At 36.2% G+C, this 140,705-nt stretch overlaps 3 protein-coding genes across 15 annotated transcripts; 1 reads left to right on the top strand and 2 right to left on the bottom strand.

The window, feature by feature from the left end:
• Positions 1-24,014: 24,014 nt before the first annotated feature.
• On the bottom strand, positions 24,015-106,883 carry LOC124308360 (zinc finger protein OZF-like). 12 transcript variants are annotated; one of them, XR_006908971.1, is made up of 13 exons: positions 106,132-106,883; positions 103,977-104,131; positions 96,503-96,601; positions 83,795-83,882; positions 71,265-71,486; positions 57,305-57,926; positions 51,146-51,238; positions 42,918-43,004; positions 35,938-36,096; positions 33,536-33,839; positions 30,792-31,051; positions 29,051-30,674; positions 24,015-28,379 (listed from the first exon to the last, which is right to left on the bottom strand). XR_006908971.1 is itself a non-coding variant. In XM_046771001.1 (12 exons), coding segments are annotated over exons 3-12 (1,935 nt in total). In that variant the 5' UTR covers positions 96,505-96,601; positions 103,977-104,168; positions 106,132-106,883; the 3' UTR covers positions 24,015-30,576. The 12 variants fall into 12 exon arrangements, 11 of the variants coding, with proteins under 11 accessions (XP_046626957.1, XP_046626955.1, XP_046626958.1 ...); XM_046771001.1 differs by having other exon boundaries at positions 24,015-30,674; positions 103,977-104,168; XM_046770999.1 differs by having other exon boundaries at positions 24,015-30,674.
• A 1,479-nt stretch (positions 106,884-108,362) lies between these two features.
• Positions 108,363-122,929, top strand: LOC124308352 (protein IWS1 homolog). Of its 2 annotated transcripts, XM_046770967.1 has the most exons (8): positions 108,363-109,191; positions 111,186-111,390; positions 113,657-115,387; positions 117,513-117,527; positions 118,751-119,111; positions 121,176-121,465; positions 121,771-121,882; positions 121,978-122,929. In XM_046770967.1, the coding sequence occupies exons 1-8, from the start codon at positions 109,179-109,181 to the stop codon at positions 122,098-122,100; spliced, it is 2,850 nt and encodes a 949-aa protein (XP_046626923.1). In that variant the 5' UTR covers positions 108,363-109,178; the 3' UTR covers positions 122,101-122,929. The 2 variants fall into 2 exon arrangements, with proteins under 2 accessions (XP_046626923.1, XP_046626924.1); XM_046770968.1 differs by lacking the exon at positions 117,513-117,527 and having other exon boundaries at positions 108,364-109,191.
• Positions 122,930-123,168: 239 nt separating this feature from the next.
• LOC124308362 (lariat debranching enzyme) lies at positions 123,169-129,051 on the bottom strand. Its single transcript, XM_046771016.1, has 5 exons — positions 128,705-129,051; positions 127,735-128,026; positions 127,543-127,643; positions 124,658-125,487; positions 123,169-124,320 (listed from the first exon to the last, which is right to left on the bottom strand). The coding sequence occupies exons 1-5, from the start codon at positions 129,049-129,051 to the stop codon at positions 124,235-124,237; spliced, it is 1,656 nt and encodes a 551-aa protein (XP_046626972.1). The 3' UTR covers positions 123,169-124,234.
• Between the last annotated feature and the right edge of the window lie 11,654 nt (positions 129,052-140,705).

Below are 140,705 nucleotides of genomic sequence, written 5' to 3'. Positions count from 1 at the left end.
TGCTGCTTTTTACTGCTCATGAAAGAACACCCTAAATGTGAACGTGGACCACAGAACTATAACCAGGACATAATTGGAACGTGCACTTGCTATTCTATGGCATAAAGCGGCAGCGAGCCAAGAGAGATAGCGCCGTGATATAGTTTTGTCTCTGTCTCACGGCGTAGCACATGCGCTGGTCACGGAACGTAAATTATCTACAAAAAGTTGAGCCATTGTCACATCCGATCGGAAAATCCGTATGTTTTATCGACTATTATTATTGAATGTCACTTTTATCAATTAACCAAACTCTAAGTACGAGAATCTTGTAACCATAGGGTATTAAGGGTATGTTCCGATATGCACTGCGAGCACTGCACAGTGCTCTCACTGTAGAAAAATTCGTTCCGATATGGACTGCAGTATACGGCCGCAGTACCCTAGGGAAATATATGACGTCATGAATAACCACCATATTTCTACTGCGAACACTGGAGGTTTCGAGGTAAGGTGCTGTCAGTGCTTTGATCACGTTATCAACAGCGTTCAGAAATTTAATAGCTTCCACTATTGATAATTATTATTATTGAATATTGTCATTTAAAAATACCGGCCGTTAAAAACAAAAATGGAAAATTTGGAGAAATTTTATCTATTGCAGTGTGAGACAAATATTATGTATGAAATGAAAGTAACGCCGAAAAATGTCGATCACAGTATACTGTACTGCGTTCCGTTTTAAACAGTAACCAGTATAGCTAACTATAAAGGAACGGCTTCGCAGTATACTAAATTGACGTTACACCTTACAGTGCTCGCAGTGTATATCGGAACATACCCTAAAACAACTGTATAAGTTTTTGGAATATCCCTAGACAGAAATAACTATGAAATTCACTAACCAAGACTTAAAAACCATGTTATGAGATGTTCGCACTACAAAGAGCTATAATATTATTATACGTTATTATATACCATTGTCATATTAACACCATAATTAACTAACACCATTATATACAATTATTATATAACACTCGACAATGCCATTTGCGCATTCGGAGCTGAGAGCTACACTATAAGCAACTTACGCCAACTTACGCTATACCATATAGCCTGGAGTATAGAAGACTGTAAAACCATAGATACGTGTATATCCGATATAATGTAAAGATGGATGCACTGCTGCAATAATCCATAAAACCAGAGACTGCAAGACCTTCAAAACCGTGAATAGCAATTATCCAGCATGTATTATACTTTCCTCCATAACGCCGTATTGTAGGCAACACGTGCAGCGTTTTGAAGGTAATGCAGATCTCCAATGTGGAGCCATACAGAGCCCCATCTGGAGAACACATTAGGAAACCTAACGACGAAACGATTCAAGGCAAATCAACTCACGGAATGATATTGTAAGGCGAAACAACTAAACAGAATTACAATAAATATATCAATACACTAACAATCAACCCTTTCAAGTGAACAAAGCTGATACCAGTTTTGAGGTAAAACATAAGAAAATACGTCCCTAGCTCCTGACGGGTATTGTACGACACCAAGGAATAAACTCAAAGATGTATACGTGGCAACGCCCAATAACAGGCAATCAACAAACATATAAGAACAACGCTCCAATACCTTCCAAGCCGATCTATATCAATATAAGAATTAACAATTAGAGAAGAGAATTATACAGAGGCACAAATGTAAACCTGCTCCAAAACTACGAATTATCAAATTGTTAAATACCCCAAATCTGTTAAGATTGTTATAACACCAACATCTAAGAATACTCGCAGCAGCGCAATCCTAATAATATTAAGCAAATTGCAACTATGTCTCATAAACAATCGCTATTGTACTCCAGGTGAATCACGATAGTAATCATTCATAATACAAATGCAATTCTACATATTTACACGCTATAAAACTAACAAAACGACAAGTAACCGATATGGTAATCTTAATATATGGACTTTGTAACGAACAGGATAGTAAGAATATTTAAGTAGTAAACTACGACTAGAATCTAGCGCATCGTGACCCCGAAAATACACATGGCACTAACGTCCACCACGAAACATGGGTCACCTCTAGCGCACGTGCACTGTGATCACCATATTAGGAAATAGCTGCTAAAATCGGCCCAGGTCCTAACGCCCACGAAAAGGGGGGAAGAAGCACGGTAGCCAGGGGGCTTGCTGCCCCAACACCAAAGCCCACGCAGAGTGGAAAATTACAGTGCAACGAACCTACGCCTACACCACCGCACCAACACAGCGTTATACTATATGTAAAAAGCTTGCAATATAGTAATACCTAAAGAGCTAAGAGCACGGGCGAACATGCGGCGAAAATGTCGTGCCCTAATTTTAATTCCTAGAAAAAAGGGGAAAGTGCACAGAAATTGACAAAAGCTAAAGAAGGCGATCGTTCTGCGCAACGATCAATACCCATAAAAACGGCGACCGATCATCGGATCGTCCTCTTGATTTCTACCACTAGATTTGTTATCTTGTCCCGGTACAGTCTCGCGGTAAAATCCTTTTGCCTTTCACCGTTTGCATTTAAACTTCTCCTACGACCTTACTCTGTCGAAGAATCCAGCGAGCTTTCAGCTCCATTTTGTCATATCAATTTAATATCTAACAACTAAGTAACCCCGTTGTTTGTGACTTGAAATATTGAACTTACAAAATAAATCCAAGTTAATCAAAGTATCCAAATATATTAAAATCGGTCATTCCGTTAAATCCTCTCACCAATCTACGCTGCAAGTCATCATATCCGGATTAATCTCAAAAGGTAAGCCAATTAATTAAATCTTTCATCCAACAATTACACCTTTCTCGGTTCGTTCGATTAGAGCGATAGAATGACCGTTGTCCGGTGTATTTCAATACTTTCTTGGTGATTGGTGACCTAAACTACTGATGTGAGTCTAACTGTAGCTGTGTGAACGATTCCAGTGTCTAACATCTGGAAATTTCCACTAGGTACCGTACCGACGTCACGCCATCAATGCCTGGTCACACATACACTTTAAGTGGGGGTCCTAAAGTCAGTACGTTCAAGTTTATCCCTGTTTGGGATAAAGTGTGTACTCAGCTACACACAGTAGGTTTGTTCGTGCTAGCTACATTCTACACTCGCGAGTATAAAAAGTACTAGGGTAGTGTACTAGGGATTGCTGGGGAGTGTACGTCAGCTTCTCAAGGCCGTGTTCGAAAATTGACTGACAGTACTGTCAGCAATCTTTTATCTCTTTTGCCCTTGCAAGTTCATGGATAGCTCTGACTCTGTCTTAGGGAATTTTCAGTACTGTCAGTCAATTTACGAACACGGCCCAAGTGTAGCTAAGATAGCGCGAACGCAATAGTGTAGAAGTGCAGTAAGGTGGGGACAAGAAAATGACGCACGTTACGCACAGTCGTTTTTTTCCTCGAAACACTTATTAATACAACAAATTAGTATATAAGATAAAGCATTTTTGGAATTTGTTAACGAAATCTTTCATACCTTATGTTTTAAGTACACCGTTATCAAATTGAACGTTGTTTTTCAAGTAAAATACTGTACTGCTTTATTCTGATTTGTAGTGAGGTTATGGGTTTATTGTCACTCGTGAGTTCTAAGGTATATATCGCATCACAGTTCACTAACGTGGTGGAAAAACCTGTAGCATCCATGCAAATTGAACCATTTACACTCTTTCGTTACAAAGTTTAACGAAAGTCTAGTGACATTTGTAAAACGAACAGCGCCATCGACGTCACGTCCGCTAAAACGAACGCGCAAGTGTACACTCCCCACGAAAGTGTAGAAAGTGTAGCTATCAGAGAGAAACCTTCTCTGTAACTAGCACGAACAAACCTAGTACTTTAATGACAAAAATTTATTTCGAGTGGTAAGCCTGCAACTGTGTTGGGTATAAAATAAGAACTGTATGGCACTTGAAGGGTAGAAAGCCTTGTAGCCATCAAACGGAGTAACGAGAAGAACTTAAACTTAAGAACTCAATTTTCAGCGAGAAGTTCATATATTGTATTACTGAGGTTATACACACTAACTGACAGTTCTTAAGTTCTTCTCGTTAGTCCGTTTGATGGCTACAAGGCTTTCTAACCTTCAAGTGTCACATAGTTCTAATGTTATACCCAACACAGTTGCAGGCTTACCAACTCGAAATAAATTTTTGTCATTAAAGTACTGTGTGTAGCTGAGTACACACTTTATCCCAACAGACTTGAACATACTGACTTTAAGACCCCCATTTAAAGTGTATGTATAGACCAGGCACATGGCTCCGACGCAGCTCTCGCTTTCTATGTGACTATCGCATATTTCGCTCACTCTTGTAGTCTATTCTTGAATGTTTATAGCTATATTATAGTTTAGGGCGTGTTCGGAAATTGACTGAAAGTACTGTCAGTACTAAAAATGGTATATTCCAAGTCACGTATACTGTAGATTTTCAGTACTGACAGTACGGTCAGTCGATTTCCGAACACGCCCTTAGTGACGTTGACTGATGATTGCTAAAGACAGTCAGACATCGGTATTATTTTGAAGAAAGGTAATGTGGAGTTAATAGCAGTACCCCGCACTTACCGACTCGCTTGTGGTGCTTACCACAGCTCCATAAAATGATCATCTCATTTTAATGAGGTTTACAGAAATCATTTGATGCTCATTTGTAGATGATTCATAACCGATTCTCGACGTTTGGGAGTAAATTGCCTATTATTAATAATTCAATCAAATTTCCGTGGAATGTTTTTGCTAATTCAGCTCCTCGGTACCTCAATTTTCATTTCAATTTCGCTTGCAGCCAATCATTTGAAGATTAATCATAGGCTGATAAGCACGTTTCATACGTTGAAAAATTAACGGCGTTATCGTGAACTTACCCAGAATTTTAGCCCGAGTCATGGGTAATTCTGGGAAATATCCCTAAATATGGTAGGAGGATCAATTGGGATATTCAGAAAACTGAAAGCATATCGTTTTGGCCAGGAAATAATATTAGAAAGGAAATCAAACTTCTACTCCCAACTTACGCAAAGAGTGGGCTCAATTTCTTTTATGGAGTACAGTAGAACCATAGAGTAGCGCTCAAGGGCTTGGATTCTTGCAATTCTTGCAATGAGACTATGAAGATGTTGGGTGTATTCCGCCAGGGAACTGTGGCAGTCCAGTAATAGTATATTTTGAATTTTCTAACTAGCGGTTAGTACTATTTACTGGTCATTTACTGCCAAAGTGTTCCTGTTGTGCAGTAAATAATAATGTTTCAATAAAATTGTAACGTTTTTTTGTTTAAAATTTTTGTTTCTTATCTGTATGAAAAAGCACATTCCTATTGTGCACTAAATAATAAAAATTTGCACTTTTTGTTGTTGTTTTTCAATTCGGTTAGATTTGACGCGTATTGTATAAAAATAATGTTTATTAATAAATATTTCTAGGGTGTAGGTCAACTTGACTCTGAATTATGCCCAAAAACATTATCTAGTTAACAATTGCATCGCTACGAATATGAATATTCTCTTTTCTCTCTTTTCTCATTCCGTCTCTGTCATCCACTCTTAGGTACGGCAGCGCCAGCGGGTATTTCAGTAAAAATTTTCACTGCTTTCATAGCCCACGTCCGCAGTACAGCGTTCGGGCTCCTTTACTCTAGGTTCCATGAGTCGAGTGCTCGTCGCTGGCGTCGTGCCGGCCGCCGGCGTCGTCTAAATTCCATAGACTTGTAATATAGACTGAGCGCTCTTATGAGCCGCTTGAAGCAAACATTTAAAGGACAGAAATATGCCGGGAGTACTCCTTTCTCTCTCTGACGATATTTGTGGCTAAATTCTCGCCGCCATATTGTTTGTGAATACTTTATATCTAGTTTCCAAGGTTCCCCCCGTGGTTCCACCCTCATGGCTTTATGAATTTTGCCTCGTCGCGGTCCACTCCCATCTCACACCTGTGTTACGTGCCAGCCGGTATCCACGGCGGCACCCTCTCTGCGTCCTACTTTACCAGCGTGCAGTTACCATAAGAGAGCCATACGTGCTCTTACCAATAGTCATACATGAATACCAACACACATAGTTACCATCGTAACGTCCAAATTCTTATATCGATAGTTCTCATAAGCTAGATTAACAGGATTCCTTGTTCCTCATTTCACGTTTCATAGACCTTCCTCGATAGAACAAGAAGCCTTATTGGCCTCCTTCCCAGGCAGGTCTCGAGCTTCCTTGAGGAAACCTTCGGCACTGCGATTGGCTGTTTCGTTTTGTGTAGCCAACGCTTGCGCTTGCGCTTGGTGTCTATGCACCTATGACCCGTATGACGCAGAGATCACAGCCAGTTCATTCCAGTCGACAGGTTAACCTCTTTGAGGTTATACACTCTCATCAACCGATGCAACTTGACAATGAGAGCCAAGCGGTTTAAGTTAGATTTAAATATAGCCAAGTGGCGCTTCGATCAGCAGTTTAACCACCATAAGCAATCACATATTCCTAAATATGTCTTCCTTCTGGAGTGGAGAGACAAGTTGTGACTATGAAACGAGGCCGCCTCTAAGATTCAAGGAAGCTTTCATCAAGGTGTTCCTTCATCCTTGAGACAAGGAGCGACTATGAATACGGGTATATAAGACCGTGATATGGGCCCATCCTTCTATCCTTGTCTAATCGCGCGCATGCGCGCTCAGCATTCTCTCGCAATGCAGTATACTAGCTAGCATACACGACTCGCGTGTCCCGCGCATGCGCGATTAGACAAGGATAGAGGGGGGCCTATGTGCAGCTTTGTCTTTCTACCGCGGTATCGCCTTCTCAGCCCGCTTACGCGGTCTATTCTTATATGTCTATGCTCTAGCCTCCATGGATTTGGTATATACATTTGAGCATTTCTCTCGACCACGGTCTTACATACAAGTCTTGCGACTCAATAGAATTCCAATGGTAGAGAGTGGCTCCTCTGTTGAAGAAAAATCCAGATGGAGCTGCGATCGAGGGATGCATCAACATAACCTACAATGTTTGAATAAGCCACGGTCTTAGGATTCCACGCCCATGTGACGCGCGAGCGCGACTATCGTCATCCTTGTCGCACCGGGCATCCCTCGATCGCAGCGACGCTAGCGGCTTGACACGTTAAGAGGCCCACGTCGAAACTCAGAGTCGCAAGACCTGTATGTAAGACCGTGCTCTCGACTGAACCCTCACCACCGCAGCAAGCCTTCCAGTTATATTAGAGTTCAGTGGCGTAAACGTAGTAAATGTGTAGCAAGCTCAGAATAAAATTAATAAAAATATTGCTTCTTGATTCACTGATAAATCATAAATCGTTACAAAGAGTCAATTTCCAAAACTAACAACAAAAAAACGTACGGAATTTAAAAATACTTTTTATAAATCATTCTTGTATTGAAGTGAAATCCAAGTTGAAAAGTACGTGTTCGGTTATGTTGACATCTTTTTTTGATACGGAATTTTTATAAATTGAATGCACATATGTAACATCTAGTTCGGTATTTGGAATTATATAACGCAAAACGCAATGAGGTAAAAATTATTATATTTTTATTACATACCATAATATGTGTATAGGTGTAGTTACTATATTATTAAAAAGAAATAATGAACCAAAAATTCTTGGGGAACAGTTACCAGGCTAGACGGGATGACCGATATTCGAAAAAATATCGATATGTATCGACGTATAAAATACCGATACGTTAAAATATCAGAGTCTTAACATCGATATTTCGATACATGAATATCCCACAAATTTGTATTCGGTATCATAAAATGAAAAATAAAAAACATTCTTTTCTCTTTAGTTTACTGAATAGGGTTTAGGATTTTTGTGTGACAAAATATCAAACGAAAAAGTACCATTTATTGTTTACACATCTATAAGATATGCCAATGCTCTCGAATTCAAAAATAGCAACATTTGTAAATGTTCACTGGTTAATATTTTACGTAGGTCAGTCATGACGAGTCTAGCGATAATATCTCAATTTATTGGGTATACCATCACAAGCATGCACTTCAGCTCTTTCAACGTTATTCACATGAACCAAATTGTCATGAAAAGACCACAAACTGTTTGCAGCAGTTGGAATATCTTCAACTTTGCTACTATTTTTAAGTAACAATTGTTCAGAAGAATCAGTATTGGGTCTTTTCTTTATTTTAGCGACAGCATTAGAGCAATGTAAAATATTTGCGAAATGAATTTTCCGAAATTGTGTATCCAAAATAGTTGCCACGGGTAATAAAGTGATCTGTTCAATGCTTTCAAATCTCTTTGTAAATTCTTCAAGAAGAAGATTCTGCAAACGAAGCCCTGATGCTATGTTTGTTACAGATATTTTGACTATTAAGCTGATGATATCTTTTTGAATAATTTTAGAAGCTATTAAACTGAAGAGATTTGCAAAGCATGGCAATTGTTTCTCTACACCAAAATAATCTACCACTGCTTTTTTAATATTTACAGCACTATCACAACGTCTACAATATTGCTCATATCAATTTCCCAATTGTTCACCGTTCCTCTAATTTGGTGACGCCAATTGTAACATTTTTCTGAATATTTTCTATTCAAAAATGCGAATGCAAAGTTACACTCAGGTAAATTTTGGTGTTTGGAGGGTCTATCCAAATATCTGTCATCAAGAATACATCTGACAAGGGGACGTCGACATTTGGGAAACACAGTTGGGGATGGAGCGACGCGTGGTTGCAGTACTCCTTCATAGTGTTGGTATGGCCCCACCATAGGGCGAGATGGCCAACCATTCAAAAGTTACATGCTCCGAAAATTGCTTTCATAATTTAAATAAAATTAAATAATATCGACTGGAACTCCTTCAAATATTCATTTGTATTGTTGTACAAGCGCTACGATGGGATTTGTCCTAAAAACAATCGAAACAAAAGGTATTTGAACAATTCGCAATCGAATAAATCAGGATCTTTTACAAGAGCAAGAAGTTTTCAGCATATCTATCGGAAAGTAAACCTCGTTGTCATTTTTAAAGATTTTCTGTCTCCGGTTAATTTCCACACGAACCATGCGTATCGGATCATATTGTGAAATGCTAGAGATGATTGTGTTGATGATGAACGATCTATTGAATTTTAATACAATATTCTCAGGAATTCACCTCTTGTTCCGTTTCAATTACAGTAGCGCTATTTTGCAAGCGTTTAATGAGATTTTCAACTTGTCTGCAAAAATATACATCATAAGATTGCACTATAAATGTACACTGTGGTGGAATTACTTTAATAACAATCACTATAAAAAGTAATTCCACCAAAGTGTACACCTCTAATGCGATCTTGTGATGTATATTTTTACAGAAGGGTTAAAAATCTCAAAACCCCCTCAAAATAGCGTTACTTTAATTGAAAAGGAACAAGAGATTAATTCCCGACAAGATTGTATTAAAATTCAATGGATCGTTCACCATCAATAATCATCTCTGGCATTTCACAATATGATCACCTACGCGTGGTTCGCGTGAAAACCGGAGATGGAAAATCTTTAAAAATGTCGACGAGGTTTGCTTTTCGATAAATATCCTCAAAACTCCCTGCTTCTGTAATAAATTCTTATTTATTCGATGCGCGAATCGTTTAGATATCTTTTGATTCAAATGTTTTTACGAGAAATACCATTGTGACTCTTGTATAACAATACAGATGAATATTTGAAGAAAATCCAGACAACATTATTTAAGTTTATTTAAATTGTAAAAGAAATTTTCGGAGCGTATAGCTCTAATTGGTCATCTGGCCCTATGGTGGGGCCATAGCAGCACTATGAGGTAGTACTACAACCACGGGTCATCCCGTCCCCAACTGCGTTTCCCAAATCTGGCCATCCCCTTGTGAAACTTTGTAGAGTTTGCTTTCCATCACATTCGATAAGATCTTGTACTTTTCTTCCATGAGACAAAACGAACTGAAACTTATCAGATATTAAAATTCCATGAAGAAGAATTATCTTGACCTTGGAGATTTGTTGATTAAAGTTATTCTTGGATATGAAGGTCACAACTCAAAAACACTTTTTATCGTGTTGACGTTTCGGCCCTGGTGGGGGCCCTCTTCAGAACAATTTTATTTAAATATCTGTCACGAACAAATAAAAATGATATACAAATAGGTTTGACAAAGTAAGACATATTGATGTAACTGATATGCAAAGGTGTTGAAGAAGTATAAAAGAGAAATTACCTCATATGTGATAACACTTCCGATTAATTAATGCGTGTTGATAATTAAGAATAAATAGAACAAATAGTCAAAAACGACAGAAAACGAAAACACTGCGTTAGCAACACGTAACTCCCACGAATTCATATTTATAGTTGGTATGTTAAAAGAATTAAAATGCACAGCCGTTATGGTTGAGTCAGAGCACATAAGCACAGTGGAACGTCTAATGTGTAGTGGGAAGAGGTCGATCTCAATAGTTATCAGAGCAACGCAGAGTCAACGGGTTAGACAGAAAAACAAAAAAATTTTTTTGTGTTAAGAAGGTAAAATCAAGAGCAAGCTCAGTCGGTAATGGACAAATTACGAAGGTCGTATCACAGAGGTGTAAATATTGCTTAGGTGTTCTATGTCTTGTTTACGGTTGACAGAATTAGGATGTGCTACGATATTGCACATTTCCAACAGAAGCCGATTATAATACAAAGGTTCGACATCAATAATACTAGCTTGAGAATAGTTAAAAGAGTGGTCGAAATCGATGGCATGTCTCGTCAATGCAGTATAATTATCCTCGTGTTCGTGGATGTTGCGTCTATGTTCGGTTATCCTGGTGTGTAGTTGTCTACTAGTTTGACCTATGTAAGCCTTGTTGCAATGATTGCAAGGTATTTTGTAAACTACACACGAGCGATTGACCAGGGGTAAGGGGTCTTTGCCCGAATCGAACATCGAGGATAAATCATGTGCGCATTTGCCCACAAATTGAATTTTGTATTTAGAGAATGTTCTATTAAGAGACTCAAACAGACCCGCTACATAAGGGATGGAAATATAGTTTTTTTGAATGGTCTGTGTAGTAGTTGCATCGAGATTGTTGTTGGGGCTGGTAGATGCCAAGATGGAATCATATTTGAACTTTATATGTTTGTTAAGCAGGCGAGAAGGATAGTCATTCTTGCATAGTACCTGCTGAATTAAGGACAAATTTTTATCGTGAAATTCCATGCTTGAGAGTCGGATCGCTCTGTCAACTAAACAATTGATCGTTCCAATTTTGTATGATTTGGGATGGTGAGAATGGTAATTTAAATACCTTTGTGACCAAGTAGCCTTGTGGAACCAATCAGTTTTAATGAGCTGATTGTCATTGATAATCAGTACATCTAAAAAGCTGATTTGGCGATTAGACTCTAATTCGGATGTAAATTGTAGTCTCGGATGGAAACTATTAAAAACTGAAAGCATATCGGCGACTTTATGCGAAGGGACAGCTGTAATTATGTCGTCTACGTATCTGAAAAAGAATGCAGGCTTGAAGTCAAGTTTATTGAGACAGTGTTGTTCAAGGTCATCCAAAACCAAATCAGACAAAATTGGAGAGAGCGGTGAGCCCATAGGTAAGCCAAACGTTTGGGCATATATGTGATGGTTAAATTTAAATATGGCAGCCTTAAAACATATTTGTAATGCCTTTAAGAGTTCATTACGTGGGACCGGAATTTTGTCCACCAGCTGATGCCACCGCTGTTTGATGGCGTTGATTGCCAGATCTTGTGGTACATTAGTGAATAAGGATATAACATCCAGTGAAACTAAAATATAATCAGCTGGAAGACGAAGATCCCTAATAGCATTCACCAACGCAAAACTATCTCTTATCCGTGACAAAGGTGGTATGATGTTATTACCTATCCATTTACTAAGAAAACGAGCCAAATTGATCGTCGGACTATCCGTGAAGGACACAATGATTCGTACCGGTGTATCAGGTTTATGGATTTTCGGTAGTCCATAAGCTCTAGGTGGTAAGCAGTCCGTTTTAGCAATTTGACGTCTTAGTTGATTAGAGATAAATTTGCTATTGACCCAATCGGTTGTTAGTTTTTTTACTTCTTGTTGCAGAGTAGAAGTGAGATCATATCTAACGACTTTGTAAGAATTATTGTTAGATAGTTGTTGCAACATTTTGGCCTCGTACATTAGTTTGTTCATAACCACAGTCTTGTTTCCCTTATCCGCTTTCAAGAATAGTAAGTCCTTATTATTGTTTTGGAAGATCTTGGTTTCTTTGATTTTTTTGTGAAGGGCATTCTTATCGGCGTCAAGGGGAGCAGGAGTGTTAATGAACTTTTTTACTGTATTGGTGAAATCTTGCCGAGCCGTATTGCGAGAATTAGAAAGAATGCAAGAGATCTTAGATTCGAAATCCGATATGAGTTTGTTGGTTGGAATGCGATTATTCTTAAAAGGAATGCCATATTTAGGTCCCATTTTTAGTACGTCAATAACATTGGCCGGAATCTCGGTGCTACTGAGGTTTACTAACCAATTTTCAGAGGTCGTGTCAATTGGATTAGAATTGAGTCGTTTTTTGTTGTTGATCAAACTAGCTAGCTTGTTGATATTGGCCGTCTTATAAGCGTTGAAAGCCGGTTCTAATTTCAAGTGTTGCGTGTCAAAGAATTTTTTTGACACTTCACCCGGTAATTCGATTAAGATGTCATTCTCCAGAGACAACAAAATATTTTGGTACTTAACAATGGTCGCGTGAGCGTCACTAATCTCAAGATTGAGTACCGACCTTTGAAATTTGTATACATTGTGTGTGTAAACAGAACGCGACTTAGACATTTTAAAATTAATACCGTTCGAAATAAGCTTAGGGAATTTTAAGTGAGATGGTAGAATCGATCTTTTCTTGCAGTTGAGAAGAAAGATGCGGTGGTTTTTTAGCTTCAACAAGGACTCAGATATGGTGGCCCAACGTCTCAGCTTCCCCGCCAAAGTCTTTCCGTATACAAGAGAGATGTCATGAAAAAACCCCATGGTTCCCACGTTTTATTCCGTTAATATGATGAAGAAGAATTATCTTGACCTTGGAGATTTGTTGATTAAAGTTATTCTTGGATATGAAGGTCACAACTCAAAAACACTTTTTATCGTGTTGACGTTTCGGCCCTGGTGGGGGCCCTCTTCAGAACAATTTTATTTAAATATCTGTCACGAACAAATAAAAATGATATACAAATAGGTTTGACAAAGTAAGACATATTGATGTAACTGATATGCAAAGGTGTTGAAGAAGTATAAAAGAGAAATTACCTCATATGTGATAACACTTCCGATTAATTAATGCGTGTTGATAATTAAGAATAAATAGAACAAATAGTCAAAAACGACAGAAAACGAAAACACTGCGTTAGCAACACGTAACTCCCACGAATTCATATTTATAGTTGGTATGTTAAAAGAATTAAAATGCACAGCCGTTATGGTTGAGTCAGAGCACATAAGCACAGTGGAACGTCTAATGTGTAGTGGGAAGAGGTCGATCTCAATAGTTATCAGAGCAACGCAGAGTCAACGGGTTAGACAGAAAAACAAAAAAATTTTTTTGTGTTAAGAAGGTAAAATCAAGAGCAAGCTCAGTCGGTAATGGACAAATTACGAAGGTCGTATCACAGAGGTGTAAATATTGCTTAGGTGTTCTATGTCTTGTTTACGGTTGACAGAATTAGGATGTGCTACGATATTGCACATTTCCAACAGAAGCCGATTATAATACAAAGGTTCGACATCAATAATACTAGCTTGAGAATAGTTAAAAGAGTGGTCGAAATCGATGGCATGTCTCGTCAATGCAGTATAATTATCCTCGTGTTCGTGGATGTTGCGTCTATGTTCGGTTATCCTGGTGTGTAGTTGTCTACTAGTTTGACCTATGTAAGCCTTGTTGCAATGATTGCAAGGTATTTTGTAAACTACACACGAGCGATTGACCAGGGGTAAGGGGTCTTTGCCCGAATCGAACATCGAGGATAAATCATGTGCGCATTTGCCCACAAATTGAATTTTGTATTTAGAGAATGTTCTATTAAGAGACTCAAACAGACCCGCTACATAAGGGATGGAAATATAGTTTTTTTGAATGGTCTGTGTAGTAGTTGCATCGAGATTGTTGTTGGGGCTGGTAGATGCCAAGATGGAATCATATTTGAACTTTATATGTTTGTTAAGCAGGCGAGAAGGATAGTCATTCTTGCATAGTACCTGCTGAATTAAGGACAAATTTTTATCGTGAAATTCCATGCTTGAGAGTCGGATCGCTCTGTCAACTAAACAATTGATCGTTCCAATTTTGTATGATTTGGGATGGTGAGAATGGTAATTTAAATACCTTTGTGACCAAGTAGCCTTGTGGAACCAATCAGTTTTAATGAGCTGATTGTCATTGATAATCAGTACATATAAAAAGCTGATTTGGCGATTAGACTCTAATTCGGATGTAAATTGTAGTCTCGGATGGAAACTATTAAAAACTGAAAGCATATCGGCGACTTTATGCGAAGGGACAGCTGTAATTATGTCGTCTACGTATCTGAAAAAGAATGCAGGCTTGAAGTCAAGTTTATTGAGACAGTGTTGTTCAAGGTCATCCAAAACCAAATCAGACAAAATTGGAGAGAGCGGTGAGCCCATAGGTAAGCCAAACGTTTGGGCATATATGTGATGGTTAAATTTAAATATGGCAGCCTTAAAACATATTTGTAATGCCTTTAAGAGTTCATTACGTGGGACCGGAATTTTGTCCACCAGCTGATGCCACCGCTGTTTGATGGCGTTGATTGCCAGATCTTGTGGTACATTAGTGAATAAGGATATAACATCCAGTGAAACTAAAATATAATCAGCTGGAAGACGAAGATCCCTAATAGCATTCACCAACGCAAAACTATCTCTTATCCGTGACAAAGGTGGTATGATGTTATTACCTATCCATTTACTAAGAAAACGAGCCAAATTGATCGTCGGACTATCCGTGAAGGACACAATGATTCGTACCGGTGTATCAGGTTTATGGATTTTCGGTAGTCCATAAGCTCTAGGTGGTAAGCAGTCCGTTTTAGCAATTTGACGTCTTAGTTGATTAGAGATAAATTTGCTATTGACCCAATCGGTTGTTAGTTTTTTTACTTCTTGTTGCAGAGTAGAAGTGAGATCATATCTAACGACTTTGTAAGAATTATTGTTAGATAGTTGTTGCAACATTTTGGCCTCGTACATTAGTTTGTTCATAACCACAGTCTTGTTTCCCTTATCCGCTTTCAAGAATAGTAAGTCCTTATTATTGTTTTGGAAGATCTTGGTTTCTTTGATTTTTTTGTGAAGGGCATTCTTATCGGCGTCAAGGGGAGCAGGAGTGTTAATGAACTTTTTTACTGTATTGGTGAAATCTTGCCGAGCCGTATTGCGAGAATTAGAAAGAATGCAAGAGATCTTAGATTCGAAATCCGATCGGATTATATCGGATTTCGAATCTAAGATCTCTTGCATTCTTTCTAATTCTCGCAATACGGCTCGGCAAGATTTCACCAATACAGTAAAAAAGTTCATTAACACTCCTGCTCCCCTTGACGCCGATAAGAATGCCCTTCACAAAAAAATCAAAGAAACCAAGATCTTCCAAAACAATAATAAGGACTTACTATTCTTGAAAGCGGATAAGGGAAACAAGACTGTGGTTATGAACAAACTAATGTACGAGGCCAAAATGTTGCAACAACTATCTAACAATAATTCTTACAAAGTCGTTAGATATGATCTCACTTCTACTATATAATCCGATCGGATTTCGAATCTAAGATCTCTTGCATTCTTTCTAATTCTCGCAATACGGCTCGGCAAGATTTCACCAATACAGTAAAAAAGTTCATTAACACTCCTGCTCCCCTTGACGCCGATAAGAATGCCCTTCACAAAAAAATCAAAGAAACCAAGATCTTCCAAAACAATAATAAGGACTTACTATTCTTGAAAGCGGATAAGGGAAACAAGACTGTGGTTATGAACAAACTAATGTACGAGGCCAAAATGTTGCAACAACTATCTAACAATAATTCTTACAAAGTCGTTAGATATGATCTCACTTCTACTCTGCAACAAGAAGTAAAAAAACTAACAACCGATTGGGTCAATAGCAAATTTATCTCTAATCAACTAAGACGTCAAATTGCTAAAACGGACTGCTTACCACCTAGAGCTTATGGACTACCGAAAATCCATAAACCTGATACACCGGTACGAATCATTGTGTCCTTCACGGATAGTCCGACGATCAATTTGGCTCGTTTTCTTAGTAAATGGATAGGTAATAACATCATACCACCTTTGTCACGGATAAGAGATAGTTTTGCGTTGGTGAATGCTATTAGGGATCTTCGTCTTCCAGCTGATTATATTTTAGTTTCACTGGATGTTATATCCTTATTCACTAATGTACCACAAGATCTGGCAATCAACGCCATCAAACAGCGGTGGCATCAGCTGGTGGACAAAATTCCGGTCCCACGTAATGAACTCTTAAAGGCATTACAAATATGTTTTAAGGCTGCCATATTTAAATTTAACCATCACATATATGCCCAAACGTTTGGCTTACCTATGGGCTCACCGCTCTCTCCAATTTTGTCTGATTTGGTTTTGGATGACCTTGAACAACACTGTCTTAATAAACTTGACTTCAAGCCTGCATTCTTTTTCAGATACGTAGACGACATAATTACAGCTGTCCCTTCGCATAAAGTCGCCGATATGCTTTCAGTTTTTAATAGTTTCCATCCGAGACTACAATTTACATCCGAATTAGAGTCTAATCGCCAAATCAGCTTTTTAGATGTACTGATTATCAATGACAATCAGCTCATTAAAACTGATTGGTTCCACAAGGCTACTTGGTCACAAAGGTATTTAAATTACCATTCTCACCATCCCAAATCATACAAAATTGGAACGATCAATTGTTTAGTTGACAGAGCGATCCGACTCTCAAGCATGGAATTTCACGATAAAAATTTGTCCTTAATTCAGCAGGTACTATGCAAGAATGACTATCCTTCTCGCCTGCTTAACAAACATATAAAGTTCAAATATGATTCCATCTTGGCATCTACCAGCCCCAACAACAATCTCGATGCAACTACTACACAGACCATTCAAAAAAACTATATTTCCATCCCTTATGTAGCGGGTCTGTTTGAGTCTCTTAATAGAACATTCTCTAAATACAAAATTCAATTTGTGGGCAAATGCGCACATGATTTATCCTCGATGTTCGATTCGGGCAAAGACCCCTTACCCCTGGTCAATCGCTCGTGTGTAGTTTACAAAATACCTTGCAATCATTGCAACAAGGCTTACATAGGTCAAACTAGTAGACAACTACACACCAGGATAACCGAACATAGACGCAACATCCACGAACACGAGGATAATTATACTGCATTGACGAGACATGCCATCGATTTCGACCACTCTTTTAACTATTCTCAAGCTAGTATTATTGATGTCGAACCTTTGTATTATAATCGGCTTCTGTTGGAAATGTGCAATATCGTAGCACATCCTAATTCTGTCAACCGTAAACAAGACATAGAACACCTAAGCAATATTTACACCTCTGTGATACGACCTTCGTAATTTGTCCATTACCGACTGAGCTTGCTCTTGATTTTACCTTCTTAACACAAAAAAATTTTTTTGTTTTTCTGTCTAACCCGTTGACTCTGCGTTGCTCTGATAACTATTGAGATCGACCTCTTCCCACTACACATTAGACGTTCCACTGTGCTTATGTGCTCTGACTCAACCATAACGGCTGTGCATTTTAATTCTTTTAACATACCAACTATAAATATGAATTCGTGGGAGTTACGTGTTGCTAACGCAGTGTTTTCGTTTTCTGTCGTTTTTGACTATTTGTTCTATTTATTCTTAATTATCAACACGCATTAATTAATCGGAAGTGTTATCACATATGAGGTAATTTCTCTTTTATACTTCTTCAACACCTTTGCATATCAGTTACATCAATATGTCTTACTTTGTCAAACCTATTTGTATATCATTTTTATTTGTTCGTGACAGATATTTAAATAAAATTGTTCTGAAGAGGGCCCCCACCAGGGCCGAAACGTCAACACGATAAAAAGTGTTTTTGAGTTGTGACCTTCATATCCAAGAATAACTTTAATCATTAAAATTCCATATTGGCTGCTGCAGTATTGATATATCGGCAAGGTAAATATCGAAATAAATATTGATATTGTTCTCTCAATAATATCCATATTCCAGTATACCGTAATATATTGCCCATCCTTGGACCATGAAATTATCCATATACGTACACTACAGAAAAATTGACAATCCTGTGCACTCACTTATTATGAGATGGAAACATTTGCAAACCTACTTAAAATCTGTGATAAAATTAGAAATCGTACGAGAAATTTGACATCAAGAAAATTGTTTCAATCAGTTAAAATATATCAACCAGCTAATTCACGTATTGGTTAGCCGGTCTAGCCGAATGGGACAAGCTCTAGTAAATACCAATGGTTTATTGTATCTACAGAGTTGCTATTAAATCTTTCACTTGAATGCAGTGCTGTGCTTAGCCCTTGGAGCGCCTGGAGCAGGATGAAGGAAACTACCTTCTTCAAAAGACATATATGTCTATGTATGGGGAATTTCTTACAAACCTAATTAACGACTGACCCTCGCCGTTTTTGATTTTGCTCAAAATTTTTTCTGCAACTATCCCAACTTTGAAACAGTACCCTTAATTTTTTCAGTTTTTTTACTTAACTGGTTAATTACTTATAAATATTCAGAATGGTTTTGAAAAGGATCTTTTCTAGAATGCTCTAAAACTGTATTTTCTGTGCCAAATATTTCAAGACCAGGCTCACGGTGCACTGACTTTTTTCTATTTTTTTCAGCACTTTTGATCTTTACGTTAAACTAGAACATTCATGAAACGGTCTGAAGATTCCCGAAAAATGCTCAAAACTTCTATTTCTCAATTAGAATCTTTCTAGACCAGTTCCATTATGAAGCGATTTTTGTCTACTTTTTTGATACATTCTACTTTTTTTTATCAGCTTCATAATGAAGCCGGTCTCGAAATGTCCTGAATGAAAAATAGAAGTTTCGAGAATTTTCGGGAATTTTCATCAGAAACATTACGTGTTTAAACTTTTTGTTTAAACCGGCCTATCGGAGGCCCGGTCTTGGCATGTTTCGAAAAGAAAATGAAAAAAAAAAGTTTAAAAACAAAATACAATTTTTCAGAATTTTAATAAAGGTCCTTTTCAAAATGACTCTCAGTGTTTATAAATAATTAACCAGTTGAATGAAAAATCTGAAAAAATTCGAGGTACTGTTTCAGAATTGAATCTAACCTGTGTGGACATCTGGGGTGTAAACCACCCCACGCCACGTAAGTGGCTCATATTGCATTATTTCTGAGGAAAAATGAAAATTTTCACGTATTTTGATTTCATTGAATGTCATTTCTAAGATTTCACAATTTCATCAAAATTGATCACTTCCAACTTCAAAATGTATTATATAATTTTTTGTTCGGTTAGCTCTATGGAAACAATTTTATCTTGAAGTGTGTTGTTGAGAGCTTGCCGTTAAATTTTCAGCAAACAATATCGAAAATTGAACGTTTCATAAACATTACGGAGTGGCACCTACTCCGTGTGTCTTTTATCGTTTTATTTTCGGGTATGTTCACAACACGTTAAATGAAAATTAAAAAATAATACATAGTGGACCCGGTGATTCGTCACGCGTCCGTTGTCGAGCGCGCGGGCTCCATGCCGAATGCGTAAGGTGAGACTGAAGTAGTATGTTGCGCATGTGTATCGGCGCTCATATTGGTGCCATACATTTACCATTTTCATTTCCACACCAATTATTGTTACGCTCGTGACAGCGAAACCATGACAAATACGCAAGGAGAACCATTCTCAAGATTATTGTAGATACCAAATTTTTTGATTTTATGAAAAAAAAACATATATCTGAATACCGCTTTCACGGCACAGCGCCTGGGGCGGCTACTCCTTTGACCCATCCCTAGGTACGGCGCTGCTTGAATGGCAACGTAATGCACATAATTATTTTTTTTCATTCTAATGATTGACTTCTCTTTTACGTGTAGAGAGATGGAGTCTAGTTCATGACATTTATAAGAGTGTAAATACCATGCCATCGTAGAGCCTTATTACAACATGGCTGTTCAGAGTGCTCGTATTGAATAAGGTGTCGAAGCACGATTATCCGTCACTTTCGCATAACTGGATGAGGGACGGAAGCGTGCATCCAATAACCAGACTGTGTTATACTATGTACGAAAACATCTTCAAGGGCATGCTGTAGTCAGACTTGACCGATCGAGAAATCCCTTTTTTGAAAACTACAAGTTGCTCTAAAATGGCGACATCAAATGTCAAGTTGATTCAATAATTTATGAAGAACAAATTCTACCTAGCTAGCACACCAAATTCACTGCTATCGAAAAGAAGTGTATTGTTAATGAATTGCAAAGTGTAAGTGTATCACTTATATTGCCTATTATCAAAGTCTACACATTACTTACCTGATAAAGCTGTAGTCAGTAGAATTCTGTAGGCAATGTCAACCAGTATAGCCGAAAACATTTTTGCTTCGCCCATGCAACAATAACGCTAAAAAATTTATTCCTGTAATTAGTCGCGATTGTGATTGTCAACGGTCCGTTTTTGATAACAGTAAAAATGCGTGACGCACAGATACTCAAGACGCACGAAAAATAAATTCTTCATGTTAGTGAATTTTGCGTGCAAGGTCGAATGGGTTCATAAAATTTTAGTTTTTATTACTATTTTAATACCAATAGAATTTTAATTGAACATTCTTTTCACAAATTTTCAGACAATAGTGGTTCTATGTGTGTTCTTTTATGTATCTTCCAAATAAATATGAGCCTTCCGTGATAAAAGAGTATGCACAAAGAATGTCTTAAAGCAGTTTTTCAAAACAGTTCAAAGATTTTTATCGTACGAAAATATATGTGTAAAATTTTTTCCGAAAAAGGGTGTCGTAGTGAAACCATAATTATTTAAAGAAGTAAGTGCCCGGGCGCAAGTGGATCTCATTGATATGCAATCTTGCAAAGATCAAGACTACAAGTTTATTTTAAATTATCAAGAGCATTTGACGAAATTTGTACTCCTCAGGCCTTTAAAAACGAAGACCGCTGCAGAAGTGGCATACGTTTTGATTGACTTGTTTTGTGTATTCGGTGCTCCTGCAGTGCTTCAGTCAGATAATGGACGTGAATTCGTGAATTCGATCATAAATGAACTCTCGCTCTTGTGGCCTGGATTAAAAATTGTCCATGGGAAACCTCGCCACTCCCAGAGCCAGGGAAGCGTAGAGAGATCAAGTCGAGATGTGGAAGATATGCTGCGGGCGTGGATGACATAATAATACGACAAAATGGAGTGAGGGCTTGCGTTTCGTTCAATTTCAGAAAAACAATAGCTTCCATACGGGAATCAAGCAGTCACCTTACCGGGCGATCTTTGGTCGAGAAGCGAAATTAGGGTTGAAGGACTCGGCATTGTCACAAGAAATGTTAGCATTGTTCAATACGGAAGAAGAAATTAAAGAACTTTTAAATAATTCCACCTCCAGTTTATCTTCAATTCCTAAAGAAAAAACTATAACCGAGACTCACGAGAGTATTAAGCGAAGTCATGAGGTTGCATTTCAAGGCCTAGAAAAGCAAGCAAAAAGAATGAAACTCGCTAGTGATGCTAAATTCAAGCCGTTGGAGAGGGGAATGTTTGTATTATTACCGGTCCCCGATGTTGACAAGAGCAAGGCCGATTCAAAGAATTTAATAGGTAACTTGCTGATTCTATTTATTTTTTTCTTACTAGGGGCTGCGCCCCTGCGCGCTTCGCGCGCCAACCCCACCTCGGCGCTACGCGCCTCACTATTTCCTTGTACAGTGTCTGTTAGACAGGTGAATTTATTTATGCTGATTTGATGACAGGTCTGCAACTGTTGATCGGTTGTTTCCGATCAACCCGAAATTGCTAGTGGCTCCCTATGCAGGTCTGCTCAGATTGTTTTCGTAAACGAATTCACTCACATGTACAAAATCCCCGATGCCATGCATCCCCAATTGTATTTGGCGACTTATTTTGCTATAGTTATTATTTTCCCCATAGTAGAAGAAATTGATAGCTTTGCTATAAGTAGAATTTCTGTGGCTTCAGACAAATTAAAAACTCGTTATGATATTCGAGTCAGGGATATAAAATTTAATCCCGGAAATTCTGTCTGGCTCTTTCAACTTCGAAGACAGAAAGGACAATGTCCGAAACTACAAAGAAATTGGGAAGGCCCTTACTTAGCGGTTAACCAGATCAAGGATTTACAGGATCCGAAAAAACCTATTTCTTCTCTGATATAACTCTCCTCGAGTTCTGTTTCATTACTTTTACTGACATGTTTGCCAGTATGATATATTTGAAACGATATTCAGTCTCACCTCTGCGTGTCGATCTTGAGTGCCGTATACAAATACGCCAGCGCGCGAAAAAGATAATTCCCGTCGGGAATCATCTTGATAATTCTCGTTTGCATGTTTATTTTTTGCGTGTCAGAAACAGATATCTATAAAGATATTTGTCAAAGACTGTCATAAACAGCCGATGACAGCTGTCAAAGGAAGTTTTGTTTGCTAGATGCTTTTTGTTTTGTTTTCGGCATCTCACTCCACCGCCAACTTCATGCGTATACTATTGTTATTATAATCTTTTTTATACTATTGTCATTATAATCTTTTTCACCTGTTGCTACTTCTTTTTCGTTTGTTCAGAACTTTTTTATTAGATAGAGAGACTATGATTATCATTATTAAAGCTAGTATTATGATACAGGGGTCATCATGGAAGTAACTGAAGATGGATTTGATAAGATCGAAACCCAGAGAGGAATTATATCTGGATTATTTAGTAGGAATCAAATAGCCCCAGCTACAGCCGAATTTCTCCAGGAGAAGGATGTCCCTCAACGAACTCTCGTACAATGCGCGCAGGTTACGGCACGAAACGTACATTGCGCGCACTGTACAGAATAACTTGTACAAACTCCGCATAAAGCAGGATTGTACAAACAGATCCCTACAATGCGCGCATTGTACGATTGTGGGGTTTGTACATAACATATATATCTATAAAACCTCGCACTCGATTTATACATTGGGTTATACTGTCATCTAAACTTAAATAATAATTCCTGGAATGAAATCCTAGAATCAGAAGTTAATTCACTTTCAGGGTAAGCCTGCATTCAGAATAATTCGGGAATTAAAAATACAGGAGGTTTACCTTCAAAATACAGTCAATTAAATAGCTGTGGCCTGCATTATTATATACATAGTTGAATTTTTTATTGCAAGTGTATGAAAATTCACACAAGTTCATTTTCTGGCCGATATACATATGAGAAATATATTGGTACAAGTCGCAATACCGTATTTTACTCTGGGCCTGAATACAAGGGCCATTGAAACACAAGAATCCATCAACTCGCTGTACTTTGTGCAAAAGAGCCACTTACGCGCACTGTTAATAAACACGAATATTCTCGTGTTTGTCGATACAGTACCTGGGTGTATTTTCAAGATGATCCAGTGAACACAAATATTGGTATTTTCTAGAATTTTTGTTCCAGAATTTTGGACGCATTTTATTTCAACGTGTTGCAGTACTAACAAGATTTCATAATCTACCGAGACTTAAAGAATTAACTGCAACTTGAAGTATACTCTCATGAATTTTCTCATATAGAGCAGATAAAGTGTACGTTCATATTTTTATTTCAACCTGGTCGGATCAAGTAATTTTTAAATGAAATGGATATTTTCACACGTTTTTTTCCATCATAACATCAAAATTTGAGTAAGCCGACAATGGAAATTTCGTTTCATAAAAACTTGACAAATTTCGTGAGAGTATGTATATAACAAAAATAGTGCAGTTAAGAAAATTCATAGCTTCAGAAAAAGTCTGAAGTCTTAACATACGCAACCACTGTTCAGAACTGTAGAGATAGAGATATCACAATTGCAACCTCAGATTATTTTGGTTAAAATTGGTGATAATTCCCTTGTTTGATGCATAAACCTCCGATATTTTCTAGCTTTTAATGAATTTAGATAAAATATTACTGATTCTTAATACACGTTTCGGAGCCAAAAATATAAGATACTCATACATTATACTCATATAAAGAATTGTATTAATGCTTGAATAGGTTGGATTGGCTCTTACGAAAGAACAAGCTGGTTCAATGGAATAGTTGGAAAATGAATTTTCAAGCTTTGTGTTATAAGCGGATTTCACGGTGGTCTAAGCAAGGGTGATAAAATTTATTTTTATATTTTTCAACCACATGCTGAAACTTGTGCAATACGGAGCCTTATTGTTCAGCAAATAGATATTCTTAATGTTCTTCCGGGATTCACAGATCAGTAAACAAGTTTTGACTTTATTGTTAGTCACGACAGTTATAGCATGAGCTATATACCTATATGATTACATGACCACATCAAACGTTTACTGAAGATGCATACAGACTGCTAACCTTATAGACTTTGCTTCACGGTTAAATACATGATTTGGGGAGATGAACAGCCGGGAGAAAATTTAAGGAGACTTCTCGATTTAACATTGGGATCCCACAAGACGGGTCGGTACATGCAGAGCAACATTTACCCCTCAACCCACCCAACCAGAAGCAATATTAGCCCAGGGCAGAACTTTTTTACATATCTTCAGTCAACGCATTAGGTTTTGTTAATCAGCGGACTTAAACTTGACTTCCTTAAGAATCGAAGGACCAGGTCTGGAAGTTACCCAATAGAACTGATACGTTATTTTTATAGGTGTCATAAGTGGCATGATTTTTATATGTTATTAAAAATTACATAATCCCAAGTTATTAAAATTCACGAAATTCCGTGAAACTATAATAAAAACTAGAGGAGCTATGGATAGATTAAATTTGTGCCCATCAAACCGAAAGATGTAGTCCTTTTAGTTGTAAGCATACATCTCAACCTGGAATGTAAAGATTCTGTCTTCAATAAACCTTGAACTAATAATGAAGGTTGTTGAAAAATTTGTTGTCCGGTATGCCAATGTAAGCGTAACAGCATTAAGAAAAACCAAAGTTTAGGTAACCACTATTCTAACCCAAAATACTGCAACAGGCATTATGACCACCTAAATTGACTATAATATTTAATTTACAAATCATTGTCAGATATAACAGTTGCCTCTGCACGTAAACATATAACGAGATTGAAACCAGCAGCCAGAATGAGCAGCCAAACGTTCTAATGTTCATTCGAATAACGTGATTAAGACAGAAAATCAAAATCTTATGAAATATCTTGAATCCCCAATACTTTAATAGAATTATGAGGATAAAACGGAACTGCATATTTCTATTTCCAAATAGTTTAATACGTTTGGCTGCTATCTTCAGCTTCATAATTATATGTATATGGGGTATGTAAAATACTTGACAGAGAATGTAAAATCTTGCTGATAGAATAAGATCAGCTTATTGTACCTCATTAAATTAAAGTTAAAACACATGCAAAATGCAGATACGAAATAGAAAAGAATTGTATGTAGGGCGAATGTGCTAGTAGTCACCTTTAGATTAGAAATGGTTGCCCACTTATTTAGTTGAATGTGGTTCAATACTACAGAAATCAGTTCTACAGATCAAATGTTCTACAGACTTGTTTCGACAAAAATATTTTTCCACAGAAAGGAATTTGATTCACATCAGAAATAATTCTGCATGAGTTATTCTACTGGGAAATTGTTCTACAAAAGTATTTTTCTACAGAAAATTTTTCTACACAACATTTTTCTACAAATTGTGATTAACACAGTACACATTCAAAGTAATCATCGAATTGTCAAAATCATACATTCAATCATCGATTTTATACATTTTGATTCAATTTGATTTAAATTATTTGTGTTGAATTTATGTGTGTGTGTTGTGTCAAACAGATATTGTGTTGGATGTGTGAAGCTATAAAACTGTTCTATAGAAAAAATTTTGTACAATAATTGTCATGTAGAATAATTCATGTAGGATTATTTCTGATGTGGATCTCGAATTCCATTCTGTAGGAAAATATTCTGTAGAAAAATTTCTGTAGAAACGAGTCTGTATAACATTTACCCTGTAGAACTGATTTCTGCGAAATCGATCATCATCCATTTAGTTCACCTTCTGTTATAATGGGGGAACACAGTTGTCAAGCTGATTGCAGGTGACGCACAATCATTGGTCTACTTTGCCGCGAAATTCCGGTGTTCCAAAATGAAAAAGTATTTTGTGTGGACGATCGAAGAATTTAAACAGGTTAATTTGCCATGGTGCTTTTCTCCAATTGGAGAAAAAAGATCTTCTATAAAGGAAAATAAATTTTAACGTAATGTTGTATGCTTGAATTTGAATTTTGAACCAACGATGGTGCTGCCATCAAGCTTCAAGAGTTGGCAGTGTGGTTTCCCATTAGGTGTACACTTCTTATCCGTAACCATAAAAATGTATCCACTTCATCCATACCACGGACGTATATTAGTAGAGAACTGACAACTCCCGGCAATATCGCGCCTACTTATGGTCTGTTAGTACGGGCTTTTACTGTTATAGCGCTGACAGTATTTAGCCCTTCTTTATTAATTTTTTAACTAATAAGGTGTCGACAATCGATTTTCTTGAAATGAAAACTAAAATAAACACGCTGTTAATCGTATTTGAAAGATCCAATGTACTTCGAAGTCTGTTTGTTCGTTTGTTTGCACGTTTATGTTTATCGTCCATGCGAATTGACTGTCAGCGCACCATAGTCAAAACGACAATACAACGCGGAACTAGCCGACAATAAGGGGGACCAATTATGACAAGGCTGATATAGGGAGTTGCCAGTCCTGTAATATACGTCTGTGATCCATACTTATCATCTTTTATGAGTAGTTTTGTAAATATACATTTTTTACGTAATCATGTACATTGTTTTGTTAGTTTAGATTTGTATTTTTATAACGTAATTCCTTTGCAATGAGTTGACACGTAATAAATTTCCGTAATCAAATAGCTGTGGCCAACCATTCGTTTAATAGTGCCCATCCACAGGGTCTACTTTTTGAAGTAGCTGACCATCAGCACATTCACCCTATGTTCTTAAGCCAAAAAACATTGTGACTAACTACAGAAAAAAATTAGAGACCGATGTTAAGCGAGTAACCACGGTTTTCATCAACATTTCGAACATGCAGATAAAAAAAAACCGCATTCATATTTCAAACACTGAGACCTTCACTTCAGAATTGATAGTTTCGACCTGTTTTTTTTATTTATTTTTTTATATTTTAGTGTGAATGAACACAATGCAAAATTAGCCGTCCTTTCTATTAAATTTTATCATCAACATTTGTGTTGAGTTATACATGATGAAGAGAAATACAGATGTTGTTGATCTGATTTGAATAAAAAAATCAAGTCGGAATTTGAAAACTTTGGCTGACATTTTTAGAGGCGACCAGTTAAAATCTAAAAAAAATATCATCATAGGTATTGGATACATACTCCGACGTTTTATAAATTCGTCATAGATGTAGTTATACTTGTACAAACTAAGAAATTATCTTACTTTTTCGATGTTTTGACTGTACATTTAACTATATATTCATTCGGATAGTGATATTAAAGCTACTTGACATCATCGCATGTGGTGATTGATCATCTTTAATTCTAAAATTCTGACAATCGTATAGTGAATGTTTGTGAGTCAAGTCATAGTACACTGCCATAACTATAACAATTGTGAATATAAAAATCAATATAAGGCTAACTTATCAAACTATTATTACAAACTATATTCTATTGTAATCCATATGTCAGAGCCCAATTATTCTAGATTTTTTTAAACAGCAACGAAAGTCTGTTATTAATAAACTAATATTGATATTGCAATTTTCATGAATTTACATGTGTGTGTATGTATGTGTATATATATATACACCCATATCTTTTTTAGGATAATGTGTCGTCATTGCATATTACGTAGATATTAATTGCCATTTGCTAGAATATTTTCATTAGATGGTTATTTAACAAAGGAGCCCCACTGAGTCACATCGTTACCCTATTTTCAAAGTCAGTGACGATTTCTGGTGGTAAAATGTCAGTCGATCTTGGTACAAGTAGTTGGAATATCTGTGGAGTATAGAAATTTCCATATCATATGTGTCTATATAATTACTATCATCAAAGACCAGCATGTTTCTGACATGAATCATGAATTGACATTTGGTATTATTGTTTACTGCAATAAGTTAATATTTAGAATTTTCCAATTAAAATGGTATACAAAGGCAAAGCTATACTTGTGAATATCGATCATTTTCTTACATATTGCTGGTGATACTATAACAACGGTTTAGGAACACGAGATACCTTTTTCACAAAGATGTGTAACTATGCAATTTCTACTACAAATTGAGTAACCAAACCTACGAAATCCAAATTCCAGCATGTTCAAATAAGTCGTACTATTGGGAAGGAAACTGAACTCTTAGACACGCCACAAATAAAAATGCGACATAATTTGATTCTCATACATCAGTAATAAAAGCAGTAATCGCTGTACTAATATCATATGGAGGGTCTAGGAGGTCTGGTAGGTATCAATCGTTTTTATTTATTTTTTTTATCTGTTTTTTTTTTAAATACAGAAGGAAATTGAAAGTAAAAAATTTTCTATATCTTCTATAGATTAGGTTGAATAGAAAAGAAAAATAACCGCTTTGAAATGTCCATGACTGGTGACAGTCTTTCTAAAGTCTTTTTAAATTTTTCAATTATATTATTCACAAGTAAATTTCAACCTTGTTTGTAATTTTCAAGAGCACAAATCCAATCTTCTGTAAGTAGTATCCGCAGCTTCATGATTCACATGTGATGATATGCGGGAAACTGAGATCAATTTAGCCTGTTCTTAGTGTCTGTAAAATTTTTAATTGTGGGAAGATGGTGAGCAAATTTTTAATATCCTTCCGTAGAGAACTCAAATTCAGTTTGTAACTTCCATGAAATAATATATGTAGAATTAATATTTTATTTCATTCTGAAAAAAGATAAAATGTACATGATTTGATTATAGAACAACTTCTGACTGTCATATTGTATGTACGTGGATCTTCAATTGGGTCTTTTTGCTATTGTATTTGTTTTACATTACTCGAATTAAATTGTTATGTAACTGCAAATTAACAAATATCAAAAGTAAGAGCATTGAAGGTTTAAAAATGTTTGCTGCGCTGCCGCAGGCAACAACTTGACTACGTTGTAGTTTTTTACAGGAGGTAGCATAGAAAATAGGATTTGTGACATGTGCGCATACAGGGACTTCTTGACCCGTATGAGTTCGTATTCACCTTCGGCTTGTGTGGCACTTTACACTTGTCAAGAAATCTTTATTTTATGCACATGTGTCACAAAAATAATATGGCATGAAAAATGACAGTACAAATCGTTCACGTTTATAGCTCCAGTACCTTTCAATTGTTACAAAAAAGAATATAATTTACAATTGGAGACACGAAATACAAATGCAAGAAAAAAATTTAATAAATAAAACGAAGTTTATGACAGACACAATTCTGTAAAATTAATGAAAAACTTGCTTCAATTGTATATCACGTGGGTGAATTTTATTTGGAAGAAACTGTGTAATGACGTAACGTAGATTTATTACTTCTGTTATGAATTTTTAATATTCCTTCAACGTGCAGTCTTTTTTCATATTAATTAACGTTGTAAGGTGCAATTGTGTACAAACATATGTTTAGAGAAATTACAGGAATTATGTTATCTTTACGTTGTTTGAACAGCAGGGAAATGGTTGAAAAATAATTGATCCGAACTTATTTTAGGTGTAAATCTTACAAATACTGTTCTTATAAATATTATCTATAACAGTTAAAATTAGTTTTTCATCAAATACATCAGTGGAAGCCCCGTGGATGACATTTGACCTACTCAATATGATTACATGACAATCTATGCCAATGACAAAGTTTGTTAGAACTATCAGTTTTGCGAATTATTTTATATAAAAATGATAATTAAGAAAAAGCGCTAACTGCGTCAAGAACGTTCGAAGAAAGAAAGAAAGTGTTTACATTGTCAAAAAAGTTATTTCCCTACTCCGAGACACTAAAAAGGCGTTAATTTTATATACATTGAAAAATATTCGACTTACCATGACAAGACCAATTTATCATTCATTGCTTTGAATAATGGATAGAAGATCGAAATGTTCATGATTTGATAGTTGAAAGTAAATCGATCTTCTATACGTATTCTCTGACTTTTACATTTTCACTGCTAATAATTAATCAGTAATTATTCATTATTCAAGACCATCAAAGTCTTCTGTTTTCAAAATTGTGTCACACAATTCAGCCGTCTGTAGACCAATATCTACCATCTCGTCTTCTGTATTCATCACTGGAAGAGAATAATTGAGAATACTTCACTTTAGAATTCAAACTTATTATTCATATCATTTTGGCTCTGGGAAGGTCATCTAACATTTGTAAACCTCATCGAGCATAACAGCCTGACCTTGGCTTTGACTTTGACCTTGCCCTTGACCTTGACTAACAGTCACCGGCGTTGCTGAATTAACAACTACAACTTGTTGGGATTGTTGACCTTGTTGCTGAGCTTGTTGCTGTTGTTGCTGATTGCTTGTGTTGGCTTGCTGCGCACTGTTTGCACTGTTACTGTTCTGATTCCTTGCTGTTTGACCGTATTTTTCATGAATCGCACGATGACGTTTCAGAGCAAAACGATCTGAGAAACCAATCTCACAAATGTCACACCTGTTGATTGGAAAGAAAATATATGTATTCAACTTTTATTTGCTACATGGAGCTCTATTAATGCAGAAGACGAGGTTAAACCTAATAACGAAGGATTAACAGTGCATCAGTTTTGTATGCACCAGATTTCATAGGATTTAACAGAATTTCATAAGATTTCTAAGATGGTTATCCCCACAATTAGTAATGTTGACCTTTGTTGTGCACACCTTAGAAAAATTATGTATTATGCACACACGGTGTCAGACACTCCAGCAACTTGAAATGTCTCTCACTGGTACACGATTGAATATTTTAATTCAAAAAAATTACTGGGTACTGTTTGAAGTTTTTTGAACAAGGCTCGCTTAGTTTCATAAGCCTTTTTGAAAATTAACATATTTGAAAAAATTGTCTCAATTCACAACATTACCTTTGTTGTGCACCTGGGATGTTGAACACGCTAGCGTATTTTCGAATTTTCGAATACTTGTATTCGTTATATGATGTATTCGAAAATCTCGTTTGAAAATATGCATGGGGTGTCTAACACCCCGAGTGCACAACAGAGGTTATTGTTTGCTCTATTGCAGTATACTGTGTTGCAAACAATCCTAAAATTGTGAATTGAAAAGTTCTTCTGAAAATAAATAATTACATTATATGAGCATGAACTTCAACTTTACTTCAAGGCAGACGATGTTCAGTAGAGTGCGCCTGAATACGGTCGTTATCGAATTGATTTTACTATGGGGTAAGATATCTCGAAATAAAGTTTAAAAATGTAACCAAACTCAAGTTTAAACAACACACGCTGAGATAGCCAATTCATTTCAGAGCAGTTTCATAATAGGAACGTTAAATGTGATTCAATTCTGGTGTTTTGATGAGATTTTAATGTTTGTGGGCTAATTCTGCAGGAGATATATAATTGTTAATGAACATCGATTGTACTGTACTTATGATTACATAAATCTACTTCTCTCCGTTATAGGAAAAACTACCTACCTATCTATTTGTAAAAATTTTTTCAGGAGATATCTGGAGATTTCTACAGTATACAAAATAAGCCAAACAACATTAGCATAATTGCAAATATTATTATTTCCTGAAGTTTGAAACGTTTTTATTCCTTTGGAGAGGAAAAGTGTAAAATATGATTTACTCGCTCGATCGGCATTTCGCTATCCCCTCAAGACATAGAAAATTGCATGCAATCACTACTGAAAATCTAAGAGCTGTAACGTTTTTTCTGCTTTATTATTTGTGTAATTTGAAAAAGCCAATCAGTTATATTCTGACATTTCGTAATAATCGTGATACACTATTTCTATGGAAGGTCCACCACTCTCCAACTCCTAAAAAGTAGTAAATGTGATTTACCATCGCTATGAAATTTCAGACCAAAAGTGATTAGTTTTATCACATTGCATGAATATCAAAACCTAAACGAACCAGGTCCAAAACCAGTTAGTTGGTACACAGCTTTAGCCAGTTCAAACTTCAATCATTAGTGATCAGGTCACTCTTTGTGGTTGGTGCCCTTTTAATAAGGGATTGGTCAGTCATAGGGAATGTTTAGGAGAATTTGCTGTTAATGGGAGTGGAAGTAGACTGCTCATCTTTTTCTAGTGCGAAGGCTGTGCTTATCTGACTAATTGAGGTCTTAGGAATATCCCAGGAGTATCCCACATATGGCGAATAACCAACCATTCTACATCCAGCAGGGGTATTATTTGTCCATTATTTGAGGGTCCCTATTTTCAATCCCAATACCGCGTGGCTCCGATGAAGCGGGCCCCTGTTACTCAAGGCGGAGTGTAGCAGACTTTTCATTCTTTTGGGCTATCTCAAACATTGCGATAACCCTATGAATTTCTCTACTCTACATTGACATGCCGAAAACGGTCACACATATACACCAAGAGAAATTGCTAGTGTGGTTATGGTATAGGCTGTAACTATTTTCAATTTATATCTTAACGGAAAGCTGTAGATCTGGGTACGCAATAAAAAAAAATTTTGCAGCTGTAAACAGAAAATGTAGTATGCGTTGACAGTTCTTTTATATTATCGTCACGCATACTATGTTTTCTTGTAACTATTGCGATAATTTGATCTTGGTGCGACAAGAAAGTGACGTTAACGACTTATTTACCTGAAAAACTGTAGTGAATTCAACAAATGAATCCAACATTGCAACAACCAGAAAATGTCCTATTAAAAACTGAAATTACACCAAGTGGTTATCTGTATCTCCTTTTTTTGTAACTCCAACAACATTTAAACTGTTGTTACAATACCCATTTACTAGAAATTACTAGTAACTATAACAAATGAAATGGTTGTTAATGTAATTGAACGTGGCAATAAAACTGTGTGTTGAGTTACTTGCTGGGAATTGGTCTCCAATGTAAGTGTTCAAGGATTGCTTCACCAGATCTTCATGCAGCATGTATACACAATTTATTCTAAAGTAATTTGAATCCTTTATTGTAGTCTTACCTATGTGGTTTTTCACCAGTATGAACTTTAGCGTGGTTTTTGAGGTGAGTAGCCTGGTTGAATGCCGAACCACAAATATTGCATCGATACGGTTTTTCACCAGTATGAATCCTCCTGTGATTCCAAAGCGTTGAATGTCTAGCGAATGTTTTTTCACAAACTTCACACTGATAAGGGCGTTCACCGGAATGAATTCGTTCGTGATTTTTTAAATGTGGACTTTGTGAAAATTGCATTCCACAAACACTACACTTGAATGGTTTTTCTCCGGTATGAACACGACCATGATTTTTCAGGTACGCCGCTGAAGCAAACGAAATACATACTTGACATAAATGTGATTTTTTTTTAGGTTTTAGGGGGTTTCAGGTACAGGGTTATTTATTGAATAATATGGGCAGTATTTAATAAATTAATAACATTGAAATTTACCAAAGTAATGGTTTTCTTGTACAATGGGATTATAAGATGATTTTAGAAAAACAATTTTTCACTCTCCCCAGATATTTTTTCAAGAACAGAACTATTGGGAACTGACATAAGGGCGCGGCTGCAAAAAACATGGCTGACTATTGTATGCAAGGAAAAGTTCATCAGTTTCTTTACAATCAGTGCTCATATGTTCAGCTTGCATAGTAGTAAAAAAAAATTATTTGGCTTTTTACTGTATTTAAATGAATCTCACACTTTAATCACTCTTTAAGTGCACACTAAAACTGGTTTCTTTTTAAGCCACCAGATGTCACCAGCAAAGTCAGTTCCCAATTCAGAAAGCTTGATAGTTTCACACTTAACCTCTACGAAGTGAACGATGTATGTGCATGCAGGTACAGATAAAATATATGATCAATATCCTAATAATAGGCACTCAATATTGCAGCCCTTATTTCCCAAAAATTGCACTTTTTGATATAGTTAGGATGTGATAGGTGATCATTGGTTCATTTACAAATTTTCTGTACTGTGTAATCTAGGTTTGATATTAGATTTAATTCAAAAGTTGAATCACTGAATTTGGAATTCAAGTATTTTCTTAGGTACTTACGTACTGAGACAGACTCACTTGAAAACATGTGCAAGGTTATATAGAAAATTCTGAGCCAAGATGAAATAAATCAATATAAACAAGGTAAATTCAATTCACAATCAAGTCCAACGTGAAACTGAGTTATGTTTTTGCTAGGGATTGTATTTCAATCATGTAACGCATTTAGGATCACGTTTTTACTCCTACCCCCCTCGTGTAACAATCCGTAACAAAATATTAAACTCCCTCAACCCCCTACACTGTACGTAATTTTTCAATTACTGTAAATTTTTGGTCATATTTAAGCCAACTTCTATATACTGCTACTCTCAAGATGTTAACTGGTTTGCTACAGGCAAACTCTGGAGCGCCACTTTATTGGTATTTTGATAAATTAAGTACAAAAATTAAAAATACCCTCTCCCGTACTGTAACAAATAGTAACAAACTGGTTCGAGTTGCCCCGGCCCTAAATTCATCACGTAATTTAATTACGAACTTAGAGCTACTACAATCAACAATTTTGACAAAACTTCATAGGACATGAGGACTGTCGAATTACTGTCGATATTTTAACATTTATCCATTGCTTACTTCATTCTCAACATGGGGCAGTTTTTTTCATACAGTGTTTCAACATATACATACGCCAGTAATCTATTCAGAATATAAATTATTAATAATTGATATCAATTTTATTTCAAAGTAACTGAACAAGTAGTTAAACAAAATGGTTCAATCGTAATTAAACATGTACTGATTGATTTTCACTGTCAGTATTTATTGTGGAAAGTAATAGTAGTCACGACTTATAGATAAGGATAAGAAAATGGGAACAGTAAATGGTTAATTTATGAAAGATGTAAGTAAAATAATGAATAAACTGGCAGGGAATAGGCAACAAGCAACAATCTGGAGTGATTGCTCGCTACCGCACGAATTTTTCACACAGCTTTTATGAAATATATTATATGTGTCACTAAATTTTGATTTCCGACAAACATCAAATATCAAGGTGTATTTTGACATAACCTCTGTAACTCATACAGAAGAAATCTGTTGCTAACAATATATGATACATGCAATTTATAGGCAAATTACCTTTGTCAATTCTTCACGAAATTGTTATAAGCATATTCGATATAATATTGATGAAATTTAATGAACATCCGATGCTGGGTTGCCATAGAAAAATTTCCCAAAACACTTAAAGTTACCACCTTCACAGAGGAAAATCAATAATTGGGATTCCAGACATAACTAATGAAAAATTTTTAGAGTAATTTTGATATTGAGCAAAGGAACAATTAAAGCACGTGTATCAGAAAAGTCTAATTTTTGGAAACAATATTGTATTTATTGCGAATTTCCTTACCTTTTGCAAATGCTAAACCACAGACTTCACATTTAAATGGTTTATCGCCAGAATGAAGTCGCTTATGGGACCACAGAGACGAATATCGGGAAAACGTTCCGTCGCAAACGTTACAATGGAAAGGTTTTTCAGGCTGGTTCTGACTGTTTTGCTTTCCACCTGAAATATAAAGGCAAGAATTGCATCAGCATTCCGCAAGGGCCAGTTCTACAAATGGTGCGCTTGAAGCTGACTTGTGACATGTCGAAAACGACATTTGTGATTTATCATGACGATAAAACTACTTCACCAAATGAATTCTTTTCTCAACCTACTTTGAAAACTTACAAGTCTCTTTTCTTTTTTTTTTTTTTTTAGAAACTTAGGAATCTATATATTTACTCAAAAATTTAAGAGGTTTCGTAATACGATGTTATGAAATAGAGTAAAAAAATTAATACATAAAAACAAAGCTGACACATCGTCCTGCTGTTAGTATATTCCGATGAGCAGTGAATTTAACCAGTCTGGTCGAGCGATCAACTAGTCGTTTATTCCAAATTGTTTGTTATATTTCCCTTCAATCAACTAAAATTTCAATGAGTTTGACGCTAATTTCTATTATGCGTGTTTTTCGATTTTCTTCTTGCTGCGCAATGTTTGGCACAGTCCACCAGAGAATATGCTAAGAAATGAGTATTCATAGAATATTCACGAGAACATCAATTGGAAACCTCTTAATGGTAAATTGTAATAAATATTGCATTAAAAGTATGAAAATCATCCGGAAGTTTACGAGAAACCATTGGTGAAATTTATATTTACTTTTGCTGATTGAATAACATTGAAAATGATCAGGCTGCACGCATCAAACAAGTTTATAAAACTGTCCCTTAGGGGAGATTTTGTTCTCTTTTAACATCCTTAATTTTAGATGCTGGCAGTTCTACTAATAAAAAGTAAATTAATAAAAAGAAAAAGTAAAAAAATATGAATGTGAGAGATAGCGACAATATTGACAACAATCTGAGTTGTTGACATACATTGAAAAGGGAAATATCAATTACTACTAACAGAGCATGCAAAATTTATAGGTTGAATACACTGCGGCAGGATACTATGATAATGAATCATAAAAAAACCATACATATATGGAATTTCAGTCCGATCCACAAATTCTTTGTCAAACTGAAGTAATACAAATGTCTGCTGTTGCATTTGCTGTTCTAATCACTAATGTAATCCCGACTCATTTGACAATAGAGGTTCAGTCAATCATTTACAAAGAGATTACATAAAAATAAAATATAGAATCTCCATTTCGAGGTACAGAAAGAAATTGTTATACGTTTGTTGCGCACTTCTCACCTGCGAGGCAAACGCCATCTCAGGCTCCGCGAAATTCGCTATAACTTGGATCAGAATTGTAATTGAAAATTATTCGCGTTTCCACTTGAAACTAATGTTTGGGATCTAAATTATTGTATTGTCAAAATATAATTATCGTAGATTTTGTGGTGATAATTAAAATTTTTAATTTATTTATATGAAATATTGTTCTCGACAATCCAAGTTCTGCCGAATTTCACCCAAAACATCAGAGCTACGCAACTAGTGTATTAGTCAGATTTTTATCAATATCAAGGAGTAGTGCGTGTTATTCCAAGCAGAAAGTCAGTCAATCGTCACCAGATTGAAAAAAAATAAATAATAATAATTGGAAAGGGGCACATTTACATAATTCAAAGCTACATAAGATTACATAACATCTAGACAAAGGTCAGCCACCATACAAAATTTAACATTCGTTCATCTAGTACATATTAATTTGTCAACCCGTTAATTTGATCGTTAACTGAATATATTTCAATATTTAAAAAATTCGGTATAGTCGGAATATTCAATCACACGAGATGGAAACTGAAGAAGGCAAATAGACTAACCAAACAAATTTTATTGAAGTGCATTGAAATTTTATTTTTGTCTTCTTTACGATAGTGTCAGTATTCGATAAGAAATCATATCAACAATAATCGTATAATTCTGTTTAGACGTAGCCCAGCAGACGACTGTTAAATTCAAGTTAGCGCTGTAATTTGTGAGAATCAAAGGGGGTTCTATTTTAACTTTGCCTTATTTAGAAAAATATATTTATTCCAACACAGTCTTTGGCTGATACTGCATTCACATTAGTAGCAGTATTCGCCTCTGTGGCTCACGTTGTAAACTTCAAACTCATCGAAATCACCTACTTTCCACACTACTAATACAGCATAAAGAAAAAACTTCAGATAACTTGATACAAAGCTCAGAAAAAGACGTCAATATTGACCACTTAACAGCCAAGGCGTGATGAAGTAATTCAATGTTTTGGGTGTCTCAGATGAATATTTACTTTTGAAATGATGCGTTTTAAATATTTTTGAGGTCAAGAAATCCGATTATGCCAATAAAAAGTTATATCTTCCACGCATTCATACAGTTTTCAGTCCTCGAAGTTGACGAATATTGGATAATTTTTTCAAATGGCGTCATAGAAGAAACTGTCATCTTCTTTCGTCGGCAAAAATTTTTTTACTGAAAAACATTGAATAATAAAATCTTTTAGCCCAAATACCTAATTTCACGAATTACCGAGTCATTTTTCTATATGTATAGTATAAGCTATAGTTACATTGTATAATTAACCCATAGAGGGCAGCCTGGCTCTTTTAGGAGTGGGCAGATAACTCGGAAACTTCACCGGACGTGTTGACTATTCATATACATAAATAATACGTCTAAAAAATATCTAATTTCAAGGGAAAATGCCTGCCCTTTAAAGGTTACTCACGTTGACTTGGTAATTCTTGAAATTGCGTATTTGGACGCAAAAATAGCATTATTCAGTGTTTTTCGAAAGAAAAATACTAGATAAAAAATAGTAGAAAATAGTAATAATAGAGTAGAAAATGGTAGTTTGTTCTATGCCGCAATTTGAGAAAGTGATAAAAAATTCGTCAACTTTGACGGCTCAAAACTGTATGAATGCGCGTAAAATATAACTTTTTACGAGCATAATCGGATTTCTTGACCTCAAGAATATTTAAAACACATGTTTTCAAAAGTAAATATTTATCTCAGACACCCAAAAACATTGAATTACTTTATAACGTCATTTCGTGATTTTTGGCAGTTACGCACGGGGCACGCTTGATGCCGCTATGACGCCTTGACGGTCAAGTGGTTAAAATGATATTTCAACGAGCGTACCATCATTCATAGAAAATGTTTAATTTAGTCCATATTATATTCTTGAACTCTTGACTTGTTTTGGTTTATTTCATGACATAAGTGTTTAAAAAATTGTGCATAAAATTTACTTAGAATATTGTAAATGCTCATTTTTGCATGCTTTAATTTACATGTAGCTACAACTGAAAATTGATGGAATGCTTATAAAATACTGTAATAATAAGCATAGTAAGGATATAGGGGAAAAGCGGCAAATTGTTTTTAGGTGTGAAATTCGAATTATTCTTGTTTGCGCGGTTTATACAACATGGGCGATTGCACAAAAAATTTTTATGCTAAATATTATCAAACTCGTATTGATCTAATCGGAGAAACTTATTTTTAGCCCATACTTGCGTCGAATTAATGTCAAGAAAATACGTCAATAACCTTTTATTGATCACACATTGAATGTTGCCCAATCAAAAGAATCTCTGACCGTTGTCTTTCAAAAAATACGGTAGACACTTTGTTAATTTTAATCCTTAAAATAAATCCATTACAACGAAATACTTAAATAATGTGCGTATGATCAATGTGGTGTCCACCACCAAACCAATTACACTTGATAATTACTGCTCATAATCGTGTCTTTTTTTAAATGTGCAGTTAAAGAAGAAAACAATAATCATTGACTTTTTGGAAATATTACTAAAATTTTCAAATATCTCAACACGATAATATCAAAATTACAAAGCTGTAAAATAAATCTGCTTTTCGAGGTGATCTTGCCAGTTTAAAACAGCTTCGATTAAGAGATCTTACCGATCTAGTAAAATGTTACTTACCTTAACTATCATTGCAGCCTACGTTTCACTGACGTAAAAAATACCGCATTCAGCGCAATTATATATGCAATTCTGAACAAAAATATCGCGAAACTTGTTTGCTTCATTCAAAAATGAAACCAGAAAATGTATTCCTGCAATAAGTGGTGATTCAAGTGGAGAAATGGATTTCTTACCATTACGATTGCGTAGAACAAAACTTTTTTTGATCATCTGTATTCGGCATTGCATTTAGAATTGCGCTGACTCCGGTTTTTTCACATCAGTAATGCGTAGGCTTGATTCAATAAAATTTACAGAAAGGAGCACGAGCCGGGTTAAGGTCACGGTGTAAAAATAAGAGGTGGTCCGACTTCCCTATAATCCCTGTGTTGAGCTCTATGATCATTATGTCTTAGTACGGCGGAAATCCGCTAGGGACTTCATGCGTCGGTGAGGATGAAGTAAACAATAATGGCGGCGATCTAGCAGACAGTATTCACGAAAGTTTGACGTTTAGATGTGGAAAATCAAATCTGCTGCTGAAGATTACATGGGTACATTGATATTTGACAAAAGAAAATAATTTTATGATGAATGTATGTGACTATAGCGACAATATATTAGTGAAAATGAAATGCACGACGAATCGAAAGACCAAAGATTAAATAAAATTCCATCGGTACGCTTTCTTGATAAAAAGTAAACGGTAATCACACTGAATCAATCATGCAGAGGATGCACAATAATAAATGTGTGGGGGTATTAATAAAGTAATTACCTATTATATATAATATTATTATTATTATATTCAAATATTTCAAAAATTTAACGTGACTTTTTTTTACATAGAGTATAGTTTGGCTTGTTTTTTTTTTACCCTACTAGTCTTTACGATTTCCCGACTTTTTGTTTTAGTTGATTGATGTATTCTCATAACTGTATAGTAATGTAGACAGTATGCAATGACTTCTTCCTTATGCAAATCACATGGAAATGAGTACTTACAATTTAATAGAACATCATCAACTGTCACCTGATATAAATTAGGTACACCATAGTTGAAGTGCTTTACGCAAATAAAATGATTGAGTTCAAGATCGACGCCAAATTGTTTCACAGTACTGGACCACTTTTGAAATATAGGAGACTGTTTCGTCAGCTCCTAGACATCCGCTTCGACAATCAGGCAAACAACAATTCACCATTTTTTTGCCTTTTGAGTAAACGACGAAACCCGAACGTCGATCCCGGATTGTCTGTCAACTTTCGTTGTTATTTCCCCCACACATTTATTACTGTGCATCCGTTTTCTTTTTATCAAGAAAGCGTACCGATGGAATTTTATTTAATCTTTGGTCTTTCGATTCATCAGGCATTTCATTTTCACTAATATATTGTCGCTATAGTCACATACATTCATCATACAATTATTTTCTTTTGTGAAATATTAATGTACCCATGTAATCTTCAGCAACAGATTTGATTTTCCACATGGAAACGTCAAACTTTCTTGAATACTGTCTGCTAGATCGCCGCCATTATTGTTTGCCTCGTCCGCACCAATGCATGAGGCACCTGGCGGATTTCCGCCGTACTAAGACAAAATAATCACAGCGACCGAGGGCAAGTCGGAGCACCTCTTATTTTTACACCATGGTGAAGGTGAAGCCGTTGCACGTCATACATTGTTGGAATATGGCGGTCATATGTCGGTATTTTACACATGCTAGAATCTACCTGCGCCTGATTCGTAGTTTCGGTTTTCTGAGCTTGTTTAAAAAAAGTTCACCTTTTCCAACATCAGATTACAGACAGTTAAGACAAAAAAAATGCCTGAACGTCACCCCGATCAAGAATGAATTCCAATAATTGAACCCTGTCCGATGAAACAATCGGTGAACGAATAAAGGCCCGATAGGATTTTGAAATTCCAGAGTTCCACCACTTTTTTAATACTAGACAGGGGGGCTTTCGTGAAAGGGCCCATTCGGAGCCACGCGGTTGCCGCCAGCGCTAACACATGCACTAGTTTTCGTTCGCAGCAGCATTTGTCCGCTACACTTGGCTCAGGTAAAAGTTGTGCATCTGCTGGCACTGTTATCGCGTGGTTCAAAACGGGCCCTTTCACGAGATCTTCTCTGAAAGTATGCTGTGTTGATACACGTCTTGACATAGTGAACTACCATCTCTGAACAATGTGTGACGACTACATCCCCATTACTAAATTTGCGGCTTGGGATCCTTCTTATATTTTTTATTCACTCGTAGGTGTTGATAGTCAAAGTAAGCAACAAATAATGCAATCGGTAGACTGACTATAGCATCCTGTCAAAATTGGTCAACTTCAATTTTACTCAAATCTAATAAAGATCGTATTATTTGAATTAAGCAGTGTTTCCAAATCCGATTATTCATCATGAATGAATTGTTATTCGATGAATTCATCTTTGAAGTGTAAAAAACTGTGCCTCCCAGGTTATTTACATATGATTCATGACTGCGCCACATAACCTGACATACTGCTTGTAATGTGGCGTGAATACACTTTGTGAGAGTGTCATTAATTTCTGATAGTTTAAAATAAATTACAATAAAACTTATAATTCTCAAGAGTAGGATCATCTATGATTTGGTTCTTCATTGAAAATTCCATCAATTTTGCATCTGCTATTCACCAATATCGCTTAGATGTGTCTCATTCACAGCTTCTCCCCTAAAATCTTTATTCAACAGTATTGAATGCTTCATTAGTAGCGTGACACTTTTTATACAGAAGAGAAATAAATGGAAGATAAAAGTAAAAAATAGCGAAAAATAATAGTGTCAGAGTGTTTGTACAATATATTAATATAACACCATCAAAGTTTGATAAAACATTTAGAACTGTCACCACCTAAAAGTAACGAGATATACTTCAAAATGTGATTGAAATAAATTTCCCATTTCAATCCCACTTACTTCCAATGGTGACTCGACCTGTCGCCTTGCAGCCACCACACTTGGCGAGTGAACTGATCCCAGAATTTAGTTTATCCTCGTCTTTGCCTAACATACATCACCACAATGCGCAACCATGATGATAACAATAGTGACAACAGCAATAAGAATAACAATAACAATTATGATTATGAAAACGACGATAATGAAATACAAAAGAAAAGTCAACTTGCCGGCAATTCTCACAAAATGTTATCACCGATACATATATTTGGGGAAAATGACAAACTGTTAAAAAAGAAACTATTTTAATATATCAGGTTGAATACTACTATTATTTTGTTGGATTCTCATAGTTTCAACACATATTAAAAATCTTTTGAGAACGTAAGATCCCACACCAGTTTATTAAATTATTCGAAGCGATGCTATCAGCTTCGGTGTAACATTTACAGACATAGTAGCTAAACATGTATTGCTCTAAACCTGCATTTCATAAGCGCCATATGCTGTTCTCATCACGTAGAACCTTGCGTTTCAATTTCTCTTACATTTACACAAGGCGTGCTGTGGATCTGTGTAATTGTTACACGAAGCACGATGCTGAAGTTAGCCACAGGTTTCAACCGCTGAGCAGTAGAGGCCAGGGGTGAATAGTGTTATGGGACCCCCTGCGTCATATTTTCATTCCCACTGTCTAAAGAGTATACCGGGATACTAATGTTCAAACAGACACCGTACAATGCGGTTTTGTACCAAGCTTCACTACTATTTTCAAGAAAAAATCAGGTATCACATAGTTTCAGCACTTTTCCTTGAAATCAGATATCCATCTTCGATATTGAAGTTACAGGCTTCATCAAATTTTTACACTACACTTTCTAGAAAGAGGAATACTGCTCACCCACTTTCTTCCAAGATCAGTGTGTATTTTCAAACGTTCAGCTTAAACACCAGAATAATGAAAGTTTAAATTACTCAGATTCCTCATTATATTATCACATTTAAGAGTTGACAATTTTTGTAAAATTTAACACTGTTGTTTAGAAGATGTTGAATAAAATTCTATGATATTTGTTGAAAATTCGTTAGACTTTCAAGCAGTTGAGCCGCAGCGCTAAGAAGGGAAAAATATGCATTTTCTCGATGATCGGCGTCTGTTTAAGCATTCGTGTCCTGGTATACTCGTCAGACAGCGGAGACGGAAATATGCTGCGGGGTGGCTGATGACCCTATTCACACCTGGCCTGTGCTGTTGGTAGCTCAAGACTGCAGCCAAATTCAGCGCCGTACATGAGGCAAATATTTATTTTAGAATAACTGAAATTACTTTTGTTGTGGGCTTTCGAATCATTCGTTAACAGATCCCTCAAATCAATTATTTCACTTACGATGGGCAGGTTGAGAATATTTAACAGAATTACGGACCCTCAAGGTATTTAGTAAAGTCGAGAATGAAAATTACCGTGGTTAAAATACCTAAATAGCTTTGTGTGCAAATCTGAAAATTTGTACGGTGTAGTTCTAACATTTCCTTCACCAAAGTTCGTATAGGACAAACAAAAAAGAAAAAAAAACAGACAGCCGAGTGTTCACTATTTTTAAAATCGACAGTGGACTTATAGTTATTAATTTTATTTTACATCTAACTAAGAATTTCGAAAAACTATAAATTGTCAATATTTGACCGGTAAAAGTAACGTTGATGATTCTGATTCATCTTGAGTCAAATGCTTCATAACAAAACAATAAATGCATAAACGAAAGACCTTTCAACACTCCTGTTTTAGATTTACTCAAAAATGACGAGTCTCAGTTAGCAACAATGCAGGTTTACTCTATGAGTATAGCATTGTCATTGTAGGATCCTCGGTATGAATGGTACACTGATTATTACTTTGTAGTTTTATAAGAGTAGTACTGGCCAGATCATTTTTATGAAGTAAGAAAATGAGCTTTTCAATATAAAAATCATCGAGTGTGTAACAAGAGTTATTGAGTATTTCTTTGTTATCAAGCGATATTTTTGCAATTTGGTTGTTCTTAGAGTTCAAACCAAGTTTAATTCATAAAATGGTGTAATCACAGGTATCTCGGATATAACAGTTACGTTGGCGGTTACAAATTTTAGTGATTTGCCGTTGTGGCTACAGCCTAGTTAGCTGTCATTAGGTTGCCAAATTTATTTTCACAATACACTAGGACCTTGATAATTGCAACCGCGTGGGACTGGAGACGCATCACACTTGCAGAAATCGAAGGTGCGCAAGCCCCGCCCGTGCTTACAATGCGCACATAGTCGATAACAGTGCCGTACTAAGTTCGGGTGTCACGATTAGCGCCTTCTTGCATATATATATACGAATATATATATATATTCCTATATAAATCGGAAAATATTAGCGAAAATTGGTGCGATGAAATTGCACCTTTGCAAATTGCATCTTTGCCCCTCGAAAAAACCGAGAATAACAACGAGTTCTACATACATATAACCTCTGAGGAGCCCCGGAATGCGCCCTTATTTTAAAAATCGTGCTACGAGACTACTGGCTTGAGGCCGGCACTCTCCCACCACGCCGATCGATATGGGTTGTATAGTGGGGATTGTTGCAGTTATCGCAGTTGCAATTATCGAAGTCCTAGTGTAGCAGGTACGAGACAGACTCAGCAAAAGTTGTACCGAAAAGATCAAATGATAATTCGTACATCTTAAAAAAAAAATGTGTGAACATTAATACAGTGTAAAACGTGGTGGCACTAAACAATTCGATCTGTTGCACCACATTTTAACCTGTGAACACCAATTTCATTTTAAAAATCTTGGTCTTACTGCTAGGTAAGGTGAAATATACATAACGCTAAAAAAAACAAGTCGGAAAGAATTTTTTCGCGATAGTTTTCATTACCATGAAAAGAAAACAGTCTTTCGACAACCCAAGTGGAAAAACTGAAACTGATAGAATTGGCAACCAAATAAAAAAGTTTTGAAAGAGGAATCAGAACAAAAGAAATTTCTGAAAAACTAAAAATTCATAATTTTTTTTTTTTAATAAATATGTAAACTGAGAAAAAATATAATTGTTTATTCCGAACAAGTAAACATTGAGAATCGATTTATTTCCCGTAGAATCGAAAGTTCAAATTAAGCGGGACATAACAATTTTTCATGCCCATCATTTAATTGTAAAATCCTGTGGTTTCAAATTTTTTTATTGAGCCGTTTTCGAGATCATCGCGGGAGTTTGTCGGACAGATCGACATTTTCCTGAAAAACCTGTTTCTTGAATTCTAAGGATTCGAAAACGTAAAGATTCGTTGGAATTAGAAAAATTGATTTTCGATCGAAACCTATACTTTTCTCACATGACCAAAAGTGATTAGTGTGCAATTTCACTTCTAAGAGAGGTGGATTGTTTAAAATCCGAAAATCGGAGTTATTACGTACTCCTGAGTATCAAGATCCAGCAGAACAGACCTCGGACAATAAATTGTAATTTCTGAATAGCATAAGATCATGGAATTGACATAAAATTAATAAATTTAAATACTATTCGTAGGAGGTAAATGTATAGCCAGGTGTACACATTTTAGTTGGATTTTTGTAATTTTGTTTTCACAATTTTTAGTAGTGTTTAAGTAAATTAAAGGTTTGGTAATGGCTGCCGATGCTGAAGCCAAAAAGAAATACAAATAAAAATTTCAACAGCCAACATGACTGTTACACTCCACGATGATTCCAAAATGGTTGTGGAAAAAACTATTCTCAAACATGGCGTGGCTTTTCATTTCAGTTAAAAATGGGGTGTACAGAAAATCGGTAAGCATTTTGTGTGTGAAAAATTTCTATGTAATAATTTGATCTAACAGTAAGTACTTTGATTACTGTAAGATAATTTATAATTCTCACAAATATCCCCTTATAACACACATTAAACAAGATATTACTCGATAAGAAAATAAAACAGAAACCACATGAACAGACTAACCATACGTGATGTAACACACACTCTTGACACACGTTTCTCATTTTCCCCGCATAAGCATTACAAGTTACAAAAAGCAGTGGGTGATATTCGCTAGTAAGTTCGTACACCTGCAAAATGCTGGATTTTATCAAACTTCGTACTAGTTCATTTCATTTTATTGAACTTGTTCAAAATCTCAATTGTAAGTCCGATTGCATTATGTCAAATGGAGCATATGAGAGGGTAGCTAGAGAAAAAAAATAAACGAATTTGTCATGCGAGTCCATCGAATCTTGGTCTAATCACCATCGCATTTTCCCTAGCATACAGTTGTCCTTATGGGTTAAAAATAATGAAAATTGTACGCACCTAATGCAGTAAAAGGCAAACGCCACTATACACCTACCAAGGTTGATTCTGGAACGGAAGTGGTGCCTTGGGTATCGATTTAGGTTGGTATCACAGTAAAAACCAATAGCGTTTTTACCTGATGGCTGCTACTGGTTTGTATTGTAATTTCAACGTAAGTCAGCACCATAGACACCATTTCCGTTTCAGAATCAACCTACACGGGTGTACGTATATATCATAGGCTGTATATAAAATATGAGACGTTTGAAATTGCTAGATGCAAGTAGTTCATACCGCTTTATTTCACCAGTAGAAAATTAAACAAGAGTTATTCACAGATTGGGACACAAAGCGCGTGTGAACTTTGGACGTTTACAACATATTTGGCTATGCACATATGCTGCGCGAGACACATTTCTCGCTATAGTCGAAAATTACTATACAACTATGCTCTCGTCAATTTTTTTAAAGTAAATCTGACCAGGTAGTTTCAATTAGAGGAAAAGTTCACTTTATTATTTTTTTCTCATAACGCCACAGTGGTATTCACATATTATAATATCAATACACCATGTGTATGGAATATTCCATGCCAAATCAACCTGCCATGTCAATTTGACTTTGACCATTAGGAATTGTCCACATTTTACATAACGCAATATTATATAAATACAAATTGAGGAATCAATTCCCAAATTATTTCATGTGTCTTGTAGTCAAAGCCTTTGAAAAATTCAAGCGCAATCAGAAGTCTGCATCTATAATATCTTCAAAAATTTAAAGTATTTTGTATTGCACGACACTACCCGCTCCAGATCTGGCTTTGTCGTGAAATGAGTGCAACTAGAAGAGACAAAAAAAAAAAAAAAAAAAACGCCAGATCTGTTTCAAGAAAGTTGGGACTATCACTACAAGACTAGTAACTTGTTGGAGACCTCAGGGTGGAGTAGAAAGTACCAGTGAAGTATGGTATAATGTGAGACAGAAATTTTTATTTTTCTTACTGTAAAAGTTCCGTAAAAATTTCAAACGTGTGTTTCTTGGAATGTCGTTTTAAAAGTTCGCAGGAGTCATAATTAAGGGGAATTAACTTCGATCGACTTGAAATTCACGAGAAAACTTTACAGTATATAAACCCTCACAAACCCCAAAGTAGAACCCTAAACTCGCGATTCTCGAGAGAAAACATTTTTTAACCCGCTATATGTCAATATTCTTTAGCTCTTACGATTTCTCGACCATCATGAAAGGAAAAAACAAACCAAAATCGGACGATTTGACTTGAAGTTATAATAAAACATAGGACCGCGTTCCACAGAGTCCCGGTGTGGCAAGTATATCCCGAAAAAATAGCTGTGCCAAGTGACGGTTAATAATGATAGTCAAGAGACATGTGGAGAGTCAAGTGAATAATAACGAGTGACCATATCCTACAAAATAGAGCGTAGCTGTATGATATTTCGTGTCAGATCGCGAGCGGAGTGTTCTGTCGGTATCGTTAGAAGTTGCAGCTCAAACAAATTTTCGTCCGTAACTCCAGGTTCTCTGTTGTTGTTGCTAGTGTTGTTGTTGTTATCGTTATTGTTATATTATTTTTTCAAAGCATAAGGTACAAGACTACTGAGTTCTATTTCATTTGTGGTAGGATGGTAAACATGGGGCCGTGCACGGCGTCTGCGACAAGCCCGTCTGACTTAAATAAGATGGGAACTTACGTTACAAGGTTGTAGTAAGTGGTTTCGGGAATTTTTTCGACAGAGAAGAATTGAATGGATATTTTTTTTCATTCTGAGAATCTTTTATTACGAGTTTGAACTACATTTGGTAAGTTTTCTAAGTCATTCGAACCATAATTAATCAAGCCCCACAGCAGGTCTTTATTTGCGTTGACAATTTGCATACATTCGAGAGGTTGCGATTTTGACGTGAAACCAGCAATACTGAATTTTTTTAATTGATAGGTTATTTCTTAGAACATGTGTCTAAATATACCCATTAGAGTCGAATATTTAATGTTGTACACGTGTTTTAAAAAGAGGGTGTCATTTTTGACTACTTTTTCACAGTTTTTTGCAAGCAAAAATGATACTTCAGAATATTGCAATTATCTCAACGGTAGGTTGAGGTTCTTCGAATTAATGTAAATAATGAAACAGTTTCAGTTTCATTAGTTTCAGATCAAAATTGGGACCTCCAGAATGTACGCAAATTGCCAACGCGAATGAACAGCTGATGTGGAACGTGATTAATAACCCCATCAATTACGGTTCAAGTATCCTGAAAAAGTTACCAGATGTAGTTCAAACTAATAATAAAAGATCCCCAGAGGTTAAAAAATATCCATTCAATTCTGCGGTGTCGAAAAAATTCTCAAAAACCACGTACTTTTCCGCCGCCTAAGGTAGGTTCCGCGTTTAATTAAGCAGTTGTCGCAGCTGACACTGACTTTGCTAGCAGAGGTTACCTTGCGCTGTCAAAAATTGAGTTTCGTTAGGTGTGCTCTAAAATTGCACGATTTCAAAGATGACTTGAAAATTGTGATATCATTGTAGCACAAAATCTAATAAATTTGAACATGATTATTTTATGGTAAGTTTATTCGCACAAGTGGCTCCACTATAAAAAGTTGGTGGTGTTAAAGTAAACCAAAAGGAGCTGGTGAGGACTACTGTAGAACAATTTTTGTGATCAATGCAAAACTTGAACGTCAGATAATGGTAGATTGACGATAGGTAGTATTAGATTGACATAGAAGAGTGTAAGAGGGATACCAAAAAATATTCTGTAGAAGTCTGCACCGCGTTTTTTTACAGTGTTCTTTACAATGGTAAAGTAGTTAGAGAACTCGATTCTTTATGGATCCTGCATTATTTTTGCAGGCAAACAGCGTCACGACCTGAATTACGTCAAAAACTGTCACTAGAGACTAACCGCTCGATTTCGCAAGGTTATGGAGACGCCGCACTCGACCGCTGACCTACGTCGAAATGCATCTAGCTTTGTTGGAATTGTTGAATGCTCTACTTTTACTCAAGTACTATATCGTGGCATTTCTCGAACTAGTCGGGTAGCTGTCCGAGAAGATGTTTCGGGAGCAGCCTTGGTACCACAGTGGTCAGTGCAGTCACCTGGGAAGCGAATGGTCTCGGGTTTGAATCCCAATCCAGTCCAAGCTGTGAAACATGTTTTCCGGACCCGGCGAAATGCATGTCACAGTACTTGTAAGTCGATCGCAAGTCTGACATATTAAATGTGGGTTAATGGCACGTATTAATTTTATTTTAATGAAGTCGATTGTGATCACATCTACCCAAACTCAATTTTTGACAGCGGTAGTTACCTTTTGATAGCAAAATCCGTGTCAGCTACAACAACTGCGTTATTAAGTCAGACTGGCTTGTGACAGATACCGTGCACAGACCCATGTTTACCATCGTAACAAAAATGAGATCTAACTTCGGTTACCTATCTGCCGGTGCGTCGTCGTTCGCATCGTTTCCCTTCTTAGAATCCTTTCGGTATGCAAAAACTAGTAGTCACTTTTTTTCCAAAACAAATACTCTTCTGTTCGCTAGTGATGAAAAATAAAAACATTGCCGAGTATTTCGGTTTCCTGGAATAGTTGTTGTCGTTGTTTTTCGTTAATTTTTTTATTTATGTATGTGCAAGTGCCTGTAAAAATCGTAATGTTATTGTAGTCTTACAGGTCAAAGGTCGATTTGACACAGAATATCCCATGCAGCATTTTTATCTATACACTAAATGGATTGTGATGTGACAATAACTGCCCTAGGTCTTTACAAGAAAAAAAAACAGAAGTAAATCGATTACAAAAATTAAAACGTTTTGTTTCGATGACCATATCATAGCATATATAGTAATAATGTGTTTCAATTTACTCCAGCACATAGAAAGAACTTTTCAACTTACCGATGAATATGATCCCAGTTCCATTGCACTTGTGGCATTTTGTTACACTGGTAACCCCGCGCCGTTTCACAGGATGATGGCCTGGTTTAATTGCTATAAACAGCAAAACAAATTTCATTATCACCTAGTAATTAACTGACATTGACCAAATTTCAAATATCTTTGTTCAACCCTAGAACGATACATTGTTTGTCTCACACCTGAACCTTTCGATCACTTACTTAAAATAACCTGACTCAATTTATTTTACATCAAACATATATACGGAGCTTTCCCCGCCAACTTTGTGAAGGGTTGATGATGACAATTTTTAATTTCATCAAGGATTTTTATCATGTTAGTGCGACCCTTGAAAACTAGTAGAAAAGAACGTCCTGTCATTCCGAATCTCACGCAAAAATCGTACATTTAGAAAACAGGATGTTTTTCTCTTGTTTCATAAACTTAGATTTGGGTGTTTTTGAAATGGGTTCACAATTTCGTAGGGTGACTAGTGATTGGAAAAAATTGAAACTTTTTAGGAAGGTTTTCAGGGGTCATACTACCATAGGAAAAACCCTTTATGAAATTAAAAAATGTCATAGTAGACAGTTTACTAAGTTGGTGTGGAAAGTGTCATATATTACATGGAATATAAGTATATATTGAGGACTTACTTTCGACGAAAATTACTTCAATATATATATTTTGGATAGGCAAGTAGAGAATTTTTGTTGTAATGTAAACCTAACACATGCCATGTTAAGAGTTTATACACTACAGGAAAATGGAGGGTCTTGTTTGATATTTTCTTTTTACAACACTAATTTCAATTTTACTATTGGTTCTAATACTTTGTGCAATAACAATAGGTTTTGCCACAAAATTACGTTTTTTCAGTAAATCTCCACCTAACTAGGTGCAGTAGATAAGGCGCTAACCATGAAGAGAAGGACTGTGATCAAGAACTCATATGCGTAAACTGTAACAACACTCATAGAGCTTCGTATATAAATTATATAATTTATCGATTTAATCCGGAGGTTGTAAAACTAAGGGACATGCTAGGGACCAATTATAAGGACGCAGAGGCTTGGGCAAAAGAGACCTTTACAGATATGCATGAAATAATTACAGGAACAGGAACAGCAATAATCACCAGCAATGGTTGGAAGGATACCTAACCATCAACTGGAGCAGACATCGAGGCTGACAATAAGCTCGGCACAGGAAGAAACGATCCTTCTCTCCCAAAGGGTGGGAACAACCAACCAGAAAGAAACACAACTTATGCCTATTTGTAACTCACATAACTAGCCGGAAGAGGCAGGGAGGAGAGGGGATAATCAATGAACAAAATTTCCTGAGAGAGTATGACAAACTGAAAGAGACTATGAGAGATTGGCTGGAAAGAGCAGCAACGCTCATGCTAAACAATGAAAGCACCAGGTCCAGCCTTGGGATCCCAGCGGCAGTTAGATGGTCGGACGGGGACTGTAAATCATCAGTAGAAGCTAGGAAGAGAATACTAAAAAACTATCTGAACACCACTCAGACGAGAACTGGAACGAATACCAGGAAGCCACGAAAAAGATGGAAAACTTTCTAAAGAAATGAAAACTACCAGCTTTCAAAACATTTGCACAACTCTAAACCCCACAAAGGACAGTGGAGAGATCTGGAGAAACATAAAAGGTTTTAGAAATAAATGAACCCAACCCGCTCCGGGGTCAAGGGATAGCAACAGAATAGATGACTACTCCAAATTAAAGAAGGCCTTCAGAAAATTAGCGCATAATCAGATTAGAAACAACCAACTAGATATATTAATAGTACTTGCTTGCAATTAGACAAAAATGTGACATAGCAGGAGATAGAACTGGCCATTAAGAATGCAAAAGCAAAAACATCTCCGAGGTTGGAACACATCAGCTATGTGATTCTGAAGCAACTTCCCAAAGAAGCAACTAAGAGACTAAACAAAATATACAACCACATTCTTAAAACTGGCGTGATCCACAAGGATTGAGGGAACTATAAAACTATCTTCACCCAAAACAGGGGATACAGGATTTCGGCCAATATCGATGTCCTGCCTAGTCAAAATATCTATAAGAATAATTAACGAAAGACTTACATGGTGGATGGAAACAAAGAAGAACAGGAAGAAGCTGATACCCCGTAATTTTGATGGTTTCAGGAGAGGAAAGTCGTGCTATAATGAACTAGCGGATCTAAGACCGGTGTAGTGTATATCGATATAACAGAAGTATGATATTGTCAACTTAGACCAACCCACAGAGAAACTTATCCCCCCCCCCCATCAATCAGCTACACATTGCGCATTTGTCCTCTAATTTCACGTCACTTCTTACCACATATACTGTCAAGGTCCATATGCTTTTGGGAATCTGAAATTCCCTCACTTGCTCAGGTATTCGAGCCTGAAAATAGATCAGACTGAAGTGTGTAACGTTAATTGAATGATATATCTTTGGAAAATATCGTTATCTTGTAACTTTAAAATTGCTTGAATTTTAGTAATTTGTTAATATGGCATCAACAAACTCAAATTTTATGAATTCAACTTTTTCAGGTGTTCTAAGGGTGCAATAGTAATTTTTGTTTCAACGTTTATATACATTAACGTTACTAACTTCAGCCTTCTGAAAGTAGGATATTTCCTATAACCTTTTAACAAATATAAGGCTGAAAAATCATGGTATCACGAATTTTTTTGTCAGTGACTGAATTATTGTTAGTGTTTCTGGAGTACTTTGGGAAAAAAAGAACTCGGTTAGTGAAATCGGATCTAACTTGATTTCTTGACTCAGTAGTTTTTCCCAAAGTACTCCAGAAACAATAACAATAATTCAGTCACTGACAAAAAAATTCGTGATACCATGATTTTAAAAAAAAACAACCCTAATATTATGTTTTTAAAAGCGGATAAAGGCAATACGTCTGTAGCTATGCATAGAGATACTTACAATAACAAAATGAGGCAACAGCTTTCGGACACTAACACCTACAGAATTGCTAAATACGACCTGTGCAACTCCCTACAAACTAGGGTGAACAAACTCATGTTCAATTGGTTTAACTCCAAATTAATACACAAAAACTTACACAGAAGCATTTCTACCTACAATAGTGTCCCCCCACGTGCATATGGGCTACCTAAAATTCACAAAGATGAAGTCCCATTAAGAATTATTGTCTCATTTGTCAATAGCCCGACTTATGCCTTATCCAAGATAATTAATTCATGGCTCACCACTAACATCACACCTCCCACCTCTAGAGTTAAAGATAGCTTTTTCTTAGTTGACACAATAAAAACATTGATTATTCCAGACAACTATACTTTAATATCGCTAGATGTAATATCTCTTTTTACCAACGTTCCGACAGATCTTGCACTGCGCGCAGTAAACAACCGTTGGGCTTCTCTTGAAAATAAGATCCCAATTCCTCTTACTGAACTTGATAAAGCTTTAAAAATATGTTTTGATTCTGCAATATTCAAATTTAACAATGATACGTATGCACAACAATTCGGGTTGCCCATGGGATCTCCTCTCTCTCCAATCTTGTCAGACCTTGTCATGCAAGACTTGGAAAGGTCTTGCATTACCAATCTTGATTTTGATTTACCGTTCTACTTTCGATATGTTGATGATATTCTTACTGCTGTTCCTAAAGAAAAAATAGATTACACTCTTAATATTTTTAACCGATATCATCCACGATTACAATTTACTATTGAAATAGAAGAAAATAACGCCATCAATTTCTTAGATGTATTGTTGATACACAACAACAATAATATCAAAACAGATTGGTTCCACAAAAAAACCTGGTCTCAAAGATATTTGAATTTCAATTCTCACCACCCAATGTCCTACAAAATAGGCACCATCATTAACCTAGTTGACCGAGCCAGCAAACTTTTAAGTACAGAATTCCACGTAAAAAATCTGTCACTCATATACAATATACTAAGATGGAATGATTATCCTCATTGCCTATTACACAAACATATAAATAAGAGACGCTCCTACATCAACAACTTACCTGACGATAATATTGACTCTGCTCCCGCAGACGATAACAATAGACCTGCTACTACATATATTCCCATATGTATCTGGTCTCTTTGAGTCATTGAACCGTCTGTTTACCAAACATAATGTCAAGTTTGTTGGAAAAAATTCAAAAGATTTACAATTAGTCTTTGACACGGGAAAAGATAGGATCCCCACAGACAAACGATCCAATGTTGTGTATAAAATACCTTGCAATGATTGCAACCAAGTTTATATCGGACAAACTGGCCGCCACCTTAACACCAGAATCAAAGAACATCAACGCAATGTACATGAGATTGAAGAACGTCACACTGCTCTAACAAAACATATGACCAATAAAGAACATACTTTTAACTACGACAATACATACATCCTTTGTGAAGAACCCAATTATTATAAAAGACTATTACTAGAAATGTGCAACATTGTAGGACACACCAATTCGGTTAATCTTAGACAAGATGTTGAACATTTAAGTAATATTTACAAACCTCTAATCTCTGCCCACACAACAAATATTGTTTAACGTTAACTAGATACATAAATTTTTGTCCCCATAGCACAGTTTTTCTACGTAATTTTTTTCACAAAACATTTTTCTGTTTTTCTATATAATTGTTTATATTAAGTTCACCTTCACTAAGGATCATATTTGTTTCTCCCATCAATCACTAGTCACCTGTTGACCCAATCGGTTTAACCAATAATAATTTTTGTTAGACATGGGGAACATAGTCATAAAGAGCCTAGCTCCACTTCTTGGACACTTTGCAAACTAATTTTACTAAAAATACGTTCCTTAAAACCTTTTAATACAATGACATATAGACTGTGAAGAAACATAGTTCTTTAATCTTTTTAATTAATGACTTCCAACTTGTAACTCCTACATGTAAAATAACTAGAAGAGTGACAATGACTACCGTCACTCAAAGAACATTGTCTCCACAAATTGTAAATTGTGAATTGACTGCATCTTAGTCCGCTTACTTTTAAAAAAAGGTAAATAACACTCTAAGCCTTTCTTTTTTCAATTAATCAAATTGTTCTCACTAACCAATAATATATAATAGCCCTAAGAGTATTACTTCTACAATATTTAATGTCTGATTGTATTTCTAGTATTATTAAAAAAGATTTTTTTGTTGTTCTTGACAGTTAAGTAAATAAATCGTTCTGAGGAGGGCCCATATCCGGGTCGAAACGTTAACTAAAAATACGTTTACTTAATTGACCGATCACCAAGATTCTATAATAGGATATACATAGAATGTATGAAGTGATGTGACGAAACAAAATTTTAAGTGCAATTTTTTTTTTCTAAGATCGATAGTAGTTTGTATGAGCGAGTCTACTTCTTCGACAGACTCAAAACTGCAGTCTTATTTTCAAAATACTCTGAGTTTTACCTGACTTTTCCTCGCTGTAAAAAATCCCCTGAGTTTTGCCAGTTTTCTAGGTTTTTCCTGTTCGTAGGAACCCTGAGTATTTACCGTAAAAGTGCATAGCCTATCATTAACCCGAATTATCAAGCTGTCTACAGAAAAATACTTCATTTGAATTATTTCAGTAGATCTCGAGTGATTACCGAACATACAGACAGATAACAGCCGTTAGAATTTATGTAATAGTATGAGTTACAATATTAGTAAATTTTTCTATCAGCAAATATTTTTCTACAATTATATTGTTTTTTTGTTTATACGCTTCAATTTATTAAAACTATAGTGTTTAAGAAAAGTTCTATTGAATTAATAATTATTAAAATGGAAGAATTCTTTCAAAAACCGTTCTTTCATTTTGAAAAATATTTTCAAAGCCACTTTAATTTAGGTCTCAAACCTCTGTATCTGGATATAGTACACTTGGAATGTCAAATTTTGATCACTTCTGAGGTCCAGAAATGCTCAGTCGGGACATTCTAAGCTCAATAGACTAAGTATCATAAATGGCTTGTGAGAAATTATAAGCCAAAAGATATCAGTTTCGCACATTTTTCAGTACATTTGAATATAATAAATTGATTGATGTCATGTAAATAAACAGTTTAAAATCCAATTGCTACGATTAATTGTGAAAAAAAACTTACTTTTCTTTACTTTTGTAGGATGGTGTTCACAAGGCTCATCACTACCGCAATCTTCACAAATTTGCACCTTAGGTTTTTGATGCATATTTGTTTTGTGGCTCTTTAATTCTCCAGGAAGGGCAAAACAGGCTCCACATACGTCACACGTGTAAGGCCGATCCTGTGTACTAGCCACAGTAACTGTTGTTGGTGTCTGAACAACTTGCTGTGGTTGTTGTTGGAGGTTGCTCGGAGTTGTGTTGTGGATTCTTTTGTGATGATTCAGTAAACTCATATGTCCAAAAACTAGACCACAAATGTCACATTTGAACGTAGCGTTCGTTGCTGCCGCTATACTCATTTGATTCAATAATGTATTATAACCAACAGGCTGAACGTCAAACCGATAACACCCTTTGTCATCAGTTGTGATCGCACCGATAGTGCTAACTGCATTTGTTTGAACTTTCTGCAGCATATTCACGTTATAGTAAAATGGGAACTCTGATGTAGCTGATGGCTTATCTTCTTTTTTCTCTGCCCCTGTCACGTACATTTGCTGTGATTGTTGCTGCTGCTGAGACTGCTGACCTTGTGGAGCTTGCTGTTGTTGAATTTGTTGAGGGTCAAACATCGTGGCTTGCTGCACAAAAAAATTCTCATTTTGTTTTACTTAAATATTTTTACATTTTTGGATTTTGTTAATGCAAACCTAGTTATACGTATAGAGGAATATTTTCAGGATGCATGGGCAAAGCCGCATCGACATATTGAATTCGAATGTAGTCTTTGACGCAAAGATTCTCTTACTGTTTCACATTGTTTTTGATCAAATATTTTTTTATGCAACGTAAGGAAAAATGAAACATGGAACTAAATCGGAAAAGAAGTTCGGAATTGAGCCATCTGCCGATCTGACGTGGCATGTGTTTGCATCCTTATTTTTTCAGAAGCATTGTTATAAGATTTGATCACTTGTTTCCTAGCGAGAGAGTTCAATGTTTTAGGTTATGTACTATCTTCGTGCATGCTACACCTTTTCATCCAAGTCCAGGCATAGTTTTATAGATAGATTGCACGCTCTTACATGGCTCCTGAAGCTGAGACCGAAGGACTGAACTAGTACTGCAGTGGTCCTCTCTCTGTCGCTAGATCGAGAGAGTAGGGAGCAGCTGCTGGACGGGTATACTTTTATATAGCGAGGCGACTACTTTTCTATTTGAGAACTTATGACACTCTATTACCACAGCAACAAAAATAAATGTTGCAAAAGTAATTGACTAGTAAGCGCAGTAACACTGATTATAATAATAACAAACAATGGCAATTTGTTTATTTTTCCATCTCGAGAATGCGCTGTGAATAATTTGCGCGACCAAGAAATGTGGGGGAAACTCAAAAGTTCCACTAATCTTTGGTTACTTTATCACACTGCTCTATTCAGGTGGTAATGTTTTGCAATCGGTTGTCGAATAAGGGGCCGGATTCTGAACATCAAGTGAGTTCGCGTTCGTCTTTGTGGAAACGGAAATTTGGAGTGTGATGTCAATCTTTTCTTTCCTGAATAGTGTATGGCTCATTTCAGAAACTTGCGGTCTGTGCCATCTAGCGGCTAATAAATCGTTCTATATCTGCTCGTGGTAATTGCCCACCCACTAGCACCCCGTGTTTTTTCTATTATTTTTTTTGCCTGTGGTGCCGGTTTCTAAGGTAACCTCGCCTTGAGCACGCAATATATAATAGACTAATTATCCGAAAAATAACTCTCAAATAAGAAGTCTACAGTATACTCAACACCCAACCTTTTGAGAAGGAATAAGGGGTTATGTATGGTTAATACAAACAAACGTCAGAACTAACACCTATTTTTCTCTCCTTTCTTAGCTATCGCCCTCTATCAACAGCATGTGCCGCTTCGTAATAATATTTGACATCGATAGGCTCTGTACCAGCCCCCTGACACACGCTGCTAAAAGTAGTTCGCAAACTGTCCGTCGATTCTGCCGCCAATTTTCACCACGAGTGGCACTAGTAGTTGTCTGACAAGCTTGCGCGCGGTCAGCGAGCGTGTCAGAAGTCTACTAGCGCCACGTAGAGAAACTAAAAAACGGGGACAAAACGCGTACAATTTTTTAAAATGCGAGCAGTGGCGAGTGTCAGGCGGCTGCTCTGTACCGACCAGCCCCCTGACACACGCTGCTAAAAGTGGTTCGCAAAATGTCCCTCAATTCTGCCGCCAATCTTCACCACTAGTGGCGCTAGTAGTTGTCTGAAAAGCTTGCGCGCATTCAGCGAGCGTGTCAAAAGTCTACTAGCGCCACGTAGAGGAACTAAAAACGGGGACAATACGCGTACAATTTTTTAGTATACGAGCAGTGGTGAGTGTCAGGGGGCTGGTACCGACCGTGATGTTCATTAACCATCGACTATAATAATAGTATGGAGAGCGGAAAACCGTAGAACTCACTAACACGATCTCACGTGATGTTCAGAATCCGGCCCAAGGATCCTATCACGGTCTTTCATACAGGTCTTGCAACTCTGGTGGTGGGGGTGACTCACTTTTTGAGTCCGCTTTCAATAATTCTTAGATTGGCCGCAAGAGTCGCTGTAATCTAGTAGGGTCACCCGTGTCACCTGTGAACGACAGAGATAGATAAAATTTCTCTGTTGGCGCAAGCGCGATACAGCCTAACCCGTAAAAATAACGAAATTTGAGGTTCTGTAACTCAGCCCTACTAGATAGTAGCGACGCAGTGCCGAAACCGCAAACTACAAATTGATTCAATATCTGAGTCACTCCTAGCCTACCCCCACCACCAGAGTTGCAAGACCTATATGTAAGACCGTGGATCCTATCCTGAAGCATTACCTGTTACTCTGCTGTTTGTATAAAGGCCGTGCGGGAAACTAACGACAGCGCCGAATGGGCCGAAATTGTCCCAATCGACGGGTATTTTCCCCTGTCTACGCCAATGACTCAGCCAATCATAAGCTTCCGTGGCTACGTCATAGCACAAATAGGCTATTGATTATGTCTTAAAAAACAGGGCAATAAGGAACTAAGACGTTCACGCGTTTTTATTGCGGGAATCGTTCAATGGGTTATAAAAGAAGAAAAAACCGCGGGGTGCTATTAAATTAGAGGGTGGAAATTGAAGATAGGGGTGAAAAGGTACTCCTTTTGGTTTTTGCAATATATCTCGTAAACAAAGCAAAATTTCGATACATTGTATATAAAACTTTTTGCAGAGAATTAAATTTCCTATCGGATTAGTATTTTTCAAATATTAAAAAAAAAAAAATTTCCATGTGAAAACAGTCGAAACAAACTTGAAAAAAAAGTCGAAATTTCGATTTTTTGAGTTTTTTTGCTTTTCCGCCTGTATCTTTGTTTTGGGCTGAGATAGGTATAGGCATTGCTAAAGATAAAAAAAGTAGATTAAATTTCCTTCAAAATGCTCGGTTGAAATATTTTTTTGGATAAAAATTGACCGAGATGTGGCCATTTGAACCTGGCTTTTTTTCGCATTTCATCCCTCTTGTACGAATATTGTTTTCGTTCGCGTTTTATTGAAAAAATTATTGTTTTACTCAACTAATAAGGGTTTTTTATGTTTATTATGTAGGAATACATGACAATTACAACAAATGTTTAGAACAATGATCAATATTCAAACAATACTTTAAACAATTTGTAATACATCTACACAAACTCTTATTTGAAATGAATTTCCTTTCCGTTAGAGATCAGTAAAGGCCATGATTTCAGTACACAACCGTTACTTTCCTACACACTTATATTGTATACCCGTATACCCGTTTTGTGATCCTTTCAAAACATCTGCTCCAAAATAAAAGGGGAAGAGTATACATACAGGAGCGACAAAGATACCATGAGTCATCCTAAGCACTTTCGCATTTCGAGCGTTTGCTTGCCAGTATATTTCTCGTGTTCGTTGAGCTCAGTCGTAGAAATTATATTATGCAATGGAAAAGTGTTTTTTCTGTGATAAAAATATATTAAGTGAAGCAAATAGAGTGCTGAAAGCGCAGAGTATTGCAACTGTCACTGCTGCTAGTATAAAAAGAAACGATGAAAAACGATGATTTTGCTTAAAACAGTTGCTTGTGGTTGCACTACAGGTTGCCATGGTAACTGTGGTTGTAGAAAATTGCAAATTACCTGTTCTATTTTTTGTAAAGAATGCATGGGGAGTAATTGTGACAATGTACAAGAAGCTGATATTGCAGAAGACGACATTATTGAAGATATAGATGATGATATCGATATCCAGTTCGATAATATTATTGTTGAAATGTAGTAGCATCACTGTTCCAAACATTTGTTGTAATTGTCATGTATTTCTACATAATAAACGTAAAAAAAACCTGTTTTAGTTGAGTAAAACACTATTTTTTTCAATAAAACGCGAACGAAAACAATATTCGTACAAGAGGGATGAAATGCGAAAAAAAGCTAGGTTCAAATAGCCACATCTCGGTCAATTTATATTCAAAAAAATATTTCAGCCGAGCATTTTGAAGGAAATTTAATCTACTTTTTTTTTATCTTCAGCAATGCCTATACCTATCTCAGCCCAAAAAAAAGATACAGGCGGAAAAGCAATAATACTCAAAAAAATCGAAATTTCGGCATTTTTGAAGTTTGTTTCGACTGTTTTGGCATGGAAATTTTTTTTTTAATATTTGAAAAATACTAATCCGATAGGAAATTTAATTCTCTGCAAAAAGTTTTGTATACAATGTATCGAAATTTTGCTTTGTTTACGAGATATATTGAAAAAACCAAAAGAGGTGCCTTTTCACCTCTATCTTCAATTTCCACCCTCTAATTTAATAGCACTCCGCGGTTTTTTCTTCTTTTATAACCCATTGAACGATTCCTGTAATAAAAACCCGTGAACGTCTTAGTTCCTTTCTATATGACATAATCAATAGCTTAAAAATTAACGAATCGTTTTGAATGACCCTGTCGCTAGAGACAGTAAATAACGGTTTATTCGATATTTCTCTAACTGTTACAACAACTAATAGTGCAAAAATTAGCCTTGTCTTTTCTTTCCCTAGAAGGAGGCATTTTCTGGGTCCGAATATTTGTTTTTTTCGGAAAAATTATGACAAATGACCACCAGAACACTCGTCAACGTTAGTGCAAGTCCTGCCGATAGGGATAAATTTAGCCACTCATACTCGAGCTCGGTCTCTATAAGCTATGTGTTTCCTCCGCCAAGTCACTGATTTAGAGTGAGAGGGAATGCTTGTGGCTGTTGGTCTCTTTGTATGTATGACTTCAGCTCGGTGCACAGAGTGTACAGTCTATCCCTATGAGTCTATGGGGCCGCGTTGGACGCACGTCACTCTTTGGCTGTCAAGCGAGACTATGGCGATACAGGATCGAGATTCGACCATGATCAATTCGATTGAACATAGCCAAAGCATAGCTATTACCTAGGGTGTATTCAGAGATATACTTGCAGTACTGCAAGTACTGGCAACCGCGTTCCGAAATCGTGCGACAGCTTACTGCTGCCAGTCAGTGACGTCATAAAATTTGTGACGTTATTGACTATGACTACTGCGGTTTGGGACATGAGGCAGTTGCAGTACTTGAGAGATGGCCGAGTCCTCGGTGAAGTTGTATAGTAGCGTTCCGATTTTACTGCAACTGGCAACCCGAAATAAAAACGGTATGCAGTTCGCAGTTGACTGCGTGACGTCACGGTCGGCAATACTAGAAGTATATTTCGGAATACTCCCCTAGTTGCGACACAAGATCGCGAGTCGTAATCGTGAGCCACAAAGTAAGAGAGAAGTAGACGCAACTCCAGAATACAAAGTTTGGCCAGATTTCAGCACAGTGTTAGTAGTAACGATTTTTACCACGCATTGCGTCCGTGTTTGTTGGTTGTTCAAATATTATGATCATCGAGTGTTGAGCAGTTGCTGACATCTGTCTGGTTCAGTCCCCTGACACTGGTAGATAAAAGTGGCACGCGAAATGTGCTTGCCACACTGTGGCGCTAGCTGTTCTATAAGAACTTCTCGTATATATATGTTGCATCGACGTCACAACAATAACAGCACGATGAGCACAATAATCGGAGCCGTCGGAGTGTTTAAGGCATGGAGACTAGAGTAATGGAGTGGACACAGCATAGGAGAATAAGTAGTAACGGCGTCCTCAAAAACCCGTCCTCCAATTAGTTCTCCGCTCTGCCACTAGCATCGCATGGGTTGAAAAGTTCGTAAATATAGTAATAAAATTAGTGACCGATCCGCGCTTGCGCAGTAGAATGAAAAGTGACGCACCTAAATGATAGTATATTGGAGGTTAAGGAGACTATTTTGGTTTTATCAGTGCTTATGTAAAGTATTTTGTGCCGTGCTTTTCGTGTAAGAACAGTTGTGTTTTGTGTCACAATCTCTATCAACAATTCAATTTCGAGTTTTCATCGTACGATTCGACGTTTTCTTATCTGAGTAAGGTAATTTCATTCACTAATGTTTCAGCTTATTTTTATTCATCGAAATCTGATACACCCATTTTAATAAACATAATAAATTAATTAACACTGCACATTATAATAACAAAAAGTTTTACACATGTAAACATAAACACTGCACGAATTTTGCCACATTGAGGTTAGGAAATAAGTAGTAACAGTGTGTCTGATCTAAATATATATACAGGGTGTCCCAATTTAAAGTATGCATTACGTTTTCAGCCGAACTAACGTTTTAATTGGAAAATGTGTCCTACAAAAGTTGTTCGGTTCAGAGGGGGACACAGAAAGATTTTTTTTTTTTGGTCCAGCATCATAATTGGTGATGCTGTGGAGGATGCACTAGTTTTTTTTAAATGGAATCATGCATTTTTCTTTCAACTAAAATATTCTTTATTCAAAAATCTACAATCTTCTCAGAACATGTTTTTTTTCTAAATGAATAGTTCGTGAGATAGAACAAAAAAACAAATATTTCATTACTCCAAACTTTCTCTGTGATATGTGTGATATGTCGGAGCATCAGTGGGGTGACTACAGATGTTCAAAAATACCACCATCAAGAGCAATAAATGCTCTGATTCGCTTTTCGAAGCTCTGCACCGTTTTCAAAAGGATTGCCTTTGGAATGGCTCTGCACGCATTAGTAATTCTATTCATCATGTCAGCCCTAGTCGTTGGAGGCTCCCGGTAAACAACATCTTTAAGGAATCCCCATAGGAAAAAATCAGGTGATGTGAGATCCGGCGATCTTGGTGGCCACTCAACTGGACCTCCTCGACCGATCCAATTACCACCGTAGGTAGCCTGCAGATAATTCCTCACAATTCGGTGATAATGAGGAGGTGCTCCATCTTGTTGGAACCACATTCGTGCTCTCGTATCCAACTCAACTTTTTCCAAAAGCTCTGGACAGATCGATCACCAACATCGGTGGAAATTAAATGTTTGGTGTGGGATCGTCAACGGATATCTTGTAGGGCGATATTACTTCGAGGGACCGGTGACCGGGCAAAGATATCTCAACTTTTTGCAGAACGCATTACCAGAGCTTTTGGAAGAAGTTGACTTGGATACAAGAGCACGAATGTGGTTCCAACAAGATGGAGCACCTCCTCATTATCACCGAATTGTGAGAAATTATCTGCAGGCTACCTACGGTGGTAATTGGATCGGTCGAGGAGGTCCAGTTGAGTGGCCACCAAGATCGCCGGATCTCACATCACCTGATTTTTTCCTATGGGGATTCCTTAAAGATGTTGTTTACCGGGAGCCTCCAACGACTAGGGCTGACATGATGAATAGAATTACTAATGCGTGCAGAGCCATTCCAAAGGCAATCCTTTTGAAAACGGTGCAGAGCTTCGAAAAGCGAATCAGAGCATGTATTGCTCTTGATGGTGGTATTTTTGAACATCTGTAGTCACCCCACTGATGCTCCGACATATCACACATATCACAGAGAAAGTTTGGAGTAATGAAATATTTGTTTTTTTGTTCTATCTCACGAACTATTCATTTAGAAAAAAAACATGTTCTGAGAAGATTGTAGATTTTTGAATAAAGAATATTTTAGTTGAAAGAAAAATGCATGATTCCATTTAAAAAAAACTAGTGCATCCTCCACAGCATCACCAATTATGATGCTGGACCAAAACAAAAAAAAAATCTTTCTGTGTCCCCCTCTGAACCGAACAACTTTTGTAGGACACATTTTCCAATTGAAACGTTAGTTCGGCTGAAAACGTAATGCATACTTTAAATTGGGACACCCTGTATATGACTACGATCTTTTTGATCGCAGCGCCGCCGTTTTAGGCCGGGATTTCGTGTACATTTCTGAAGCACGCTGTGTCCACTCCTTTACTCTAGTCTCCATGGTTTAAGGGGTGGCCGAGGTCATGTTGACCTGCCTCGCTCCTCGCTTTATATCGAAGATTCACACAGAACAGCCAGCGCTGCTGGTGGCGATTTCAAGAACTTCAGATTCCGAGACAAAATGCGTTTGCATTTATCGTATAGGAAAAGCAGGCCAGTGCCAAGGGGCTGGCCTGGTTTAAATATTTTGAATAACCGAAGAACACGAATGCGATGAGTGAAGGAAATCGGTACTACTAACTCTGCGCCAAAAATGGTCCCAATTTTTACTGACACACAGGCTTAAGTTTTGTTTCCTACTCTCTTACTTCCTGTCATGAGCATTGGTATGTCAGACTGGCTGTCGAAATCGCAGGCTGAAGGGGCCGAGTTAATTTAGCCTAACCTTAAAGTGGCATTGACAATGTAATCTGGATAAGTTATATTCTAAAAGCACATCAACATTTTGACAATAAACTGAATGATCAGTTCTTCGCGATTGTAAACGTGACAAAAAGTCAATAAAACCATTTTGTGAACCGAATATCTCAAAAATTTTTGGCTAATGCCAAATTAGTTTTTATGACTTTTGCAAATAGTGTTCCCTCCGAATAGGGCCGCTCGATGGCGGTGAAGGGAATACGATTCTTGGAAATTACTTCCCACTACCAATACGCTTACTGCGTAATCTAAACTATCGTAATTCGTCGACCGTTGCGCCGTCTCTCGGGCGAATGGCGACAACGTTTAGATGCGCAGCTGACTGGGATTTTCGGTTATGTAATAGGCTCTGGTATGATTATTCAATCAAATTACGAATGGTATTACGAAAGTGAGCTTGACTTACGTAGAATGTAGCTTTCAAAGTATCGATCTTGATTTTTTTCGTTGAAAATCCATATGGAAAGGTAAGTAGATCGACTGAATAATGAAATTAATGAGGCTATCATTCTGGATCTGTATGCCAGATTATGTGTCTGGCATAATGTCTTCACGAAATTTTTCAAGTAAATATAGGCAAAAAACTATTTGAGAGTTACCACGTCACAAACGTATAAGAAATCATAAATTCAGATGGTCAACGAGTCGTTACCGGAAAAGTGATACCGCAAACTAGGGTAAATAATTCCACGTACGACGTAAAAATAAAGGTATTTATAATGGAACCAAAATTGTATTATATTAAGATTTGATGTAAACAAAACTAAATAATGAATTTTTACAGTTAATCGGGATGGATAAGAATGTACAGCAAAAATACGGATTCTAAAGGAATACGTATTTTAAACGTAGGTTCTAGATGTATCACAATTCGACTTGCCTGTTGCACTAATGAATGAATGTTTATTCTTTGGATTACAAAGAAGCATGATGTATGCTATTAATACTATAGCAATAGCATAATGTTATTCTTCATTAAGAAGATAAGTTTTTTTTGGTGATTTTGTTTGTGGTTTCAAAGTAATAAAGTACTTTATATTTTTTTGATGTACAGTGCGTTGCTTTTTGAGGTATGGTAGGAAAAATAATCAATTTTTTTTAGCTTAACGGAGATCGCACGATATTAACAACTACCTGTGACTGCAAGGCCGGTTTATCGGTTTCTTGCAGGCATGATTTTCGAATTTTTTAGCGATTTTAATAAATAACACTGAGGATTCGGGATTCACGAGCTAACGAACCTCGAGACCTCGAGCATCTGCTAAGTTTGCAATTTAGTCACAAGGGCCGCGCCACACGATTTGCGCAATGAGCGTATAGGTCAGGCACGAAAAGACCAGACCGCCAGCTGCACCTCTGAATAGGACCGCGGGTCATTCGCATCAATTACGTTTTGTTTTTGAGGTAGCCGTTTTTTCTTTTTCTTGATTGTTGGTAAGTGTAAAATATGGAACAAAACGAGAACCCTCTATTATTCGAACTTCAGGTTTATTTATTTATATTTTGTTTTAATGTTGCAAGCTAAGCGTTTGGTCAAACGTGATCAAGCTTGATTTGCCTGTCAGCGGATTAGTGGCCTCGCATACTCATTCATACCAGTAGTTTATTTTGACTCCAGGAAAACTCAGTTAAATATATAGTTGATATATAGTATAACATATTTTTTCGGATATTTTTTAATGCTGAAAATCGTGTCACCTAACATTACTGTTCTATTATACGAACTAGGCCAGGTCCCGATTGGTGGGGATAATCGAGGTCTACTGTATCATCAAAGTTCGATCTCTTTCGTATTGAACTCACGAAAAGTATTAATTCGTTTCAATGTTACTTGTATTTTCATTTATTCATACAACAAAAATGATTTGGACTGAGAAAAAATATGTAAAATTACTTGCATTCCCTGATGTGCAAGTTCCAACGTCAGGGTTATCACAATTATTTGTCAGTAAAATAACTTAAGGTATTTAATGTGATTCTGATTCTATCGCTATATCAATGTATAAAATCCTTTGTCTGTGTGTCAGCTTGTTATTGATAAACTCCAGAACCAGTGGACTGATTTACATGAAACTTGCATCAAATTGTTCCTCAGGTCTGCTCGAGTTACATAGCTTGAATAGATTATACAGAGGTAATCGTCCAGACTCGAAAAGAGATGCACTCGAGCAAGGATTAGGAGAAACTGCCCTATTCGGAGAGAATACTGTATTAATTTTCGTCATCTTTGGTGATATAAGACAAGTGTTGGTCAAAAATCACTTTTTCTAATTTTAACGAATCTTTAAGTGTTCGAACCACTAGAATCCGTAGTGCAGATTTTCAAAGAAATATCAGTCTGAAGGTTGGTCTGGCGGTCTGCCTGATGAACTTGCACGATGATCTCAAAAACGGCTCAATGAAAAAATCGGAATCTCACAGGATTTTAGAAGCAAATGATGGGCATCAAAAATTGCCACGTCTCGTTTAACCCTTTGCACTCGAGAGGCGGTTCTCGATCACCACCAGTCTTGACGGGGTGATTCATATATGTGGAAAATCGTCTGGTGCTGCTGGTTCGCCCGAGCGAAAAGGGCCTTGGGTGCAAAGGGTTAATTTGAACTTCCGGTTCTACAGGAAATGAATCTATTTTCAATCTTTTAGCGACAAACCTATACTTTTGCCTCTATATTACTTTTTCTAACTGAATAATTATGTTTTTCCGAGTTTGTTTATGTATTTAAAAAAATATACACTTTTTGTTGTTCAAAAAAAATATTTTTTTTTTACAATACTTTTTCATTTGGTTGCCAAATCCTGTCAATTTCAGATTTTTCATCTAGCCGTTTTCGAGATCATCGCAGAAGTTTGTCAGACTGACTGACTCTTCCCTTTTCATGATAATGAAATTTTTTTTACGTAGAAACAAATCTTGACAAATTACAATTATCGTTGATGAGCTACAAGTTCTGCAAAAGAAATATTTCAAAGTAAGTTCGGATTGTGTTGTACCATTGCCGAAGTTTTCATGAACAATCGTATACATTATAATATGCTTGAAAAAATTCAATTATAGTGTAAATAATATTATAAAGAACATCTTTTTAAAGTCCTGTTGAAGTGGACCAGCGACTGACTCAAACATTACCATTGTATTGTCTCAGATCGAGTAGTGAGGTAGATACAAGTCCGGACGCACATTATACATACTCTTCGGTAGGCTGTAGCTCTACCGAAACGTCGTTTGAATAAATTAATTCTGAAATGACCTAACGCGACGAATTATCCCGATTACTTAAATCAGCAAAGGTCACGAATTTCTACATATATTATACATTCTAACATACGGACATTGGATCGGAGCTGTGTATCGACTGAGAACTATGAGCTTAATTTGTTTCAATGGTTTCTGTGGAACACATCAGAATTGACCACAAATATTTTTGAGGAAGGCAACTCCATGAGGCTGCCGCAGGTATACTATGGGAGTACTGAAAAACATTATCATTATTCGTCGAATAACAAAATGTTTTTGCAAACATGATCGAACTTTTTTAGATGACCGCTATAAAATTTTCCATAGCTACAACTTGAAATTTTTCACCCTGTGAATGTTCTAGAATGTCAGAATTCAGTAATGACCTTATCCTACAAACGATTTCTCATCAGTCCGTAGAATAAACTGATGAGTTGGTTCAACACATATGTCTTTATTTGCTTGGTTCGTTTTCAGATTATAGAGGTTATGTCATGTAAAAATCGGAGTCAAAATATTACTCAACCCGAGAACATTGAGCTCTGTCACCATTTTACTGTAACACTGGTCATAAAATTTCAGAATAAGGCTCGAAAATCCGCTGTTAATTGCAATGATGTACGATCTGACGGTCGAGAAAATACTGTTTATCTTTCGACTTCATAGTACTAAAAATGTGTACAAAATTCCATTGCTTTGCTGATCAACTTACGACGTGTAATTCGCCACATGACGTTGTTTCGCCTGTTTTATACCAGAGGACAAAATATATGACAGATCATAATATACTGCGTTCACGGAGAGAACAATACTCCCCGAACGTCCCAATTTCTGGCTAGCACCTGGCTACAGACAGCAGGAGAGCTGCGTAGACGAATTCTAACGCGATATTTCGAAGGTTTGAACAGTAGTCATCGAGGAAAAAAGGTCATTGCATAGTGGTAAAGAAATATATCTGTAAAATAAGTACCACGCAATGTTCAAATTATTTTATCGATTTCAATGTACACAATTTAAAATGTATACTGAGTTCCTTACATACGATAATTTAGCGTACGGCGCAGAGTACCGCGCTTCTCTTCTCCCACTCGACCTCCACTCCACCGACCTGCGCGATGGTGTGTCGTTCTCTCCGTGAATACGGTATACATAGGTAAAATACAACTAAACATCGATCATCCGAATCAATTGGCATCGGGCCTAATTCTAATTAGCAAAATATCGGATAATGGAACAGTAATGTTGCATGAATCAGTACTGCATGATATGGAACATTGAAAGCATATCACGCATGTATAATTTTGTGTATTTTTTACTCACAACGTGTTGCTTTAAACCACAGTACGTCATTCTAACTATCTTTAGACGTAAAATGAATTACAATATCGTTGGCTTCGATATAAGATTGTAAATTTATCTTCTCGGGTATTTTTTTTCTATAAGGGTGTCTATTCTACGTGGAGAGGGTATGCTGCAGTAAGAGCGCCACAAACCATGGATATAGAAAATACCAGAACAGAGTCTAAATTCTTATGATTCGTGAGGAGTGGTATAAAGCCATTCCGGCAAGGGTGACGAAACGTACCTACTTTTAACTGGCCCGCTTATTGATCATGCGCAGTACTGTATAAACGAGTCCACAGACAACTTGTATATTCTATTTATCCTCGCTTGGAACTGTAACTTTCATAGGTTAGGCGACTTATTTTTATAACACTGCGATTGCGCACGTAAACGGCCAATCAAAAATGGGCACACTTTACCCCCCTCGTATTTGCCATGTCCGTGTATATTGTCGGCTCGAAGACTTGTGTTGTAAATATTGCTTACAAGATTCCTCATTTCTGACACTGATGACTAATGTGATCAGCATGAAACAATTGTAAAACAAACAATGTCATAGTCAGCGAAAGTATATTACCTGTCGCTGATCGTTGTAGCTGGAACCGCTCTGCTCTGTTTGTGTGAAGCTATTAGTTTGTTCGGTCTGCGTAAACATAGAACACTTGACTGGTTGTCCTATTTGTTGAGTTTGATGATTTGGAATTTTAATCAGACTTCGTTGATACCTGTGTTCCTGTTGCTGCAGATGACGTTGCTCTTCGGCTGATTCGACCAGGAGCGGGTCCTTTTTTATTAGATGCTGCACAATCCCATTTAAAATATTCAATTTATGTGTAAACGTAAAGTATGAAATCAATGAGCATGAGATTATTGAAAAATAAATAATAGGTTACACTGAGAGTTTTCCGTGAAGGGTCCTGACGTAAACGATTTTGCACCGGCAGATAGGCAACTGAAGTATCTTACACGTTATAAGTATGCGAGTATATCAGATCTAACTTCGGTAACCTATCTACCGGCGAGAGATTATTTGCATCGGGACCCTTCGCCGATAACTCCCGGTATAAGAGGAAATTGGTAGTAATTGCCCAGTGGCATTGCTATACACCCACAATGCTTAGGAGATTAAGATTCGTAACGTTATTTAATTTGTTTGTAAAGGCTGCTGTCGTAAACTTGAAGATTTTTCAACTTGAAAAAGTTTCAAGTCTGGAAAGTTAGTTTGTTGAAAATTATTGTCAAGAACTTCAACTTTGCCATTGCTTGAGCCTGACCAGCTGAACGTCAGGTAAACATTTATACGTGACATTAGCGACGGACACTCAACATTTTTAGTTCACAGCGCCGTGACTGTCACTGCTTAGATTTGCACTCCGAGTTTAAACGGGGCTAGAGTTGAAGCAAGGGTCACAAATCTTGCAGCCTAAATATTAAGTCGAATCTAAATTCACAATCGACTGGTCTCGATAAGCGATTTAAGAATAAAACCGAACGTTTATGTACAGAAGAGTGTTGTAAGTTTATTTGAGAAAGCCCAAAATTAATCAGTTTAACGGTTTCGAGATTGTACACAGTTTGAAGCAAACTGGCTGTTTCGGCAAAGTAACAAAGTTGTGAGTTCAAGTTTAAGTATTGTCTCGTACTCATTACATTCTCGTTTCGTTCGCCATTTAAGAACGTACTCATCTACGTACACATACATGTCAACACGGATTCTGAAACAGCTAATTCTTTCCCTGGTCGATTACTTTGTCAATGGAGTCCGCTCGCAGCGCCACCAACGGCCGACCGCAAACCCATTTGAATTTTGTATTGTTAGGTTATGTTATGTTTATGAAGATCGTGCCTGTTTTACGACCGGTCAGCGATAGCGCTGCGGGCTGACTTCATTACCAACGTAATCGGCTCGGCCGAAAAACTAGCAGTGCGTGAGTCACTGTTCCTGTGTATACTGCACTGAAATTGGTCAAACTTTATGGTTTTGGAGTATTAAAAATTTTTTTATTGAATAAAATTACTGTGAAACGACTGATAACATGAATTGGTTAGTAAAAATTTATAAGTTTGAAAATCGTTTCGTAACCCAAATTTATCTTCGCTTTACGATTGGTCACAGTGCCCAAACCTGCAGCTTAAATTTTTTTTGTTTCTTCGAAAAACTTGGGTATTATGACGGTACAAGAAAAAATTTAAATAACTTCAATAAAAGTGGTACACGTGAGTATAAACGCTTCGAATCTAGTTTCATCTTGTCATTTAAAATACGTCGTAGACTGACAAAAACGGTATTTTCAAATATTGAAAAGCCGGGTAATTTTTTTTTAGATTGAGGTACAATCAGAAATCAAAGTTGTACAAACAAGTACAAGTAATTCCGAATACACTGTCGTTTCCCGATGTGCAATATCGTTAAAATTGAGGAAGTTTAAATTTCGAAATTTAGAAAAACCTTGTAATTATTTTGGACTAAGGTACAATAACAAATCAAAGTGGTACAACCGACAATATGAATATAGGAGCGAAGTTTTGATGATTCAACATTGGCGGCATATGACTACTCAAATGCCCCCAACCATAACACGAAGTATTTAGATACTGATGTTCACGATTTCCGAAAATAACAACTGAAAGGTGTTTCATCTGAAACAAAAGTTATGTCACAAGTTCTTTAAGAAACTAGTGAGCATTTTGAGCAAGTGATGTTTGATAACAAATTCGATACCTTTCAGTATTATTTATTTGTATCATTACTATCAAAGGAGTGTATCGACAAATTCGCGAACATTAGCCCTATTCGCCGTTTGATTTGCTGGGGCGGCGGGGGTGGAGGTAGGATGTGGAAAGATTAGAAAACAAAAAAGTCACAACATCAAAATCTCGAAGATACAACCGCAATAATCTATTTCGTAGAATTTTGAAAATGCAGAAAGACTAAATGTAAAACAGTAAAAATGTTGGAAGGTCAAAGTATAGAAAGAATAAATATAGCCTCGTCAGAATTAATAAGAATATAGTAGAATTCTGGCAATTCTAAATGTTTTGGTTTTCTGTACTTTACCTTAGTGCATCTTCGCGTTTTTTTCATTTCGACATTCGACATTTACAAAATTAAAGAAAATATATTTCCGGTTTTTTTTAAGGTTTAATATAGTAACCCATCTAGGTTTTAATCTTTTTACATTTTTGACGGTAACCATTGATCAACTAAGATCCTCGTATTTTCAGAGTTTATACTAACTCACCCTGCATAGACAATATATCGTATCTCCGAAATTACATGACAGTTTATTTTATGAAATATACATGAACAAGAGTCCCGGTCAGTGCGACACTGCCTCTGAAATTGAAACGAAATCAAATGTACCATTTCTGGGTAGCTACTAAGTGTTGAAGATGATGATATGGAATTTTGATTGTGCAACCAATTGCAAAATAGAAATTTCAAAATTTCGATACTTGGGGGGCTGCTTTAAAATGTTTATTCGAAAATATCATCATTCGAGTGCTTGTGCAATCCAAAATTTTGGTTGTGCAAACAAATGCAAACGATGTGCACACGATAGCAAAAGAAAAATTCGAAACTTGGAGGGCTATCGTAAAGTTAGCCCCCCAAAACTTTATTTGAAAATTTTGAGAAATACGTACTGGTGCAAACGAAAATTTTGTCTATGCATACATGTGCAAATGATGTGCAATCGATAGCAAAACAACAAATATAATATTTCGAAATTTGGAAGACAACTTCACACTGGTCGTTTATTTACAGAAAACTTCCTGTCACACAGACAGCATGTTAGACGTTTATTTGGGATCCATCTTGAAAGAGCTAGGTTCTATTGAAGCCGAAAACTCGAAATCTCGAAGCATTATTGACATTTTATTCGCGCGCCAATTGGACGGGCAGGTTGGTTACTATTTTTTCTTCGACTTGGCTGTCAATGCAGTGACACTTTGTATATGCGTAACAGTTTGTACAAGGGAAGGAAGAAATTAGTATCGTCCATAATTAAGATGCTAAGTGCTGCGCGATCCAAATGCAACCATGGCAGGTAGAGGATAGTGAATGTTACGAAATCTTCAGAAGATTATTGCGTGGGATGTCTTGCATTAGAGAAATACGAAAAAAATTTACGCTAGTGAAAAATTTTATTTGGACATGAGATTTTCATAACTTAGTAGAGGGAAGTAATGCACGACTATTCAATAATCAACACATTGTTTATGTGATGGATTCGTGACCAGGGGAGTAGATAGGGAGATAATTCGTCGATGCTGGTCAAAGTGTGACACTGTTCATTGATTTACGATGTTTCGGCTAAGCCCCGCCGACCATCTTCAGGCTACAAATTTTTTTTATAAATGTTTAGAAGGACATTCTTATTTGTTTTGACTAGTTTGTTTAGAAATTATGTTACTGGACAACAGTTCCTTATATGCGTTGGCATAAAGCCATTTAAATTAATATAAAATATATACAAAAACAACGTGTCAAAGTGACAATTTTAAGGTTTTGTGCATTAGAAATCCAGTGGAATTAAATAAAAATGCATAATACAAGACAGAATTACATATTAGGAAGTTCGAAACATAGATTACAGATGAAAAGGTTAAATTAAAATAAGATCGAATAGTTTTCAACGGATTACTCACAAAATATGACAACCAGTTCCAGCCTAGGTGCTGTAGCATTGACATTTTGGACGGAAGTGATTCTAGCGGATAGATGGATAGGTTATATAGTCGATATTGATTTCATCGTTGATATTGATTTACATACTAATGACCCGCCAAGTTTTGAAAATGTTTACATGATATTTGAGTAAAGATGGCTAAGGTACTGAATGTCACTGCGGTTATTAACAGTATTATCTTTGTTCTTAAAAATATACATCATTTCCTTAATGTCACGTTTATACCAATGAGGTTCAGTAGTTAAGGTTGTGGTGTTTATGAAATCATATTGATGTCCATGTTCCAAAATGTATAAAGCTGGAGCACATCTATCTATACCGTGGTATTTGATGTTAGATAGATGGCCAGATATCCTATATTTTAAATGTTGGGACGATTGTCCAATATAACTGTTGTTACACTCTATTTCGTCAATTTTATTAATTTTATCAAGGTTTGGAGTTACGGATTTTAAGTGAGAGAACAGAATATTCGTAGTATTGTTTGTTTTAAAACTGACGTTGATACCCTCGGATTCAAAAGCTTTTTTATTTTGCTAGATAGGCCTTTAACGTAAGGAATTGAAGTGATAATTTTATCTTTGTCTTTTTTTGAACTAGTTATGTCATTATTCAAGTCAATAGTGTTATACATTTTATCTAGTCTATATTTTTTAATCTCATTAATGAAATTTAAAGGATAACCATTGATTGTTAAAGTTCTATCGACAAGTTTTAAATTTTTTTGTCGGAATTGAGGATATGATATTTCAAGACAGCGATCATACAAAGCCACTGATTTTTTATATTTAATCGGATGTTCAGAAAGATAGTTAATGTACCTCCCAGACCAAGTTGGTTTATGGTGTCAGTATAGAATTACTTTATTTAGGCGAGTATGAAAATTGTTGAATTTCTTTACCATGGTGTTCAAATTATCTTTATGTATACATGTTATAATGTCATCTACGTAGCGATGGTAAAAAGGAAGACCGAAGGGAAGCTGTGCAATAATTTTTTGTTCAACGTGTTCTAATACTAAAGGACCCCGCACGTTTCTTATGGGAAGTGGCCCTTGGTGAAATTTTCTGAAATTGATATATGTTATTCTATTCGAGCTCCTGATCAAAAGTCTCCATGGGCACAAAGTGTAATAATGGACAGATTTCGAGATATCAGGGGTAGAAAGTGAAGTTCGGCATAACCTCCAATGTAGAAATCGTTGGCCATAGAATGGCTTTATGTTTGTGACGGACAGGGAGTTTTCGACGACTGGGCTAATGGGCGAACCCATTGCAACACCATATGTGTATCTGTTGGTAAAAATTATCTTGATAAACAAAATAACATGAGTCTAGGCACAGTTTAGTGGCTTCCAGGAACTCTTTTTTGTTGATATCAGTGTGTGATTTCAAATTTGGCCAATTTTTACTAATTATAGCTATTGCTAGTTTCGTTGGAATGTTAGTAAATAGTGATTTTACATGTAGGAATATCAGTATATGGTCTTTAGGTATAGATGTATTTTTAATTTTTTCTATGACGGACCATGTGTCTTTAATATAATACTTTGATTTCCCAATAATGTTGGACAGAACACTAGAACAAAATTTTGACATTTTGTAAGTAGGTGAGTTGGCATTAGAAACAATTGGTCTGCGAGGTACATTGATTTTGTGAATTTTAGGTTGAAAATACATTTTTCGAGGAAGAGCATTGTAAATTTTGAGATTTTTAGCAATATTAGAATCTGTGAATTATTTTTTTTTTTTTTGTTGCCATAGGTTTATCTGATCGTTGACTTGTTTTCGTACCTTGTTGGTGGGATCACAAGAGATAAGTTTATACGTTGTTGTATCATTGAGGATACCTTGACATTTTTCGTTGTAGTCATCTTTGTTCGTGAGAACTATTATATTGTCTTTATCTGCGTTTGTAATCACTAGATTATCATGGTTTTTAAAGAACTCTTTAGTTTGTTTTACTTTGGGAATTTTTTGATTCTCTAATTCACGACTTTTTTCATTAATCCTGTTACCAATGAGTCTCGTGATGTTAGATCTAACTTTATCTTTCGTGATTCCATCTTTAGTAATGAGAGCTAATTCGACGCTACTTATAATATCATCTACAGGTAAGTCTTCATTTTTATATATAAGTCCAGGTTTTGGACCCAGAGATAACGTTTCCTTAATATCGTCAGGTAAATTAATGTTTGATAGATTGACTAGCCATTTCTCAGGAAAACACACTTTTGGAGCTTGTCTTATTTTTAATTTGTTTAGTTTTTTGATATTGTCAGATTTAATTGCCTTGAAAAGTTTTTCAGCTTTCTCAATGTCGAGGTTAAATCTTTTCTATTCTACATCGGTAAAATTAGTTGACAGAAAGGTTGAGATGTTGTTATTTAGTTCATTAGTCAAAAATTTTTCTTGGCGATAATAGTTCCTAATTTCAAGAGATAGCGATTTGTGTTGGAGATTGCGTAAGGCTCTAGCGAATATTTTTTCCTTCGGCAAATGGTCCAAATATTTATTTTAAATTGTAAAAATTTTGATATAATTCCCAATTGACGGCATTTAAGAAACAAAACTTTACGGTTTTTTGTATGAGCTAGTTTCCTTCTGCAATTCCAGATCTTCTTTGTCCTTGAGTAGTCTATTAAAATTGATGATCTCGTGTTTTGAAATGTAGTACGAAGCCTAGTCATGGTGGTTCGAGACGTCCACGTAGCGGTTCGATTTTTTTCAAATCAAATTTTGTGAGTAATCCGTTAAAATGTATGTTTCAAACTTCCTCATTTGTAATTCTATCTTATATTATGCATTTTTAATTAATTCCACTGGATTTTTAGTGCACAAAACCTTAAAATTGTCACTTTGACACGTTGTTTTTGTATATATTTTATATTAATTTAAATGTCTTTATGCCAACGCATATAAGGAACTATTGTCCAGTGATATAGTTTCTAAACAAACTGGTCAAAACAAATAAGAATATCCTTCTAAGCATTTATAAAAAAAATTTTGTAGTCTGAAGATGGTCGGTGGGGCCTAGCCGAAACATCGTAAATCAATAAACAATATCACACTTTGACCAGCATCAACGAATTATCTCCCTAAAGGATTATTTATTTACGAATGATGAATTTTTTGTGGTAGCAAAAAATGTGAACAAAGAACACCGGCGACAGCGCGGGATGATATGGTACTAATAATCTCTAAATCACTTGGTAACGGTTACATTTGAATTTGATAGCATTACTTACTTTATAGAGTGAAGGGTTTATGATAAACGTCGTTGTATGTACATATTGTACGTACAGTAAAATGCATGAATGCCGTAATTTTCCGGCTGATTTATTTTCGGTCCGAAACAAAATGCGAGTTCGATTCTATATGAATTATATTAACAATGCATTCCATTTCCTCACGTCGTCAGCTGCATCGCTAGTTATTGTCACATAACTCATATAGAATCGAACTCGCATTTTGTTTCTGACCGTATACAAGGTAGCCACAAGTGTACGTCATTAATGAATATTACTGTACGTCTTGCACTATTCAGAATATTTTTTATTTTCAGTAATAGAGTCATTACAAGTAAAACCTGACTATGATTTAATGTCCATCGAATATCTGTAATTATTTTTGTGACACACTCCAATTTTCCTCAAGTTCCCACACGATCACACAATTCACTAATATTTCGTCAATTCTCAAGATCAAAGTCTTTGCACTCTCACACGACTTTCATAATAGCCAAGAGTTGTTGAGGAAGCAAAGATTCATCCAAGAGCACAAAGATTAACGTCGTAGTTGTAGGGCTGCGAAACAGTCTCGGCCTCATTGATGCCTTTAGACTTGCTCCGCAGCCATTTGAAACCCAGGATTGTCATTTCTCACAAACACTCCGAAACACATTGTCCTATCGGACCGAGGATAATCTACTGCGAACTTCAATTTAAAGTTTTGCACTCTCTGACGTAGTCACGATCGACTTTAGCGTCGTAGGAATGTAAAACTGCGACCCGTTCAATCTTAAAATCGTCAACAGGAAGCCTTGTTAACTCATTATCGCAATGAATAACTGAATTTGATGACAGTTCTACTCTCAATTACTTAATTATTGTCTCAGTTGGTTGTACAAAATTCAATTTTACATTATTTTCGACATTTCCTAATATTTAGGTTATTTTGTCAAGTAATCTTTGAGGTTAAGGATGGCCGTGACGGGTTACGGTGCACGACTTGTACACGAATTGTAACTCCGGTTACCTGCTTTCGGAACACGGATTGTTCCGCTTTTGGAAAAACTCACAGTGTATGAGGCACATGTATTCTATCTGGGCAGGAAAATATTTTGGTTATTCATACAAAACATGTATATTTGAAAAATCTTTGTTTTCAAAATCTGCTCGAGTAATTCCATTTTCGAATTCTGTGAAACACCCCATCTCTGAACAGTGTAGTAAAACAATATAGACGCATGCGCACAGTTGAAATGCTATATTTAACACACTAGATCTTCTTAGCAGCATGCGCATTTTTCAAAAATTTAATTTCACGCAGACTCATGGCGCGTACGTTAATTAACCATCATTTTATGCATTGCCAGTGGCACCTGAGTTGCTCCTCAATTAAACTTTTGTTTACAGATATTGGAAAAAAGCGTGTCACACTTGCAGAGGGGTGATATTTGACTGGTTCGATTACAGCACTCGTCTTGGTTCATGGTGTGTTCAAACTAATATTCATACGATTGCAGTACTCGTATTCGTGTAAATGCAGCACTCGCCTTTTCATGCTGCAAACCTCATAATCGTCGGTAATCGCCTACTTTCCGCACTCGTAAAACAATATGCTATTGTTTTACGTGTTCCAGCAAATTTTAATATTCCAATGTAAAAATCATTTAAAAATGTATTTAAACATTACAGAAGCATAGCTTTTTCGTAGAATAATGTTTTGAAATATTCAAAAAGTTGCTGTATGGGGAGTTAATCAACGCTTAAATTGAGAGTGAGCTATGCACAAACGCATAAAGCTGAAGTTAGCATCGGGGCCCCGAACTCCCTATTCCTTCCTGGGCCAGTCTCTGCGGTTGCCTGCTGACTTCAGCTTCATCACAAATACGGGTATTGCTCACCGCGCATTGTGATGCATGCTATTTGTTCCAACACCTCTGAAAAAAAAGATTCATTTGAGGCGCAACAAAGGTGCCACTGACAGCGGATAAGATTGGAATTAGGTAACTTATGCTCAATAACACAGTGCGTACAATTGAGTTGATCGAAGGGACACATACTACAAAGAAAGTCGTTTTACTACACTATAGGAAAATAGAGTACTTTACGCATCCTCTGCAGGCTTTTCGAATATAAGACTTGCCAAGCGGGGCAGTGGCACTTAGAGAGTGCCACTTGGTTTCATGGTAGTTTTTCCTTATTTTTTCTGGAAATAAAGTAATAACCCCCTATGCCAAGTTTAATCGAAATCCGTTCGGTAGATTTAATGTGCCCTTGAAAGATTTAAAGTGTAGTAGCCACAAAGCATAGGCCAATAGCGTAACGAATATGCGTATTACTCGTGTATGCATGTATATGTATCCCCCCCCCCATCTCCGTATTTGGTTGTACCGGACAAAAACAAGGCTGAGGTAATGTTGGCATCTAATATAGGCTCATTGAACAACACACTGCGTCGGTTCAGTACACCGGTGCTGGAACTAACCTTACATCTGACCCGCTAAAACAAGAGGGGTCAGCACCAAGGTGCCTCCGGATAATCGCCATGGCGCTTTAGTCAGATGCAGCGCATGTTATTCAATAGATGGCAGTGCTGCCAATCTTATTTTTGATTCGCTAAATTTAATCGAGAGGGGAGTAGCAGAATCGACTTTATACGGAAATGCCAACACCATGTGTTAGGGTTTTCAACGTAACTGGATAGTTTGTTACGTGTAGACGCACAGAAATACAACCAAGATTATTTGCTTGTTAAAGGTAAGCTATGGCCCATAAGCTGAGCAAATGATTCGTGTGTCACACGAATTTCGTTGGAGAGAAAATTATGGTCTATAAAAATACATTTCTGTAGCATATGGATCAAAAGGCTAGTTGCTAGATTGTAATGCACTAGAAAGAGGGTAACAGTCCTCGTTCGACTAGCGTCGATCAAAACTATTCGTGAAATTATACTCTTTAAATTTATCTCTGACACTTGTCGCATTCGAGCGTTATGAAGACGTCTTATAAATTTGACACTATTCAGTTAAACCACGGAACGTGGAAAATCTTTCGCAGTTAGCATAAGGTTAGCAAAACGCAAAATCGATCGGACTTTGAATTGGTGTAATGATCGTTGTCCATAACTTAACGATAGTTTTATTTGAAGTGTTTGAATTATCCACGACCCACTTTCTTTATTCGGTATGATTAAACTTTTCAAATCTATGTGAAATTTTGTCTCTCAACCTTAGTAGCAATGTAGTATGGTAAATCTTTGTGAGCGGTCATTGAATGTATTACGTATATTTCCGTTAACGTTTCGGCCCAGGTAGGGGCCCTCCTCAGAACGATCAATTTTTTATTTAACTGTCAAAAACATAAATTCCATCAGTAAGACATTAACATCCATGGATATAATACTATTAAGAGTTAGTATCTATTGTACATTGGAGAGAACATTCAGTATATCTATTACGATTAAAAAAGTATATAGACCTTAAGAGGTAATTTACCTTGTATAAGAAAGAGGATTAAAACACTGGTCAAAATCATAAAATTCAAAATGAAAAGCGATAGTTCTTCAAATAAGATGACAATAGACATTGGCATCTTCTCCAATTGTTAAACAGTGTAGGTGTATAAGGTTTGAATATTAATAAGTAAATTAACAATAAGAAAATCACAATGCACAAGTCCAAAGATTAAAAAGGTTAAGGAAAGGGTTTAAGAAAGTTAAAATGGTTAAAACGATGCCGACACAATAATAATGGTGTCATTATCTCCCAGTTCTCCATATCTGAACAAATTTACTCAACCGTTTGAACCAACTGGTAAACAACAACTACTGGGCGGATCACATGTGACCCAGAGTGAAGGCGAACAGGTATAACAAAAATTTTGCTATATCTGTTCGCCTTCATTCTGGGTCACATGTGATCCGCCCAGTAGTTGTGGTGAACAGGTATAGCAAAAATTTTGCTATATATTTTGCTATACCTGTTCGCCTTCATTCTGGCTCACATGTGATCCGCCCAGTAGTTGTTGTTTACCAGTTGGTTCAAACGGTTGAGTAAATTTGTTCAGATATGGAGAACTGGGAGATAATGACACCATTATTATTTTGTCGGCATAGTTTTAACTATTTTAACTTTCTTAAACCCCTTCTTTAACCTTTTTAATCTTTTGACTTGTGCATTGTGAACATCTTATTGTTAATTTATTTATTAATATTCAAACCTTATACACCTACACTGTTTAACAATTGGAGAAGATGCCAATGTCTATTGTCATCTTATTTGAAGAACGATCGCTCTCCATTTTGAATTTTATGATTTTGACCAGTGTTTTAACCCTGTTTCTTATACAAGGTAAATTACCCCTTAAGGTGTATATACTTTTTTAATCGTAATAGATATACTGAATGTTCTCTCCAATGTACAATAGATAATAAGTCTTAATAGTATTATATCCATGGATGTTAATGTCTTACTGATGGAATTTATGTTCTTGACAGTTAAATAAAAAATTGATCGTTCTGAGGAGGGCCCCTACCCGGGCCAAAACGTTAACGAAAATATACGTAATACATTCAACGACCGCTCACAAAGATTTACCACTACATTATCTACGAGGTCGAGAATTTTAATCCTTCACTTAATAGCAATGTTGTCTGTCATTTCTCCTAACCACACGTAGCATTCAACTTACTGATCGTGAAATATCGTTTGGTTTGCTTGCTCACAGCATCCCCATAAGTATTCCCCATAATCTCCCATAAGTACAATGAGCCATCATGATCAGGTTTCTAGTAGCAAATGATTTATTAAATGAAACTATTTAATCCAGCTAAGTTAACAAAAAAAAAAAAAAAAAAAAACTATGTAAGCTAGTACTATTACTGAAACTAAACTTTGGTACTCATAAGAGTATTGAGGGTGACCATATCACTAAAGTCGGTATTAGCATGCTGCTTCACGATTCTTCACGTGTATTTGTTATACAGCATGGAGTATCAACTTTACTAAGCTAGACAGACACGGCTTTCTTGTTTTAGAATCCTTCACATTTACCTTGTCGCGAAAACATAATGTTAAATGAAGAATTTAAAAGTTTTAAATAATGCGATATGTTTATATCATGTTTTGACGTCATATAAAAATGTCCGAATCTTTCACCTACGAAGATAACCTGTATTGACCAGTCACATACCTGCTGTATCTGATCAGGCGCTGATGAGCTTAACCACACGACGTTGCTACCATTCGTTTCCAGGGCCATTGAGGTGCCGTTTTTGATCCTATAGATTTTTCAAGAATAACTCAGTGAACTCACTGACTTGTATTTCACGCTATTGTTATAAGCTAGAAATTGTAGTCAGTTATAGTGGCAGTGGTTTCAATATTAAGTTAAGTCAAGTTGATGAGAGTGCGTTGCATGAGTAATTTAAAAAAAATCATGCACGCGGAATAAGATCGTGCAATTAGGGTGGTGGAATCAATTAATGAATCCGAATATCAAATGAATGATTGAATGCCATTATAGTATGGCGAGCTATGTCAATTCATTATCAAGATTTTTCGTGCAGTTTCTTTACTCTAGTTACTATTAGAAACTCAACCTACAATGTGAATAAATTGTTCGAATGAGTGGAACATGTAATGAATATTACGTGAGACGAGTTTACACAGGGCACAGGCAAGCCATTAAATTTTGTAACACGATGGTAATAGAAAGATAGACCTGCTTTAGTAAATAAATAAAACATCACATGCCGTTGAAATATTTTCGTTACATTCAATTCTGGCACAAAACAATAGCAAATAATAAACGCAGCTAAATGTAGTTCTCCAGAAAATGCAAAAGATTCGATGAAAACTTCCTACATTTCCCGGATAATTTAAAATTCCTTTAAATTTTCTTTCCTAGACTTCTGCTCAGCTCTAGAAACCCTTTATATCTCGAAGCCTGTTAGGAATACTTAGTGCAGAATGATCGGAAATAAAAAATACATAAATTCCTATGAAATATAAAACTATGTAAAAAGTGAAACGAGTTTTTTTTTTATTGATCCCGTGAACAAAAGCCAAATATTTTTTATAAAGTAAGTACTTAATATCTTCAAAACGTATATACAAGTCAAGTTGATCGGTTCAGGCTATCAAGGGAAGACAAATATTTTTGGATTTAGGAAAATATTTTTTTACTCAAAACCTAGGCGTTGATAATGGTTGAAATTTGCAAAGCAATCATGCTTTATCAGTCGGTTTATAGTCTCAACATATGAAGCAAATATGCGCGAGGGCAGCTAACTCATACTTATCCGGCTACGGCCTTTGAATCATTTTTGGGATAAAACTTTGTGCGTTACGTTATGCGCAAACAAAAGACCCTACCCATACAGCTTGAAGACATGGAGAGGACATGCTGACGTTTTGATCATTATGAGGGCGAGGGTGTGCGGGAAAAAATCGATGTTTTTTTTCGGTTGCATCCGGCATTAGAAGTTAATTTGGGGTAAAAAAAAAAAGATTTCTAGAAGGAGAGCTCAAAAAAAAATTATTTCGAACGGCGCATTGCATTTTAAGATTTCCCATAAGAATAACACAGGAAAATATTGAGACTTCTAAATGTGGTAGTGCAACTTTCCAGAAAAAAATTGCACAGAAACGCCTATAAGATATTCATATAGAGAATCGAATTCCGTACAAAAAACGTTATACGAAAAATTAGCTCAGAACAACCGTTCAAATGGTATCGCTATCTGAAGTTGGATTGATAGAAAAAAAAAATTCAAAAAGCTCTAAAAATCGAATTTTTCGCTTTACAAAAAAACTTTTTGGGGGTTTTTTGTAGTGAATTTTCTTCTCCAACATACAATTTGCATGAAATCGTTCTCGAAATGTTTCGCTAATACAAAAAAAATCAAGCACAACGAGAAATATAAAAGAAACGACGTTCATCATTGATCGGGTTTCGAAAAGCTTTATTTAATGAATTTGGTTTAATATTGATCAAATAGTTTTGTTTTTACATTATAATGCTCTTATAAATCATCGTTCTTTTTTTTAAGACTCTGTTTGTTGCAGTTAGGGTATTTCTGTCGATGATTTTGCACTATGCCCAATAAATATTGTAGCTGCTCTTCGTTTTTTGTTAACGAACCGTTACAAGCTTCTATCAAAGCGACACCACGTTCGGCTACGTCATTAACGACTTTTAGATTTTTTAAAAAATCTGAGCAACTCAAATAACTAGCGTTTTCAGGCCATAATTCAATATTTACTCTAAAAAAATCATGAGGTAAATTGAATTGCTCAAAAAGAAATAAGGATTTTTGCGTAACGAAACCGCTTATATCTTTTTTCAACAACATTTCCCAATCGTTTCTTTATACGAATATCTTATAGGCGTTTCTGTGCGATTTTTTTCCGGAAAGTTGCACTACCACATTTAGAAGTCTCAATATTTTCCTATGTTATTCTTATGGGAAATCTTAAAATGCAATGCGCCGTCCGAAATAATTTTTTTTTGAGCGCTCCTTCTAGAAATCTTTTTTTATTACCCCAAATTAACTTCTAATGCCGGATGCAACCGAAAAAAAACATCGATTTTTTCCCGCACACCCTAATGAGGGCCTTATGAAATTATGAGATTGGAGATGAATGAAGACTGCTAACTTGTATCGGACCAGTAAGGCGAGTTTTCATATGGCAAGAAATGGTAAAGGACATAGGGAAAGTTAGTGTTCTACAGTTATCAACTGATTTTACAATGAAATTCTATTCAATTGTCAATAAGCGTAGAAAGATAAAATTACCTGAATCCACTTAGATCCACCAAAACCGCCGAGTAAATTCGCCTAGAGTCAGCAGTCTTTTTATACGATCACTCAACCTCTAAGTAGAAAGTTCTTGAAAATGCAAAGATAATAATTGCTTTTGCAAAGCGGAGTCGCTTGGACGTCCGAAAATAGCAAATTTTCAGATTTGGTCACTTCCAAAGTTCCATTCTTGTTGACTTTTGGAAAACTTAAGTAGTATGCATGACGGTATTCAAGCAGCATCAGTTTGTTACTATTAAAATAATATTCTTGTGAGGATAAGACGTTTGTGTCGACTGCACAACAAATTTGATCGGAATAACTTGTTGAACATCTATCATATTTTATTTCATAGTGAAACAGATTAATTTTCCAGGATTGAGAATTAAATATCTGCTAAAAAAACAAAACTGGGAAAATTGAACAAACATATTTTACATGTATTTGGACATGTCATTTTTTGTTCACAACATGCATCAAGTTTCATCAAAGTGCCCAATAAAATTTCAATCGGAAATTAGTTGACTTTTCCAGATTTCACAGAATTAAAGCATCATTTTTGCAGAATAGACTTTCAGGGCATTATGATGAAAAAAGTAAACTCAAACAAATTTGTATTGGAAGACTAACTTTTTATTTGGTTCAATCAATGTCATGAAATAAATAAAAGTTTGAACCTTAAAGACCAAATTTCGCAAATTTTTGATTTCTCATGGATTAACATAATTCTCACAAAACTATTAAATATATAAAGTTATGCTTTTACTATGGTAATTGTATGCTCCGTTCCATTTACGAAATAATTATACATATTACGATGTTTTTTTAAACGGTTCTATTGTGCGGCTTAGAAAGAACTGCAGTTATTTCCTCTTCAAATCTTAATGTTTTGTCTCAAACGGTTTTTTTTCTTGTAAATAGAGTTTATTCTGTGCTTTAATTCTTCAAGTTTCATTGTCGTTCACTTTATTTGTATTTTTTCATATTCGTAAACCTCTTTAGCAGTACTGGGTATTGGTTTTCGCAATGGTTAGATGAAACGGATATGTCTGTTTCACGTGAATTCAATCATTTTCTTTCGCATTATTACATTCTCTAAGTGACCTCTATAAATTACAATATCATTACTGATCTACAGTAAGAAAAGAGATTTCCTTCTGAAATCTTCCTCCAAGGTTTTACTGTCATATCATATAATGATATACAACTCGTTTTAAGAAAAGAATATCATCTCTGGTGAAGTGGAATATGAATGTAACCACAAATGATCCGAACTGTCATTTCTTATTTCATATCTTTAAATTGCTCGTCATCATTACAACACAATTTACATGTATAATACAACATTCTGTAAGTCGTACCCGAAGTTTCAAGAGATGACTATTATTCTTACTGTGCAATCTACAGATCAATGTGATTAAATGGTGTATTAAGCGATTGTACCCCTGCTTTCGTAATTTTCGCGCCAAGTGGATCAGTAATATCTTCGCTGTGCCATGCTTTATTCCTCGCATATAAATCAATAAAACTTGCCTCCTATTGGTACTCAAACTGAAATAGTTGGTGTATAAACCACAGCATGTGTAATGTGAATCGTGTATTATTCGTTCAAATCATAAAGACAATACCTCAAGTTTGAAATATTCTCATTTCGATTCAATTCGATTTTAAATGGTGCCATAGTGAATTGTGCGTGTGAATTAGAACAATTTCAACATTAACCCTTTGAAAGCAAACGCGATAGTATATTAGCCAGGTGACGGAATATTTGCCAATATTCACATCTCGTTTTGCATTTAATTTTCCTGTCATCTAAAATTAGCATATCGAATTTGCACCTGTAATTTCTTTTAGACACTGACGATTTCATTCAACTATTTACATGTTGAAAAACATGAATTTAAATGATGTTTATGAAAAAAACTATTTCTAGGTAATAAACTGCTCAGAGTTGCCCTCAGAGGGTTGAAAAGATTAAGTGTCAACAACAACATTGCATTACCAACGAAATCAACTGTTCTCAAGAAAAAGTATTAAAGAGTCTTTGAAACTGTGTAAAAAAAAAAAATTGTATTTGTAAATTTACAAACCTGAATTCGTACTAGGAGTTTGTTAAATTTGCACACAAACTGCATAGTTGAAAGACAGCACGACAATTCCAATGAAACTTAGCAAAAGCACGAGTTGAAATGTAACCTGAGTTTCCCCGTTGACATAATCGAGTCGCTCGTCAGGCAGGTAAGTTACCGGCGGAATAGGGATTCTACCGATCACACCGCGAAATAATGTTTGACAATTATTGGTAAACGCATTTAACAATGCAGGAAAAAATCTCTGAACACAACTAAAAGGTGTGACTTTTTCTATACCTAGAAAAATTCGCCAACATTTACAAGTTTTTCAGATACTAAGGCAAATTTGCACCTTGTGTATGCAGAGTAGTGACTTTTAAAGAGATCATTTTGAACAAAAAGTATATAAAATCTTGTAGCGAATTGTAGAACATCATGTAGGTAAGGATTGCAGTTCATATAACCTCATAAAAATAAAAAAAAGCTTGAATATACACAGATTAACAATCATTTCGTATGCTGCTTGTATTTTTTTTTCACTTTGTAATGACTGACCGACGTGATCAGGATCACATTATTATTATTTGAAATGCATAGCCCTAGAGGGAGGAACAAATAATCATGATCAAATTAATCAGTGACTGCAAAGGAAAAAAAATTCACATCTCGTGTGCAGGTCCTTATTACATTCTATTATTGCATTCTTGATATAATCAAGCAAATGAGTATTGACAAAATAGCCACAGCATTGGAAAATAGAAGTGTGTCATTTTGTGTGAGGCAAAGCGAATCAGTCTAGTAAATGATTTTTTCATTATCCCGTATTATTTTTAGGAGGTTTCTTTATCATTCAAATAGTACAAAGAAATTTCCGATTTTATTGAAACCATTTGCAATAAAATGTTTGCGCACCTTTCAACATTAAATTCATATCTTTGTTGTTGTTAATAATATTCAGACGACTTTGATTTGTGGCAGGTCAAATCTGTTTTGGAAAAAAAAATTTTTGCTAATATTCTTCGGTAACACACTAGCTTAGTGAGAAAAAAAATGATTTATTGTAACGCATTGAGAAATATTTTTCATCACATGTGCATGAAAAGTGGGATTTTGCGTTTCAGCTTAGCGGTACGAAAGTAGCCAATTTCATCTCAGTGTTGTAAAAATAGGTTTGCGCATGCGCAGACCAGAATTCCTTCACTTTCGTCCCTAGGGAGAATATATTAACCACTTGCGTCCCGCAAACTACCACGTAACGCCCCACTATTTTTCATCCACTCGATATAAAAAATATCATACAATATACCATTGCAACATGTTACATTTCTGTGACAGCTGGAGAAGCTCAAGAAAAATCCGCAGCAGCAAATTCTTCTATTTTCGTCAACGAAATTGTGAAAGTATGAGCTGTGGGCCACGCAACTTTGGACGCCTCACTAATCGCTTCATTCTTTTGCCACGAATACAATATTCTTTCTCTTCATGAAGTAGAAGTTTATAGCGTTAATGTAACAATGCAATTTAGAGAAATATCGTTAGTTCACAATTTTAGAATTGTCTGAAATTTAGTATGTCTAAATATATTCACATTTAGAAAATCAACTCCATCGTCACTCCAAGGTTGTAAATGTATTTGTTTTTTATTGGAATTGTTGATGTTATCCCCGCAATTTCATATTTGGGCTATTCCGCGTCAACCGGATCAGTCATCTCTCAGATATTTTTTTAATTTGGCATGTGGATTGTGTAGGGGGAGTTAGATTTTTGTGCCAAAGCGCGGATCTCATAATGCAAAATTCAATTTTTTATTGACAATAACAAATTAGACTCCCATTTTTTTCAAAAATTCATAACTTTGGCAAAAAATTAGATACAATATATTTTTTTTTTTCAAATTACGCAGAAAGCTCCATAGAATTTAAAAAAAATCACGCAATGTTAAAAAAAAGTTGTTATCAATTGTTTATTTAACAATGAATTTTTCAAAGATTTTTAAAACAGTGACTGACACGGTCAAAAAATTTTTTTTAAATTCTGACATGTTCCTTGAACTGTACTACAACCTGTGAATTAATTCCAGAGGGGTGTTTTTCTTCGTTTTCGAGTTAAAAATCATTAAAGGTGTCGATGCGCATGAAATTGCGGCGCGCCGAGTCTCTACGTAATGGCGGGCGGCCGGTTGCCGTCCACCGCTACCCGCGGTGGCGTCGCAGCGTTATTTTAGAGTCATTTTCACGATGTAGGACATGATTGGAGAATCTGAAAAAATACTGTACCTTCAAAAGGCCTGCTCAAAGCGATAAGTGAAGTTTCAAGAATGTGTTTTTATTTTGAAATAAGTAGCAAGTTATGTAATTATTATCATTTATGTGCACTCTCATGGTGTGTAACCGTTATTTTGAATCTCTGTAATAAAAAAACGGTGAAAAACACATTCTTGAAACTTCACTTATCGCTTTGAGCAGGCCTTTTGAAGGTACAGTATTTTTTTCAGATTCTCCAATCATGTCCTACATCGTGAAAATGACTCTAAAATAACGCTGCGACGCCACCGCGGGTAGCGGTGGACGGCAACCGGCCGCCCGCCATTACGTAGAGACTCGGCGCGCCGCAATTTCAAGCGCATCGACACCTTTAATGATTTTTTACTCAAAAACGAAGAAAAACACCCCTCTGGAATTAATTCACAGGTTGTAGTACAGTTCAAGGAACATGTCAGAATTTTAAAAAAATTTTTTGATCGTGTCAGTCACTGTTTTAAAAATCTTTGAAAAATTAATTGTTAAATAAACAATTGATAACAACTTTTTTTTAACATTTCGTATTTTTTTTTAAATTCTATGGAGCTTTTCGCGTAATTTGAAAAAAAAAATATATTGTATCTAATTTTTTGCCAAAGTTATGAATTTTTGAAAAAAATGGGAGTCTAATTTGTTATTGTTAATAAAAAATTGAATTTTGCATTATGAGATTCGCGCTTTGGCACAAAAATCTAACTCCCCCTACACAATCCACATGCCAAATTAAAAAAATATCTGAGAGATGACTGATCCGGTTGACGCGGAATAGCCCATTTCTATACTGAGACATCAGTACTGATTCATGATTATCACCCTTACCAAAGCTACGCCCTTGTAGTAACGCAAGCTTGCAGTCAATTCCTATGCTTTCTGTTGTAATTGGTAACTGTCCATTAAATTCCTGAATAGATATACAGAGTGAAGTCCTAACTTCAGCACGTTCTGTTGTCTGCTCAAATTCAATGCGCATGCGCTACAATCCGAGAGAGGCTGTTTGCCAGGGTTACCAACCGTCATAGACGACACGTTGCAGCGATGTATGTGACCTCAAAAATTTTATACAGTTGCAAGTTGATGACAATTGCTACCGACAATTGTTAAAATTTTTAAGGTTACATACATGGCGGCAAATCGAAGCCGGAACATGCAGTCATGATTATTAGGATATTGTATGGTAACAAAACGATATATGGCCCAGTCCATATAGATTCAACGATGATTCTATGGCGACTACCTTCGATCACTTTGTAACTTTGGCATATCAATCTTCATGCCATTTCATGAGACACGTATTTTTGCGTTTTGGCGATAAACAAATTTTCATAACTGTTTCGTCGGTTTGAAATTTTCATGAAAATTGTATTTTTCTGAAAAAGAAAATAAAATCTCTCTTCTTCCAATTACCTCCATTTCGACCCTAATCATCCAATTGCAACGACTTTTCTTTCAAAACGTGCGGGATTTCAGAAGCCCTTAGTTCATTTCTAGTAAACTGTGATTCAGTGGAAATTCTGAAATAGAAGAGGAAAATTAAAAAAAGTCAATTTCAGATGGAATGAATTTTCTCAAAAACACCATCTCCGATCATTGCTAAAATTTTATGTTCTTCAGCACCGAAAAAGCCATTTTTTTGCTATGTGGTAACATACCATCTTCCTGAAAATATTTTATTTCGAAAGAAGAATGTTTTTACCTGTCAAAAAAAAAAAGTTGTTTTTGAGATGGGTTCCAAAATCCATACGGTGACAAGTTGTTCAAAAAATGTGAAAATTTTTGCGAAAGGTTTTCAGGGGTCGTACTAAGAGGGAAACTCTTTGATGAAATCGAAAAATATCATGGTCAAAGCATTTACTGATTGTAAATCCACGTGGCGTCATATACCGGGACAATCTCTTGAAACTATACATACAATGCGCATGCGCCAAATAATTCAATCTCATTGGTCGGTGAAATCGCCCCGCGGCGATGTTTTCGAATAAAGCCAATTTTCAAAGAGCATTAGCATCAACTTTCCGAGTCACTATCTCGACTGTTTGAGATTCTAACCTTAAAAATTCGTATGAACTACATCGACGCCAGAAACAGGGTTTGACAGCTGAAACTCGGAGTGGCCAGCCTGCCCGTGCAGCCGATAAAACTCGCGCATGCGCATTATATGTATAGTTTCAAGAGATTGTCCCGGTATGTAGTGGAGTAAGGCTCCGGCAAAGCATCTCTAGACACCAGGTTCGATTCCTGACCCTGTCGTTAATTTTTCAAATTACCAAAAATTTTCGAATTTACATTTTCTAGCATTTTTCTTCTCGCTAAAATAGATATGACGTATTTTCATATCATTTCATAGACAGCCGTGGCGGTCTTACGTGGCTTTTAACAAGTATTGTAATACTCTTGTAAACATGTCACATGTATACAAAAATCTATAATTGTGCTTCTTGAGACGAATTTCATAATATATACATATATGGGGCATTCCATACGAAACCGACCAATCCTTGACCCAACCATTTTTGATTTTGTTGTAAAGTTTCTATTTGTTTGTACTTATTGAAAGCAGTCTTTCGGATTGTGTTTAGATTTTTGTCTTAACTTTTGTCCAAACACAATAAATTTTTCAAAATTGGCTCATAGCATTGTTACGTCGGGCGAATCGCCACACGTCTGCCTCATCTCGTCGCTCTCCCACGATCCTTACAGTGCCGTATCATCTCATTCCTGTTCTCCTAGTTCCATTCTGGCTCACCCCACTCGCTTTTTGCCGACTCAGCTAATTCTATTTCCCATTATTTTGCGCACCTTACGTCTACTCCTATTTATCTCAGTTTTATTCCTATTCCAAAGTTCGACACGATCGATTCTATTTCAACACTCAAAAGCCTCACGTACAACTTTTCTTGCCGATATTGTGAATTACACACTCCGTTTAAACTATTCCACAAACTCTTCAAACAAATATATGGTTGACATCTCCAACATCCCAACTTCTGGTTGTGCCCGCACGTAAAAGCTAAGTCGAACCAGTTTATTCCTCACCGCTCGGGAATAAATGACTTTCACGGACGTAACAGCTTTTTCGAAAACAGATATTCAAATAAAATACCAGGTATTTTTTTTCGTGTTGAATTGTAGTTCGTTAAAGAAAATAGGAAAAAAAAATCGAAATTCATTTTCTTGTGTTTTTTTCAGTTTTAAACTGAAAATATTTTATTTTCAAATCTTCGACCACTTTGATTTTTTTGAAAAAATTCACCACTTTTGAAGCAAATGCCAGCATGGTAGGCAGAGTGAACGATGTATACTGTACCCATAGACTTATTGAGATAGACTGCGCGCTCTATGCACTAAACTGAAGCCGTGACAAGAAAGAGAGAATAATGGCTACAGACGGTCTCTCTCACTCTATTCGATGACTTGGTGGGAGAAACACATAAGCCTTATACCACGGTGGAATTAATAAGGTGTAGCGGTCTCGTGACGCGTGTTTTAGTTCACTGCACAGTACTATTGCGCCGGCCATTTTACTTGTATATATAGATGTATACGAAACATGAGCTATTGGTAGAAACAACGTGAATACGTGTAAAAGTGTCAATAATACAACGGATTTGTAAAACTACACATCTAAAATATTAAAATTTTTCAAAAATACAATATAAATAGGGTAATAAGTGCATAGTTTAAAACTTCGTGTGTCGAGTGATTCTAATCTCCAAAGTGAGTACATATACCTTATAAAACTTGATATTCATAAAGGGAATTTATACGCTTTGTCTCTGACTCTGACACGATCCTCACATGATATTTATATTTCTGTAACAGAATCAAGGTACATAATTTATTTTCCTGTTAATCAAATACAGTTTACGTCATTGACGACAGTTAACGATCTTGAATTCCCGCTTGTAATGGCTGGCGTAATGGTACAACTTTCCTATTGGTTATTCACAAGGTCTGCGCTGTACTACACCCATAGACTTATAAAGATAGACTGAGCGCTCCTATAAGAGGCACTGACAATTACATATGAAGGACAGAGATATACCGGGAGTACTGCTCTCTCTTTTCAATCGGCGTCATGGTGGAAGACAACGGAGCAGTGGAAGTGGAACAGCTATAGATATAGGCGCATAATTTCGCCTCATTCTCCTCTACCGCCTCGATCTCCGCCACAAATATCGTCAAAGAGAGAAAGGAGTACTCCCGGCATATTTCTGTCCTTAAAATGTTTGCTTCAAGCCGCTCATAAGAGCGCTCAGTCTATCTTTATAAGTCTATGCTTATACCCTTATACAAGTATACACCTCCCCGCTTGCCTTATCGCAGTCGCCGCTTGGCAGCTGTTTCCCACTCTTTTGATCATGCCACATAGAGAGGAGCACTATGGGACCAGCTGTCCTTCATTCTCGGCTTTAGCAGCTTCGTAAGACCGTGCAGACCACGGTCTTACATACATGTCGGGAAACTTCTAAGCTGGGAGCCACGATTATTCGCGTCGCTTAGCGAGGGCAAATTTCTATTCTAGCGGCAGCACCAGTTGTCGCTGTGGTTTAGTTACCAGCAGCCCCCTGACTCTCACCACTGCTCGTATACTAAAAAATTGTACGCGTTTGTCCCCGTTTTTTAGTTCCTCTACGTGGCGCTAGTAGACTTCTGACACGCTCGCTGCCCTCGCTGACCGCGCGCAAGCTTGTCAGACAACTACTAGCGCCACTAGTGGTGAAGATTGGTGGCACAATCGAGGGACATTTTGCGAACCACTTTTAGCAGCGTGTGTCAGGGGACTGGTTACCAGGATAACAATAACCTCAATAAATACGATGAGTGAGCGTGAATGAGCGAATACCCATATATGTATATGCGAATACCACGGTCTTGTCTGGACCCCCCCCCCCCCGGCCCCGCCGCCGCTGTTGATAAGATCGCAACGAACCTAGTGGCGACTAGTGAACACAAAAATGGCTTCAATAAGCGACCTACCCCCTCCAATGAAGTTTCCAGACCTGTATGTAAGACCGTGCAGACTATCTCTATAGGAGATAACCAAAGTAGAAGTATCTCTATAAAAATCTATGAATGGGCCCGGCTATTTATAATAGGTGTGAGGTATAGTATTACGATCACTTGTCAACCAGTTGATTTTAGAGAATTTGTTCTTGTCAGTGAAGGTTTACTTCAAAATTAAGTGGGTGTCCTGGTAAATTTCGACGGTGACATATATATCTCCAAATATCGAAATCCACGTATTTCAAATGCAAAAAAGGGCTTAACAGCCTCATTCTATATGCAAATCTGAGCAAAAAGCTCCAATACATTTTCCTTAGATGCAGAAATACAGAACGAATGTACTATTGCGATTTCGTAGAATCCAAGTCATTTCTTTATTTCTGCGTGAAATAAAAATGCATTGGAGTGTTTTCCTTCAGAATTGCGTATAGAATGAGGTCTGTAAGCCCTTTTTTGCGTCAGAAGTGCGTAGACTTCAATATTTGGAGAAATATACATCAATGTCGAATTCGATCAAGGTACTCCTTTAAGCAAGTAGAATCGCGCGTGCTAAGAGCTGGTCCTTTAAAGAACTCTCAGTAAAAGATACATAAATATGGCTCACATTTATAGCAAACACCAAGACTTGTCTTTGGTGTGGGAATACGGTAACATACTCAAACAATGTTCAGTCAGCGATAATTTCGATCTCAGTAACAGTGAATAGAACATCTATACGTACATACCGGTGTCGTGTGTATAGATTTAGCCACTCCACTACTAAAAGTCGGCTGTTATTGGTTCCACAGTTGAGCTGCTGGTGTCCTTAAACTTTCTTGCACTGGAATTAAAACCATCAGTAAGATTTAATTTTGTTTGGCAGATACATGTGCAGTGTTAGAATGAGACAATGTGTGGTGCAGTTATCGACAAACCAATGACGAATTGACATGTGTTTTCTTAAAGTGTCTTTGACACAACTATCTTGGCTACATTATTTCATTGACTGAGAGTACTGTCAACAGTTTTTTGACTTGTACGGTAATCTTTGCCTACGTTTTCAGTTCTCTCATATAATAATGAATTGGGGCCATATTCATATGTCGAACATTCGAAACCTGGATCTGAAATTACTATTGTAGAATAAGTAAACACAGATGTTTATTCTCAACTTAATTATTATGTGAGATGCGCACATTTCAGATTTTTTGAATAAACACCTATATTAATATAGTTGCATCTGGAATGTTAACATAATAAGAACCTCTTTTAATACAATATTAGAAAAAGTCTTTTCACAGGATATTCACGTTAGCCATAATATAAAATTTCTTGAGCTAATTGACGCTCTGCGTTCTATTCATAGAAACCTACCCCAAGTTTCTAACTTTCATTTAAACGAAAATATAAATAAATTCAACTATGAAAGTTTGATCTACAGACAAATTGATTTGCTAATTTATGAATTTGCATTAATTTTATAGAATACTGTTACATAAAGGCGTTCTGAAAATCAAGTAACATAGTATAGGCCCGCTTCTTTTTTTATGAACATTTTGAACTTAAGGCACATTTACAGAACACCGTTTTGGAGATACCCAATTAGTGACAATTTAATAAATCTTTTTCTTAACACGTTGAGCGCCGCGTCAGCCATCGGTGGCTGACACTGGACTTTCCATTTAGGCCGCGTCAACCACCGCTGGCTGACACTGAAATTACATTTAGTGGTGCACGGCCTGATGGGGACTGCCTTCAAAATCGGCGTGGCGCTCAACGTGTTAAATTTCAAATACAAAACAACACTAGACATTTTCTCATTTTTTCAATTGAGTCGTTTCTATAATACCAGTTTATGATCATCGGGTTAGGGCGACTAACCCAACCAAAGAATTGTTCGGTATGGAGAAAGTATAGGTGTGTGCAGACTTATGAACAAGACCATGGCGTAAATCATTCAATTCGCAAATGTTTGAGATTATAGTAGATTAGGAGTTCTAATTAGCCCTATTATGGGTTCTAGTGCCTCAAGCAAGAGAGAGACTGTGTTTCTTTCCCGACTACCAACAACATTGAATGCATTTCTAAATAGCTAATAAACTGATTTCAAATTCCAAATTTTAATTGTGATTTATGATTACACAAAACACAGTGAAAAAATATCATTTGAATTCGTATTTGTCTTTCTAAATTACCAATTAAAATTATAATTGGTATTTACATTTTTTATCACTAGTTACATGTAATTATATGCATATATATGTGTAAATGCACATGTGTTTAGTACCGATTTTCTCTCTATTAACGACATACAATTTTAATCAGGGATGAAATCGTTTCCAATTACAAATGGCAATTGAGTTTGGTATGAATATTTTTTTCAATTATAAAATACAGTTGTAATTAAGTATGAAATGTTTTATAATTACAACTCACAGTTGTATATTATGATACCGAAAGCATCTTGTGAAATAACCATTCTCAGTTAACTCCTCGACTTAAGTTTAATGGGTTCACTCCACGAGATCCTCTCAGCAGGGTAACTAGAGCGTCACAAATATTTGCACAGGAGTGACTATAGTCACTCATCTTTAATTGCGATCGGTTGTTGATTGGTTTTTTCCATTCAATGAGGAAATTAGATTTTGAAAATGAGTAAACTAACCTTTAAACATACACATAAATCTTAGTCTGTAAAAATTATTTACGTTAAATGGCTTTTGGAAACAAACATTCCATGCCTGAGTTTCCATGAATATCAACAAGCCTACTTGGGTTCCCTGAATATAACTATCCTGAAGAATTTGCTTACTTATGAGTGGACTGAATTGCAGAATAGTTCAAGGGTAGAAAATTACAGTATAGAATCACAGTGATCTGTGAAAAATGTTGCAAGGTAATGATAATCATAAAGAAATACTGATAAACTATTTCAGTTGAAATAAAAATTCAATTAAGCAAACTCGTGATTTATGGTAAGTTCAGGGGAAGTTTTAATAAATAACAGCAGGTTTGACTAAGTGAGTTGAGGGGTACAATACGCTTAATAACATTCACGAGTGATAAATAAACAACGTCACATACGAAATTGATAGATACGAAGTGTTTCACAAACGAAGAAAATGTGACTCGATTTGCAAAATTTAGAAATTGTAGTGACTGCTTGGATTGAAATAACAATTCATGATGTGCAGAACAGGTCTCTAGACCAGAACCACGGGCAGAATTGAATAAGACAATTATTAAAATGATCATAAGACTCATTTCTCGTTGACAACTACTTTGGTGGAATATAAAAAAAAAAAAATACAAAGCTGCTTTATCGGAACCCTTGTAAATATGCTACAGTCCGTACCAGTTTTAATGTTATTTTTTGGTTATAAAATTCTTTGACTTCCAGCAAGACTTAAATGATCCTGATACACATTATTACCATTCTGTTACTGTAAGTGATGCATTGTACCGTGAGGATTTCTAACGGCGGAACAATCCGTGCATCTGAAGCAGGTAACGTCATGTTCAGACTAAGCATCATATCCCACTGCTTCATTATCACGATGAATCCCTGAATCTAATGACGGTCCTACTCTTAATTGCCTCATTATTGCCTTAGTCGATCGTCCGAATGCAATTTTTCATCAATTCCCACATTTCTTAATATTCAGGTTATTTTGACAACATTCAGGTTCAATGTTTGGGATGACTGTGGTGAGATGCAGTGCACAACCTGAACATGAGCTGTAACTCCGGTTACCCTGCCTCAGATGCACGGTCGTTTCACTGTTAGAAAAACTCACGGTATATATAATAGGGGCAAATGGTGCTCAATTTAGTTCTGTCAAGTGCAGTGAATTGTATTTTACAATTTTTTTTTTGTTCCTAAGTAATGAAATATCTTCACATCTTAGTAAATGATAGAGCTTATGATTGTGCCTGTACATTGGTTAAGAAAAGTTCAGAAATATTACAAAAATATTCACCTCTTTGCAGCGAGTTTTAACTTGATTTGAGGTTATGGTACGGTACTGCAACTGAATAGATAATTTTTATATTTTATTGCATAAGCACAATCTTAAGTCACATCATTTGCCAAGTTTCACAGAGATTTCATTACTCAGAAAAAGTAAGGATTGTAAAATACGATTTGCTCTATTTGACAGAGACCTGACATCTTTGCAAAGTCTGTACTGTTGGATAACAAATCGTAGGCTTAAGGTTGTACTGTTTGGAAATGTTAATTGCAAGGTTAAATATAATGAGTTGATCCAGGTAATTTCATTGAATTCAATTCAGTAGTAATTATTACAAGGATAAAACACAAAGCTAATAAGTGAACAAAAAATATGTGGCAATCACGTACATATAGATGTGAAACTTCTGAAGTTTATATGAGTAATTAACTGTGATTTCAACTACTCAAAAAATGGCTCTTGGAATAGCTTGTATTCAAACTATGAGACTGGGAATAATAATAATAATAATTATTTATTGATCACAATTATATTTGCAATGCAGGGCAGAAAGAGTAGAGTACAGCAGGGGGTTGGCAGTAGCAGTAGAAACACCTGCATTCGCACGATGGACAAGGGAAACTGCCGAAAACCTTGTCTAGGTGAAGCCAGACCAGTGTCCAAAGCACAGACCAGCAACCCGGTGCCTGAACGGCGTGACCCGTCTTACATTTTGGCAAGTTGCCATTGAGAACCTAATCGACAGACCGGCGATTTGATTCGAAGTCCTTCTGCTCCGCAACCTCAAACCCACTACGATCGGTGAGTGAATGAGAATGAGAAAGTGAAGGAGACTAAGACAAAGAAGAACAGGGAGAATTAGCAATTTCCGGTTTTTATTTGAAATATTAAAAATGTAATTTATAATAAGATTTTGTGTTCGGACACAAAGAATTGGAGCCCAAAGATCCGTACGACGGAAAAACCATTGATAGGTGTTGTTTGGGGACTTTACGACATTGCAGTTCATAAAAGAGCGTTTCACAACATTCTATAGGTACGTATACATGATTTATTGATATACTTGCATTCATAATCGTTTGTCAAAGTCGCATGCACATATGCATGTAACACGAATGTCGTTTTCAAGATGTTAATTTTTATACTGGTCATAATATATATGTATAAATTGGAGGTGAAATGTTTCGTTAAACAAAATTAGCGGACAACCACGGGAATCGAACCTGGGACCAGTGAAAGTCTATCCGTGGACATATATCCATTGGATTATCAAACATCCCTGCCATCATCACGTTAATTTTTCTGATCAACTCCGTTCAACTCTGTTAGTGTGCAGGTGGTATTTTGTACACACCTTCCGCAGGTCTCGATTTTGATTTCCATTAATTTTTCTCATCTAACAATTTCTTCTTCAATTTTCACATTTATTCTGTAGTTACCCCTGCTAGAAAAAAATTTACTTCAAACGTGTAATAGATTTTTTCGTTTTATCAATCACAGATCACAAGTTTGCGAATAAACACGTTCTGATCATATTAAGTATTAGACAATGAAAAATACATGTTATTACTTGAGTGGTGCAATATAATTTCAAACAATGTGCGCCAAGTCTATTCTTTAACAAAAAAAAATTTTAGCTCCACACGAGAATTCTTAAGGGCTCACATACCTCTGCACATGCTGAAAACCAAGTAAATTTGAAAACTTATTATAAAAGTTATATGGTGGGAAAAAAAAATTAAATTATTGATTTTACATTTTTTATTAACTTTTCAACTATACATGATAAAAATTAAATTTTTTGTTTAATATTAACATTATTTTTTACAGGTATAAATAGACTACTGACGAAAACCATGGCGCCTTCATTTTTTTTTTCAAATAAATAAATTACAGTATTAGAAACTTTAGTATGTAATTAATAAAAAAAAAAATAATAATTAGTGTTTAATAATTTAAAAATAATTGTTCTACCTAAAAATTAAAAAAATGTCTCATCAGACTATAAACTAATTATCAAGAATAAAAAAAAAAAGTTAAAAAATATTTAAAATTGACTGAGTTATCGTGCTGACAATGTCTAAAAACATAGTTTCAAGAAAATCGCGTTTAAAATTTCTGGTAGGTAAAACGTGAACTTACGGCTAGTCTCCCATTCCAGCTTCGTACTGTACACCTTCTTTCGGTTGTATCTTCGTGTTTATTATGGTTTTCTACAATCTCTCGTCAACTTTAGCTTCTTTAGTGGATTGAATTGATTGTATGCTGGTGTATGTCGATGGTTAGCACCTTTGTTTTCACAAAACTTATGCGCTTCAACCACAATGCTGATTCCAAGTAATTGTAGGATTTGTAAATAACTGAGAGCTCCATCATTAAATGTAGATACTGCAACACCGTTTGCAATGTCTACAATTTTACGACTTCCTGTCATACACTTACGAGCAAGTTTCCAAATTTGAGCATTGAGACTCTCGTTATTGCTTTGAGTAAATCCACCCAAGCACTTTTCTAATAAATCATCGCTACGCAATGCCTCATAGATGGGTTTAAATGCCGTTTGTACGATCTCAAGTAATGCGGGCTTATGGGCAAAAGTTGACCCCTCTGCCTATATTTTCTGCCAATCAGACCAGCTCTCTTCTTCTTTTAACGAACACCACGGTGATCTCTTGGTCCTTTACAATCGGTGGAACGACGTTTGAACATTTTTTAAATTTTCAAAGAAACACACGAACTGTACTCTTCGAAAGACGACTTTCAAGTAATATTAGAATTTTAAACTTCGCAGATGTTCTTACAAACGACCTTGTTTTCTAAGAAATCCAAATTTCGCGAACAAAAGAAATACGAACCGCATCTGTCGAGAGGGGCACGGTAGTTAACCAGGTAGCCGTCCCAACCCGATGTCTGGTCACATTTATTGCTATAACTTTGTAACGGAGTGGAATTATCTTGCAAATTTATTTTTGAAAATTTCTTAAAAGTATTAAGGTAATTCTGGAGATACACGTACTAGATAAAATTTTCTGCCGCAGCGTACATTAAAACCCAATTCTTGTATGATGCTGCCCGTTAGAAAAGTTTGACAGAGCTTGTACGCTCTGCATATCTTACACAATCTCAACTCATCCACGGATAAGTCCCCTACATGTACAGAGCGCTACGCTGTAATCGTGGCAACAGCCTAATTCTCCTGTTTTTGTACTATTCGCAGCTTCAAACGTCAACGTCAGTGTTTTGCGTGAATGTCAACTCGAGTGAGGTTTAACAGTCGGTTTACGAAAAAAAAAGTGCGTGATAAAGAGCATACATTTCATTTATTGGTGGTATTTATTTTATAAGTATAAGAGAGATGGAAAATTATCCACGATAATATTCACGATATATATAAATAATATATATATATATATATTTATATTATGAATATTATCGTGAATGAATTAACTAATTTTAATTTGTTAAGAGAATAAATTTATTAAAACTCCTTTCCGCAATTATTAAAACTGAAGAAAAAAACACGATTCAAATTCCCCGAATTTACCGCGCGCCCATCACTTTGCCGCAGCGTACACTGTTGTCATTTCGTCAGAGCTAACTGCAGCTGACTGTGTCTCCGCACTTTTCGTTCCTTGTCGAGTAAAATTGATATCTTTCGCAAGTTGATATCTACAAAAATAAGTAGTCGAACATTACCACTTTTTAAAATAATAATCCCACAATACTACTGCATACAATAGTGGTTTTATTTAAAAATCCTAAGATCCGTTTAGCGTCTATAATGAAAACCGTGAACAAAGTGCTATCCGTCCATGTGCTAGGTATAGGCTTTGCGTACAAATAGACCAATTTTTAATTGCAATTATCTCACAAACTAATTAGTGGATGGAATTAAAAATATAGGAATGGGTTCATGGAGGTAGTATCGATACCATACTAAAATTTCAGGCGATTCCTAAGATTAAAAAAAAAACTCCAGAACTACCTTAAGAAAAAAATCTATAAAAATATTCAATTGTTTGAAAATTTCAGGGGTATGTAAGCGCTTAAATTCACCTTGAACAACAAAGTTCTTCAACTTTTCACTATTTTCCAAATCTTACAGTAAACCTGCTTGAGTATTCTTCAAGTATTAACAAACCTGCTCAAGTTTTGTTTAATCATCGACAAAATTCGTCAATCTAATCATAAATTCATCATTCAGACTATAAAATATAAAAATTTTCCATCAACAAGTGTACTCACTTCTCTAGAAAATGATCGTGGATCACAAATGGAAGTCCATCAATTGTCTTCTTTTTGTTGTTGAGTTACCCTGGTGTGGGGACTCTAATGCAGGCAACGGAATTTTCTTGATTCGAGACGTTCCTCATATGGCTCACAAGTCTCCGACACAGGATCTAAAGTGAACAGCTTCGTGTGGTGTGGTAATCTCTACTAAATTATGTATTACAAGGAAACATGAGTAGGGTATTACTATTGATATATATCAATGCCATAGAATAGTGTATAATGGATTTATATATATATATATATATATATATATAATATAATTCTTATTGCATAGCTTTCAGACACACTGAGTTCTGAAATGATTGAAATAGACATTTTCAAAAGTTTTTCAGAGATGTCAAAAGTTGAATAGTTTTAGAAAAATATTAAGTTTTGCAGCCAAACAAATATTCAAGTCATGCCAAGTACTTTCATGAAAATTTTAAGGAATATCTGAGGAGCTGCATTATTTCCGGTTGTGAAAATAATTTTTATACATTTATAATACAATTTATGATTATGATATATATATATGACAAATTTCCGAAAATGTCTATTTCAATCACTACGGAACTTAGTCTGCCTTAAAGCTATGCAATAAGAATTCAAATATCAAAGTAATTCTTCTTTCACATTTAGTCATTCTGCATGAGTAAATTATGAGAACTTTGGGTAAAATCAAACATAAGTATAATACTAACAGTGAGCCTTTAACAACATAACTCCTCAAATGTAGGACTCGTTGAGCAGTGTTTGTTTTACTAATGAAAGGCCATGGCTTACAATTAAATGGGATTCAGACTCTGCTGCAAAATGCGCTTGCAACTATATTATAAGAATCACTATGTTTTGGTTCAATAAATTCCAGTGATCTCCATAATCAGATTAAAGGATGGCAGTAAAATGAATTCAATTTGAGACTGGTCTCTCGAAACGAGACAAAATTTCATTTTATGTATAGAATAATTGAATTATTTGTAAATGAATTTGTACAAAAATTTCATGTTATGATATTCAAAGTTTAATACCTGTTATTGAATGATAAATATCAATACTTAATGTAGAATGATAATGGATACATTATTAAAACAAGTTTTACGAATAGATCATTTCTGGCTTCTTTGCAGTCTGAAAATAAGAAGGTCCAAAAAGGATTTGTTATGGAACATGATCCGATTTCTGAATGCCGAAGTTGTATACCATGAGTTTTCGTGGATGCGTACCAGGGGACCCCTAATTACAAGCCATTCAAGATACGAGTCCACTCTGTGCAGCTCCGAGTTTCACATCAGCCACGCGCTAACGAATGGACTGCCGAGTTGCTCAGAGTAGACCTCATGGTGCACGTCCAGGAAAATGCCAGGTATATACAATGTGAGTAATTGACAGTGGAATAATCCAACACGCATGTGCTAAAATTTTAGAGCAAAAGCAGTTTTGTCAAGTTGACCAACCGTCGTAAGTTCAGATGACAGGTCGCCACGGTATATGTGTTGATAACAATGTTTATACTTTCAACTAGACATAGGAACAAAAAAAAAATTTGCGATGCGCGTATGTATTCCATAGATAACGATGCTGAATTGAACTGTAAAAGTTATGGTCTTGTGAAGTAGATGAGTTTGAAAAAATTTTTTTTTTCTAATTCCGTGATATGTTGGAAGTATGAGCATTGTTCTCAAGCATCAAATTGATCTTATTAGTCCATTTTAGTCAATGAATAAAATAATAATAATTTCAAAACATCGAAAATTTCAATGTATTTTACATTTCAAATTTCAATCGCTCATGTGTTAATATTACCCCTATTAAAAATTTTTATATTTATACAAGATTTTTGTCGGTAATATGAACAATTTTTTGGGGTAATCGAAAAAATTCTAAAATGACCAAAATAATGGACACTCTAATCTACAAATATATATATAACTGAGTGTGTGTGTGTGTATATATATATATTACATATATATACATATATGGTAGTGTAGTCATCGTAGTTGAATAAGAAAAATCGGATGGGATATTTGATGAGAAAACTCACTCAAATACCGAAGGAATTGAAAAGTAAAAGAATTTTTCAACCCGAACAGAAATAATGTAAAATGCAAAATTTCTAATAAATACTCACTTGTATAGTTTATGCATCTACTCCGTTATTCTCGATGATTTTTTGAGTCTATATCCATAATCTGCATTCCGGTAGACTCGTTATCACATTAAAAATAAAAAATTAGCAAATATACACCTGCTGGGCCGTTAACAAAAGGCTACACAGGCCAACGGCCAACGAGCATCAAGGTGGGCAGCATCCCAAATTCCCAGGCATGGGTTGACCATGAAGTCGACTAAAAAATCTCCTCAAACACTTATCTTTGCCAGTGGATTATTTTCCGGCCGACAGTTCGGAACGTTACATGCGAAAAATACCGTACCGGTGATCGTTTGTAACCCCTCGGCTAGGGCGCTGGAGCCAGGCACTTGTCAGAGAATGTTTGAGTCCGGTAGACGTCTCTGATACCAAGCGAGCATTGGCCTTGCGTTTCACAGCATTATGACTGCATATTATTTGGAATTGAACTATCTCGCACGCAGACTTTCAACTACAAACCCTAACCCTTATTATCTCTTCAAAAATTGCAGGTTTTATTGATTTATCGCGCGGATTCGTTTACGCGTACTAAACGGAACCACGGAAGAGCGTCAACAAACTCTCTGGCGGCCATTACGTTCGACAAGGATAACAATGGGCGGCCGGGCACGCGATTCTCGACCCCTTCACTCAGCCGCAGTGCCGCCATGTGTTACTTTAAAATGTCCCTAGTTATGCATTGAGATCTCCCTACAAGGTCTCTACACTCATGATTATGAACACGATGTGAGAAGAACAGTGAAAAAGCAGCCTGTACTTGCCACTGAAATATAGTAATACTGGAACGCACACCGTGTACAAAAGCACGTCATCAGTCTATCCCCACTGTCACGTACATCTCCACGCAAAGGTTGAACAGAGATAAAAATATGCTCCCCATTAGTGAAAGAGAGTTAGAGTTCCCCCTACTCCATCTCTTTCGGTGCCAATCAAAAACGAGTATCCGAGAAAGGCAGAATCCTACCAATTTTCTAACTTTCTTGACGACGCTCTCTCGGGCAACGCTGCCTTACGGCGAACGTTTCAGTATTAACATATTTCAGTAATGCTTTGACCATACAACGCGTTGTGATTTTTAGTTGAAGTCACGATCGCAATGCACATAGCTCTCGTAACTCTACTCAATTTTTGTAAGTAGGAAGGGCCCGTTAAGTTGGATTTTCACGCGCAGCAAACAGCTGAATGTAGCGTGCTCTGGTTGGTCAATTCACCAAAATCACCATTTTGCGACGTCCGATACTTGGCGATCTTGGTGAATTGACCAATTGGAGCACGCTGCATCTAACTATTTGCTGCACATGAAAATCCCGTGTAAGGGTCCTATACTAAGGGTGCGTATGTATGTACACTACACTGCGAAGATAATGACTTGTTGGATTGACACGTCAATTCTAAGGTTAGATTCGACAGGGATAACGATTTGTTGACGTGTCAATCCAACACGGTATTCTAGGGTTAGATTCGACTGTCATGGATTATGTTGTGTTTATTGAGATTGAGTTTGTTTCGCGCTTGGCCGACTATGGCGTTATAGGTTTCTCTGTGTTGCAAACATAACTGACTAGTGTCCAAAATTAGCCTTCTCAGATTCATTGTCCCCAAGTGTACGACCGTGGTTCCGACCATAGACTTATAAAGATAGACTGAGCGCTCCTATAAGAGGCACTGACAATTACATATAAAGGACAGAGATATACCGGGAGTACTGCTCTCTCTTTTCCATCGGCGTCATGGTGGGAGACAACGGAGCAGTGGGAGTGGAACAGCTTTAGATACAGGTGCATAATTTCGCCTCATTCTCCTCTACCGCCTCGATCCTCGCCGCAAATATTGTCAGAGAGAGAATGGAGTACTGCCGGCATATTTCTGTCCTTTAAATGTTTGCTTCAAGCGGCTCATAAGAGCGCTCAGTCTATCTTTATGAGTCCATGAGTTCCGACATCAGCTCTCAGTGCTGGAAACAATAATCTACTCTCTTCCGCTGCCGGGTTAGAGAGTAGCTCGGCCTCTGTCCTAGGGAGTTTTCAGCGCTGCCAGCTAATTTCGAAACGCACCCTAAAGTATCCGTGTCACCCACGGTCTTACACCACTGAGAGAACCACGCCACTCTGTAGAAAATTGGCTTCGTTGCCAGACCTGTGTGTAGACCGTGGTGTCACCACACTGATCCAGAGGCGATCCTCTTACCTCTACTCAGTGTAGTCATGACAGTGGTGCGGACATGTCATCAAGCGTCCACCGGTAACGCCAAAGTGAATCGTCTTCGGGTAACGCCAAAACGAGTGACGCCACGCCATTCTACGGCACGGGAGTGACGAGTCTCCTATGGTTAGGCAGTGTTAGTAAATAAAAAACTTCGACATCGCATTACCGATTGTTTCAACACCTTACCATCGAACTATCAATGTTCTTCCTGAAATATCGAAATATTAATTGTTAACATCGGTTGTGAAAACAAGCGCGAAAATTTGTGAAATGCTAACTACAATTATTAAAAAAAAGATAAACTTGAAACTTTCAAATGTTAAATTATAGTCATCGTTAAAAATAAGTATAAAGTATAATAATTTAATAACAAGTAATTGAATTAAATATCTAATCAATAGCGAGAAATTTAGCAGAACATACAGATTTATAATCAAACTTATTTACATGTACATCCTACACCCGGAAATGGTATAGACAAGTTACCGACAGATGTTGACACAGAAATTTAATTTACTACTGACAGTACCGACTTGACGATGTCGATAGTTCAATATTTCCCATCGACTATCAATGTATCGACTTTATGAAACATCGATGTTTCCTTAAACAGACATCGATAGTCGAAGTATCGATGTATATCGCCCATCCCAATCAACATAATCACAATAGGTTCAGTTAACCGACGTTTGTGTGTATTTGGCATTTTCCAATCTGCGAAAGTACGAAAAATAGACATGAGATATGATTGATAATTGAGGATTTTTCACTCATCGTACATCAATTTTCCATACTTGACCTACGAGGAAGCTTAGTTGAAAATGGAATTCGAGGGTAAGTTTATATAGCGCACCTTATTTAAACCTAACCTATGATTCCACACATCATTCACAGACACCGAATTTAGTCACTCCGCCTTTAGTTCCGTGCTAGATTCGAATTTTCACGTTTATTTAGGGTTAATGTCACCACCGAATTACATTGTTGCACAAAGTAAGATCAATGAATATTCCGAGTGCGGGTCGGTGGACGTGTCGACAAATGTGAGGCTGAAGTTCCCAACATTAATGTCATTATGCATTTTTGAGAAAAATTGTTATTCCGCAACTCTAGATTGCTTTAAATTCAGCGTGTTGTTATAAACCAACGCATATATTTGAGAAACTTAATTCTTAGAGAGTCATTCTAAAGTTGTAAACTACTGATTTTTTTCAATGTTTTCTTACACTAAAGCGGTGCATCACTCGGACCAGGACATAGAAAAAAAGTGTTTCACATACGAAATATACATCTGAGCGTACGTTGCACAGAGAAGATCATGTCTCGTGTTCACAAAATGAATTCCGATTCAAAAATAATGAAAATAGATCTAGAAATAAGGTATTTGAAACAAACTCAGGCAATGCACTCGGCAACGAAGTGCAGCTAATAAAAAATAATGGTTACCAAGGTCTCTGGTAACTAGGAAATTCAAGAAAACTGGAATATTCAAGAATGATTTGCTTAAAAAATTTTAGAAGTAAAAGAAAATTTTTGACAGTAATTGTATATTTGTTCTGCACTTGGCATTTTTTATATTGACTCACTGAAAAACAGTTCATTGCTTTGATCCATCAAAGAATTTTTTCCTTAAAATTCATTAATTTTAATACCAAGTGTAATGTGTTAAGCAGCATGAAAGAATATAGAGGTATCTATCTCGAAGAATGTTGTTAGTTTTGTCCGTTTTGTAAAAAATTTTGTGGTAATCCGACCATAGTAGCGCCATGGCAGCATGCAAGACTATGAAATGGGATTGACTCAAGTTCAAGTCCCCAGTCACGTGTTGTGATTCCTTTAAGCAGTCTGTTGAGTATAAAATCTACAGATATTACACAGGGTGAACTATTGGAGGCATTGAAAATGTAGTTACTAGGGAATAGAATAAACATTATATTAGATTACATTGCATTTACTAGTAATCAGGATGCAGGCCTATTTATATTTTATACAGGTCACAGAATCGATAAAATATAAATCAAACATTTAAGATAAACACAACATGAAATATTTCTATCTTTTATCAATAAACAAGAAATATGCATGTAGATGTATGCCGATAAAACACAGTGAAATCAACGATTTAAAAAAATAGAGTGCTTATTGATCCCATGCAGACATGTCAATAATTTCACCTTAATGACAACACGGATTGATTTATGAATTGGACAAACTTGATGTTTTCGTTTCCTATTACCAGCAGATTGCGAAATATCGTTATCAGAATTTATAATTGTTGCAAAATCTGACCTTATTTCCCTGCATTCGGCAGGAAGACTAACAGCAGAATAAACTGACACTCGCATTTATCTCATATAAAGTAGTTCTAGTGTTTACAAGCCAGCATATGCCAGTGCACCGATCAGAATCATTGGCTGACTGATAAGGCGTTTGACCATTCAGAGTGCGGTCGTTTCTGTATGACATCTCTGTCAGAACCCCGTTATACCGGCCTAGGCTTCAGCCTAGCCAGTACCCTTATTGTAAAAGCATTTTCAATCCTAAAATGGGGCATGCTCAGGTGTTGTATTGACGAGTTGAGGTTTGACCTTGGTCCTGCTACATGGGTGGAGGTTTTCTGCGGTTTTCTTCATTCTTGCAACGAATGTTGTTATTCTTAGAGAAGATCATACGTTAGATGCCTCCGCGATACTCTGGGAAATGGCCTCTGCAATTACCATAAGCAATTTGTTTTGGTTTATTTTATCCTAAGGCCATTCAAATAAATATTGATGAAATCAACTAATTTGAACAAATATGGAGATACTCATAGAATTTTTTATTTTCAGAAAGTAAAAGCAGTTCCAATGACGACTTGAATGGATCTCGATCGCGTTCACAAGCATCCAGGTCTCCGTCACGGTCTCGCTCCCCTTCAGTGACTAAATCTAGATCCACTTCGCCACAGTCTGAAGTGTCTCATGGATCTGTTAACCCAGTTACAAGAAGTAGATCTCGCTCGAACTCTGGTAGTCAAAAAAGTTCACCAGAAAGGTATGCCAGCTTTACCACTAAATTAATTTCTCTGTCCATTTTCTAATTATTAGTCAGGATCGATGAAGTTCGTTAATTGACGGTATAGGAAATCAAGAATAAGACGAATGGAGCAAGAGCATGTGGTTAGTAGATTATGATAGAAAATGCCATTGAAACAGTAGTCGTTAATAATTGATATTTCAGACCATCATAATGGGCCTCGTAAGAAAACTGAAAAGTTTTCATCCGTCGTAAATGATGTATGATATGCAAAAAGATGAGGAAATCCTAAATTGAAAACAATATAACCTAAAGCATGCTGAGCAAGTTACAAGAGTTTGTGGTTGTTCTCTTAATTTTGTCAAAATTTCAATCAATCGGTCCAGGAAAACCGCTGAACCGATCGATCTACCGATTTAGAGGGACCTTTGGGGTACATTAGGCTGTAAAATTTTCTTCTAACCTAAGCTCTTCCCCCAATATTGACGAAGATACAGTCGATTATCCAAAAAAAGGCAAAATGGCATTTTTTTGCTCTTTTTTCACGTTAACGCTACAGGTGGAAAAAAATTTTTCTTGACATCAACCATGACAGATTTTTGTAGGAAATTTTCTGCAGAAAAAGAAACTGCCCTTTGGCTCGCTGTGCGACCAGTAGTTCCAGAGATATCGGCAGTTGAGTGAAAAAGGATCCTTTGGCATTCAAAATTCGATATCTCGAAGACAAATGGTCGTATCGAGGTTTAAAAAAAAGCATCTTGAAGCTGAATAAACAGGCTATGCGACCTATGCATTGGTTTAGCTCGGAAAAATTTTTCCATGCCCGTAGAGCGAAAAAAAAAATGTAAAAAATTTTGAAAATTTTTTCTTCGTGCTTTATCCAAGGATTGCATGGCTAATAGTGCTTAAAAAAATTTTTAACCAAAAAATTCAAAAACTAGAGTCTTCAAGCTTCAAAAGCTTTGTTTTTTTATTTCTTGCACGACCATTTTTCACTGAAATACAGCCTGTTAAAAATCACCAAAAAATTGCGAAAATTTTGTTGTTCCCTTAATTTTTGCGAGAAGTATATTTTTTTTTTGTAGAGCTTAGATTGTAGACCATCATAGAAAAATCCGCGTAAAAACATAAATAAGGGCGTTCATTTGTCACATGTAATTCAGGTGGGAAACAGTCATACGCTGTAATTTGCCTCTTACATTTGAGCTAAGAAATCGATACTTTGGTTGAATTTTTCATGGTGTAAAAATTAGTGTTTGGTCTAAACGCTGGTACAGTGAAGAAATAGCCGATTGTGTATCAAGGTGGCAATGTAGGTATTTTTACCTCGAGCGTGAGTATGCAATACGAGACATAGGCAAGTGCACATGTATGAGACGAAGACACAAGTTTCAAATATGTGAGACGTAAAAGTACCTTGCCCCCATGGTGCACATGATACTTTATGTGATAAAAGTATAGTTTAAATTATTTTGTTTTTTTTTTCTAATTTGAAAACTTCTAATTACTGGGTTGTTTCAGTGCTTTCTTTTGTATTGTCGCATAACTGGTTATTAGTATAGAACACAAGCATGGAAAAATGGGTCAGACATGCTTACATTACATAAAAAACATTACGTTATTTTAAATTGAGAACCACATTTGGGACTTTAAAGTTCAAATCACATTTTTTTCCAATTCTGAGGTTACCCTGCTTAAAAAATCTGACACAGACTGTCGGATTACAAATTGTAGCGGATCTGTGTCGTATCCGACAGAGATCCGACAGTCTGTGTCGGATTTTTTAAGCAGGGTAGTCATAGTTGATTTTTCATAATGCAGAAATTCTACCTGTTTATGTGTTTGTTAAGTCTTTTTTGTCCATTAGCTTGTGCAAAATATACAACTATTACAATTATCATAAGATATTTACCATAACCCAGGTTTGACAATGTATCCAATAAAGTGTTATCTGGAAAATAGAACCAATCGCTAAGATTATTGAGGTTTTTCATTAAATATTCAATTTTCGATATTTCTATTGTTAGGCCAATCCATTGTAATCATTTATCAACAAATTAAAAACAGGATGCAGGAATCTAAATGCAAAAATTAGTAACAATTTAACCATTCTATGATATGAATGTTGGAATCGTAATCTTGAATTTAGATTCTCTTGCTATTTATTTTTGTAATTATTACTGTTTAGAGTTCTAAAAAATGATCCAGCTTCATAATCCAACTTCATTTAAATATTTTCGTTCATAATATACTTCATGCTTAATACACACGTTTATTGTTTTAGGTCAAACCGAGGTTCGCCGGTACATTCTCCATCAGCATCGCCTATTCCAGTTGCAAATTCAGGAGAGCTTCGTACCCGCTCTAAATCGCCCACACCATCACCTCGAAATGGCTCATTATCGCCAGGTTCACGAAAAGCAGATGCTCAGAATGAAGTTCGATCCAGATCATCGTCTGCATCCAAAAAAAGTGCATCTCGTTCAAGGTCCAGAAGCATGTCATTAGAAACATCAGTAACTGATAAAAAAGATTCACAACCTATGTCAAAGGAAAATTTGCAATCTCCAACTGCTTCGGGGAAAAGCTCCAGATCGTCTTCTAGCTCGAGAAAAAGTTCAAAATCACCAATGGTGGCAAGAAAATCACGGTCCAGATCAAAATCTGGTTCCCCGAAAATTTCCTCTCCCAGAACAGCATCTAGGTCTCGTTCAAAGTCTGGTTCTAGCAAAGATGGTAGAAGTAGATCAAGGTCTAGATCGAAATCAAGAGATGAGAAAGGAGTCTCAAGATCACAATCGCGGTCTAGATCAAGATCCAGATCGCGGCAATCCGCTTCTCCCACGTCTGGTTCAAGAAAACGTTCACTGTCAAAGTCTACGTCACCTTCTAAGGATAAAAAATCTACTTCTCGATCAAGATCCAGGTCTGTTTCTGGATCTAAAAAAACTTCACTCTCCCCAGTTAGATCCAGGAAAGGATCTTTAGCCAGCCCTGTAGAGCAAAGGCTTTCTAGATCAAGGTCTCCATCAGAAAATGTAAAGCCTACACGAGACTCTAGATCCAGATCTGCTTCTGGCTCCAGAAGAGCTTCTCGTTCACCATCTGGATCCAGGAAAGGGTCTCGTTCCAGATCGCGCTCGAGATCTAGATCGAGGACATCAAGATCTAGGTCAAGGTCTAGGTCGAACACTCCGAAGTCTACGAGATCGTTGTCCCATTCTCAGAGAGATTCTCGATCAAGGTCAAGAAGTGGTTCGGCAAAGAATACATCGAGACTGAGAACAAGATCTCGATCAGGATCTAAAGCTGCCTCTCGATCTCGATCTCGATCTCGATCAGCATCAGATAAATCAAGATCAAGGTCACAGTCAAGATCTAAAAAATCAAGATCAAGATCACGATCCGGTTCCAGAAAATCGAGATCGCGTTCACGGTCACGGTCTGTAAAATCCAAAGTAAGGTCAAGGTCAAGGTCCAGGTCTGGATCAGGGTTACGATTGTCTGCGTCACGTTCTCGGTCGCGTTCAAAATCGCGGTCCAGGTCAAGAGCAAGGTCAGGTTCAAGAGTAAGATCAAGATCCCGATCGAAATTGAGGTCGAGGTCGAAATCTGGATCGAGATCGGGATCGGGATCGAGATCGAGATCGAGATCGAGATCGAGATCGAGGTCGAGATCGAGATCAGTGTCGGAGTCTAGAAAGTCACGGAGTCGAAGCAGGGATTCCAACGAAGTCCTCAAAAGTCGTAACAAACTACTATCTGACTCCGAAGAAGAGGGTGACGGGATCAGGGCTACGAAAAGGACGAACCATCAGCTGTCTGATTCGGAAAATGAGGAGGAAGATGGCCCAACTGCAAAGAAAGCGAAAGGCTCAGATAAAGAAGGAGAGCAGGGTCTTGACGAAGATCAGGAAGGAGAAACGGAAGCAAAACCAAATGAAGAAGATAAACAGGTGTCCCAAGATGCTGAAAATGAAGATTCCGATGATGGTATACGTCCTGGTGGTGGAGAGTGAGTAATCGATATTTCAAAGCCATACGTACTTATGTATAGTTTGCCTATTCGGTTTAGATGCAGTCTGCAGGGTGTCAATCAAAGTAAAATTAAAATTACAAGGATTTCAGGGGTGTTTGGCCAAAATTCTAGTGACTAGTGTTTTCAGTGAAAATAATTTCTGATACTATGTCATTTTCTATCCTATGCCTAAACTGAATAGACAAATTGAATTGATTTTCAATTTCATTGTATTATGTTTTGCCCAGCAAACGAGTTGACAGATTGAGTTTCGCAATGGTAGAGTACAATGCCAGTGTTGGAGGGATCCAATTTCAGTAATTAAAATTCGACAGTGCATACTTATAAACATTCTGATATGATGGCATACCAGTTAAAATTTCATTGATTCATTGCAAGTATGCGTATGTGGTTTTAAATCACTATGAATACATTTGGTTGCAGAAATAGAACGTGTAGAATCGTCAGGTGAAATAGAAAAAAACAAACGAAAGACCGAATCCATCCTAAATTACGCAAGTAGTTCTATTCGTAGTCATCAAATCGTGATGAAATATATAGTTATTAAAGTAAATAAGACACATGTTTTAGCGAATTCAAGAAATAAAAATTCCTGCAATGTGTTCTTAATTTTTTAGTTTACGGCAAATTTGACCACTAAAATTGGTTTGAAAATCCTCTATCATTGCACCCAATGGAGAGTTGTTATTATTTTTTTTTTTCAAATTTTTTCATTCAAACGAGATATTTGGTTTATTTTCGAATCCCTTAAAATGTCCAAAAAAACTTTAAATTATTAGCTTGACAAAAGAGCGACCGTAAATATTCCTCTTACTTTCTTAGAAAATGAACATACAACGATTCAAAAATCGATTCGGTTTTGATTTTGAACAAAACGGCTTGTTTGATTTGAAATGGATTCTGCTCAAAATATCACTTTAATACAAAATTTAATTGGCATATCTTGATGGTATTAAAGCACAGCATAAGCCATTCGGCGAATAGTTCTACCCTCGGTTGTACCTAGCGATTTGAAACCACATTTATGTATCGAGTATTTCATCTCAACTGGACGTGCCCACAGGTCTTATGAGGTTGAAGTTAATAACGTCATTATAACGATGCATGTTTGGGCGAAATTATTACTTTTCAACTTTAAGATTGTTTCAAATTCCGTAAACCGTAATGGAATAAAACGTACTCATGTTTCAAAAACCTAATTTCAAATTGATTCTAAAATTGTGGAATAGTAATTTTTTTTTCCTAAATTTTCATTACATTAATGTTACTAACTGTAATATTGGCAGACCTAGACATTTTGAAAATTGCTGATATTCTTTCAATTTGTAGTATGATTAAAAAACTTTACTGTATTTTCTGGTTCTTTATTTTATTGCTCTGTTTCGTTGTTTTTCATTTTAGTGTAGTAATTTGTGGTCCTATACCTCATGATTTGTTAGGTACTTGTATAGAAAAAATGTATAGTACAAAACATCTTAGGGTCTGCGTGTTCTATATTTTCTTTCAACTTTGGCATGACTCAAAACTTTTATCATCTAAACAATCAGCATAAACTATTTTTTTCAGCTATAAGCCATCATCAATTATGTCAAAAAAAAATTCAACAAACATTCAAAGACCTTGACTGGCGACTCAATTGGTTCAGGGGTTGCGATCACTTAAATATTAGAATACCAGAAATTCAAAAAATCCGTAGTTAAATAAGAATGTTATTAATTAAAGTAAAAAAAAATCAGCAATTCTGAAAAAGTCTAGATGTGTGGTCTCCGTCATGTGGAGTTGAGGGTCCTTTGTACACTCTTGCATATATTGTTTTTATGTGAGTTTTTACAACTTGATCCTACGGGATACGTGCGTATGAAGAAGTGCAAACAAGCAACATCTTTTTATATCAGTCTCTTTTTTTCTTTTGAAATCTACTTCACTTGCTTATTTCCTCAGCAATCTAAATTGTTTTCATATTAAGTAAGACGCATATGCTGAAATTACGAGGATTACCGCGTATTAGAATTGAGCTAAAGCTCTATGATCAAGTATGACTTTTGTCGACTTGTACACTACAATATAATAATTTTTCCATTTTTATTCTATTGCTGCATAGATTTGGCGGGTATTCGTAAGTATATTAATTTCCTGATGATATAATAGATGGTAAGCGTTTTGGTGACTGATAAATTTACTGCTAACATGTGCAGAAAATCAAAACAAACACAGCTTATGAATTCTTCAGTGTTTCCTATCTTGACCAAAGTATTGAAAATTCATCTCTATCATCAGATGTACTCATAAATGAATAGAAAAATAGCATCCCGAAAGAGCACACTGTTCAACAACATGAAGACATTATTCGTGATCTTTGAAATGTATCTTCTCATTTTCTAATTTATAGAAGTTCCATACAAAGTAAGTTATGTAGTTTATTATAACGGCAAATTAGAATAGTTTCAATGGGGTGGAGATAGATCTGGAGAATTTAGAATACCTGGAAATGTCAGGGAAGTTTCGTCTCAGTTGGCATTGACGCATATTTTTGAAAGATTGACGCATATCCACGCATATTTCTCTTAAGCACTCGACATAACTAATTTCAGATGGGCAGGCAGTTATTTTCATGGTAAATTCGCTTGAAATAGGGATTTCTTGAGGAGTGTAAAGTGCCGTACGAGCCGAAAGGGAGTGTAAAACTCAAACGAGTCGAGAAGTCGCTATATGCATACATGCCGCAAATTGTATTTTCTGTGCTACTTCCTGTTAAAGACGAGAATATTGTGTAGTATTTATAGGCACTAGTGCTTAAAAGCCGACTTTCAAGAACTAGTACTCATAAAAATCTACAAAGTAGTTGAGCTGTCAACAGAAGTAGTGCAGAAAAATTATTCTGCCTCAAGTCTTCAAACTCGTCAATAAAGAATGGAAAGCTGAGCAAGGAAAATAATTTCTAATGCTTAAAAATACACTCAAATATTAGTTATTTCCGTTTTTTAACTCTCGAAAAATTTTCGCATAGATCGGATCTTCAAAAACTTCTCCATCAGTTGAAAATCTATAATTGTTCAGTACCCCATAAATAAAAAATGATATTTCCAACACAGTTAGAAAAATTTTCAGATTGCCTGTGAGAAACCTCGAACTCTTAGGAATTCTTATTTTGACAGTCTGGTTTTCACTTACCCTGGTATTGTCTTTACTGAATCAAAGTGGGAATAATTCCGAGTTTAAAGAATAATTTGTCATCTGTTACAAACATTTGTTACAGCAAAAAGATTAAAATAGGCATGATATAAATGTTTGAATGCAATAACAAATCATATTTCATTTTGCAAAATTTCTCATTTACAGTGATGATCACATGTCAGATTTTGACCGCATGCTGGCACGGAAAAAGGAGGAGCAGACTCGACGCCGCAAACGGAAAGACATTACTATCATCAACGACAATGACGACATTATCGCTCAGTTATTATCAGACATGAGAAATGCCTCAGAGGAAGACAGGAAATTCAATCAGCAGGGCAAGCCTGCGACAAATAAAATTGCAATGCTTCCCAAGGTGCTGTCTCAACTAAAAAAGCACGATTTGCAATTGGCATTTCTAGAACACAATGTACTCAACATTCTCACCGATTGGCTGGCTCCGATGCCCGACCGCTCACTTCCATCTTTGAGAATACGTGAAAGCATACTGAAATTGTTGTGGGAGGTAAGTGAGAAGATGGACCTTTCATAGCTAAATATTAAAAACGGTACAACCCACTACAGCTAGATGTTCGGAAAAGCGAAGATTCTGTCGCATTTGAATCATTCAAATCTATATTATTCAGAATCGCAGATACTTTTGTCGATCTTTTATGATGTTGTATGTCCTACGAATCAGAAGTTAAACGAACAATAGAACTAAGATGTACTTGTTCAGGCTGTCTAGCTTCAGAGAATTTGCCATGGTCTGAAAAAATTTCAGAGAATTCGGGCACAGATCGTGGAATTTTTCAGGTTTCTTTATTACCGTTTTAGGGCTAATACTCTATGCAATACGTACAACATCTGTAGAAAGTTGATGCGTACAGAGAAGTATGCATGTTAAATTGTGCCATAAAGATCGAATTGTCGAATTTGGAGGTGTTCATTCAATATGTAGAAGACACAAAATGAAAGCAATTCCCAAAGTTTCATCAAAATTGATTGATTCTTAGGGGTCGCGAAAATTGTGTTGTTTTTTTTTTAATGACTTGTGCCATTTTTTAAATAAAATTTGTTGCTTCACTTTACCACATTATTAGTACAATTTTTTTGTTAAAATTTAGTGAAATAGTTAATATTCAATATTTTGAAGCTGTTAAAGTAGTATTCATTTAGTATTATGATGGGTAAATGTAATTTCTAAAGGGTCGATTTCATATCCTCAAAAATACGTTACGTTTTTTCGTTATTTAATCATAACCTATGGCAAGTTTTGATGATGATGCCGACGAATCAAACTAACGGCTAGGTGTGATTATCTTTTATGTAAGTACATGTATCATGATGTGTTTTCTTGAAATAAGGATGACTGAATAAATGACTGAATTGTTAAACAATTGAAATTTGAGAAAAGTTGACTATTTCAACTCACAATGAAAATATCAGTATAATAATTCAATTAATTTGTACAAGGCAAACTGAATTTGATCAATACTGTCGTATTTTTTCTTATCAAACCGAGAAAAGAATTTTTGAAACCTTGGTGTTTTAATGTTATCTGAATACACGGTGTACAGAGTGTGAAGATAATCCTCATGCATGACCTCGCAAAACTGACTTTGAGCTTGATATCAAAAATTGAACATGGTAAAAAAACGTTTAACGGTGTTTAATGCATTCGAAAGTCCATTGAAATTGGTCAAGTTGTACTTCTAAAATCCAAGGTAGAAGTCTCTCGCTGTGCACACATACATATACCCAAAATACTTATTAGGAGGCCTTCGGCATCCTCAGCTTATTGATAAATCTACTAGGCACTCCCCTTTGCAATCATATCAAAAAATTAAAAATGCCCAATCAAATAGTTGTTTCATCACAATTGTTTATCTTTCAACTAAACAACACAGCGTAAGAATGAACAACAAGAAAATAAGGAACAGAGGATCCTAACAATTACAAACTGCATGTGTAAAAAATAATTAAAATTATCATAGAAACAATAGACGCTTGCAATAACTATTGGACAAGGTAATACAAAACATTAAGTGAGGCATAAAAGTGATTGGTGCTCAGTTAAAATTTGTAAAAACATTTTAATAACTCTTAACACATATTTCAGACCTTATATGTGACCAGTATGACGTAAAATATTCTAAAAACCGGTGAAACATTTGAGATCGATCAAAACTTTGCTTCACTTAAACATTATTTACCGAAGTAGTTTGCATGTCGTTGAACAGATGAGTAATGTGATACGTGATTGAGATGCTATAGAATCTATCGTTTGGAAGGATTGTGAGCATAAACCTGCATCATTTATGCATCTCTAAAGATCTTTAAAAGAACCTCTCAAAATGTGCATAATTCTACAATTTTTAATTTTCCGAATTACTTGGTATACTTTGGTTTGGTGAAAAATTTTCTGAAAAATAACGCCCAAAATGGAATCAGTGACGTCTAATAATCAACTTCTGTGACATGAAGTAACCCATTATCAAATACATTAAGAATTAGTTGTTAGATAGAAAAAACTAAGGTTGTGTGACATATATTGATAGAATTATCTGGTGAACACTTGAATTTCCAGTTTCCGAGGATAGATCAATCTTCATTGAAGCATTCTGGCATAGGAAAGGCTGTGATGTACCTGTATAAACACCCGAGAGAAACTAAGGAAAACAAAGAACGTGCGGGGAAGTTGATCAACGAATGGGCGCGTCCAATTTTCAATCTTTCTGCCGATTTCAAAGCAATGTCTAGAGAGGAAAGACTACAACGAGATATGGAGCAAACACCTCAAAAAAGACGTAAAAATGATGACGGTGAATCATCGCAGAAATCTCAAGACATCAATAGAGCCCTCAAAGGAGATGCTAAGTGAGGCTATTTCATTTTCTATCCGTTTTTTAATTAAAAATCATACACTACGGTCGGCGTAACATGTGTTAATGAAACCCCAACGTACACTTAAAACTGGACATGAGCGTATAGAGTCAAAATAATGTTTTACCGTAATGAATGTATCTAATAATTGAGCTTCATAATTATCAATACACAAAATTTAGTGAAAACATGCATGATATCATGCATTTGCAATTTAAGATCCATTATTTTGCGGATTAATGGATTTTTTTTCTTTAAATTATACAATTTCTTTTGTTAAACCCTGTTTTTCTGCATAGACCTTTGAGGCCTGGAGATCCTGGTTGGGTGGGCAGAGCAAGAGTTCCTGTACCATCAAACAAAGACTACGTTGTACGTCCAGACTGGAAATCTGACGTTGATATTAGCCGAGTAAGTTTAATTTATGCAATTATTATATTGGGATTGGTGTTTATTCAACCAAGTTTTGTACTGTACTGATTAGTTTTTTGCTTATTTACTTTCAGACTTCCAAAAAGCAAATGAATCGTTTTGAACGACATATGAAGAATTACGTGGATGGGAAAAGGCTTAAAAAAGCACGCCGAGCTGTCGACATATCCATTGAGGGTCGGAAAATGTCGTTATGAAAACATAAATGTGTAAATGTTTTGATTAAAAAAAAAAAAAAAGAAAGGAAAGTACACTGTGAATGTTATATAGCTAAGATAATAGGCAATTTCAAGAAGACTACCAAGATAATGATAAGGTTATATAATTTACCTATTCTGATTGAGTGCAGCCTGCAGGCAGAACATTAAAATTAAATTGAGATTATTAGGATTCTAGATAATTCTGAATTTTTAACATCTAATTAGCAACCTTGGTCTTGTCATTTTTGTTATTAGGCACCATTTTAGCCATTGATGTTTTCGAATTCGGATGTATTTCTAATGTGGCAGTCACTTTCTGGTACTACTTGTAACTTAATGGTGGATTATTGATTAAACGTCGCTTTCTGGAAATATTTCATCTTCTAATGATTTTTATCTAAGCAATCATTTGAATAAACAATTGATTTTGTTGATTATAACAAGCAAATATTCAGAATTCATCAAGTTTCTAAAGTCATGCATTCAAGAGTGCCGGGTTCTGAAATTTCATATCCCGAACCATAAGAACAAATAGTTTAGTCACTATATCCGAAATAATTATTTTCGCGCCTTGAGATATGACAATTAAAAATACTTTCAAGGGAGTGTAAAAAACTTGAGAGTATTCACAGGTTATATTATGGATCCATATGCTCGCAGGTTCTTGGAAATGGTGGATGCAGGACTGAACGATGACATGTTTTATGATGTACAAACACCATGTAATTACATTACATTGATCACAATGTCTGAAAGCCAAAAAAATGATAATAATTTCTATTCTTTCACACCATCTGCCTGCACTCAAAATCTATTTTCTTTTTCAGAAAAAAACGTTCAGTGTTTTCGATTACTTGTCTTAGTCTGTAAAGTATTTGCTAAAATCGATCCTCGAGGAGAATGACATCGTCAAAAGATTCAAAACAGTTTGAAGTGTTAAAAGTTCTTGATTTAAAATTTTAGCGAGTTGCATAATTTACCTTCTCTTTAAGACGATAATCTGCTATTCCAACTTGTAGGTAAATCCAGAAATGCAGAAGCCTTTGAACTGGACTCTATGTATAGTAATTTTTTGAAAATCAAATTTTATTTGCTCCATATAATTTTTCAAAATACTTTTTTCTTGCATCGCAAACTCAATGTACGTATTATGTTTCGCAAGAATACACTGTAGAGTTAAGCGGTTAACTGGTATTGAATTTTCCAAGCAAGAGTTGAAAATAGTGATTTTCGCACCATTTCAATACTTTTTTCCCACTAAACGAAGAGTAAAAAAAACCAGCAAACGGGGTGCCGGGTGAATGTATTAGGTGTATATCAGTTTTGGCCGTGAAGTAATTGGTTTTTCAGTGGCAAAGTACAAATTTTCACAAATTGGTGACAAGGAGGTCCGATTCGAATTGAAATGGTGCTTCTGGTTAAATCCGTAAAATTTAGGTTTGAGATGGCTAACTTCAAATGTCTTTCACACCTCAAATATGTGTCGCACAATGTGTTACCTAATAGACGTTCTTTCTCAGGCTTACAATTAGAGTAGACATAATTGAAATCGGATTGTTGGAAAGTTAAATGGTGATAACAAACTTGATCGACTTGTTTTTTGTTTTTCGATCTTGAGGCCCTCGCTTCTACTTCGCTGCTCGTTCAGATACGAATAGGTGTTACGTGCTCAGTCCCTCGTCGCACTTATAATTTATTCTTCATCACTCTTATCTAGAATCCTCTTCATTCCGTTAGACTCAACAATCTCTTGCACATCCTGTAGACACCTGACTATCTCCTCTCATTCCCAGAACTCTGATCATGCACTCTGCTATCTGTACTGTCTCACTCTTCATTCTCCACATCCCAAGTCACTTCATCTTTACCACTCGATTTCACATCTTCCTTCGAAACTATGTATCTTCACCTTTCAAACCAATCAATAAATATCAAACTTATATTCTAATAGTACTACGCATTTTTTCAACCCTACTGCTCGACTTTCCGGTTGCTCTTAAACGCAAAAGCAAAGTCGAACCCAGTCGCACTCTACTTCTTACCGCTCGGGAATAAACAACCCTTAAGTCATTACATAGATCAAATTGAATTTATAAAAATATTCAAATTATAAGTTGTAGGTGTGCAGTATTTACAAAGTTGAAGAATATATAGAGTAATTTCGTCTTTTAAATTTTTTACAATTAGGTTCCATTTGCACGGGTGAGTCATCCCCATCTGTAAAAAAAAAAAATGATGAATAGGGTTCAGGTTTCGACAACTCTTAAATATGAGGAATTAGCAAAATTATTTAAATTAGAAGACTGCTAACTCCAAAACCGTGCATGAAAAAATTCATGTCTGTAGATAACTATCGTATAAATAAATTGAGGATCAAAGGGAATTACGATTTTTGTTTGATTTAGGATTTTTTAAATACACTGTACATTATGGAGTTTTGGTGTGCTTTAAATTGTAGGATCTTGAAGCTAACCAGATAATAGGTGAATTAGTACAGGGATATTTTATAGTAATCAGTCAAGTAATTTGATTAAAAATGTCTATGATAACCAACCTGTATTGGAAATTTGTAATTCATTTTCTGTGGTGATGTTTACTGCAGCACTCTCGTCTTGTTCGCTAGGCAAGTCCAAATTTTTCGATGGCGATGGAACTGTAAATGAGGCCTCAAATTCAATCATTCTTTCCGTATCATTGTCTTCACCGAGGGAAAATTTTTCGGGGTCTTCTTCTACAGATGTAGAAGACATATCTCTAGATTCGTGTCTCATATTTGATATATCAGTACTTGACTCATCATCAGATTTTGATTCTGTACGGCCTGCATCTACCATTTGTAATAAAACTACTGGATCATCTATCCCCAACAGGTTACAGAACTCTGTTGTTTGGGGGTTTATTTGAAGTTTAACTGACTTTTTAGTCCATGTATCAGGGGATTCTGGTCTATAAGGTGGTACCATGCATTTAAAATTATCGGGAACTTCCAAATCGTGATTAAATTTCTTCAAAATATTTTCCTTTTCTTCATTGGATGGTGTATAAATCCATCTACCATTTCCAGCAGGACCTGGCATGTAATGTAGCCCATGTCTAACACTCAATAAGTGATTGGTAAGAAATAATATTGTCAGCCATTCCAAATCATATGAAATTTTCAACGGTAAGCTATCGTTGTGATCAATTTCTAAAACCTGAAGGAACTTTCGTTTCGGCAAACACTTGTCGAGTGCCAGAAATTTCGTAATTCTTTTGCCATTTTCTTCGGGAACGATTGCAGCAAATTTGCAATGTAGATGAGCAGCAAACCAAAAAGACGGATAATGGTGCTGTAGCAAGTCCATGAACGGTTGACTTCCTAGTGCATCGTTTGCAATGTCTTCTCTGTAAAAAAAAATTGCATTTTTCATTACAACAGTACTACCATTTCGTGATTATGGAGATTACATGCATTCATTGAGCGCTGTTACCATAACAAGTTTGATTGGAAATCAATGTTTTCAGTATCTAAGAGAAAAACGTGTCACTTTTTGACCTGATGATTATTCCGCTTCACATCAGCACAGATCACTTTAAATATGACCTTGCAAATTGACCTTGACATTTGGTGTCAAATCAAGTACGATTTTTATTAATTCAGAAAGTTCTTTTCATTAAGCGGAAACGTTAGCACACTTCAAGCGACTTATACAAGAGCTATAATTACGAGTATCAGTGAATAACATGCTGAACCCATTTATGATACTCCAGATGAAAGTGCAAAATATTGATATTATAAAAGGCACTAATCATTATTTTAGTTTGAAAATCTCAAAAATGATTAAGTTAGTCTCAGTATTATACATTTTTGAAAAATTAAAGGCTTTTGCTTCAGATGGTGGCACCTATTCATACTGAATGAAGTTATGCCGAGATACTTCTGAAGTGGCATATTGAACAAAGCTTATAATTGCTGTATTTCACTATTACTACTGCCTGGTGCCATACCATTAGTACCTTATCAAAGATCGCACAGGTTAGTAACAGTGGTGTCAAGTGAAAAAATTAGCAATGACAATTACGCGAACTGTTTGTGGTAATGCATAACTATCTCCACAGAATGTAGAAAGCACACTGCGCTGCTGCGCGGATACTATTCTACTTCAAAATGATATGAGGATATTCTTGAGATTACCCGACTGTCTTCTACTTGTGTATCAAGCATGTCTTTCGTGAGAAATTTTGTAATGTAATGTTTCGATGTATCCGTTACTCGTCAATGCATTATTGATAACCAATTGCATAGCATCCTGGCCCAGGAGCCTATGTCATTTTAAAGTCAGATGTTATTCACTTTGATATTCATAGAATTAGTTATTTGGACCGAGTACGAAATGTATACAAACAATAAACAATGTAAGTTTAGAGAGGCATGTTGTTCGCGCGTGCAAGTGGGTTAATCCGTTTCTTACACTCTTCCAAAAGTCGTAAGCACCTTGAGCCATTGATTGAAACGACATGTATTGGTTTTCTCATGTATACAGTAATAGATGATAATATTTTCAGATATGTTAAAATTATTTAACTTACTCTTACAATGCAAACTCTACGCGCGTATACTGAAGCGAAAGAGCAGCACGGGGTACTCATGATTTCCGCTCTTGGACAAGTGTAAGAAATGAATTGCCTCACTAGACTCTGCAATATTAAAATTTTTTTTTTGATATTCAACTTTTATAATTTTATGAATATGAATTTTTAACTAAGCAATATACCTCTCTATAATTACGTAGTACATTACTTATAAAAACGGCTTGGTCCCTCTTGACAGGCATAAGAAGTGTTTTATCACTCATAATTGATCAAAAAAACTAAATACCAAACAAGTTTCAAGATGAATGAAATATGTCACCCATTTCATTTTCAAATGTAAGGGTTGCCCCACACTCTAGGCATATAAAATGATTTTCCATATTAGAAGGGCATATCTGATAAGAAACCTGGGGCTCTGAGTGAATAAGATTTAGCACAAAATCGGCCCACAGAGTTGGAACCATCCCACAAATAGATGGGTTATTCATTCGAAATACGATTATTGAATCAACATAGTACAGAGAGTTCTATATAAGGTCTTAGGATTGTACAAGAACGGTCTAGGAATTATTCTGATGCAATCAGAAGTGGTCAATTAAGGTTTTAAGAAATGAGGTGCATGGCCAACTAAAACATGTGATGCTGTTAAAAAAACAAGTCTCAAGGTAGCGGTTCCACATTTAACTTCAATTAGCCATACAAAAAATTGTGGAAAAAGTTCCGAAGCATTGACGGGAGGTAATTTTTTTCAAAGTAAAATAAATTCTACAATCGCAGTATCCTTATAGTTATTTATGTTTCAAGTTGGATATTTTTAGTAAGCGTGGAATCCCTCATTAATATAAACACCTGCAATATTTTTCTTACCTAAAATATGGCTTATTTCTTAGCAATACCGCTTCATTGCCATATTTTGTTATTCCACTAGGCCAATCATGGGATAAAAATATATCGATGTGGCTGCTAATCTAAGGAAAAAAATTATCAGTTTAAATCTTGCTCACACTGAGGAGAATCAGTAATTCGGGAAAAATTGTAATTCAATTGCATGAAGATCACCTGTTTAATCCTAAATATTTCTAGGTTCCGGGTATGATAAACACTTCTTAAGGTTTTGTCTGTGTACGGAGGTTTTTCATAATGACCCTGCATCCAATTGTGGCTTTTGTAGATTCCTGAAATTCCGGCTATTCTTATTCCTGCTACATTTATTACACCTGCGTATCCCAGGTAATAAATGTTAGTGGCGACCCAACCACCATAAGGTAATTCTTGTAGGTAATTCGAAGCCTCGTGATTACCACCTATAAATATCGTTAGTATTGGAGCAATTTTTTCCCCAGAATAATATCTGCAACAGAATATTTAGACACAAAATAACAATAATCAATAGTTATAGGACTTATAATTGAGCAAAACTGTGGCTGGCTGTTCTCATTGATTATTAACTTAAAGCCTCTGAGCCAGTTGAAATCATATAGTTTTCTTAATATTTCATTCAAATAGACTTCGTTTTCTACAGCTGAGTTATTTGCAAGATTATCATTAGTATGTATTTCTTCCAACTTTTCACTACCTGAAAAATAATACAAATTTGAGAAGGAACAAAATTTGCTTAAAATTTTATTTGTATCATTATCCATATATCACGAAACCAAAGTTGATAACATTGATGTGACAAAACATTTAAAAAGGATCACTATTTTCCAACTGTAGAGTGGACTTGGAAAATAGTTTTCAAACAATCAATTAATTTTAACTAAATTAAAACTAATTTAATCCGTTAGAACTTGAGCATGATAACGAATCTGGATTCCACTTGGAATGCAAACCTAAATTCGCTTCACCATGCAATTATTACTCAGTCAGAAACAAGGGAAAGACTAAATATTAGATTTTTGGGATTGTAGGTATTGAATCGAAAGGTTGTATGAAATGATTGTCTTACCACCTTCATGAATTGATTGTCTTGCACTTGCAATGAAAAAAAATACTAGTTATGTTAGATATATCGTTACTATATACATACTTGTAAAACGTACACATATCTTTGTACTTGTCTGGCACGGCCATGCAATGCAGATCGTTTAAATTTCTCGTTGATTGAAAATCTCCACAACAAATCAATAAATCTATCTTTTTACCATCAATTTTTTCCAACTGTAGAATTGTATCATATATGATTTCCAATTCTCCATGAGCACACCCTTCTACAGCAATCCTCATTGTAACGATTGATAGTAAAAAATGAATGCACGGAGTCGTAGGACAACATGAATGTTTCCATACTTGAAAATTGGCCAAGGAGCAAACAGGGCACTGAGTGGCACTGGGGAATTGGCGTTGAGTAAAGATCAGTGTTGCCAGATTGTCCATACGTCGTACCCCTAGAGTGATTTCGTTTATCCCTAAAAATACCCTAAATTCCGGCACAACAATTGTAATTGAGGTGGGGGAAATGTAGACCACCCGAATGGATCACGGCACTTTCGATCGATATTCCCACGATTTTAAAAGGGTTATTTTCTGTTGATTTACGGTGATTTTGACAAATATAGTGGGAATAGTCTTAAAAGTATACAGAAAAATTTTAATAGTATATCAAATGAAAATTTAAGTTGGTGTCGATTAGACCCATAAATTCAAACCAATACATTTAACTTAAGGTAAAACTAAGGGCGTTGACTGAGGACATATAAAGACTGATAGCCCTATGGGACTTTGCGTAATGGAAAATTTACGCGATAAATCATGGACTTATAAAGGCCGTGTTCGAAAATTGACTGACAGTACTGTCGGCAATCTTTTATCTCTTTTGCACTGCCGAGTTCATGGACAGCTCTGTCTCGGTCCTAGGGAATTTTTAGTACTGGTAGTCAATTTACGAACACGGCCAAAGATAGACTGATAGCGTTTTCCACTGGTTGCACTGAGTGCGCACTGGCTCGAACAGGGGGCACTCGTTCCGTCCATGCGTCGCCCGGCATCGGGGCAAACCTTCCTAGTGGAACACGCCATAAAACGTATAAAGGCAGACTAGAGAGGGGACCATAGTCGGTCTAGCGAATAAGACTTTTCAGGATTTTGACGTGACAACGTCTTAAATTAAGTTGCGGCTGGGAGTCACTTATGAAAAAGTGTAACGCCCGGTAACGTTACGATGAGTCACCGAACGAGAGAGAGGCCCGCCGAATGCCTTGCGTCTCTCTCCCACTCAACTATGATGGGTCTGCCGCGCGCGCAGCACTAGAGAATTAGGCGCATTGAATCGGCGCATGCTTGTGTCTTATTTCTATAGTTAAAATTTGTGCAATTCTTATTTTCATTCAATTCCTTGTTCCTATTGTGCAATTTAATTATATTCATATCAATAAATATTCTACCGAGAAAAAGACGTTGTCACGTAAAATCTTCGCCCGTAAAACCGACTTTACAGGCAACCATTTTTTTTGTTTATTTTTTTTTTGGGTGGCGAGTAAAAGCGGCCTCAGACAGGGGATCGGCAGCAAATTCGAACGACGTTACTGGATGGCAATCGTGGCGGATCGCGACGAAAGGAGGGCCTCACACGAGGCTACGGAGAGAGCGTCAACGGAGAGCTCTGCCGCGAGGGAATCCAAGGCGGACGAGATTCCCGTTGGTGGCCGGCGAGCCGTAGCCCCCCCCTCCGTCGCCCAACTGACGACAGGTACCCTCGCGAAGTCGTCACCACGCCACTGTGACGTCGGAACGGTACCTAGTGGAAATCTCCAGATGTTAGACACCGGAAACATTCACACGCAGCTACAGCTAGACTCACATCAGTAGTTTGGGTCACCAATTACCGATTAAGTATTGAAATACACCGGACAACGGGCATTCTGTCGCTCTAGTCGAACGAACCGAAGAGGGAGAAATTGTTGGGTAAAAGATTTAATTTGGCTTACCTTTTTGAGAGTATTCTGGATGCGATGACTTGTAGATTGGTGAGAGGTTTTAGCGGAATAACTGACTTTAATATTTGGATATTTTGACTAAGTCTGGTTTATTTTATAAGTTTTGATATTTAAAAGTCACAAAAACGGAGTTACACAGTGTAAGATCTTAAACTTAGTATGACAAAATGGATTTTAAGCTCGCTAAACTTTTGGGCAGAGTAACGTTGTATGAAAGTTTTAATGCAAAAGGCTAAAGGATTTTACCGCGAGACTGTACCGGAACTAGATGACGAATCTGGAGGTAGAAACACAAGAGGACGATCGAGTGATCGGTCGCCTTTTTTATAGGGGTCGATCGTTGCGCAGAACGATCCCCCTCTCTAGTTTTTTGGTCACCTTTGCGCACCTCCCCTCTTTTCTAGGAATTTCTAATTAGGTCACGACATCCTCGCGCATACACGCCCGTTATCTTAGTTCTTTAGCTATTACTATATCGTAGGTTTTTACGTATGGTATATCGCTGCTTGGTGTGGTGGTGTAGGTGCGTGGACTTGTTCCGTAGTTCTCCGAACTGCGTGAGCTTTTCGTTGTGGCGCCAGCCCCCTTTGTGGCGCCAGCCCCTTTTGTGGCGCCAGCCCCCTTTCTGGTGCCCCTCAGCCACTTAACTTCTTCCTGTCTACCTCTTAATGTTTTTGCTATCTTGTTCGTTACAAAGCCCATATTTCATTCTGGTTACCTGTCGTTTGTTAGTTTTATAGCTATATCTATATAGAATTACATATGTATTATGGTCGACTACTGTCGTTGTTAACCTGGAGTACAATAGCAATTGTTTATGAACATAGTTTGTTATTTGTTTAACATTATTAGAATCGCGCTGCTGCGAATATCCTTAGTTGTTTGTGTTATAATTATCTTAACAGATTTAGAGTATTTAGTAATTTGATGATTCATAGCTTTAGAGCAGGTTTACATGTGTGCTTTTGTATATGATTCCCTTCTGTAGTTGTTAATTCTTATATTGATATAAATCGGCTTGGAAGCTTCTAGAACGTTTTCGTTTCGTCGGTAAGTTTCCTAATGTGTTCTCTAGATGAAGCTCTGTATGGCTCCACATTGGAGATCTGCATTGCCTTCAAAACGTTGCGCGTGTTGCCTACAATACGGCGTTGCGGAAGAAGGTATAGTTCATGCTGGGTAATTAGCATTCACGGTTTGATGGTTTTGCAGTCTCTGGTTTTATGGGTTATTGCAGCAGTGCTATCTTTACATTATATTGGTTATGCATTTATCTATGGTTTTACAGTCTTCTATACTCCAGGCTATATAGTAAAGCGTATGTTGCTTATAGTATAGCTCTCAGCTCCGAATGCACAAATGGCATTGTTGAGTGCTATATAATAATTGGGTATAATAGTGTTAGTTAATTATAGTGTTAATATGATATATAATAACGCATAATAGTATTATAGTTCTCTGTAGTACGAAGATCTCGTAACATGGTTTTTAAGCCTCGGCTAGTGAATTTCATAGTTAATTCCATCTAGGGATATTCCAAATAGTTAGACAGTTGTTTTAATTTCTTATGGTTACAAGATTCTCGTACTTCGAGTTTGGTTAGTTGATAAAAGTAACATGCAGTAATAATAGTCGATAAAACATACGGACGTTCCGGTCGGATGTTACACCACTGTCAAGCTACGGGGTACCAGAGACTGGCCAGCCAATCAACACCCCGTGACAGCGGAATTCAACGATAGCGATACGCTAGGCTGTAAGAATTTCGTAATGAGAACCCCAATTAGATCGGGGGAATTTTGACTACGGATAGCGCCTATGTTCGGGGCATGTTCGAATTGCGGCTCCGATTTGCAGAACTCGTCACTTGAGTCCTGGCGACGTTGCGTAGTGGGTGGTCGTTGTATCAAGTTATAGTGAAAAGAAAAAAGGGGAAAATCGCGTGCCCTGGCAGCAACTGGAGTCGGGGAATTCCTCGGGTGGCTACGAAGTGGTAAGCGCTTGTAATTCTTTGCGGGCATATTTCGAGCGCAAGTTAGATTGGCACACTGATAAACAGTCCGCCCACTTAATCTTGGAGTTAGAGTAGCGCTCGAAATCTGGTTGCCGATCTCCTTGATGATGGCCGTAGCCTGAGTTTTCGCGATAATGCGTAGAGTCAAGTTGATCCCTGTAAAGTCTCGCGTAGAGTCGCGGTTTCGAGTGGGGAGCAATTTCGGTTCGAAATTGAGTGCGGCCAAATTCCGCTGCACGGGGTCCCGTCGAGTCTGCGTACGTAAAAAGGGTCACCTCTCGGAGGGGGGGGGGGGGGGGGGGCGTGTTACTGTGCGTAGATGCTCGGTTTAGCGGGAAGGGTTGCGAACTTTGTGGAAATAGTGACTACGACTGGAGCTCGGATGCGTCATAATACGCTACACACCCGCACGATCAGAAAAGCTTCCTAGAGTTATTAATTCGGTCGCGATTAGCGCGTCGAGTCACGTCTTTTTGGTTTAGTTTACGAATTCTTGTGCATCAGTAAGGTGGCGACTAGCGCCCGTAGAAATAAGACATCACCTAGATTTAAGCACGATGGCGATTAGCGCGTCGATTATGATCTAGATCACGTTTTTGTTTAGCGGTTTATGATTAAGTGACGATTAGCGTCGTAGTCGAGGACGATCGCGGGCAGCGCATCGAGTCCAAATCTTGTTTTTGGTTTTTGCGAGTTAGGGTATTATTAAGACGGCGACTAGCGCACGTAGGCCGTAGAGGTCTCCTAGATTTATTCAATTTTTTTTTAATTTTGTTTGTTCCTCCCTTCCTTGTATCTTTTGGATTAAATTTAAACATTTGTATTTGGAATCGCGAAGAACGACTTTCGCAGTAGTATTATTATTTTCATTTTTATTTTTTTTTTGTATTATCGCTGACGAGAAATATATTATTGGAATTTTATAGTGATTTGGCCAAACCACGTGTTGGCTTACTTGTGTTGCATCTCTCTCTACCCAAAAATTACCCCTCCCCTCTCCGCGGTACTGAGCTATCGAGTATACGGTCGCGGTATTTCGCATTACCGATTTCGAGGCGTGTTAATCACGCCAGGCGCCCAACAAATTTCGCGATATTGTTTTAGGTCCAGGGTACATCGTGGACGCCGATTTATTGTGCACGAGGTAAGTTCTCGGTCATTTTCTCCGAGTAACCGAAGAGCGGGAAAAATCCACGTCACAGTATATAAGGTCCTAGAATCATCCGTTACAACACAGGCTACACTTGTGTCGAGAAAATACCGTTAATTCGTCTTTTTCTATTCCATTGAGCATCGCAATATGATTTCTTGAATAAATGGTATCTCAAAAACTGGATACCTTCACTGAAATTGTAACGAATAAACGAAATATGATTAGTCATGATTTCGCGCTTAAAAAGTGTCATGAACACTGTGACCTGATAGTGAGTTAAACAAAAATGAATTCAGTTTGTTGAATGTGTTGATTCGAGAATCATGTCTAGGGTATTGGTAATAGCACCAGTAATTTTTCTTGAGGGTCAAAAATTGTTTGGATTGAACTGAACATCCCTCTGATTTTTTTGTTTAATAAGTACAAAAGTTTTAGAAAAAGTTTCGATATGAAAAATCATGTTGAATCGTCGAAGTACTGTCAATGATCTGATGAAAAAATCTCCAGTAATTGACTCGAATGCAATGGGCCATGTAACGGTTGATTTCAGGACTCGGCCGCGCATTGCTTTCAGGGTAACACGGTTTAGACGAAAAAGAAGATTATTCTTGATTGTGCACAGAGTACATTCGGTTAGAACAGAGAATTTGAATTCAGTCCTGAATCAGTAATAAGTTTTAAGGAAATATATACGATAAAAGTATTTTCTTTGCCACGTATGCGTTGCGTTATACAAGGGTTGATTTCAAGACATTATATGCATCGCTTATTTCATTGTGGATACTTGAGTGTTTCACGTCCTAGTTATCTGTATGTTACCATTGTTTTCCGCTAAATTACTATATGCATTTTTCTAGGACGTCAAACGCGTAAATAAAAAACTACCTAAATTTAGACGTTTGAGGTTATGTCAAACTCCGGAGCGACGTTTACATTTTGTTATGAAAAGTCGCTTATTCGTAACTGGATACACGTTGCGTTGCATCCTCCATTGCTTTCTAATTTTCGTGATAAGCCAGTACACTGCATATTCCCTCATAATCTAATCTCGTAATGTCACCTTCGTGTTAATTATTATGAGAAAACCGGATTAGGTTATCTTGTCACGAACTGGTACTTTCCAGGACTGAAAATAATATGTATTGAAGTAAGACTAAGGACTGTATCATTTTTGCAAGGTCTAACAAAGAGTTTAAAAAATAATTTCAATTTTTCACACTATACTTTGCAGGTGATGACAAGTTTTAGCAGCAGAAAATCAAAATGTGTTTTCCTGGAAGTAGAGTTGAAACGTAGATTGTTGGGATTTTATTGTATTTTGTAACTATCAGGTCTTTTGATAAATAACAGCTCGTTTTACATCAGATTGTCATTTCTTTTCGCTATCCTACAAAGTACCTCTTTCCCTGCTTCACAAATGCAGTTCTTCCAGATACGATTTCTGGTTATAAATTATGCGTTGAGATGAATACACAATCTACGGTTCATTTATGATTCTTTAACTGGGTTCTCTCCAGAGCCTGAAGTAATAGTAATTTTAAAAACACCGCTATGTTTTTTCCAGCAAACGCAGGTCTTGACAGCACTTTTCGTATAAGAAATCATATCTTATCACTAAATTACCTCAAATAATATCACACGCATCCCAAGTAACTGAAGCAAGTGCATCGTGTCGCGCAACAATTGATTCGGGACTCCGACGCGCATTGCTTTCAAGTTAACACTGTTTTTTAGTACATTCGATTCCGACGACAAATTCGATGCCTAAAATTTCACCACGGTACTAGATTTTTATGGAAAAATGTGAGATCATAGTATTCTGTTTATCCAAGGACGTATTTCGTCACACAAGGGTTGATTTCAGGAATACGTGTAATACTTCAGGGTTATCATGTGGATAAATTTTTTTCTTACAAGAATACCTTTCTTTGATAATTTAAATTTTGTATTCAACTTTTAGATATTTTCTGAAATGCATACAATCGCAAATTTTTTATGTTTTATGATTTGACAATTTTCAATTCTTATATTTCTTCCAGATCTCATCCAAGTATTCAATTATACACCAAGAAATGCTCGCTTTAATGATTCAATTTACCGAAATTGCTAGAACGTTTGTAAAAAATAATTTTTCATTAATTCAAACATAGCAGGGAGATTCATTTAAACATACAAGTCCAACGCCTGTAAAAGATAGAGCAAATTCGCAAGGTCAATGAAAAGAAAAGTATCTAAACTATTGCTGGAATTTTTTATTTTACACACGAGTATAAATATAGTAGCTTTTGTAAGCAAATTGGCCTAAACATATTCAAACCGAGTAAGACTATGTAATGCTATACAAGTACCGATAATACCGACATATGTAACGATATTCATAAATTTTATAAATTACAGAGTACATAATACGTATGAAAAGAACTTGGAATTTTTCGTTTTTCATAAAACGAAAGTAAGGAAAACTATACACAAAATATCGTTGACGGAACAAAATAGAATTTATACTTCTTAATAATGTTTCTTTCAGTTCAAAATTGAATAATGGCTTTGATGTGGTCATCGTAATTGAAGAGAACTTGTGATGTCTTGTTCATAACAATTGAGATACGAATAGATATCGACATACAATATTTCTGACAAATAACATCAAAGTTTTTTTTAAGCAGTATTCATAAAATCGATCACATAAAATAGTGATTGTATTAATCTCACATGAGAGAAGATAGTTACTAAAGAGAATTATTTTGATCAAGTAATGCACCAAAATTTTTATATAGATAGTACGTAGTGCAAACAGGAACTGTTTTATTATTACATCTAGTATCACAGTACGTTTAATTCAAGTTTAATATTATAGAAATAATAACTAGGCTTCGGTTTACAATCTTTAGAAACGATCGAAATGTTTTTATCACGAAATTTCATCTCTCAAATCTATTAAGTGTGAGATACCATTAAATTGAATCGTGTCCCATAGTATTGATATGAGCATCACGTTATAAAGGATGACTAGTGGAAAATCGTTGTTATTGGATAATTATATAATAATTATTATATTATATAATAATTGCCAAAGAGAACTCTTTGTCTAAAACATATCTTATAAAGTTGACTAAGTTTACGTTAAAAAGTTCTCATCAATCCGTGGATCGGATACAGTTTGTAAAGTAGATATTGCCACTAAATAATCAGTCAAAAATAATGTACCGCATTTCAGAAGGAATTCTCCATTATCAGTACTTTTGAATGCTGTGTTTTGTTTGCTAATTTTAATTGAACTTTCATAAGTGACTAATATTCACTTGAAAAACGATTAGACTTATAAAGTTAAATCATTACGACGATGTGATCTGATGCGTGGTCTCCTTCACTTCCTTCGGTCACTTTGTCTATCATTGGCTGTTCTTCTTCATTTTTTTCGTATCCTATTATCGATCCAAGCCTTTACTGTTACAGCGTTGCGATTTTGTAAACAGTCGTATTTTTTAATTTCCTTCCGAATATGTGGTAACGGTGGTACGATGTGATTCTCTATAGCTTCACCAAATGAAGCAAGAACGGCCTGGATTTCATCTGAACTCTTCTCTGCGGCGCTTTGTTTTATCGAATGGCGATCCTGAAAATTCAAATCAATTTTGCTGAAACGAACATGGAATGACACCTGATGAGTATACAACAAGTAATACCTCGTATAAAAATAACACATAAAGCTTATCTAGGTTTCTACGAAAGGCAACAAGACTCACTTGAACCTTTTTAATTTATTATTTCTTACAGTTAATCGTTTTTTCTTATGATCCTGCATTATAAAAAATCAGAGCAATGACACGATGAAATGTATTTGAGATACGAGACAATAAGATTTTGGAGTTGATCAAGTTGGTCTGAAATGCTGTATACTTACTAGAGGGACGATTCGCTGGGTATCCGCCATTTTCAGTTTTTCTCGCCCTACACAAACTTTGATCTGTACTATCATCAAGTTCATCCAAATTATTGATTTATTCGATGTTATCCGAATCATTTGAATTTGCTTCTGTCATGTCTGAATAAAAAATGAAAATGGAAATAATATAGCGATCAAAGAAAATAATTAATTGAGCAATATAATCGCAGTTTTTACATTTAAAATAATAATTTTTATTTATTTTTTATATATATACCATGGTCATTTTCATCTTCTCCGCAAAAATTGTCGATTTGGTCGTGACCAGACCGTGCTTGTGCATGTTCCAACATATTTGATATATCGATGAGCTCACGACTCTGTATTGGTTGTCGATATATAGTTTTGTGGATCTTTTCATGATGACCCATGTGTTCACATAAATTTTGCAGTGTGTTTTTTGATATGTTCATAGTGGCATATTCAGTAGCCATGTGTTTATCTAACTTTGTCCCTCTTAAAGCTTCAGTATCTTCTGCTCCACATTTGCTGGCAAACTCTCTTATGAGTTTACGTGCATCCAGGTGCTTGTGAGCGTTCTTGTCCAAGCTCATTCCGAATACAAACGGATTTTTATCGTTTATGTCAACATTTGCTCGTTTCTCTAATTGTATTGAAATCTTGCAGTAATTCTATATCCAAAATGAGTGGTACCGTTCTATCAAGCTTTCCAGGATTGAAAAATCGAACATATCGTTCGGCATATTCCTTGTCTGAAGCACATAATGATTTGAATAAATCCTTATTTGTATCTTCATTCAAGCGAACGTAATTCTTAAAATCTTCAATTGTAATTCTTTTTATTTCGCCAGCCCGACGACGGTTGAAAACTTGAGTTATGATGAGTGTTGCTTCTGCTAACAACATCCATGCTTCTCTGGTTACTTTCACTTTCAAAAGCTCTCTAGAAATTTCTCTTTGTCTTTTTAAATACGCTTGTAACAGAGCGATATCATCTTTTTTTAGTAAAATAACCTTTTTGTGCCTCTTTTGTTTGGACTGTGTCTCTATAACAGTTTTATTGACACTGCAACCGTAATCTTCTTCAAGTAAATTTAAAAAGTCTATAGTCAGCTGTTTCTTTTCTGCATCATGTCGTTTGATGTAGTCACTTTGTAGAATAGCTCCAATTTTCTTCAAGCATGTTCCAAGTGCTGCAGCTGGAGCTGGAGTTTCATAAGTACCGTCTTCATCACGGAATTTGGCCACTTTGTTTACTGCTTTCAGAGCGGTATCATAAAATCTAGGATCGTACAAAGATTGCAAATCTGTGATTTCTGGATCCAAATCTTTTAACGCAATCACAAACCGAGCAAGTAACCTAAAATGACTTCTTATCATTTTATCTTGATGTGGATGCTGGTATTTACGAGATAATTTGTTGTCAAATAATACAATTAGTCGATCATGTCTAGCAATATGACCTTCAGTGTCATCTCTCAGTACGGGTAAAATTTTATGGCTCATCTTGAAGGATGCTTCAGGTTGATTACGTTTAACAAGTCTTCTCCCCTCTATTAATATCGTTCGAGTATTGCCGCTCTTTGGATTTATACAGCATTGATAATGATGACGAATATTGCTTTTAGCACAAAAACCTTTACATTTCGAGCATGGTAGAAAGTCCTTACCAACCTTTTTCATTTTGGCATGAGGTCTTCGACAGACAATTAACTTTCCGTTATTTATCGTGATATCTTTGTTATGTGCTAAAGTGCCTTTGTTTCGAAGCATAGTGATGATTTTCTGTCGCTCAGGGTTTTTTGCAGGTAATTAAATTTAGTTTGCTTTTTTCCACAGTAAATGCAATAATACAATTTTCCAGCTCCTTTAAGACCATTTGATGGATCTACGATGAGATTGGCATCGTCGCATCCAATACTTGCACGATTTGCAGATGAATCCAAGGAAGAATTTTGTGACATATTATTTTCTTTAGTTGCACTTCTATTGTGGGAAGAGTTTGGTATTTCATTCTCATTCGGTTCAGGTTTCTCCAGCTGTTCATCAGAGTCTGATATTTCGTCAGTGTCATATTCATAATTACTCATTGGGACATGTTCCGATCTATCAGCTTCATCTTCGTCTTCATGATCATTTTCGCTTGTTTCATCTGGTGTAAAATGAGTAAGAAAAAGTTATAAAGTAATATTTCAAAAAATACCTACACATGTATTGAATCAAACTGAACAATCAGAATAGTATTTTTTTGATACAAACGAAAATGACCCTATAATTTGTGGATACGTCCACACTAGCAGCAAACTTCAGCCTAACACAAAATGTTATCCGTTGAATGAATTCTAAGCTAAGGATATTCATATTTGAAATAGCATAACATGTATGTTGATAATATTGTATTTATTGCCCTGCTTTCAGTATCACAAAAATTGTTTGATCGAAGCAGACATAGGTTTCTCCTAGGCATTGACCACTGATGGTCAATCAATTCATCATATAACAGGGCTAACAATTTCCTAATCACGCCTAGAAAAGCTTTATTATTCAAGACAGTAGGTTCTTTTTCTTTTCACAAAGTTGGTAAACCAAATAAAATAAACTTCTACTACACTTTTTTTATTTTAAACTGCAAGACTTCTGTCATATAATGGCTAGAGTATAGTATCACTTGACAAATAAGATATCACACAAGTCTTACTAACGGAATTTCAGTCCAAAATTTATGTATAAAATCTAGACTCTAAACTTTCTTTACAATTTTTGAAGCACTCAGTATAATAACCACGGGCATAGTTTTGTCTACAATGAAATGAAACGGAAAAAAACTCTGGTACACAATCACCACAGCAGAATACAAAACAAATTTTGTTTATTATTCTGTATTTAGGAGATGAGGTCAAAAATAAAAATAAATTGCTTGTTAAAACGATATTGAACAATCTCGCCTCGCAGTGGGCAGATTTGCGATCTGGCTTGTAATAAGCGCTTCACCTACCTATCTCGCTGTCATTGTAAGGTCTG

The sequence above is a fragment of the Neodiprion virginianus genome, chromosome 7, assembly GCF_021901495.1.
Source record: "Neodiprion virginianus isolate iyNeoVirg1 chromosome 7, iyNeoVirg1.1, whole genome shotgun sequence".
Taxonomy (NCBI): Eukaryota; Metazoa; Arthropoda; class Insecta; order Hymenoptera; family Diprionidae; genus Neodiprion; species Neodiprion virginianus.
This window is presented reverse-complemented; position numbering and strand designations above follow the sequence as displayed.

Excerpts from the sequence above, each read along its gene's own strand:
- LOC124308352 (XM_046770967.1), top strand. Across the intron at positions 111,391-113,656 it reads CAAAAAAGTTCACCAGAAAG|GTCAAACCGAGGTTCGCCGG; the intron begins GTATGCCAGCTT and ends TTATTGTTTTAG. Across the intron at positions 121,883-121,977 it reads CTGACGTTGATATTAGCCGA|ACTTCCAAAAAGCAAATGAA; the intron begins GTAAGTTTAATT and ends ATTTACTTTCAG.
- LOC124308360 (XM_046771001.1), bottom strand. Across the intron at positions 57,927-71,264 it reads GCTACAACGATCAGCGACAG|CAAGCCACGATGTTTGACCC; the intron begins GTAATATACTTT and ends TTTTTTGTGCAG. Across the intron at positions 36,097-42,917 it reads AGGTCGAGTCACCATTGGAA|GTGGAAAGCAAAACAGTCAG; the intron begins GTAAGTGGGATT and ends TTTATATTTCAG.
- LOC124308362 (XM_046771016.1), bottom strand. The coding sequence starts at position 129,051 with ATGGACAATCTGGCAACACTGATCTTTACTCAACGCCAATTCCCCAGT. Across the intron at positions 127,644-127,734 it reads AAATATTTAGGATTAAACAG|ATTAGCAGCCACATCGATAT; the intron begins GTGATCTTCATG and ends TTTTTTCCTTAG. Across the intron at positions 124,321-124,657 it reads ATTACAAATTTCCAATACAG|ATGGGGATGACTCACCCGTG; the intron begins GTTGGTTATCAT and ends TTTTTTTTACAG.